The following is a 143,023-nucleotide window of genomic DNA, read 5'->3' on the forward strand; positions in this document are numbered from 1 at the left end:
ATGGATAAATGCAGAAACCCACGGTTTCAATTCAAGACAGCAGCGTTAAAAAAAAAAACACAGTTTCCCTCCGAACGCAACACAAACACACAACCACAAATATTCAAACTGTATATACTGTGTGTACAGCATATAGACACAACTGTAATCCCACAGCGTGAGCGTCCGTCGTGTCAGATCTCTATGACAAGGTCATTCGCAATGTTCCACTCATACGATGCGGTGATTCACTCTGTTAGGTAAGTGAGTGGGAGCTGTTGAGAGGGTGCATATTTTTAGTCTCTACATTTCCCTTGCTCTCATCTGGTACTGGGAACATGGGGCAACGACAGACGATACTGTATATATCCACATACTATATGTAGGAGGAAGGAAGTGAAATCTACTTTGCTCTGAGTCAACTCTTAAATAATGAAACTACAACACGTCTGACCTGGTCAGCGAAAACCCTCTGAACGTCCGTGGTAGTCTGCGTATAAAGATGGACCATGTATCTCCATTTCATTTCATTCCACTACACAATACAAAATATCACGCACACGGCAAAGACGTGATTTGAAGCCAGAGTCTGTGATTGTGGGAAACGGCTGCAGGAGCGAGTTCCTGTTGAAACGCACACACGACAATTAAAACCAAGTGTACTGGACAAACATCAGTTGGATAAGAACTATCTAAAATTACAAAGAATATCGATGAGAACAATTTATTTCACATTTGACGTTTGAGTTTGTTCCATGTCCCGGGCACTAACATGGAGGTCGTGGGCGGGGTTTATAGCTTATATGCAGCCAGCCACCAGAGGGCAATTGAGACGCTTCGTATTCACTTTTAGGAAAGCGTCATGTTGTCCAATTATATTTACTACAAGGATTATATTGAGAATGATAGAACAGCCCTGTAGCTCCTGTGGCAGAGCACGTACCACTATAGCAGGGCTGAGTCCTCACTGCGGCTGACTGGGTTTAAATTCAGCCCACACTGCTTTGCTGCTCGTCATCCTCCCTCTCTCCATCAAATAATGCAGAAATGCTGAAAACAATAAAGATGCAATAATAAATAACAATTAAGGCCAAATATCTGTGTTCGTTTATTTTGTTAACAATACTGATTATTAATACTGAGAGGTTATGATCAGAGTTTTCCTGTACGAATCTGGTGGCACAGAACGTGATGCTGACTCAGACTCAGATTATCTAGTGAACACCAACACTGGCAACTCAGTAGCTAAGTGAAGCCCCAGTAGCACTGATAATCAACAATCATGTGTGTGAGTGCACACGCATGCACACACACAAAGACAAAGACACAGACACAGACACCCACCCACCCACCACTCTGGGGTAGCTTGGCTTGTTTCCCAACCACTGTCTGTTCTCGTCTGGCATCCATCTTGTAGACACCTTGCTGCTTTCGCCAGATAACATGCACCCACGTACATTAACATAGACACACTAACACACACGTACACTAACAAAGACCCACACACACACACGCCTCCATGTAGCAGGAGATTAGGTACCATGTTTAACAAAGAGGCAGAGCAGGCTTCTGACATGCTGGCTCTTTAATTAGACCACTGTTATCTGAGGACACTCACACACACACACAACGAACCACACACACACTCCGAGGAACAATAGATCATTAAGAACAATAAGCTAATAAACTCTCAAAGAGTCATTTTGAAAACACACTCTGAAAGCGTTTGAATTCCAGGTTATTGGCAAACCGCAGTGAGGTGGTGTGACGGACAGATAAGTGTTGGAGCAGCCCCCGATTCCACTGATCCCCTTGTGGTTCTCTATAGAACCACAAGGGGATCTCTCTGGTTCTCTCTGGTTCCTCCAACTTCAGTTGAGTGATCCCACTCTTGACCTGATTCTGTCTCACGAGATAGACGCTCCTGATCTGACCGTCTCCCCTCTCACATCCATTATGTCAGATCACTCTACCTTCTCAAAGTATTGAAGCAGAACTTGCACCTCTGAAGTGTCGCTGGTGATGATGGATTAACCAATAAACATCACAGTTAACTGCTGTTGGCCGGGGCTTCTTTCCACTGCAGGATCCAGCCTCCATTTCCTGGGAACTGTACCAAAACCTGGGCGGTCACAAAGGTCTACAGCCTGGTTCACTGAAGCTACACGTGCCCCGAAGCAGGACTGCAGCAGATTGGCTGCATGTGTGTGTGTGCTGAATAACAAGTGTGCTCTGTCCAATGCTAGAGGAGAATATTTTTCATATAATCCTGGAATAATTTTTGACACTGTAGCCAAATTTACTAAAAAGAAAAGGCCATTTATCAGCTGCTCATCCTATTTGGCAATTCTCTTTTAGGACTACGATTAGTTTCTCATTCCTTGATTTTTCTGCAGAACAAGTCAAGCATTGTGATGGATCCCAGTGGCGTTTCTGGAATCATGGTCTAAGTTGGCCAACCAAACCAACCATCAGCCCCTCGACCCTCTACCAGCTCAACCTTCTGAAGATATCTGGCCAATTCAGGGACCTACAATCCTGTATAGTGTTATTTTACATTCAAAGAAAAGTTTCTAATCTTCCATAATTTTCAAATGTGCTAGAAAGTTTTTTGTCTCAGCAGCTTCGGCTTAATTGCAGGACTGTGGAGTGTAATGTAAACCTTAGGGACCTATTATTAATTAGATATGAAAATTAAAAAATATATAAACAAACAGGTTATGGTAGGTTATTGACTTAGGCAGGATATATTACAACAAGCAAAGAATAATCAATTAAATCTGCAATGATTAGCAAGTTAGTCCATTCATTTTATTCAGTTTATCTTAATTGCATTAGAGATAAAAATAGAAACAAAACATTTGAAGGCGTCGTTTTTTTTTATGGCACAAAACAACAAATTCATAAAAATAAGTCCATCGTGAAAATAGAGCTTATTTCCAGGCCTTTAATCATTGAAATTACTTTTATTGAACTTTCCGAAATGGCATCTTTTTAATTGTTACCACTGTTTTCTTAAACGTTGTTACTTTGGTGGAAGGAACTAGAATCAAATCAAAACATAAGTCACACGGTCGTCATGTCTATTTAAAATAAATCTGTGTCCTTGCACCTAATCTCCTTTCAGCAGAAAAACCTTGACACTTCCACACAGAGACAGTTCTGTGCTACACGGGAGCAGGTGCTTAGGAAGGACTGACAGAATATAATCTCCTTCCTCCAGGTGGAGTCTGTCGTGTAGCATGAGGCTTGGCTGACAGTATGTCCTCACTGTCACACGGAGGCACACAGGAAAGAGTTTGTCCTAACTTAACTTCTACCAGAGAAATACTGAATTCCCTCATAGGGCTGTAACCAAACCATCTTAATTCACTCTTTAGTTAAATATACATTTTTCAAAGCAAAGCAAAAAAGTCATATGTTTTCAAAAAGATCATTTTGCCACCATCCAAGACGTTTACGTCTATTTCTTATGGGCAGAAAATCAAGAGACTCCATCACAATGTCAACTTTGACCACAACCATGAAGCAGATATGACACTTATGTTGTGTTTCAAGAACCTACAAGTTTAATTTGATATCCTTTGGAAATAATTGTAAAAAGAAAAGGAGCGAGAGATTTCATTTCAATAAGGATTAACCCTAACCCTAACCCATCTTCTGGGGGAAACATTGTGGGGGCCTAAGGGTTTAAAGGCAATGACCATGAACTGCTCCACTTTGAGTTGGGCCCATTATGCCTCTAACCCCAACACCTCCTCTCCACTATTTATGATTCTTTCATGTAGCGTATTTTCAATAAAATAAAGCAAAGAATGAATAAATAGCACTGACAGGACAAAAAGGGACACAGGAGTGGACACCTCATTGTGGCTAAAACACTTGGTAAGCATTCAGCAGCTCTGTGACAAAAAAGAAAAGAAAAGACAGAGGGTGTAGAGGACATGGGATCAAGCCAAGGTCAAAGAATGAAGAATGGTGCCGGAGGAGAGGTCCCTAAATAGGACAGAGGAACTCAAACTATTTTTACATGCAATCTAAAGGTAGAAGGTATAGACCTACTGACACACATTAAAAAACACGAACCTATACGTAAAGTAAACTACGAGTAGAAGTGACGAATGGGTGAACTGGGACATTCAAGGGAACTTGGAAGGACATTTTTTTTTTTTTTTTATCTGGAGGGAGAAACTGCACTTCAACCAAGGGCAACAGCAATTGTGGGCATCTGTCATCGGCCATCTGGGAGAGCCCTGAAGCTGCTGTGGGGACGAAAGCAAATGTGACCCGAGCATGAACGACAGTAATGTAGTGGAACACCAACAGCGCTTCCAGTCACATGCAAACAGAGGAACAACAGCAATGACCGTGCAGAAGTCAAACCAAGAACTTGTATGTTATAAACCAGGAGGATTAAACTATTCATGATGCGTTGTCTTCAGGTTGTTCTGGTTTCGTTAAAGGATAAATTACGAACTTTCTAAAGAGTCAACCACCAGGAAAGCCACATTTATTTGTTTACTTCAATTTAAGTTTACTGGGACTCTCTTATTTTTACGCTGAGGCCCATTAGTCCCAGTATGATATCCAATGAATCTAGATTTTCATAAATATCAGTCTCAAAAACGTTTTTTTCCTCCTGCACCCTGATTCAGGTCCACACCAAACATTAAACTGGTTCTTTCCTAACCTATACATCATCTTTCCACCAAGATTTGTGGTTTTGGTTTGAGTTAATCCTGCTAATTTAAAAACCATCAACCAACAGACAGGGTTGGAAACGTAACCTCCTTTGTTGAAGTATGAAATTATATATACGAATGCTTACCATACCTATTCTACGCTAAATCATTTGAATGACTATAATGGACAATATGTGAGTTTATAAATCGCTTGTCCTCCTACCACCTGCTAAAAGACAATTATGTTTAGTTTCAAGGGTTTTCCACTTTGAGGGACATCCCCCCGATTGCAGTGTGATGGATTAGTTGAGACAACTGTCCTCTCTTCCTCTGACAGGGACATGTGGGCTGGTGAAGACCGAATCCGCCTGCAGTCAGATATAATCCTCCTTTTCCTTCCATGCTCAAAATAAGTCTTGACCTAAATTCTCTTTAATAGTTTTAGATACATTTAACAAGTGGGAGCTTATTGCGAGAATTAGCAGTGATGCCAAAAAAATATGCGTCGTTGAAAATCTAGCTATTCTCTCCTATGCTATCGGTAATGACAAGGAAATGAACACAGTGGCTGCAGTGAGAATAAGATGAGTTTTTGTGAATTCTTTTGCTATATAATACAAGCAGTAATTCAGATATAGGTCATCTGTGGTCACACACACACACACACACACACACACGCACACACACGTTTTTAAACTCAGATTGGGTAAAAACAACAGAATGTGTAGCCTGAATGATAGAGACACTTTCAGAGCTGACACTGAAATGTATGAAAAGAACATAAATGTCCCTGTAAGCTCCACCCCCCCAACCTTTCTGATTGCTTAGTACCACCCCCGCCTTATTATCAGCCAGGAAAACCCCTGTGATAGTGAGCCTAATATTGTGGGGTTGCCGAGTTATTCAGAGAAAACAAGCAATTTAAAGACTTGTCCTTGGGATTTAAGAAACTGAAAGAAAGAAATCAATATCATTGATTAATCGACACTTTAATCAATGCAACTGATTGTTAGTAAAAGCCAAAGTTCAAGTAAACACAAACCATTCCATTTGTTTTAATCACCGCTGTTCTATTGGAGCTTTTCTTTACGTGACAGAGTTTGAATGGTGAGGACTGACTCCTGGGACGATATAAAAAGAGGTCAATGTGATATTTATGGAGAAAAGGTCGTTATTCAAAGGTTTCAAGTTTCCGATCGTCTTCACACACTCGACCCGCCGTCGGGATTAACAACATACATCTCGTTTATAAATAGTTGTTCCGCCTTCAACATAGATTTCAAACTTCTGCTCCAAACGCCTGCTTACCAAAGGCAAAGGTCAAACTGTCGAGGCAGTGGGTTGTCGGGTCCATTATTACACGTCATGATATGAATTCTGAAAATAACCTTGGATCAGAAAACAATCCTGAATATCTAAGGAGGACTGTGCCTCTGCCCTGGCACTGACACACGGGTGTGAACATGTGTTTACATTTGGAATGGAGCCCTGGGCGGAGCAGGGTTAATCCAGTTTCTGACGGTTTTCCCTTCGGGCTTCGTGCTTCTGACAGCTCTCTGATCACAAACTGCATGACACTGATAAAACAGCTGAAGCCGGCACACGTGATATCTCCACCGCAAAGAAAATGCACCTAATCTCAGTCTGTCTCCACTTTCTGTTTATTTCCTTTTGGGCTTTGGCACCAAGTTTATAGTTCCACCGTTTCTGGCACGAAGCCACAAAATGCTTATTATGTTTATGCTAAATGATGACATGCCAAGTGGAGAATCCTTCCACTTGGAGGCGAAGCATGTGCTGTCCATGTGGAGTGATGGCAGGGGGTGGGAGGAGGGAAGCATGGGGGCAGGGATGACTAATGTGGATGACTAAGAGATGTATTCAGGGTGCAGTTCCGTGTCATTTGTCTCGGCCTCGTCTATCCAGTCGCTTGATGAATATTGTGTCGAGCTGATAATGAAAGGGTTGAAATCGTAATGTAATGATTGTATTTCTCACTTCAATGACTTGGGGTTAGCAAATGGAGAGAGACTACTTGAACTATATGATCGTTCATAACAGTCTGGGAATATTTGTTTTTTCCTGGTGCTTAATAAAACTAGAAAGGCGCATACATGTACCTCCGTCAAGGCCCGACATTCCCCTTGAATTCAAATCAAGCTGCGCCACATTTCACACACTCATGGATATATCAGTTTCCTAGAGTGCCAGATTTGTTTTCATCAAGATCCATGAATTATTATCTGGGAAAATTATGAAAATGTTGAAAAATGCTTCTAAACATCTAAATCTATTAAAGAAAGTGAAAGCATCTGCCCATTAACCAGATACTCACCGAAATTTAGCAGGTTCCTTCCTGACCTGTGCTACATCTTTCCACCAACTTTCGTGCAAATGTGTTGGGATGATTTTGTGTAATCTTGCTTACAAACAAATACAAAAACAGAAAGAAGGGAAATCCTTAGCAGGTGTAAAAAAAAAATAGTTTCAGTTTTTCCCTGCCCTCTACTCTTTTCAATTATAATAATAAATCAATGCATGTATTGTCCCCGAGCCTAATAAGACCTACATATGTTCAACAGGAACAACAGAGTACTTATTCCCGTGTGCAAGCTTTGCCATACTCAAAGTTCTGTCTGTTATTATGCTGATTCCTGACTACCTGCATTAGCAATTATCCTAACAAACCCTGAGATTAAATTACTTTTGGTCTCTCGTCACATGGCTAAGAAATTCAACGCTGTTTTTTATTTCTGCACTCAAATCATCCCCGGCACCGACAGATGACTGCAGATAAGATCACCGCTCATTCTCACTCCAGTTCCCCTCATCATCCATCCTCCGAGTTCTCGTCTGTGCCCACGACTCCTACTGGAAACCCGACAGGCTAAATTGGATGGACTTTTAATTGGGTGCAGTCCCCAGGTAAAATGGGTTTAATTGAGTGAATTATCTCCCCGGCTCCTCGCGGTGGAAGAGCAGGAACGAGCACCTGGGCAACAAACAAACCAGTCAGTTAAATCAGTCTGAATCTAAATCCTAACAGCCACTAAAAGAAAAAGACTGTGAGGTCGTTAAGGCCGTCAACAAATAATATCAACGTAATGTAAACGTAATCTGTGGCCTCGGTAGTTTTAGTGTTCGAGGTTTAATTGCAGATGAAGTTAGTCGTGTAGAGAAAAAGGTGATTACAACTGGTTAAAACAGCTTCTGATTGAAAAGTAACTAACAAAAACCATCATCACGGAAACACCTTTAACACCATCTACTCCAGTAGCTTAGCCACAAGGTAATGTCCCAATGAAATAAGGTAATTCAGAACTCAGAATAAGGTAATTCTGAGTGTAAAACAAACTTGTGAGCAAGTATATGACTTTATATTATATATAGTTATATAGTTGTAATGTACGATAGATTTTAGAGCCTGGCCGAAGCAGATACTGACATTCGGGAGTGATACAGATATCCAATGATACATATATATCAATGAAATCATTTGGTGATGATTCCTAAGAAGTTTTAATCAAACGCTTGTGAAAAAGAAACGTAACTGAGGTTTGATGTGCAGTTACTGACACGTCGGTGTAAAGTCTCACATCTGCTGATTTTTATAAACTAATAATCCATAAATCTGTCGGGCTCCAGGGAACAATCGTCATATGGAGGAGAAAGTAAAACTTAAACGATTAACTGAGAGAAACTCCATAAAGATGAAGTGAACCTCATGCTGCTTTTATTCTCTTTGGCATCACCACTAAACATAAACCCTTTCATATACAGGTAGTCATGTGACCTATTGTTGATATACATATATTGAACTCACATTGAATTTGCTCGTTTCCTTTGAGTCATCAATTATTCTTGGTTTTACCCAAGTTTTGAATTAAATGTCAAATGTACCATTATAAAGAAGATGACAAAGGCCAAACTAATGACCTATATTCTATTTTCTCATTACAACTGTCGGGTATAAATCATCATATTCACCACTCCTTAAACTCTTATGTGCAAAAACATAAACTGCTGTTTTGTATTTTTATTTTTGGAGAAAAGCTCCAGAGGCGGCTGACAGCTCAACTTTCTCTCTGATGAAATTCTCAGACAAACAGTTTTTAAAGTTTATCTGCTACTAACATTTTCATTTACTATAGAATTGTAGCAAATACCAGGTCTTAACATCACAGTGACCTTTCAGGAAATTGCCAAATCCTGCTGGTGCTTTGAGTCAAGTGAGCGGTGATAATAAATCGTTGATGGACTGAACAGTCCGGGGGCTTCGCCATCAGCGACCTGTGATTCAGCCGCGATTGAAACAGACGGCACCATATGAGCAGCAGAGCGCTGCCATAATGGCTCCTTCAATTAACGACCATTTAATGTAGCCTGCTTGACTGGTCTTTGTGTTTGGCAGTAAAAGGACATTAGAGAGAATATAACACACCATTTAACGGAGGAACAAAGAAAAATAATTTCAGAGTAAGGGGCCGCATGAAGAATCGGGTGCCAGGAGAAAGTTGCCTGCTCTGAGGAAAAACCAGGGTGGATGGAAAAGAGTTTTAAAAATGGCAGAGCTTGACTTTCAGTTTCTCAATTTGAGACTCAATCTATTTTAACTGCAGGGCACAGGGACTTATTTCAAGCTGTATCTGAAGGAAATTTAATACATTTACTCATTATCATCACTATCTACAGCTACGTGCCGAATTTGTATTTTTTCTATAACAAACAGACACAACAATGCTGTTTTGTATGTTGGCGTCTATACCAGAAATTACCCTATTGTACACAGCAGGAAAAAAACACACAAACACACTACAAATTTACCCTCTGGACATGAACGCACATGGAATATGCAATAGGTGGGAAATATTCCAGCCGGAGAAAGAGAAAATCCATCTGCAGCAACGCACCATGAAGGTGACCCCTCCCTTCTTCTGTAACTGGTTCATTTCCTGCTCTGGTAACTGGGGCTTTTGCCTGTAAGAGCTACAGGAAGAGAAGAAATGCCAAAACCTGGTCGAGCAGATCTTTCCTCTCCTCATAAGTTCACACTGAACGGGAGAACACAAGCGTTTGGGTTTAGTATTCAATGACCTAATAATGAATTATTTCATGGACAACTCTGTGTGGCATAATTTGTAGTTGAGTAAGACCTCCAGAACTAGAAAACAAGTCGACCAACCAGCGCACACTGCATCACCGTACAACATTTCTGTTCAGGGGAAGAAAATAATTCGGTACATCATTTCAAAAAGGCCCTGAATCCTCACAACAACACCAATAATTCCACTGTTACTAACAGCTGATGTTTCAAATTACATTTCTGTGAAGTAAGAGCACCAAAATACTGCCTTCCTTTCTAAGCACTGAATTCAAATTGAATTGTTGAATGACTAGATTCCTAAAGAGCCCCAGCGCTATGAGACTAAGGATTTGGTTCTCTCACAGTAAAATACTTATGTTAGAAATTTTATTGAAAGAATATTGAAAATTTGGAATATTAGTAGTAAGAATAGTAAATCTGCAGTTTGTGCAAATGTATAGTTTCCCTGTGAAGCCTAAAGCATTTGTGCTTACATGCAATTGAAATAAATCTTATTGATGAAATGGAGTGAAATGATGCATGAGTACCGTGTCTGAGGAATAATGTTCATGTCCAATATAAAGGACATTTTCACTGTGCATTTCTCACAACCGCACACACGATACGTGCACATACAACACACTCAAACACCCAGGTGGGCGTTCACACACCTATAAGCAATACACACACACACAGAGAGGCCTATTTTCACACTGCTGCCTGCTGTGTTGAATCTGTACCTGCAATCCAGCCACAGAGGAATGGAGGGGTAATGGACCGCACACAAATTCATCTTCCCACACAGCCGACGTGGTGTCGGTCTGTCGCTCGGTCCACGCGACGAGGACGCAAAGAGCAACTGTCCCTTGTGCTGCTGTGTTAGACACAACATGCTGTGTTTCTAAATCAATGTGAAAATGTGAAACATCGGCAAAACACCATTTTTGAGAAAATGTGACAGCAGCATGAGGCAGGCATTCGAGCGGCAGACTGTATATAAAATGGTTGTAGATTCTGATTCTAGAAAGTGAAGCCAATGTGGAAGTGAGCAAAACATGTATTCTCTTGAATGACCAGCAGAGGGGGACTCCACTGGTTCCGAGAGAGAAAATGACCCTCAGAAAACAGTCAAACATTTAAACAGTATCTGTAGACGTCTTCTTTAATAAAGCATGATATTCATTTAGTAAATTATGATCCAATTTAAAGGAACAGGGGGCATGGATACTGTGTGATTGATAGCTCCTACCGTCCAATGGGTTTAGTTGGTTTTAATTAGTTATTTGATGTTATAAAAACATGGAAAAGAAGTCATCATTGACATCGGAGACCGAGTCTGGCGACAAATATTCAAGATGGCGGCACTATCTTATCTGGGATATTCTGGCTTCATTCCTGGATAGTGGGAGAAAGTAGGAACACAACGTCCATCTTTATATACGGTCCATGATTTCTAACTCTGCACGGATTAATGAATTTCAAATAGACATTTGTTTGACATACAGTATTTATGTTGTTTATTTAACCTCAGGTTGATTCTTTCACTGGCGCCTTAATGTGAGAAGCAGATGATCCCAGCTCAGGGGAGATGATTCATGCTGCCAGCGTAGTGATACATGTTCTCACTGAACATGTAACTAAAGAAGCACTGAGCCAGTCTCTCTTATTACTGCCCAGTATTGACCAGCCAGTGTTGTGTCATTTCATGGTTTTTTGTTTGTGGGCGTTGTGACATTGTTGCGGCACCTTGGTGGGATTGTTTTGCACCCTGAACTGCAGCTGATAACGCTGTGTTGGGGGGGGGGAGGTGGCGTTGCCCTGTCTTCACCTCTAATCAGGCAAATAAAGATCACAGTTATCTGTCCAGAGGCAGGTTTAAGCTGTGTGAAGGAGACTGTCATCTGACTTGTAATGACACAGCCCCGAGAGCCATTACGTCTTTGATGGTAGACTTAAGCAGAAATCCATTTCAGTGAATCAGAGGAGACAGGGGCTCAGAGGGGGGGGTTAGGGAGGGGCAATCTGTTGTGAGTCTGTTGTGATAAGGTGTTCGCCGCACACACACACACCATTTACCGGTGGAACATTCCAGCGGGTTTGAAAATTTCACCCGCAGTCCATTTCAAATGATTACCCCGGGATGGATGCGCGGAGAGAAGACAGACGTGCTTCATCTAAAAACATTTGTCGTCCTAAGCGTCACTTATTTTTTTCGCTTCTGTCAGAGTCCAGACGAGAAAATGTGTGTTCGACGCAGGCAGGAGGGGCAGCGGGAAAAAAAACCTGAGCAGAAAATGGCTGCTGTGGAGAGAACTGCGGCGAACACACCACCACGGTCACTCCTACATTTTATACCATTGCGCTCTCCTTTGTTTAGATCCCATGAAATAAAATGGCGTGGCCAACAGAGCTGAAACAATTAAGTCGACTGACGAAAATAATCTGCCGCTATTTCGGTGATGGATTAAGATGCCAAGCATTTTATGGTTTCAGGCAAGAATCTGATTATGTTTGCTTTTCTTTATCGTATAAATACGTCTTTGAAAAATATTTGAAGACAAACGGTGGAAGAGGTAGAGCATAAGCGACTAGACTGACGAAACAAAGAAGAAGAAATTATCGGATGTTCTATCACTGCCAATCGGAGGCGGAACTGATAAGAACCCCACTGCAGAGTCATGTGACGCGCGAGTGGGTGCCTATTGAATCCATTTCTATTATAGACTAAATTTGGGGTTATTGGGGTTTTCGACTGGTGGAAAAGAGGCTTGAGGAATAGAGACAATGCGTTTGTTTAGGTTGGAGACAATGGCAGACACACACCCACACAAAAGCACCGAGAGGGACCGGTCTTGAAGAAAAATCTTTGCTTCAGCGATGACAAAAAGCAATATTCCTCACATGTCAACAAAAAAAAAAATGCTTTGTGGGCAATTGTTCAATCCTCGGTGGACTTTATCAGCAGGAGCCACAAGTCCATTGACAGTGAAGGGCTGGAGCTCAAGCTGCTCCCATCCCAATCTCGTTCCACATGATTATTCTCAATTTCACACATTGATGGTTTTCACCGAGACAGACGGCGGCAGCCAAATGCCAAAGAACAGAGGGGAGCGCTCGGAGGTAGAGGAGAGAAAGTTATAGAGGGACGGGGGGGGGGGGGGGGGGGGGAGATAACCTGGTCACTCAAGTTCATCAGTAATTTTGGGAAAAAGAAATAATATGTAAACGTGACCTAGTGCCGCAGGAGGGAGAGGGATGTGAGCCGCTGAGATCTCAGGTCTCACAACAGAAGCCTGGCTATGATGTAAACCTGAAGAAAACCAGAACTACTGCCTGCAATGAGTCCAGACTCATAATGGTCCAGACTCATAATGGGACCATTTTCAATATGGCAGCACAGAAGATCTGTCGCTGCAGTTTCAAGGTGGGCACCAAATTTTTGTGCCACCATATGTCCCATTTGTGCAAATGGGACATATGGTGGCGATCGTCTTTTCTGTTACTGAGTTATTGATATTAAATAATGGCCTTGGAGGTGTTTTTGCTTAATATAATTTTTTTTTTTAAAGAAGTTGACCTTTAAGCATTTGGATAAAATATTTTTCATAATTTCATACTCGAATGCTTTAGCCTACACCATACATACGTTTTCTGATATTTATGTTCTGTTACCTTGTCGCTTCATTGCTTTGTATCAAATGCCTCAAGAGAATTATTGGTTAAATAACCAGACTAAATGGAGGGAATACAATTGACCAACAAGAATTTATTCACAGCAGCCCAACAAAAGCACGTTTACGAGAATGAAAAAAAAAAAAAAAACAATTCTCCTAAACTACTCATAATCCTTGTTTAATCTTAAATTTTATTCTACAGTTTCAATATTTCCATTATTCATACATTGACAACCCCCCCCCCCCCCCCCCCCCCATGCTGTGATAACCCTAACCCTTTTAAGATTTTGAGAAATTGAGTACTGAGATACAGGATTATAAAGAAGAAGAAAAAAATAAACACTATTGCCAAATTTCTGGTGTATGCTCAAATCAAAGTCTGCCCAAAATCCTGTTAGTCAAAACGTTCTTAACCCAGATCAGCCTAAGGACGAGACCAGATTTGCTGACCTGGAACCAGTTTGACTGAATTTCAAATCAGCAAACTGCAATTTACGAACAGTGCATGAGCATGTAAAAGCTCGGTGAGAATTTTTTTTATCAAATGTATCTCAAATTGGTGAAACTCTGGCACCTTTTGTGATCTGCATGAATCAGGCCTGCAAGTCCCCACAGTAAATAATATATCTTGGAAGCTATATGCCATAAGCTACTGAAATGTTGAGAGTAAACCAGACCATTCAGATTATTTAGCTCTGGCCCAGTTTTGATGAACTACTAAAATAGTCTTTTATTATTATTATATTCTCACTTCTTTACAAAGCTTTAAAATTGTATTATTGTGTATGTCTGTCGGGAGCAAGCTGCTGTCAGTCTATTTCTAAAACACTTTGAATGTAATAGGGAAAAATCCTGTGCATGAGATATGCTACCTAACTAGCACGCTTTGCATTTCTTTAGCTCGTCAGCCGTTTCTGTGATTCCGAGACGTCATGCTGCATGGAGAGTGTGAAATGGCCAAGTTGTGTGCACACCTAAGAGTCCAGCAGATTCACAGAAGGTACGGGAACAAATCGAAATAACTGAGAAACTCTCCCCAGCGTCACACCGGAGGAGTGAAGGTGAAAATTACAGCATCGCACTGGGGAGTGGGCAGTAGGAGGCGCGGGATTTGATGAATCAAGGACCTTTTGTTCACTGCGCAAATGACTGCTTGCATGTTGTTGGAGAGCACATCTCTCCGGTGGTGCAGCGGTGCTTGGCAGGCAGGCAGGCAGGCAGGCAGGCAGGCGGGCGTCATTTGGAGCCATTTGTGTATGAAGCTGACGCAGAGCGGGACTGAGGAGAGCAAGGTCATTGTAAGATGATGCAGAAGATGATGATGTGGCCACTGCTGGGCGTTTAAGTGGGTCTGCTTCTGCCTGAATCGAGTAGAAGCTGAGTAGGGTACGGCAGCACTCACGATAATGACACACGAACATCTACTGAAAGGTTGGGGGACTGAACCATTACAGGCAGAACTGAGGTGAGTTAGATGCAAGTAAGAGTTCACGCATTTCCGTCTTGGGAGGCCATTTCAGTTCTTTCAGCTCAGCATTGATTAAAGATAATTGATCAATCAAGGACTGAGGAGATTTGATGAGCTCTTAGAAAAGCCGGGTTCCGGTTGATTGCGGAATCTGAATTGGTCGTGGGTGTGAATGCTTGTTTTTCTCCATATCTTGGCCCTGTGATACGCTGCCATACCCTGCCTCTCACCCAGTGTCAGCTGGGATTGGCTCCAGCTCCCATCGCCACCCTCAAGTGAACCGGTTTAGATAGGGGGCAGATGGATGGTTCTTTAGAAAGACGACCCTGCCTCATAATTTAAGGAGCAAACACCGATATCTGATTCGACTGAGGAATAATTGTCAATTGGACTCGAATTAAACCTGCAGTGTCGTCTGTGGTGCCTGCAGTTAAAGTTATTTTTCATCTGTAATCCTGTCTAAATTTCATCCTCAGAAGCATCTGAAAACAAGTACGACCACACACACACACACACACAGACACACACACTGAAACACATTTTCCCATTCAAAAATGCACACAGCAGCACAAACATGCAGTCACACCCTGACTGCGAAAAAGCCGACAGACCCTCAAACGCCAGGGTTTAAATATGACTCCATTCATCAGCCCATTAACCCAGATAAATACCATTTACCTCCACAAGCACGACTGTCAAGAAAAATCATTTCCACAGAAATAATTTGGGCAGCCGGTGTAGTAAACAATGACAAACACATCGGTCGACGGCTTACTTAAGCTTTTCAAAAACAAGACCTTGTGTGTTTGGATCTGAATCGACTAAATCTTCTCATGATTCATCAGAATCTGAATCAGAAAGTATTTATGAGGATTCACGATATCACTGCAACGGCTGTTAACATGAAATCATTTCAGAAAAAAACACACAGCTCAGGGCCTGATATTCAAATATTAAAACATGTTTAAATATACAAATATTTAAAGATCAAAAACAATAAATGTGGCAAAAATGACAGAGGTGTCTTTGCAATATGGTCCCTGATACTGACTTTTTGGTTTTAAAATTTGACCACAACAGGGTGTGTTTTTCACACAAAGGATACAACTGCAGCACATTTTTATGACAAAAATGAAATAAAACAAATTTAAAGATCCAAAATAACAAGAATCATGGCGTAAATAACTTACATGCCTCTGTCAATTGGTCTATTACACTCATTCTGACTTTTTGGCTGAAAACCATCAGGGACATGAGTAATGAGGTTGAAGAACTGCAACGTCTCTTATATGAAGGTGTCTGGAAGAGGTTCACAACTAAATAAAGGATGTGAAATCCTCCTCAAATATTCCCAGTAACTTCTTTCCAAACCAGCTGTTTTTCTCTCAAAGTGCACAGAGCTGTGTCAGAGTCGAGGAGATGTTGGGAAAGTGAGACACTCTGTTGCTCTCATGTGATGAATGAAGTGTCTGCTCGTCACTACAAACACTGTTTGCAGGATTGTGAGAGAAAGAGGAGACGCGATTAACCCACAGACACGAGCAGTGCACGCGTGTCTACATTTACGCACCATTACGCACGTGTCGGCACCAGAGGAGTGTTTGGCTTCTTACCTGCGTGACGCGGTGTCTCTTCTGCTCCGTCCTCTCGGCCCATGTCCACTGGCACTGTGACTGTGACGAGCTCAGCCGCAGGTTCCGGGTCCCGCGAGACCGTCAGGGAGAGGATCAAAGCACGCAGGGGGGGAAGAGTGTGCCCGCGCGCGCCTGTGCCGCCGCCTGCACGCGCGACCCGAGAGATGCCAAACGACTGCGCGCGGTGATGGGAGAGAGAGAATGAGAGAGAGGGAGAGAGGGAGGGAGGAGGGGGAAGTGTTTAAAATGGTTTTCATGTTCCTTTATTGGACCATTGCATAGGAAACAAAAGTCAAACTAAACCCATCACTCAAAAAAAAAGAAAACAAATATAAACAAAATCTACTAAACCAATCAATCAGTACATCTCTCTGATTAAAAATCAACCACCAGCTCTTCACCGATCCAAACTCAACATGAAATACTCCCAAAAGTCCATCTGTGACCAAAGGCCTGTATATTGTCCACCATTTTGTAGAATGAGTTCAGAGGTCCATCCTTCAGCTGCATTCGACTGTCCCTATTCGAAGGCTCCTCCAAATGCGTCCTACAAATGTGTCCTTCCATCCCACGAGCAGCGAGGCATCCCCCGGGCGGATCCTTCCAGGCCCAACATATACCATGATTCATTGCACTTTACTGACAAACTGTTTCTCATAGAGGAAATGGCGGCAAAAAGTGAAGCGAAAACATCAGGAGAATTTATTGAATCAAGAAACATCTTGAGTGGGGCCTTCAACAGTCCCATCAGAACAAAGATCAGCTCCAGGCTACCGCTAACCTGAGCTTGGTTCCTGTCTATCAGCCAAATTGCCAACTTTACAGATCCAGATAAAAGGTTCTGAAATGTATGAACAACTTTCTTTTCTGCGCAGTATTTTGGTCAAAATATCAACAAATCGAAAGGAAAAAAAGTTTGTAGCTAAATACCTACCACTGGAGATCTGCTTTTCAGGAATTCATATGAATGTGCAGTATTTTTAACATCTATTCAATTCCATTTTATTTGTATAGCGCCAAATCGTGACACACTTCCACATACCTCAAGGCACTTTACATTGTAAGATGGAGACCATAGAAATTATAGAGAAAACCAAACCGTCCCCACACCAGCAAGTACCAGCAAAACTGAGGAGAATAAAATCCCTCCAACAGAACCAGACCAGCAAACGTAAACCAGCTTAAATGACCACAAGGATTTTATTTGTTTTATTGTGAAAGTCTACGATGCCACCTTTGACCCTTTGACTTCCTCTCAGATATCTGTAAGTGTGCGGAATGGACCAAAAGGGACTAGGGGGGTGTCTGGATCGAACCAAAACGAAATTGTTGTTGCTGTTTGCTGAACATCATAATGGAAAACAACAGCATTAGATTATAATGGGAAAGCTAGGTGTAGGACACAGTGTCTGTCTTTTTAACAGGAAGGAAATGATGACAAGTGACATGTTTTGCGATTTGTTGTCGTGATTTCTTAATTGACGCTGTGTTCTGTGATATGTTGTTGAGAAGAAGCCTATTATTTGCTTATTTTGTCTAACAGGACCTCACTTGAAGTCATGCTGGACAAACCCCTACTACTCAAAACAATGCTTATGTAAATCCATAAACAGTTCTATTAAAAACCTCCTTCCTCATAGCAGCCACTTGGAATAAGATAAACTGTCTGAGGAGTCACAGGAAAGCGTTGTCTCTCTCTGACATGTCAAATCCTCTCCACCTTCACTGTCTGTGTGTGTGTGAGGGGGGCCTATAACCAGCTCTGCCCAATCCCCCCAGACCCCCTCATTAACATTGTTGGGCTGCGTTCAAAAGCAGATGCCCGCAGATGAATTTGGGAGCTCGGCGACATGGACGTGTGTGTGCCGCGGCCAACCTGGTGGTGGGACGCCAGGGCTCAGCTGTCAGCCGGACGGTGATGGATGCTCGGTGGAAACATACTTGAAGTTTGAGCTATGTCCTTCACGTCTAAGTCCTTTTGGTACCCTGCTTGACCCCCCCCCCCCGCCACAAGTCAACCACCCTAAAAATAAAAGGTGCACACATGGTTGCATGCAAATACAAGCAGAGACAACGGTGTAAGATATCACAGCTCATCAAGTGCTCTTGATGTCCCTGCTCATGTGTGCGTGGGTATAAAAGACACGCAACTACACGCATACATACACACACACACACCATGTCAAACTAGCTTCACCCACAATGGGAGAATCAGCCTTCTGTTGTTAAGGTTGGATTAGGATTTATGGGGGATATTTGCTCGCTCGAGTCCAATGTTCCCAGCATCAAAGTTAATACCAGCGCTCGGCTCCATCATCATCTCGAGTGGTTTCATTAAAGGACATTTTGATTCCTCTGGTCCCAGAATTATCCATAACCTCGCTGCTCCCTTGGAGATATGGTTTTTTCTTTAATCCCTGTTTTTTGAGCGTGACTACAAAACCGAGCATCTCTGTTTGACGTACAGACTGTAGCAGCTGCAGCATGTAGTACGTTGACCATTTATTTGACTGAGGGGATTTGACATATTTGTAGGTAGGTAAAACAAATACTGTACCTTCATTAATAACTCTTAATCTGACCATATATTAAGGATAAAACAGGAAACGTAATCCGTGAGGACCTGAGAGTTCAGGCCGGGTCTGGACATACATTTTAATAAGGTAAATGTTAATAGCTGTTTCCCCCACGTTCCTGCTAAGCTAACAAGCTGTGAGCTAAATCTTTATATATTTATCAACCAGATATAAGAGTTGTGTCAATCTCCTCATCTCAATCAGAAACTTAGTGATCATGACCAATTCCATAGGCAGATCCAGGGAGGGGGTCAGGGGGGCACTGGCCCCATCTGAATTGGGATTGTCTCCTGAGGTGTTTGGTTTTTAAATAAACTATTCTCTCATTACTAACAATATGAATAATAACCATGACAATTTGTTTATATATTAAATAATGTGTGGCTTAACACTGAGTAAGGATTGTACATGGATGTTGGACATATAATTGTCCCCTCTTCGTGAAATGTGCTCCCTTTATCACCCCTGATAAATCCCAGCTCTGCCACTGCCCCATCCTCAGTATGCAACTGAAAAAGATGCTCGGTTTTCAGCTGCTTGACTTCATAATGACGCTGTGAGAATGCTCTGCAAACCGAGCATGGACAAATATAATATGCAAGATAATTAAAATGAAAATTACTCTCCTTTCAGCAACTGATTGTGCTTCAGTCTGGTTCCTTCCTCACTAGCAGTCCATCCCGCAGCAACACAGCTAGATGTTTCATTTTAGATAACAGACAATTATTGTTCCACGTCACATATAGGCCCACTATCGCTATCAGCAGAAATCTCAAACTGCACCACAGAATGCAATCCAGATACCATGTCCCTGTGCCCTTGGTATTTAATGACATTTCTTTCTGTACAGGAAGATAGAGGGAATCCATCAGAGCAGACCTTTGGAAGTATTTGACTGTTTTCTGTCTTTTTCAGTGAGTTTCAGCTGTTAAACTGGGCTGCAAATAAAAATGTAAACAGAAAATCCTTGTCGAAATTACAACCACACCCCTTTCAGTATATGAACTCAAAAACATTTATTTTTTTGTATAAAAATGAGACAAAACAAATTTGAGCTGGAACAAAATGTGAAAGTTGAAAATAAGGTTTGTTGGCGTGTTTATTATCAGGGCACATTTATTTTATCCTGGAAATCTCCGCCTCTAAACACAGTCAATTTAAGTCCAGCTCTCACACCATTATTATTATTCACAGGGGCCAAATATCAAATTAGTTTTTCTTAGGACAGGATACCTCCTGAGTGACAGCTCAACAAATGAGAAATAATTTACTGTACCTTTTTTTAAAACTTGACAGACTTAAAAACATGTTAATGTCATCAAATGCCATTAATATCAGCCTTTTCTTGCAGGGTGAACCGATAGTGTCCACCCTCACACATGCACACAACATTTCTTTAAGCCATCATGTTAACTTTTAATCCTTTTCCTTCACTCTGAGACAGCTCTACCACAAAAACTGACTTCAGCATTGAAATGATTATCTTTGCATTTAATCCACTCATCACTTTCCTTTTTGTTATATTGGAGATATTAACTACATAGAAGTGAAGGGCCTCACTTGCATTCAATTCCGTTTTGTACCTTGGTTTTAGTGTGACACTGCCCTCTAGTGGTGGAAAAAAGGTTTAATGATGCCAGTTTTATTTCAAACTTTCCCTGCATTGCAGATTTTTTTTTTTAAGAAAGTGAAGAAAGCATGCATTCCCCAAATTGACAAAGCTTCATGATTAACCCTGCAGACAAAAACTTCTTTGTTTGTTCCAGATCAGTGAATTTAAATTGAAATCAGGATTAAGCCAAGCAACGTAATGAGATATAATTTGTAGCAGAACCTTTACGTTAGATACGACAACTTTGTGTCACTGTAATACTTAAAAAAAAACTTACAAATCTTTACAAATTGTCTCCTTGAGGGAGGACACAGGGGAAAGGAAACATAGGAAAGTTCAAATTGGTTGATTTTTATAGCTACATGCACACTCTTAGCAACCCAAATAAACTTTCAATAAGAATGAATCTAAACTCTATTGTGACAGAGTGAGAAATACCCTGATAGAATAATAATACCCGTTTTAACATATAATTTCCAGAGAAGAAAACAAACAGACATCATATATTTGAGCGAAAATCATTATCCTCTCAAGCAGCTAGCCAGAAATCCACTGACACCAGACCTGAAATCATGCAAATAATAATAAGAGACACCAAAGCACACTCAGAACAAGCAAAACAAAATGAATCTTGCAAGATATTTATTACTATTTAGATTTACAAGTTAGTCTCACATCTCGATATTTATTTTAAAAAAGGCCAACGACTTTCTGGTGTTACAGATATCAATACACGATGAATGCAAACAACTGCATTAGTTGCACACTTCAGAAACATCTTCAGATGTGTTGCCTGCTAAATGGAGACCTGCTTCAGTAAGCAACGTCTTTCTTTACAACTGTGTCACGTCCAGGTCCCTAAAAAGAACAACAAAATGCTCTGGTCTGAATTGCAATAAGACAACAGGTTGATCGCTCTGCCTTTTGCAATTTCAGCATTAATAATAATTGGGTATCCTTATTTTTTACAATGATGATTAAAGAAATGATAGAAGTAGAGAGGTTAACAACTGCCAATTTATATATATGTGCATATATGTATATACTATATACACAAACATAACATAAAAAACACACTTAATTAAGGAAAATGGCAAAAAAAAACTCAATATCAACCCTCAAAAGAGATTTGATTTAAGACAGAACTCAATCATCTGAGACAGAGGTTGAAGGGGAACAGGGAGGTAGATAGATAAACAGGGGAAAGACAGAAGAGAAGTAGTGAGGGATCTTGGTAAATCCCTCTAGCTTATGATTCTTTAAAAAAAATGTTCCTTTATTAAAAAGGGAACCAGATAATCTCATCTGTAATCTCAGTTTAAGTGCGGGAGTGGCGAGTGGCTCTGCTCTCTCATGCCTCTCTGGGTTTAGCTACATGTTGTCCTTTAAACGATGTTCACGGCTCGCTCACTAAGTTCATTGTTTTGTTTGTACTTGCTAATTGCCGCCACCACCACCGCCACCACAGCACTGGCTGCTGCGGCTCTGAGGGGCAGCTTCCTGTAGATCAACTCCCGTCCGGGTTCGTCCACCTTGTCCAGCTCCACCCTGAGCTTCATTCTTCGGTAGCTTCTTAGCTACAGGGAAAGGACATAGGTTTGGAATTTTACTTTGCTGCAGAAATAAGAAGGTTGAGCATTAAGTATGCGTTTGACGCTTCAGATTAATGCACTTACCAATGGCCATAAAAATTTCGTTGACGTTCATGGCAGTCTTGGCCGAAGTCTCCATGAAGAGTAGACTGTTGTCATCAGCGTACACTTGTGCCTCCTGGGAACAATATTTAGAAAGTGCAGTTTCAAATTATTTTACGATCTACTAAATTGTCATTGAATACTTGAAATAATTTAGCTCTTAAATTGATTCTAATTCATGCATCTTCACACCTGCAAGTCCACAGCTCTCTTATTTGCGATATCCGCCTTGTTGCCTGCCAGAGCGATCACGATGTTGGGACTGGCTTGTCTCTGCAGCTCCTTCACCCAGTTTTTCGCTCGTACGAAAGTGTCCTGATCGAACAAGACACTGAATCAATACTACTTTCACGCTGCGGTGTTTCCCCTTGGTTGACTACTCTTGGAAATGCATTTGTTTCGTTTGCAATTACATTAAATTTGAAGAGAGTCTTGTATCCGTTAATAAAAAAAAACACAAACTTCTCGGAGGTATTCTAAAATTCGCTCTCACCTCTGACCATCAACATTTCCCTTAATAATTTAAAATGAATCTCTGCCTTTTACTGCAGAGACAACAACAATTTTTAACAAACACAAAGACAGGATAAAAGAAAAACTAGTCGTTATGAAAGCAGCATTTGCGTAATAACCCCCCATAAAAACATTCTGTCAATGCTATGCCTGAAACCTACTGTGTTGGTAATGTCGTAGACCACGATGGCTGCCTGTGCTCCTCTGTAGTACATTGGAGCCAGGCTGTGATAGCGCTCTTGACCCGCCGTGTCCCAGATCTCAAACTTCACTGTGGTGTCGTCCAGACAGACCGTCTGGGTGAGGAAGGCAGCTGAGGAGAGCAAAACAAAGAAGATAAGAAGAATGATAAGATATTAGAACCACGACCGCAACACAGCACTTACACACACACAAGCTCCGTGCTACTCAAAACAGCACAAACATGTCTGTGTCAGTTAGACCGGCTGAAATTAGATCCATTAAGTGAAGCATGACACTTGTTTAAAAAACGGACATTTATTCTTAACCTTAGGAAACGTATGAGTGATCAAATATATAACTTGCTGATCCACATGTGGTAGGAAGCTTTAAATTGTCATTACGTTTCCACAAAGGCCATTTCAGTACAATTTAAAGTTTTGCAGCATATATATGTTTTAAAATATTGTATATGACTGTAGTGTAGCGTCTCCTACCTCCAATGGTACTCTCCTGGAATTCATGGAACTGGCCTTTGACAAAGCGCAGCACTAAGCTGGACTTGCCCACCGCCGACTCCCCCAGCAGCACCAGTTTGAACTGGCAGATTTTGTTTGCTGCTGTGGCGCCATTAGGCCTGGATGCTCCTCCACCACGCCCAGCCATTGACAGAGACGGAGGTTGTGAAGGATGGAGACGGCCTGTGATATGGGGCGGAGACTATCGACTCTCTCGACAGGGACCAACCCTGAACACACAGGCACTGATGGTGAGTGAAGTCAAGGATCAGTCTTCTGGTGGGAAGAACTGGACGGAGATGGAGCAACCCAGTTTACCTGGATGAACAAAAATAAGGAAAATGTAACATAGTTGGTGAAATGTGGTCAATACAATTATGTACGCCCCCATTAATTTAAATGTCATTATAGACTCTTTCTTCTGTAGTTTTCATTTAATTCCAATGATGACAACACAGGTGTCAGAAGATTACATATGTTAATAGTAATAATAATAACTAACCCATATAAATATCCCATATTAATGTGTTTTGCATGTGCATTAACCTATTGAACCTGCATTTATTGACAATTGTTTTCCTTTTGTCAATTGACATGTCAGGTATTTACTGGTTGAATCCGTAAATCATTTAGCAGGTGATAGTTTTAAAATAGTGACAAATATTTAACATTTTGCAGAGTTCAATGTTTCTCTTGTCTGACAAAAACAATCTCAGATCTTAGGCTTTTAACTATACAGCACCGATAATCAGAAAATTGGCTTTTCTTCTTATTGAAGCGTCTGAATGGATCCATTGATTATCAAAACAGAAGGTGATTTGTTTACTTTAAAATCACCTTATAATTGTATCTCTGGAGCACAAATGTGACATGTAGCAGCATTTATTCAGACTCTACATGAACCACACGAACTTGACAGATGTGTTTGTGAGGGATCAGCATGTTTACAAGTTTTTAACACTGTCACACTTTGAGTCAACATCGCACTGTACGAGACAAACTATAGATTATTTGAAATGTTGCCTTGAAATACAAACAACTGGATCCAAACAGTGATTGAAACCCGTGTGAACCCGCGGCTTTGACCGTGGAACCAGACGAAAAACCAAAACAAACCCTGAAGTTAGCTCCGAGGCTAAAGCTAACAGTCATGCTAATGTCGGATTACAAGGGAAACCCGTGAAACATTAGTCAAATTAAGCTCTGGAGTTCTCACCAGCAACGAAAAACGACCTCCACTGCGGGACTGGTGTCAGTGTTGTTCCTCTTTCACTGTCTTTTGTCCTTTTTGTCTAAACGCTTACGGGCTGAGTAAAAAATAATGTGCTTCCGCCTTGTGAACCGAAAACCTTCCTGGTTTCGTCTGTCATGTGACGCGGGGTAACAGCCAATCAAGTGAGCCAGGAGCATGACGCGAGAGAGAGAGAGAGAGAGGCAGTTAGCCAGAGGGAGATAGAGGGAGGGAGGGAAAGAGAGAGAGAGAGAGGGGGGGGGGGGGGGGGGGCAGATAGAGACAGACAGACAGATAGACAGAGAGAGGGAGGGAGAGAAAGAGAGATCTAATCTTTTTATTTACACTTTCTCACATTGATCCTCTGAATAAATAGTCCAAGTCTGGGTCCAGTCAAAAAAAATGGAGAGAGGGAGATAGTTCTTCTGTTCAACCACACGACGGCGCTATAGTATAACCGTGATGTGCTGATGGGACTTTGGGTTTCATCTCTTAAAATATCCCAATCACTGTAATATAAGCCCTTTATTTTTTCGCCTCAAAAAAGCTATGTTGCATTACTTCTTTGTCACAAGAACACAATGCAGGCAACAAACACCAAACCCATAATAAACACAAGGGAAATATGAAAAGTGAAAAAAGACAAAAGTAGCAACTGAATGATCTTTATTAGGACAATGCAGCAAACACTACATTACAGTGGATTGTTCATTCACTGGAAGATGTGTTGCACAATGTTCATTGTTTAGTTGCACAGATCAGAGCTGCAGCAGGACCCGGTTCCAAAATTTGTACGCCTCAAGAGTCGACAAGCACCTGCTCCAATACATCTCTTGAAGTATCCGAGAGCTGTGACAACACGGGAAAAAAAACAGAATGCATCACCAGACATCTTTCTTTCTTTATACTTGTATTATTGCAGTACTGAATTATACTCACCAGGGATCTTAAACATGAAGTATATACAGACTTGGTCTGAACCAGAGCAGTTGTGAATGCTGCCTGAACACATACTACTCGCGCTACAGTTACAGGTCAAGGCTTCACCTGCAAATGGAAAAAACGGATGTGTGCAGATGGACACAGTATTTTAGTTGCCTGTCAATTCTCAGAACAGAAACAAGCTAAGATAAGATAAGGTAGAATGAGATGAGATATGATGAAATGAGACGAGATGATACAAGACAAAATGACATAAGATAAGATAAGATAAGATAAGATAAGAATTATGAAAATAGAAATGGAATAGAAAAAAATTGTGTAAACAGAAAATATACAGTGTCAAAATTAAATTGATTGCATATTAGCCGTTGAATTTCAAAGGCAGAAATAAATATTGTACGTTTTAATGATTTTAAGAGTTTACTCACTGTGGCTGACCACCAACACCACCAAAAGAGCGAGGATCACAGACTTCATGTTTTCACTATGTATTAAGAAAGTGTTAGAGCCTCAAACTCATCAAGTTCTCTCATAACCCACATATTCATAAATGGAAACATGTCCTACCTGGTTCTTCTGGTGGGAAGAACTGGAGGGAGATGGAGCAACCCAGTTTACCTTGATGAACAAAAATAAGGAAAATGTAATGTAACCTGTTGGAAAAAGAAACCCAACTGTTACTAAATATGTTGGAAGAAAGTGTTACAAATATGAGAAATATGTTAGAAATATGTTCTTTCATTGAGAATTATTTTTATTTAATTTATACATTTATTATTTAATTCATAACTACATTCTTTATTTTATTCTTCATTTCATTGATCATTTCATTTGATCTCAGAGGTCTTTTTGATTCAGTAGATGGTCCTGTGAAGAAAAACTTTTCAAATTGATTTCATTGGTTCATTTCAGTTTAGCTGAGTTGCTATTGGTTAAGGCAACGCATGTCCCGCCTCCTTCACGTTAGAGACGCTGCGGTAGTGTGTGAAAAATACACAGAGAGCAGCAGGACGATAATTGAGACACAGAGGTTTTGGAGTGATGAAACTTTAAAAAATACACTTTATATTGTTAAAAGGAGGAACTGTGTAAACAGAGAAAAGTCCGGTGAACCACTGAAGCGACCCTGGGAACATCTTGTGTTTGTTTTATTATTTTATTGTCCCGGTGAGTACTATCTGTATTAGCAAATAGCTCTGTGAATTAGCTTAGTCTCGTGGTGGGTTAGCTACCGAGTGGGAACATAAAGTCACAGTGTTGTGGTATTTTTCTAATGATAGTAAAGGAAAACGGGAATATGTGTGTAAAATGAGTATGCGTGCATGTTATTTACATTGTATGAACAGAGAAAGACATCATTTAGCTGAGTTTCATGGGTTATGAAGCTATATATTCTGTATATTACTGTGCTGTGGTGTGTATAGGTACGAGGTATCAGTAATCTGAGCATTTAATGGTGAACTGTGAGTGGTCTTATATTAATGGTTTTCTCACTACAAAACAGTGAAGTGGACATTTCATGTGTTAATATTGCGATGCAGCAGTTATCTTTTAACAAGTTAACAGTGAAAAGTTGCATTATACATTGATATTGATAAAATTAAACTGTACAGTTAAGAAAGGTTGAATAGATTTATATCAGTCTGTTATATTATACAGGCTGGGTTTTTTGTATACCCTGAGATCCTGGACCGTGGATTTGGAGTGATTCTCTCCCTGACGAGGGGGATGGCGAGCTACCCGCGTGAGCATTTTGGATTGAGGAGGAACCTTTCCATTCTTCATTCTCTGTCCTGCCAGAGTGGTAGGGTTGTGGGGAAGGACTTCCAAGAACTTTCGAATTGAACTATTTCTTTTGGGTAAAACATTTTATTTTATTTAGGGTGCACCCGGTAAAAAAGACATTTCAAATAAGAACAAAAGTAACTGTCGGCAGTGTATGTAAACTGTTTATTTTCTATATATGTTAATACAGTGTTTTGCTTAAATCTACCTGTGTGTTCCTTTTACTCATTGCGGTGTCCAATCTCTTCTTATTACTTTGCCCTGCGAACCTAGTGTGTACTTACCTGTCAAGTGGGTTACACAGTAAAACTTGGCGAGCTAGCCAGGAGCAATTTATGAATTCACATTCATAATCAAATTAAATGGACATCTTTTGAGTAACTGGACTGTGACCGAGTGTATTTGGAAGAGAATTCAACATTTGAGGTATTTTGGTTGTATTAACCCATATCATTTTCAAGTTTATTGACATTTCAGTTTTACCTTGGTTAAACATGGATATTATTTTGACAGAGAGTGTGAAAATCCCAAATGCTGTTTTAGTTAGTGGGTTAACCAACACTGAGGTTGACAATGAAATCTTTGATTTACTCAAGCAATATGGATCTATCGCTAGGATAATCAGAGTACCTAGCGCAGACTCTGAGACCCAGGCAATTGCAGAGTTTGAACATGGCACCGCTGTGAAAGACCTTGAAGCCAACGTCTTACCTTACCGAAGACCATGCACTGCCAATCCTGAAGTTATCCACCATGTTCAGAGTCTTGCCAGCGTTTACACAAGTGATGCAGGCACCAGTGCAACAAATACTTACCTTTCTGGGTTGAAAGACTTAGCTAAGTTGAGCGGCAGGGAGTTTGTAGACATCCTTCGTGAGGAGCTGGCTAGGATCAGTAAATCCATTAGAACTCAAACCCCACTTGAGGTCAGTGAAGAGCCTGTGGAAATTGAGCCACCCCTTACACAAAGTGATATCCAAGCTGCAGGCCCTAGCTTTGTCAGTGTCCCCAATGAAGTGAGTCAGGACTCTTACAAACCCCAGACTGGCATCGAGGTCAGAGATTTTCTCTCTCCAAGAGGAGAAAGAACCAGCACTTTCCACTTGCCTTCAGATCAACTCAGCACACCAGAAGTACAGCGTGTTGTGGTTGAGCACATTGTCAAGAGCAGTGAAGTTTCATCTCACATTCAATTTCCTTGTAAACTGAAACAGTTTTCTGGGCGACATCCTCAGCCAAACTTTGAAGTCGACTATGACACGTGGCGCAACAGTGTGGAGTTCTGCTTGCATGACCCATCTATCCCTGACTCCCAAATGGTGAGGAAAATTGTTGAAAGTCTTTCGGCCCCTGCTGCAAACATAGTCAAGTCATTAGGGCCTCAAGCTTCACCAAAAGAGTACCTGAACTTACTTGATTCTGCTTATGCCACTGTCGAAGATGGGGATGAGCTTTTTGCACGATTCTTGAACATCAATCAAAATGCTGGGGAGAAAGCGTCTGATTACCTGCAGCGACTTCATACAGCATTGAGATATGTGGTAAATAAAGGAGGAATCGCTGCCGGCGACTCTGACAAACAACGTCTCAAGCAATTCTGTCGTGGATGTTGGAATAGTATTCTGATCACCAGTCTTCAGCTTGAACAGCTCAGGAGTAAGCCACCATCTTTTGCAGAGCTCCTGCTCTTACTGCGAACTGAGGAGGACAAACAGGCTAACAAAACCAGCAGAATGAAGCAGCACCTTGGGTTCACAAAGCCAAAAGTCATGTCAAACATGCACGCTGCACACATGTCCTACGACGAGGATATTGTCATGCCACAGAATACAGAGGATGCCTTCTTAAACATGACCAAAGACATACAGAAACAGATTGCTGAACTTCAGGTTCAGGTGGCAAAACTCAGTGCATGTAGTTCAGAGAAACCTGTGAAAAAGAAAACAACAGTAAGTGTAAGACAGAAACAGAAGACAAAAAATACCCAGCCGGAAGGACAACTCCAGCAAATGACTGTGACAGTGAAACCGAAGCCATGGTATTGCTTCAAATGTGGTGAAGATGGGCACATTGCATCTACATGTGATAACATACCCAATCCCACCCTTGTGCAGGCCAAGAGAGCAGAGCTCCGGGAGAAGCAGCGTGCATGGGAAGCTCAGAATGGTTCACTCACCACTCGCCAGTCAAACTAGAACAGGCTTCTGTTGAGGGGAAAATGGAAGCCAAGAAACCACTATATCCCCCATCTACAGGCGAACAAAAACCCATGACTCACAGCCACAGAGTCAAACGACAAAGGGAATTGCCAAAACGTCTTGTAGGCAGCAAGTGTACAGCCAATGTAAATGTGGATGGGGTGGACTATAGTTGTTTACTAGACACAGGGTCACAGGTCACCACGGTGGCCCAGTCCTTTTATCAGACCCATCTATCTGATCATCCTATCAAGCCCATCAGCAACATCCTTGAAGTAGAGGGAGCAAACGGCCAACCTGTTCCTTACCTGGGTTATATAGAGGTTGACCTCAAGTTCCCTAGAGCCCTTCTTGAGTCAGAGCCTGAAATTTCAACCTTGGCTTTAATCGTTCCTGACCTCCGGTCAAACAGTGGTGTCCCATTGTTGATCGGCACCAACACTTTAGATCCCCTCTATGATCAGTGTTGTGATGAGTTTTCACTTTCCCATAATTCATCCTGCTATGGCTACAGACAGGTCCTTCGCACACTACAACTGAGGAGAAAACAAGCAACAAGCGGAGAACTCGGCTTTGTGAAGCTCAGAGGAAGGGAACAAGCAGTTCTCCCAGCAAAACAAAGAGTGCTGCTTGAAGGCTATATGTGTGTCAACCTAGTCAACACAGAGAAATGTGCTCTGATTGAACAACCATCAAGATCAACTCTGCCAGGTGGCGTGTTTGTAGACTGTTGTCTCATTTCCTTGCCAGAGCATGGCTCCAACAAATTGCCTGTTCTCCTTAGAAATGAAACTGAACATGACATCATTCTACCTACCAACTGTGTCATTGCAGACCTGACTGTTGCAGATGCTGTAGTGGAGAATCACCTAATTGATGGGGATGGTCAGAAGCATGTTGTTGACTGCTCCACTCATCAAACGGAGACGTGTCCTGGAAAAAGCTTTGACTTTGGGCCCTCTCTACCTGAGAAGTGGAAGGAAAGAGTCACTCTGAAGCTCAACACCTTCTCTGATGTGTTTGCCCAGCATGACCTCGATTTTGGTCATGCGACGAAAATCCAACACCACATCAAGTTGAAAGACGAGACACCCATCAAACAGAGACCCCGTCCAATTCACCCTCGTGATTATGAAGCAGTCAAAAAGCACCTCCAAACCCTTCTTGATGCAGGCGTAATCCGAGAATCAGAGTCCCCATTTTCATCGCCAATTGTGGTGGTGAGAAAGAAGAATGGCGATGTACGCCTATGTGTGGACTATAGAAAGTTAAACTTGCAAACGATAAAAGACTCTTATGCCTTACCAAACTTGGAGGAGTCATTTTCTGCTCTCGCTGGATCCAAGTGGTTTTCAGTGATGGACTTGAAGTCTGGGTACTACCAAATTGAGATGAATGAAAGTGACAAGCCAAAAACTGCCTTTGTGTGCCCCTTTGGATTCTGGGAATTCAACCGGATGCCTCAGGGAGTCACCAATGCACCGAGCACATTTCAACGGCTCATGGAAAAGTGCATGAGTGACATTCATCTGAGGGAGGTCCTGGTCTTCCTTGATGACCTAATAGTGTTTTCGGACACTCTGGAGGAGCATGAGTCTAGGCTCACCCACGTGCTCAACCGTCTCAGGGAATATGGCTTGAGGCTTTCACCTGATAAATGTAAGTTCTTTCAGACTTCAGTGCGTTATTTGGGGCATATTGTGTCCAGCGATGGAGTGAAGACCGACCCTGAAAAGGTTCAAGCCTTGAAAACCTGGCCGGGACCACAGAACTTAAAGGAACTCCAATCCTTCCTCGGATTTTCCGGTTACTACCGGAGATTTGTGAAGGATTATTCAAGGATAGTCAGGCCCTTGACCAAACTCACTGCTGGCTACCCACCACGGCGGAAAGGAGTCAAGATAGGCCTCAGTGATGGGAAATACCTCAACCCAAAAGAGCCTTTTGGTGAACGCTGGGGCACTGAGTGTCAACAAGCCTTTGAGGCGATCATACACAAACTGACATCATCTCCAGTCCTTGGTTACGCAGATCCTAAACTTCCTTACGTGCTCCACACTGATGCCAGCACGACAGGATTAGGAGCTGCTCTATATCAAGAGCAAAACGGGAAACTGCGTGTAATTGCTTATGCCAGTAGAGGACTCTCCTGCAGTGAAGCAAGATATCCAGCGCACAAGCTTGAATTCTTGGCCCTTAAATGGGCCATCACAGAGAAGTTTCATGACTATCTGTATGGAAACTCTTTCACTGTTATCACAGATAACAATCCCTTGACATACCTACTTACCACAGCCAAGCTTGATGCTGCGAGCTACCGTTGGTTAGCTGCGCTCTCAACATTCACTTTTGACATCAAGTATCGAGCTGGCAAGCAGAACATGGATGCTGATGGTCTGTCAAGGAGACATCATGGTGCGCTGGAAAATGATGCCACATCACAAGAGGAAAGCCAAAGGATTGACCAGTTCACTTCTCAGCTACTGACATCAATAAACAAGTTTGAACTGGTGACTCCAGAAATTGTCGAAGCTACTTGTCAAAGGCATACTGTGAAGCAAGATCAAGAGCTCTCACCTTTCCCTGGCTATGTTGACTCACTTGCCATTCATGCAGATGCAATTCCTGCTGTCCTTGAGGAGGATGAGTCACAGGATGGGATCCTAACAGTGCCTAAATACAGTGAGTCTGATCTCATGAAACTGCAAAGAGAAGACCCTGGCATCAGCAGTGTTATCAGTTTGGTGGAATCCGACAACTTACCTGCAGATCACACGGCAGATTCTCCTGAAGAACGGTTGATCCTGAGAGAGTGGAAACGGCTTCAACTGAAGTCAGGCCTTTTGTACAGGACACGGGAGTGTGAGGGACAAACCCTATTTCAGCTGGTACTCCCAGATGTCCTACGGCCTATTGTACTCAGGAATCTCCATGATGACATGGGACATTTAGGGATTGAACGTACCCTTGAACTCACCAGATCACGATTCTACTGGCCAAAGATGGCTGCTGATGTAGAGAGAAAAGTGAAAACATGTGAGCGATGTGTTCAAAGGAAGACCCAACCGGACAAGGCTGCCCCACTCGTGAACATCAAAACAACTAGACCAATGGAGTTGGTCTGTATGGATTTCCTTTCACTAGAGCCAGACAGCCACAACACTAAGGACATCCTCGTTATTACGGATCATTTCACTAAATATGCCGTAGCCATCCCTACCAGAGATCAGAAAGCTAGTACTGTCGCTAAAACCTTATGGGAACACTTCTTGGGCCATTATGGTTTTCCTGAACGCCTTCACAGCGACCAGGGTAGGGACTTTGAGTCTCATACCATCAAGGAGCTATGTGCATTGGCAGGTATTCGTAAGGTGAGGACAAGCCCTTACCATCCCAGGGGAAACCCTGTTGAACGGTATAACCGAACACTCCTCAGCATGCTAGGCACTCTGAAAGACAAAGAGAAGATACAGTGGCGAGACCATGTCAAACCTCTCACTCATGCTTACAATTGCACCCGAAATGATGTGACCGGGTTCTCCCCATATGAGTTAATGTTTGGGAGACAACCCCGGTTACCCATAGACTTAGCCTTTGGATTGCCAGTCAAGGGAAAAGAGTCCAGTTCACATTCTCAGTATGTAAGGAACCTGAAATCTCACCTGGAAGAAAGTTATCAGGTTGCCATCGAAAACTCTCGCAAGGTTGCAGAGAAAAACAAGAGGCGATTCGATAAAGTTGTCAGAGAATCTACACTGGCTGTCGGGGATAGAGTCCTGGTCCGTAACCTCCGCCTCCGGAACAAACATAAACTGGCCGATCGTTGGGAGCCAATGATCTATGTGGTTACCAAGCAGATGGGAGACTTACCTGTCTACTCTGTGAAACCAGAAAAGGAGGAAGGTCCCCTACGGACGCTACACAGAGACCTTTTACTTCCATGTGGATTTCTTCCTGAAACTGAGAGAGAGGAACAAAAGATGAAAAGCAGTCCAAAGAGACCTCGAACAAGGCAGCAAAGTGCCATCCAACAAGATGAAGAACCCTTTGCTTCAGACGATGATGACAAGTGTGAAAGCTGGAATGCAACTGCTGCCTTACCAGATGTCAAAGACAGGAGGTTTGTCAAAGTGTATGATATACCAAGACACAATCCATCACCCGCCCTGGGTAATCATAGTCAAAGCCCTGTAACACCTCACCCATATCAGGTCAATGCGGATTCAGACCCAGGAGCTGTAAGGCCAAGTGCTGTCCTTCAGTCTGAAAAGGAAACAGAAAACTCACCTGAAACGGAAATAGAAAACTCACCTGAAAAGGAAACAGAAAATCCATCTGAGAAGGAAAAAGCAAACTTACCTGGGATGGAAAATCAAAATGTACCTGAAAAGGAAACTCATAACTTACCTGGAGACCTACCTGATACTAGTTCAGAACCTGTGGAAGGAAGTCTTATGGAACCGGAAGCTAAAGATCATACAGAGGCAGAGATACCAACTCAAGAAGAGACAGAGGAACAAACAGAAGCAGACATTCCTGTCAGAAGATCACTCAGACAACGTGAGCCATCACGTAGGTTCCATTACCCTGAGTTGGGGAATCCCCTAGTTTCTGTTGTTACTTCCTTGTTTCAAGGATTGAGTACCGCCTTCACCAATTCTCTTAATAACAATGCCAGTAGAGATTGGTTAACAAACATTCCTTTGGAAGTGGCAGAATCAGTAGTTACCCAGCAGCCCTTTGTGCATGCAACGGGACGTGCATACATTTAAGGGGGGAGTGCAGCGTCTCTAACGTGAAGGAGGCGGGACATGCGTTGCCTTAACCAATAGCAACTCAGCTAAACTGAAATGAACCAATGAAATCAATTTGAAAAGTTTTTCTTCACAGGACCATCTACTGAATCAAAAAGACCTCTGAGATCAAATGAAATGATCAATGAAATGAAGAATAAAATAAAGAATGTAGTTATGAATTAAATAATAAATGTATAAATTAAATAAAAATAATTCTCAATGAAAGAACATATTTCTAACATATTTCTCATATTTGTAACACTTTCTTCCAACATATTTAGTAACAGTTGGGTTTCTTTTTCCAACAGGTTACAGTAACATGGTATTTATTGGTTGAATAAGTGAATCATTGAGCAGGTGAATGGTTTTAAAATAGTGACAAATATTTAACATTTTGCAGAGTTCAATGTTTCTCTCCTCTGACAAAAGCAATCTGAAGCGTCTGAATGGATCCATTGATTATCAAAACAGAAGGTGATTCACCTTCTGTTACTTTAAAATCAGGATTACTTTAAAATCACTTTATAAATTGTATCTCTAGAGCGCAAATGTGACATGTAGCAGCATTTATTCAGACTCTACATGAACCACACGAACTTGACACATGTGTTTGTGAGGGATCAGGATGTTTACAAGTTTTTAACACAAACTATAGATTATTTGAAATGTTGCCTTGAAATACAAACAACTGGATCCAAACAGTGATTGAAACCCGTGTGAACCCGCGGCTTTGACCGTGGAACCAGACGAAAAACCAAAACAAACCCTGAAGTTAGCTCCGAGGCTAAAGCTAACAGTCATGCTAACGTCGGATTACAAGAGAAACCCGTGAAACATTAGTCAAATTAAGATTTCGCGTTCTCACCAGCAACGAAAAACAACCTCCACTCCCGGACTGGTGTCAGTGTTGTTCCTCTTTCACTGTATTTTATCCTTTTTCTGCCTAAACGCTATTGGGCTGTCATGTGACGCGGGGTAACAGCCAATCAAGTGAGCCAGGAGCAAGACGCGAGAGAGAGAGGTAGAGAGAGAGGCAGTTAGACAGAGGGAGATAGAGGGAGGGAGGGAGGGAAAGAGAGAGAGAGAGAGAGAGAGAGGCAGATAGACAGAGGGAGGTAGAGGGAGGGCGGTAAAGAGAGAGAGAGAGAGAGAGAGAGAGAGAGAGAGAGAGAGAGAGAGAGAGAGGGAGGGGGCGGGGGCGGGGGCGGGGGCAGATAGATAGACAGACAGACAGACAGAAAGACAGAGAGAGGGAGGGAGAGAGAGAGATCTAATCTTTTTATTTACACTTTATCTGACATTGATCCTCTGAATAAAATGTCCAAGTCTGGGTCCAGTCAAAACAAATGAGAGAGGGAGATAGTTCTTCTGTTCAACCACACGATGGCGGTATAATATAACCGTGACGTGCTGATGGGACTTTGGGTGTGAATTGGAACTGTGACCAGTCTGCTGTGATTATTATTCTTTTCAAAATAAAAGTTTCATCTCTTAAAATATCCCAATAACTGTAACATAAGCCATTTATTTTTTCTCCTCAAAAAAGCTATGTTGCATTACTTCTTTGTCACAAGAACACAATGCAGGCAACAAACACCAAACCTGTAATAAACACAAGGGAAATATAAAAAGTGAAAAAAGACAAAAGTAGCAACGGAATGATCTTTATTAGGACAATGCAGAAAACACTACATTACAGTGGATGTGTTGCACATGTTCATTGTTTAGTTGCACAGATCAGAGCTGCAGCAGAACCCAGTTCCTAATTGTGAATTCGTCAACATTTCACAAGCTGGTGTCCCAAAGCAAGTCTTAATCTCTTGGTTGGCTGTGAAAACACAAAAAAAATCAGAATGGATCACCAGATATCTTCCTTTTTCGATAGTAGTATTATTGCAGTGCTGATGGAAAGGCTCATACTTACAAGGGGGCTTATACCTGTAGAATAAACAGACTTGGTCTGAACCATAGCAGGTCTTAATGCTGCCTGAACACGGTGTATCACCTGAACAGAAACACTTCAAGGCTTCACCTGCAAAAGGAAAAAACAGATGTGTGCAGATGGACACAGCATTTTCATTGCCTGTCAATTCTCAGAACAAAAACAAGCTTAGATAAGACAAGATAAGATAAGATAAGATAGAATGAGATGAGATATGATAAAATGAGATGAGATTAGAGTGAAGTGTAAAGTGTAAACAGAAAATATACAGTGTCAAAGTTAAATTGATTGCATATTAGCCATTTAATTTCAAAGGCAGAAATTAATATTGTACGTTTTAAGGATTTTAAGAGTTTACTCACTGTGGCCGACCACCAACACCACCAAAAGAGCGAGGATCACAGACTTCATGTTTTCACTATGTATTAAGAAAGTGTTAGAGCCTCAAACTCATCAAGTTCTCTCATAACCCACATATTCATAAATAGAAACATGTCCTACCTGGTGAGTTGTCTCCTTAGTTTAGATTCCTCAGATGTGTGCTCTCTGTTTGCAGGATCCCTTTTTATTGTCTGGTTTTGCTGCACAATTCATGGACATCCCATATTTTGTACTACTCTGGAAAGCCAAGTATTACACAACTGGATAACATGTGATAACAACAAAATACTTTTAAATTCTATGAGGATCAAAAATATCACTTTAACACTTCCAACCAAGGAAATTTGCAACACTATCATTTTGGGGGACAGCGTTCTGGGATGAAACCAACGGGCTGTGGTTTATTTCATATGACCTCATTGTTATCAACAACATATCAAACAAAAACACCTTCAAACATGAAAAGACTAATATCAAAAACCTACAAGTCTTCATGTAGAGAGGAATTTTAACATGTTTAGCCTGAGATACTTAAAAACAGGAATTTGGGAATTATAACCAAAGGAAACTTCGGTCGCTGTTTGAAGCAGAAACATTGTTTTGACCCTAACTAATAAAAAGTCTGTATTTAGATTTGTTTTCATGTTATTGTCTAAAATAAATTAAAGCTATTTCATCATGCAAGTAAAACTCAAAATCTTCTACCCAGTCTTTTTTTATCCGACTTTGCAATCTGGCAGATATACGTATCATAAATAGCTCATGACGTAATTTTGCCAAGCATGAACTCAGATGTTTTCCATGTAAACAAACACAAATTCCTCCTTCCTTCCGAGTGTGGGAGCGGGACCTGAAGCAATGTCATGCACTGGAATCATACTTAATCATATGCTACTTAATATGACTCATTACATCTAATCCATATTTCACTTTGAGTTCAGAAACACTGACACTAATGGACCATTTAGTTTGTGATGAATGTGCGTTGACCCCAAGAGGATCCTAAATAAAATCCTCATTCAGAACGACCTGAGTAGATCAGTGTAACACCATCTGCAACTCTGTGCAACACCTTTTTAGTTATTTCCTCTTTTATTTTGTAATAACTTTCCCTAAATACAAGTAGACAAAGACTTGTTGTCCATGTTTCCTTGTTTGATTGTTTTCAGGATTACGCAAAACCTACTAAACTAGTTTCCAAGACATTTTGTGAAGGGGTGGGGCATGACCATGACACAAGGAAGAACCAGTTACGTTCTGGTTTGGATCTGTATCAGGGGGAGGATCCTGGAAAATGTTTTCACCTACTTTCAAATTGCGAGCAAATTTCAAAAAGTTTTGCTGATATCTCACAGAATAATTAATGTCTCTCTGTGAAAAAAAACAACTGTGCCCATGTCTTCTGCAAAAACTTGAATTTTAGTATTCATATTTCATTGCTTTGCTTTTTGTTTTTTCGAAATAAAAGTTTCATCTCTTAAAATATACCAATCACTGTAATATAGGCCCCTTTATATTTTTCCTAAAAAACTATGTCGCATTACTTCTTTGTCACAAGAGCCCAATGCAGGCAACAAACACCAAACCCATAATAAACACAAGGAAAATATGACCAATTTAAAGGGAAAACAGACAAAAGTAGCAACTGAATGATCTTTATTAGGACAATCAGCAAACACTACATTACAGTGGATTGTTCATTCACTTGAAGATGTGTTGCACAATGTTCATTGTTTAGTTGCACAGATCAGAGCTGCAGCAGCGCCCGGTTCCTATCCCTGCACTAATCAACAATTGACAATCAGCTGCTCCACTGCATCTCTGGAAGTATTTGGCAGCTGTGACAACGTGGGAAAAAACAGAATGCATCACCAGACATCTTCCTTTCTTTAAAGTTGTATTATTGCAGTACTGATGGGAAGGCTCATACTTACTAGGGGGGTTGAACCTGAAGTATATACAGACTTGGTCTGAACCAGAGCAGGTCTGAATGCTGCCTGAACACAGACTACTCACGCTACAGTTACACTTCAAGGCTTCACCTGCAAAAGGAAAAAAACAGATGTGTGCAGATGGACACAGCATTTTCATTGCCTGTCAATTCTCAGAACAAAAACAAGCTAAGATAAGATAAGATAAGGTAGAATGAGATGATACAAGATAAAATGAGATAAGAAAATTTACAGTGTCAAAATTACAGTGTCAAAATTAAATTGATTGCAAATAAGCCTTTGAATTTCGAAGGCAGAAATTAATATTGTACGTTTTAATGATTTTAAGAGCTTACTCACTGTGGCCGACCACCAACACCACCAAAAGAGCGAGGATCACAGACTTCATGTTTTCACTATGTATTAAGAAAGTGTTAGAGCCTAAAACTCATCAAGTTCTCTCATAACCCACATATTCATAAATGGAAACAAGTCCTACCTGGTGAATTGTCTCCTGAGTATAGATTCCTCAGATGTGTGCTCTCTGTTTGCAGGATCCCTTTTTGTTGTCTGGTTTTGCTGCACAATTCATGGGAAAAATCGTATATTTTGTACGACTCTGGAAAGCCATGTATTTACACAACTGGCTGATATGTGATAACAACTAAATACTTTTCAATTCCATGATGATCAAAAATAAAAACAGATGGAGCCCTGCTGGTGATTCCCAGGGGACAGTTTGAGATGAAGCACCGTGTCCTCAGCTTCACTTTAACACTTCCAACCAAGGAAATTTGCAACACTATCTTTTTGAGGGACATCGTTCAGGGATGAAACCAAAGGGCTGTGGTTTATTTCATATGACCTCATTTTTATCAACAACATATCGAAAATAAATTCACCTTCAAAAATCACAAAAGTTTCATTGTTGAGGTTTGAAGATTTCCAGAGTCTAGAAAATTTAACAAAGCAATAGAAAATTGAAATATGAAAAGATGAACTTCAAAAACCTCCAAGTCTTCATATAGAGAGGAATGTCGATCATCGTCAGCTTGAGATACTTAAAAACAGGAATTTGGGAATTTTAACCCAAGTAAACTTACACTCACTGTTTGAAGCAAAAACATTGTTCTGACCCTAACTAATAAAAAGTCTGAATTTAGATGTGTTTTCAAGTTATTGTCTAAAATCAATTAAAGCTATTTCATGATGCAAGTAATACTCGAAATCTTCTACCCAGTCTATTTTTATTTATTCCAATGTAAACAAACCCAAATTCCTCTTTCCTTCCCGGTGTGGTAACGGGACCTGAAGCAATGCCATACCACTGGATTCATACTTAATCATATGTTACTTTATGTGACTCACTACATCTTATCCATATTTCACTTTGAGTTCAGAAACGCTCACACTAATGGGCCATTCAGGTTGGGATGAATGTGTGTGGACACCAGAAGGATCCTAAATAAAATCCTCATGCAGAACAACCTGAGCAGATCTGTGTATTTTCACCAACTACACCTCTGTGAGACACCTTTTTTTAGTTATTTCCTCTTTTATTTTGTAATTACTTTCCCTGAATACCAGTAGACAAATACTCAGAGATTTTCACCTCTGCAAATATGTTGTTGTCCGTGTTTGCTAGTCTGATTGTTTACAGGATTACACAACACCCACTAAACTAGATTCCATGACATTTTGTGAAGGGGTGGGGCATGAGCAGGACACAAGGTAGATCCAGTTACATTCCGGTGTGGATCTGTATCAGGGGGAGGATCCTGGAAATGTTTTCACTTACTTTAAAATTGCAAGCAAATTTCAACATTTTCCTTGATATCTCATAGAATAATTAATGTTGCTTGATGAAAAAAAATCAGACACAAAATGGCGCTATAATATAACTGTTATGTGCTGATGGGACTTTGGTGTGGATTTGAACTGTGCCCATGTCTTCTGCAAAAACTTAAATTTTAGCATTCACATTTCATTGCTTTGCTTTTTTCGAAATAAAAGTTTCATCTCTTAAAATATCCCAATCACTGTAATAGAAGCCCTTAAATATTTCCTCAAAAAAACTATGTTGCATTACTTCTTTGTCACAAGAACACAATGCAGGCAACAAACACCAAACCCATAATAAACACAAGGGAAAAAGGAAAAGTGAAAAAAGACAAAAGCAGAAACTGAATGATCTTTATTAGGACAATGCAGCAAACATTGCATTACAGTGGATTGTTCATTCACTGGAAGATGTGTTGCACAATGTTCATTGTTTAGTTGCACTGATCAGAGCTGCAGCAGCGCCCGGTTCCTACCCCTGAACTAATCAACCTTAGACAATCAGTTGCTCGATAGCAACTCTGGAAGAATCCGGTGACTGTGACAACACGGAAAAAATCAGAATGGATCACCAGACATCTTCCTTTCTTTATAGTAGTATTATTGCAGTACTGATAGAAAGGCTCATACTCACCAGGGGGCTTAAACCCGAATCTGATACAGACTTGGTCTGAACCATAGCAGGTCTGAATTCTGTCTGAACAATGAGTCTTTCCTCCACAGTTACACCTCAAGGCTTCACCTGAAAAAGGAAAAAACAAATGTTTGCAGATGGACACAGCATTTTCATTGCTTTTAAATTCTCAGAACAAAAACAAGCTAAGGTAAGATAAGTGTTAGAGCCTCAAACTCATCAAGTTCTCTCATAACCCACATATTCATAAATGGAAACAAGTCCTACCTGGTGAATTGTCTCCTGAGTATAGATTCCTCAGATGTGTGCTTTCTGTTTGCAGGATCCCTTTTTATTGTCTGGTTTCGTTGCACAATTCATGGGAAAAATCGCATATTTTGTACGACTCTGGAAAGCCAAGTATTTACACAACTGGCTGATATGTGATAACAACTAAATACTTTTCAATTCCATGATGATCAAAAATAAAAACAATTGAAGCCCTGCTGGTGATTCCCAGGGGACAGTTTGAGACGAAGCACCGTGTCCTCAGCTTCACTTTAACACTTCCAACCAAGGAAATTTGCAACACTATCTTTTTGAGGGACAACGTTCAGGGATGAAACCAAAGGGCTGTGGTTTATTTCATATGACCTCATTTTTATCAACAACATATCGAAACAAATTCGCCTTCAAACATCACAAAAGTTTCATTGTTGAGGTTTGAAGATTTCAAGAGTCTAGAAAATTTAACAGAGCAATAGAAAATTGAAATATGAAAAGATGAACTTCAAAAACCTCCAAGTCTTCATATAGAGAGGAATGTCGATCATCGTCAGCCTGAGATACTTAAAAACAGGAATTTGGGAATTTTAACCCAAGTAAACTTACAGTCACTGTTTGAAGCAAAAACATTGTTTGGACCCCAACCAATAAAAAGTCTGAATTTAGATGTGTTTTCACTTTATTGTCTAGAATAAATTAAAGCAATTTATTATGCAGGTTAAACTCAAAATCTTCAACCCAGTCTATTTTTATCAAACTTTGCAATCTGGCAGATATATGTATCATAAATAGCTCATGATGTTAATTTTCCAAGCATAACGTGGACTTGTTCCATGTTTACAGACAACAAAGTAAGAATAACTCAGCTGATGTTGGCAATTTAACAGTCAGAGGAAATATACAATATGAAATATGTTGTTTTTAGGGCAAAATCAAAATTCCTCCTTCCTTCCCGGTGTGGGAGCGGGACCTGAAGCAATGCCATACACTGGAATCATACTTAATCATATGTTACTTTATGTGACTCACTACATCTTATCAATATTTCACTTTGAGTTCAGAAACACTGACACTAATGGACCATTTAGGTTGTGATGAATGTGCGTTGACCCCAAGAGGATCCTAAATAAAATCCTCATTCAGAACGACCTGAGTAGATCAGTGTATTGTCACCATCTGCAACTCTGTGCAACACCTTTTTAGTTATTTCCTCTTTTATTTTGTAATAACTTTCCCTAAATACAAGTAGACAAAGACTTGTTGTTGTCCATGTTTCCTTGTTTGATTGTTTTCAGGATTACGCAAGACCTACTAAACTAGTTTCCAAGACATTTTGTGAAGGGGTGGGGCATGACCATGACACAAGGAAGAACCAGTTACGTTCTGGTTTGGATCTGTATCAGGGGGAGGATCCTGGAAAATGTTTTCACCTACTTTCAAATTGCGAGCAAATTTCAAAAAGTTTTGCTGATATTTCACAGAATAATTAATGGCTCTCTGTGAAAAAAAACAACTGTGCCCATGTCTTCTGCAAAAACTTGAATTTTAGTATTTATATTTCATTGCTTTGCTTTTTGTTTTTTTCGAAATAAAAGTTTCATCTCTTAAAATATACCAATCACTGTAATATAGGCCCCTTTATATTTTTCCTAAAAAACTATGTCGCATTTCTTCTTTGTCACAAGAGCCCAATGCAGGCAACAAACACCAAACCCATAATAAACAGAAGGAAAATATGACCAATTTAAAGGGAAAACAGACAAAAGTAGCAACTGAATGATCTTTATTAGGACAATCAGCAAACACTACATTACAGTGGATTGTTCATTCACTTGAAGATGTGTTGCACAATGTTTATTGTTTAGTTGCACAGATCAGAGCTGCAGCAGCGCCCGGTTCCTATCCCTGAACTAATCAACAATTGACAATCAGCTGCTCCACTGCATCTCTGGAAGTATTTGGCAGCTGTGACAACGTGGGAAAAAACAGAATGCATCACCAGACATCTTCCTTTCTTTAAAGTTGTATTATTGCAGTACTGATGGGAAGGCTCATACTTACTAGGGGGGTTGAACCTGAAGTATATACAGACTTGGTCTGAACCAGAGCAGGTCTGAATTCTGCCTGAACACAGACTACTCACGCTACAGTTACACTTCAAGGCTTCACCTGCAAAAGGAAAAAAACAGATGTGTGCAGATGGACACAGCATTTTCATTGCCTGTCAATTCTCAGAACAAAAACAAGCTAAGATAAGATAAGATAAGGTAGAATGAGATGATACAAGATAAAATGAGATAAGAAAATTTACAGTGTCAAAATTACAGTGTCAAAATTAAATTGATTGCAAATAAGCCTTTGAATTTCGAAGGCAGAAATTAATATTGTACGTTTTAATGATTTTAAGAGCTTACTCACTGTGGCCGACCACCAACACCACCAAAAGAGCGAGGATCACAGACTTCATGTTTTCACTATGTATTAAGAAAGTGTTAGAGCCTAAAACTCATCAAGTTCTCTCATAACCCACATATTCATAAATGGAAACAAGTCCTACCTGGTGAATTGTCTCCTGAGTATAGATTCCTCAGATGTGTGCTCTCTGTTTGCAGGATCCCTTTTTGTTGTCTGGTTTTGCTGCACAATTCATGGGAAAAATCGCATATTTTGTACGACTCTGGAAAGCCAAGTATTTACACAACTGGCTGATATGTGATAACAACTAAATACTTTTCAATTCCATGATGATCAAAAATAAAAACAGATGGAGCCCTGCTGGTGATTCCCAGGGGACAGTTTGAGACGAAGCACCGTGTCCTCAGCTTCACTTTAACACTTCCAACCAAGGAAATTTGCAACACTATCTTTTTGAGGGACATCGTTCAGGGATGAAACCAAAGGGCTGTGGTTTATTTCATATGACCTCATTTTTATCAACAACATATCGAAAATAAATTCACCTTCAAACATCACAAACGTTTCATTGTTGAGGTTTGAAGATTTCCAGAGTCTAGAAAATTTAACAGAGCAATAGAAAATTGAAATATGAAAAGATGAACTTCAAAAACCTCCAAGTCTTCATATAGAGAGGAATGTCGATCATCGTCAGCTTGAGATACTTAAAAACAGGAATTTGGGAATTTTAACCCAAGTAAACTTACAGTCACTGTTTGAAGCAAAAACATTGTTTGGACCCTAACTAATAAAAAGTCTGAATTTAGATGTGTTTTCAAGTTATTGTCTAAAACCAATTAAAGCTATTTCATGATGCAAGTAATACTCGAAATCTTCTACCCAGTCTATTTTTATTTATTCCAATGTAACCAAACCCAAATTCCTCTTTCCTTCCCGGTGTGGTAACGGGACCTGAAGCAATGCCATACCACTGGATTCATACTTAATCATATGTTACTTTATGTGACTCACTACATCTTATCCATATTTCACTTTGAGTTCAGAAACGCTCACACTAATGGGCCATTCAGGTTGGGATGAATGTGCGTGGACCCCAGAAGGATCCTAAATAAAATCCTCATTCAGAACAACCTGAGCAGATCTGTGTATTTTCACCAACTACACCTCTGTGCGACACCTTTTTTTAGTTATTTCCTCTTTTATTTTGTAATTACTTTCCCTGAATACCAGTAGACAAATACTCAGAGATTTTCATCTCTGCAAATATGTTGTTGTCCGTGTTTGCTAGTCTGATTGTTTACAGGATTACACAACACCCACTAAACTAGTTTCCATGACATTTTGTGAAGGGGTGGGGCATGAGCAGGACACAAGGTAGGTCCAGTTACATTCCGGTGTGGATCTGTATCAGGGGGAGGATCCTGGAAATGTTTTCACTTACTTTAAAATTGCAAGCAAATTTCAACATTTTCCTTGATATCTCATAGAATAATTAATGTTGCTTGATGAAAAAAAATCTGACACAAAATGGCGCTATAATATAACTGTTATGTGCTGATGGGACTTTGGTGTGGATTTGAACTGTGCCCATGTCTTCTGCAAAAACTTGAATTTTTAGCATTCACATTTCATTGCTTTGCTTTTTTCGAAATAAAAGTTTCATCTCTTAAAATATCCCAATCACTGTAATAGAAGCCCTTAAATATTTCCTCAAAAAAACTATGTTGCATTACTTCTTTGTCACAAGAACACAATGCAGGCAACAAACACCAAACCCATAATAAACACAAGGGAAAAAGGAAAAGTGAAAAAAGACAAAAGCAGAAACTGAATGATCTTTATTAGGACAATGCAGCAAACATTGCATTACAGTGGATTGTTCATTCACTGGAAGATGTGTTGCACAATGTTCATTGTTTAGTTGCACTGATCATAGTTGCAGCAGCGCCCGGTTCCTGTCCCTGAATTAGTCAACATTTGACAATCAGTTGCTCGATAGCAACTCTGGAAGTATCCGGTAACTGTGACAACACGGAAAAAATCAGAATGGATCACCAGACATCTTCCTTTCTTTATAGTAGTATTATTGCAATACTGATGGAAAGGCTCATACTTACCAGGGGGGTTAAACCTGAAGCTGATACAGACTTGGTCTGAACCATAGCAGGTCTGAATTCTGTCTCGACAATGAGTCTTTCCTCCACAGTTACACCTCAAGGCTTCACCTGAAAAAGGAAAAAACAAATGTTTGCAGATGGACACAGCATTTTCATTGCTTTTAAATTCTCAGAACAAAAACAAGCTAAGGTAAGATAAGATAAGATAAGATATTTAAGAGTTTACTCACTGTGGCCGACCAACAACACCACCAAAAGAGCGAGGATCACAGACTTCATGTTTTCACTATGTATTAAGAAAGTGTTAGAGCCTCAAACTCATCAAGTTCTCTCATAACCCACATATTCATAAATGGAAACATGTCCTACCTGGTGAATTGTCTCCTGAGTATAGAGTCCTCAGATGTGTGATCCCTTTTTATTGTCTGGTTTTTTTGCACAATTCATGTAGATCCAATATTATCCCACTCTGGAAAGCCCAGCATTACACAACTGGCTGACATGTGATAACAACAAAGTACTTTAAGTCTCAATAATGATCAAAAATAAAAGCAGATGGAGCCCTGCTGGTGATTCCCAGGGGACAGTTTGAGATGGAGCACTGTGTCCTCAGCTCGGTTTAAAACTTCAAGCCAGGGACATTTGCAACCCTACCATTTTGAGGGACATAGTTCTGGGATGAAACCAAAGTTGTTTTTTTTCATATGACCTCATTTTTATCAACAACAAGTAACAATCTGTAAAGTTTCATTGTTGATCTTGGAAGATTTCCAGAGTCCAGAAAATAGAACAGAGCAGTAGAAAAATCGAAATATAAAAAGACAGCTGCTTGCCAACTCTGCTGCTTTTAATTGTACCTTGTACCAATCGCAGATCCGGAGTCATAGGAGTTCATGTCTCTAAACAGCTCATGCACTCGCTGGCTCCAGTGCAGACACTGTTTGGCAGGTTTCCACGGGGCTGGAACAGCTTCTAAAGGCCTCCACAGTTACATCTCAAGGCTTCACCTGCATCAAGAAAAATATCATGTTTACCAGCTTGAAAAAAGTTAACTATGACACAAACAGTAAATAAGAGTAAAACAAAATTTCACAGTTGAACTCACTCTGGCTGACAACTAATACAAACAAACGAGCAAGAAGGTCATCAGGGCTTTTCCTCACTGGGTGACGTACGGCAGGGAAACACGCACGTACACTGCTGATATCCAGGAAAGGAACTGAACAGTACGATTGATCATTAAACTAATAGATACTGACACAATCACAACAAAGACAACAAATATTTATATTTACTTTGACTTTTCCAGGAACGTGCAGGTTTAACAAATAACATCACTTCTCTGACCAAACTCCATTTTAAGGTCAAAGCATGACAGTTTCTCTTATTTCACAAAATCAATACAACTGGCTGGACAAACAGAGGATGAAGACAAACAGATCGTGTTTAAACTGAGTCAGTGGGCATGAAATGAACCAATAAATAGATATGATAAATAATGATACTACATATATTTGACAGCCTTACTTAAAAGTTACTTTTATATTTTTGGATTTTAGAAACTGGATGATTTAACATGCTTTAAAATACTATTGTTGGAGAATAACCCAGTACTTTCTAAGCTTTGCTTCTGATGCCTTACATTTAATTTAATATAATTCTGAAAATTCATGCAAAACCTTCTAGTTTATATTCGGTGATCAAATAAATGACATATTGTTCCCATCAACAAGCACAAGGAGTAAGGGTCACTCATTACTCATTCATCAAACCTCCGGCCTCATGAACTTTTACTTTGAAGGTGAGCTGTCTCTCTGTCCCCCTCTGGATGTCCTCGTTCAAGTTTAGCTTCTCAGGTTGACCTCCACTTCATGCACAGACCAGGTGAGGCCTCACTACTGCACGAATCTACAACAACAACAAATTCCTGGATCTTTGCTGCTTAATTCCCAGACTTTTTTGTTTGTCTGGTCATGATACACCTTTGCCTGAAAAAGAATAATAATAATCCTTACAATTTCAATAGGGCCTCACTGTCTGTCAGTGCCTGTCAGTGCTCGAGCCCTAAAGAATGCTTTATTGTCTTAAGGTTTCAACCTGATGTTCTTTTTAAAGTTGAATCTCCGCAGGACCCATACAACAAACAGCTTTTTAGAATGAAATGCATCAATTGTGCCACTACAGTAAAGAACAGAGTCAGATATTGTCTGCACACTTTATTTCGTCAGCCAGGGAGGAATCATTCAGAATATCAGAATCAATCAATCAATCAGAATAGTATTCTTGAATATTCTAAATACTATATGAGTATCGTAAAGGTTTTTATCCGAGAGGCAAATTAATATTTGGTCAATTAATAAGTATTCAATATTTAATGGGACCCACTTTTCAGCTTAATGTTTGTATTTATTTAAGTTTACATTTATCAGCAGCTATATTTACTGAATCATAGAACCTTTTCCACCTTTCTTTTTTGTGAAAGTCCATTAAACCTGGAGGAACAAGAACGAATATTATCTCCTGAAGGACAGAATTAAAAAAAAGAGATGTTCCATGAAACTCGGATAGAAATCAAACACTTTGTATCGTGAACTGCTTTGTGGAGTTTGTATATTCTTAGTCAAAGTAACAATCTGCAAATAAAAAATGCTAAACTCAGAAAAACATTCAATTCAACCAGAAGGAGAAACAATCTCTGCAGTGTGATGCACAAACTGAATTCCCTGTATGCAAGGTGAAGGGTTTGACATGAAAACATCCCCCTGCTCTGACCTGTCTTTAAACACAGTCTCTGTGTGCACAAGCGACAGGTTCTCATGTGAAATGCTTGCCCACTGATTTGGGAACCTTTTCCTTAGGAAAAAGAATAAACAACTTTACCATGCAAGGAGGTAACAGGTTTTATCAACTGAAAATTGCACCAAGGATGTCGGAAATAACAAAGAGATATATACCAGAACCACTACTGTGGAACTTTTCTTTAAAGACACACTTTAGTAAAGCCAAGATAATGCACAAATGACATGCTTTTGCATAGAAATGGTGTAAATTGCGTGGAGTTTGACAAATACGAGAGCCCAGGAATAAAAGGGGTAAATACAGCACACATTGACAACCTCCAGCAGAGTCTCTTTAAACACTGTAGAATTTGCATTTCAGTTACTCTTGCTTTTCTTCCCAGCTGCAGTAAGATCAGTGAGTCTGCCTCTGAAACAGTCTAATCTGTGAGGTCCAGACACCACGACTGTTCTGAGCTCTGGGTGTGCACGCCGATGCTGGATCTTCGTGATGACACACTTTCACTGTCCCTGCTCTCCATAGAGCCCCCGTTCCCCAGTAGGCACTCCAGACTGTTATGTTCTGTGGCGGTTGGGTCGCGCAGTGGTAGATGGGGCTCAAGAGCGTCTGATTGGGGCGACCCTGAATCCAGGGAGGATCTGGGAGGGTGGCTGGGCAATGTGGGCAGAGAGAAAGAGACAGGGTGGACGGAGGGGTAAGAGTCCTTGATTTGGAAGATGGAGGTGTCCTGGATCAGATTTTGAGATGTTGGGGAGGACATCAGAGCACATATATCCTCACGTGAGGTTTTGGGTAAACTGAGATGGGACTCTGAGTGCAGGCAGAGGTGGGGGTAGGAGCCCGGTGACGAGTCCAGCAGGCTGTGTGTAGACGTACCTGTGGGGGCTCTGGACAGATTATACAAGTGTTCATCACCATCACTGGGAGGCTGCAGGCACAAAGTGGGCTGGGACTGGCTGATAATCGCTGGGTGAGCACTGAGAGGTCTGTTGGAAGAGGCGTCCCCCCCACCAAGGCCCTGACCTCCACCCCGGAAGCCCGGGCTGACACTGACAAGAGACGGGCTGGTCCACACAGGTGTGATCGTGCTCTCAGAGCCGCGACACAAGCCCAAGTTGGGCGCAGAGTTCAGAGAGAGGGGCGGAGGGGAGTGAACAGCTGGACTGGGCGATTGAGGTCGATGGTGGATCTCTGTCTGGGTTTCCGCAGCTCCACTGTAGCTCCAGTGGCCAGCGGGGGGGACACCTTGGTGGCTGTGGACTTCGTAACTCCCAGGGTCGTTGTGGACGTGGCAGGCCGATGGTAGGTTGAACGAGATGCCAGTGCTGGGGTCTGTTTGGGGGACGGGCACCATCTGGACACTGTACGGGTATGTGGCTTTGTAGTGATGCACGGAGATGTAAGTCTGGAGGAGGTGCATCATGTGGTGGAGGCCCTTGGTGAGCTCAGATACTTCCTGGTTTAAGGTGCCCATCTGTGCAGAGAGAACACAAGGTTTAGTCGTGCAGGCCTTTCTTTATTTTACCATCACACAGAGAGAACACGGTCAAGTTTGCAAAAACAGCTTCAAAATAGAACAATTCGACCCAATTACTCAGCCTTATGTCCAGATATAATTTTCCAGCGAACTTCAAAAAGAGAACCAAATAATTTATCGTCCCCTCTACGACATACTCCACTCAATAGTGAAATCCAGAGGGACGCCGACTGCAGGTCACTGACGCAAATATGGAAGAAAGGAGAAAAGAAAACCTGGAACAAGTCGGTGAACCCTAGAGGGAAAAGGGGCCTGAGAGAAGCTGGGTTGTCATCATCAGAATTTCTTTTCTCCAGTCTGTGGAGTCAGCACTCCTGGCAAGCCCCTGCACTGCAGAAGTGCCCCACTGATTAATTAATATGAACTTCAGAGCAGCACCTACCTGGGCCCATCTGGATGCTCTACTTCCACCTGCTTCGGCTCTATTTATGTTCAGATTAAAAGTGCAGGGTCAGATTGAGACACAAGGCAGGAGCTTGATCTCACTGTGATTCAGATTCAGATTCTTTCAATCTCCATAACCATTTTTTATGGCGGTGCATAAAAAGGAAATAGCGCATTGCAAGTAAAACATATTACATCAAGAGACAGAACAGTGCAACAACGAACTTTCATCCGTCAGTGAATCCTTTTCTCAATATTGTATTAAATAGAATTAGCACACAGGTTTTACTCTCACATTACAAAATTCATTGATGCTTCGTGCTTCATATGTGTCATTGCAAGAGAGAAGGCAGAAGAGATCGATGCAGAGCTGGACACAGAGTTTATACAGAGGCGGTTTTAAATCAAATCTTTGGTTTGAACATTTTTGAATTCATTGAAGAGGCTGCACACTACCTTCTGGTTGAGTTGACTGATACTCTGCCTGACCTCCTCGGTCTCCAGCAACAAGGTGGAGTTCGCCTGCGTGGAGTCTGTTAAAAAAAGAAAAGCAGCTGAAATCCAGAAGAAGCCAACTTCCATCGAGGTGTAATGTGTATTCATAAATAAAAAACGTTACAACATTTTGTTGATTTTTCTGAGATTAGTTCATGTTCAGATTATTGATATTGATGCCAAATAAAAATCTAGGTCTAGTGGATTAAAATGTGGTTCTATAAGAGGATTGTTGGTGCAGCTCTGAACCTTCCAGGTGCCCTTGACTTTGCGAAGGATCCACAAGAATGAAGCTTGTGAAGACTTTAAACACGACTGACGACACATCACAGACCACAGCGCAAAGTATTTGGACTCACTGAGACTCCTATTAGAAACAAAAAGCGGGCAATCCTCCGGGAGGCGCTGTAGAGCCACGTCATGGAGTTAAAAATGCAGGAGGTGCATCCTACACTACACTTTCTTTGGTATATAGTTGCACTGGTTTGCATCTGCTGCCAAGGCACTTTATTACATTGAGGTGAATGACTCCGAGTGAGTAGAACCTGATCTTCTCATTAGATAGTGGAGAGTGGATGATCAGTGAAAGCGCAGGTCAGAGGATCAGCACCCGGCTTTGACCTCAGTTGTCCTTTAACATGTTCTCTGACTCTCTGGACACCGGGCTGTCATTTCACTCCTCTGCACTCTCACGTTTCCCCAGAGAGGCGCCGTGCAGCGTCCACAGTTTGAACTCCGGAGTTTACCTCCAGCCATCTGGCACCTGGCTGACCCTCGCAGCTGGAGGCGGCTTGACTTACCTCGGACGCTGCCCCCTCTGCTGGCTCTCGGCCCGCTGTGCTCCACGTTAAAATGGAACGTGTGCCCATTGTCTTCGATGCCGTCTACAACCCTGGTGGGAGGGGGTGAAAGGGGAGAGAGGCTTGCGTTAGTGTAACAGTAGAGCTTTTTCAATTATCACCGGAGCCGGCAGACGACCCAGGTATGCGCCACGAGAGCTCGCTGCTGGCAGAGGCCCACGTGGGCTCGAACACCCGAGCTCTCTGAACCAGCGCTTACCCATATCTAGGACTTACTGGATGACTGAGGGATACATTATGAATACAGATGGTTGGGGCAGGGGGATAAGGTGCTCTGGCGATGGAATGCACTGACATCTGATCAAATTTGCAATGCAAATACACAGGATTTACATTAAGTAGATGATGCAGGTTTCTCAAGCATGACTTTAGGTGTCCATTACTGCAACACCTTATATTCGGGTCATATGAATAACGTGCTCTGCAGAGTTCAGTCGACATACTGTGGCAGCAGAGGGAGTTCATTCAAAGTAATCACTCTTAAAAGAAGAAGAACTTTCTGCGTTTTGATGATCCAACTGTGCATTGGAAGTCCATGAAATGAAATAGAAGTACAGGAAGTCATAGATTTGATATGATGACAACTTCTGCTGCTGAAAACAATAGATACAAAATATATGGTTGAATGGAGGTGCTGTGGACTGGCCACAGAAATGAAAAGAAATCAGTATTTGAACAGATCTTTTGAAAGTTGAACCATTGAGCATCTGCAGCCAAAGCACTCATTATCCCAAATGACTGAACGGAACCTGGTATTTTACATATACAATAGTGATGATCATAAAAGCTCAGGTCAGATGATTTGCTACTAGATTTTAACTGTTAAGAGTTTCCTTTTGTTTTTTGCTGTTGTTAGGAACCTGAAGTTACTTTAATTTTCCATACCTGGGACTAAGGTCTGGGGGAGCATAGCAGGTGACGGTGGGGATGAGCAGCTTCGCAGGCCTCTGCCCAGCTCCTGACTCGGCCTGGGCTGAGGTCGAGGCCGGGGGGCCGTGCTCTTGTTTGGTCGGCGGCACAGGGGACGAGCTCTGGCTGAGGAAGCCACGGCTGAGATTGGGGGAGCGGCAGCGGCGCAGGGCATTGAACTGCCGCAGCTCGTCCCCCAGGAGGTTCCCCAGGGATGTGCGGCGCACGGGGCTGCTGAAGCTGGGCAGCAGGAGGTTGCGACGGGAACGGGTGGCAGGAGAGAGGTGGAAGGCGTCGTCTTGGTCGTCCCCCTTAGTTTCCACGATGGAGGGCAGCCTGGAGTCCTGCAAAGTGGGAAATAGCTTAAATTATACAGTTTCTAAATTTTAGTTTTAACTTAAAAATCCTAAACTGCCTTGTCTGTATTTGTGAGAAACCGAAGATATGTAAGCAGATTAGCAACTTAATCAATATAATGAATGGCAAATAATGTGTTACAGTTGATATTCAGTGACATTCATTTACTCCTTTTATGCTCTAAACATGGCTGCCTACACCTATGTTGGTTTTTATATTAGAAACAACTTAAAATAAGAATGATAGCACTGTAAACAGTAGTCTAATAGTATAAATATAAGGTGGGGAGATACAGGGAGGTGCATACAGAACAAAGTGAGAAAAGTAGCTCATACGGTTCTACAGCAGGAGAGCTATTGACCCAGTTAGGGAGTGAACTCCAGGGACTGAACTACCCTCTCTGTTCCACATGAGTTTTAACCTGAAGGGGAAGTCCTGCACAAAACCTTCACACAGTGGTGCAGCATGTCCCACAAACACTGGGGATTTTACCTTGAACTTAAAAGTGCGTATTACACAGCAGTGATGTGTAAAAGAGTCCAATATGCATTTGTGATATATAATTACACAAAATCTGTGTAAATAGTTGTTACTCCACTGTCTGCCTACTCCCCCTTTCTATTGTTGACCTCCGTGGGAGAGGTACGCAACATTTTGGTCCTACAAATTTCTTTACGTTAGCCTCTGCTATTGTGTTTGTAAGTTTACCAAGTAGTCTAAAGTTATAGTGTAATATACAGATTTATTTGTGGAGTGAAGGTTTGTATTGTTTGGCTCATTTTGCCGGAATATACATAAGCACAATAGAACTACATCTCTCACCACAGTTGTGCCGTGGTCTTGGTCACTTAATATTTAATAGCAATCAAGCTTTGGGAATTTATCATGTCTTAAGGAAACCATGTCTTGCGGGCAAAGGAAAATAAAGACCCCTCAGAGAGAAGAAGCTGAATTTGCATTGAACTCACATGGGACAGCCTGGGTGACCTCGAAAACCTGTTGATACCCTGCAGAGACCAAAAGAGAGCAAAGGGAATTACAAAAAGACATAGCTACAGGCATGATGTACTTATTCACTTTATTTCCAATCTATGAAAACTTTTTAAAAAATTGAAACGAGAAATTGCAACTACAATTGAAATGAATTTCGGTTATATATGAATTTACAAATACGTGACTCATTCATATTCTTTCCACTGGAACAGTTTTCCCTTTAGCCATCGCTTAAACGTCCTTGTCCGCTTTGCCACACAAGCCGAAACCACATGATCCCATTCCCAACACTCCCATCACAGAGGGCTTCCAGCTGAAGTTTGCCTCTCTGCTGGCGTGTGGAGAAACCGCGAGCGTAATCACCGGCTGAACGGCGAATGAAACTGTGGTGGAGTGCGAAGCCTCCCCTCGTGTGTGAAGAATGTGCCGCTGACAACACGGCTTAATGTGACAACACGAGCCACAGTCTGTCACCAGTCGAGTGCCAGTGACGCTCTTTGATGCGGGGAAGCCAATTCACTGAGGACACACATTGAATTTAATCCTTCGCTGAAGCACAATATTGAGTTTAAATATCACCGCCGCTGAAAGGAGAATTAAAGGGGCAAATGAAAGTGTCGCTGTGAATCTCTACATCTCTTCAGAGGGTGGTGGCGACGTGAGAGGCAGAGGGGGAGAGATCAGGGAGTCTATTCAGGGCACAGACAAATTCTCCTCATAAGCACAATTAACCCTGGAGCAACGTGGGATGATTAACCAGCCGGCTATATTAGTGCCAAGTGACGTTAATTGAACATCAATATCAAATAATGGGCCATTGATGCCAAAGTGTCCCACATAGGAAAGTGGGTTTGGAGGAACTTAAATGAGGAATCCTGTCACTCACAAGTGTGCTATCTTGTGTTTGCACATGCACGTTAATTTGTGCACACGAGACCAGAGTGTATTGAGACACTTATTTTTCAAATCCAGAAGGCATTTTGTAGGATTAGATTTTTTTGCTTCATGAGAGTAGCCAAAGACTAAAATAGGGTGAAATGGCCAACGATAGGGGAATGTGTACAAGATGTGACCAACCATTGAAAAAGTCTCAGGGTTCTGGGTTAGGGTTAGAGCTTGGTGTTAGCCTTGCATGGCCTATGGGTTTATTGGTTAAGCCCAGGGCTTGGGGAGCCAACAGGGGCTTCTCCAGGCTTAGGTGGATGAGGCTGGGCGCCCTGGTTCAAGGTGAGAGCTCGGGGCACGTCCAGGCTTTGGGTTCGAGTCTCAGGGCTCTGGGGGAAGATTTGGGCTCGGAGAATCCAACTAGGCCTCTTCAAGGCTTGGAGGCTCAGAAACGAGGGGCTATAAGTAGAACGTGAAGCACAATTTAAACAAATGTTTGGCTTCACTTATTGTGAATTCATCGTTAAGAGTGCAGATTAAATTACACAGTTGCTGTTTGAACCTATGATCATCTGAGACGTTCGACTGCGTCATTGACCTCATAGCGTCGCTCAAATGAACTCCCTGTGCTTTCGTGCTGCTTCCAGCGGCTGCCTTCATCACCTCAGTTAAACTGTTGTTGTTTTCCAACACATGAAGGGTCAGCTCGTTCTTCACAGCCCGTGACCACCGACTACTTAACTCTCCCCGTGGCAACATGGTCATTACAGTCCAACAAATTTTGATTCAGCGCTGGCTCCCGAGTGGAGGAGTGACCTTCCCACTCTGCCCAGGACAGAACAATCACTACACATCTCTAACGCTCACCTCCCCTAAGAAATAAGCCGAGCTCCAGGGACCAAATTCAATCAAGCTGACCTTTAACCGACAATAACACATTTATTGGGCTGCTTGGTGGCAAACATGACTCGAACACACTATTGTCCTTTCATCTGATATGAGAAACTTCTTCAAACACATTATTATTCATTCAGAGTTGTGTTTCTCTTCATGTCGTGAAAGCCGAGTCAACAGAAACAGCAAAGTGGTTGACGTTTGGTACATACTTATTATAAAATGAAATGAAATTGATTAGAGTTGCTTTTAAGAAACTAAAAACCAATTAACCAATTCATTTCATCTTTAATATGCTACATTTATAAAAGTAGTATATACAAATACTACGGTGTCAAAGAAAACCAGAACTTTGAAGAGTCAGGGTTTTACAAAAGGTGTAAACTTTTATGTTCTCTATCCAAACCTATTGAAAAGAATTTAATCGACTTCCCTGCAATAAAAGTTGAAATAAATTTACAGAGCTGGCAAAAAAATATATATACCTAATTTACCATCTGGCACTCAGGGTTTTTCCCTTTTAGAAAAGATAAAGAAATCCCTTTTGGACACCTTACAGTGTAATGGGCTTTCCTACAATCTGTTTACTTTGGCAGCGTCTCTCTACAGTTGGCTGAATACTGTAAATTCATTTCTCAATTATCGCGTAAGAGTAAAAGGAACTCCCATCCTACAACAACTCCTGCCTAGAAGCACCCACCATGACGATGCGCATGAGATGAGGACGTCTGCATGTGTGTGTGTGTGTGTGTGTGTGTGTGTGTGATTTTGTGTGTGTGTGTGTGTCTGTCAGGAGTCCGTGGGAGCTCGGCCAGGTAGCGGCGAACTCCTTCATCCTGTCAAGCGGGAGGTGTCATGTTTAAACCCTGAGCAGATGGTTTGATCGAGTTTGAGAGCTGGTCTGAATTAAATGTTGTAATAATTCTAATAATTTTAGGAAATGTATCCATACAGTAAGTGTGAGGAATGTAAACTTTTCTACAATAATTTGCTTATGTATCAAATGCTTGGTTTCTGAAATGTGACAAATTTGAATGTGTGATGAATCTTAATGGGTGGAAACTCGGGTATAATCATTCTGGTTTCGAGGCCCTCGTTAATTCAGTTGAAGCTGTTTTCCCTGCGGTAATTAATGTGGCCGGCACAGATGTCCTGTCCGTCAATGGCCTTTGGGAACTTAGGCAAATGCTCAATGGAAGTACAATACAAATGTTTGAGATTGACATTGAGTACGAGACGGGGGGGGGGGGGGTCCAGGGGGAGATTCGTCAGGTTTTGTCAGTCACACTTCATTGACACCGTGGCGTTTATTTGTTTTGAACATACGGTTCAACGAAGGGAGACAACCGGGGAATTTCAGCAGGTTGAAAGAAGAAGAAAAACTGCGCCTGGAAACATCAACATCCGCACGTGCATCCTGTCCACAGATGGAGGATTATCCTGCCTTATGTAATGTTGTCGTGAATAACTGTGAGTGGCACCAGGCTGCGCCGAGGGGAGGTCAGCGCCGCGCGTGTAATGTCATCCTGTGCTTTGTGTCAGGGCGGCAACGGGGAAGCGATACGCCTCTCACTCACTCAACGCCAATGCTCTCCTATGAATATGGACTAATGTACAATATAATGAACACATCATTAATCATTCATTGTTTGTTTTGACGAATGAGACCCATATGACAATCAACACCAGTTTTGTGTGTTTGTGTGTGTGTTGTGTGTGTTTAGCACCTCGTCCTGGCTGCCCTCACGCAGGTTGTACGTGAGGTTGTTGTGGATGTCGGAGGCGAACACGCTGGCGTACTCCGGGTACAGCTCCAGAACCTCTTTCAGGCCTCGCACACTGATGTACTGCAGGTCACAGTAGGTCAACGCCTTCACATCAGCATTGGTCTTGATCACCTGCTCCGCTCCAGGCAGGTCCGAGCCAATCAGGTCGCCCTTTCCTAAAATAAATAAACAACAATTATAATCACGTTTATTAATCTACTTTATGCTGTGTACACACACTGTAAACATTATGCTACAAAAAAAGTCCCTGGGCGACAATACAGACCTAATATGGCGAGCACCATGCAGTCTTTCAGCACCTCCAGGGACCCCGAGCAGACAAAGTAGCTGGCATGTAGCGCATCACCCTGACGGATCAGATACTCCCCCGGGACGCAGAAGCAGGTTTTTATGTGAAGGGAGAGCGAGCGCAGGCAGCCACGACTGGCCCCCTTAAAGACCGGCAGCTGGAGGATGTCCTTATTCAGATGCATGGCGATGTCAGCCCGCAGCTCGTCAGGGAAGTCGTGCAGGAGCTGGGGACGGGTGACAGACGTAATGAGATGCGACACTGATTGGTAATTAGGGAATGGATTGTTGTGCCACTGGTTTCCCCCCCTTTTTGAATTTCAATGGGCTGTCAGTCGAGGGTTTACAGGAGGCAGGGTGTAGTGCACGATCTTAAACACTTACAGCTGTTAATGGTTTCACTGCTCAAATGCCATCAAGACTGGCAGCAGTGTGTACACAGGTATTACATGACAACAACAATGAAGGGACTCCTACCTCGTTGGCATCGATACCGTTGTTGACAGACCATGTGGTCTGGAAGTACTCCAGCATGCGCTGCTTGATCTGCTGGGGCAGGCGGTGGACACGGATGAAGTCCTTCAGGTCCTTCATACGCGTGTGGTAGAGAGAGCGGCGTGAGTACATGCGCTGGATGATGGCCGTCACGTTACCAAAGACCAGGGCGTGCATGAGCGCTGTGTGAGAGATGGAAAGAAATGTCACGGCAGGAAATAGATGGATGTATAAAGGATGAGTATATTAAAACAAAACAATTAAATATTTAGAAAGTTATGAAAACGTTTTCCTATATATTACATTTTTACTTCCTATAAAAAAAAATTCCGGCTTTAAAATGCATACCATTCATTTCTGTGCTTATTGATCCACACAGTAATTTACCGCTTCATTTATCTCACTGTCCTGACAAAATAAACACACAATTATCTTCTGGGTTGTTGGGCCAATTCTTGCCACCTGAGCAAACATAATCTGGTTGTTGGTATATAAAGATGGCGACAAGCTGCTTCATAATAACCAGCCAAACTGTCCAGCCCACTTCCTGCTGTACTCCCAGCAAATGGCGCCGCGCCTCTGCCAGGACGCCAGAGGGAGAATGCACCCTTTTGTCAGACGTACCGCCGATGAGCATGGTGCAGATGGAGAAGATCTTCTCAGCGTCGGTGTTGGCGCACACATTGCCAAAGCCCACACTGGTCAGGCTGCTGAGGGTGAAGTAGAGGGCAGCTATGTAGGAGCTGCGAACCGTCGGGCCCCCAACCGTGCTGTTGACATAGGGCGTCTCCAGACGTTTGCCCAGCTCGTGGAGCCACCCTGCTCGAGGAGGGAGACAGAAGGATAATGTCCACGGGGTGTAGTTAATGATGTGTGAGTGTCTTCTGTTGGAGGTGGTAGGACGGTACAACAATACCTGCTCTAGGAGACAAAAGTGCATGTGTGGGACTGTGTGTGTGTGTGTGTTTGTGGTTGTGTGACAGAAAGAGAGCGCAGCAGTGTCAGCAGGCTGGCATGTCGGTGCGGGACAAGGCCGAATAGATTGAATCCTCCAGGGATAAGTAAGGCTGAGTGTTAATTAGCAGCTGTGACCCAACCTCTCTAAAGACAGACAGATACGAGGGCAGATTCTGACACAAATGTATGCACAACCAAATGGAGACACACACAAACACACACACACACACACACACACACACACACACACACACACACACACAAGTTGCACGGGAGATTGGAACAGATGCTTAATTTTGCTGTACATGCAATATCACAGTATGGTGGTTTTAAAGTCATATGTGGCTGTGAAGCTGAAGTAATAATCTAGATAAACTAGCAGTCATTTAAATAGTAATAAATAAAAAAGAATAGAATGTTTTTAATGTCATTGCACAGCGAAATTTTGCATCAAAAACTACGTCTTTGATCTGATAATCAAACAAGAAATTGCTCAATTAATTTTGGGAAATAAAAAGCTTGTCACTTTTTTACTATTGGTCTCCGTGTGGAACCATTTTCCAACAGTGACTCAGACATTGGAACGCTGCCTGCAACCAGTATGAAAGCTTTTGATCTGGTTTCACACAGTCCTCATTAGAGCGCCACAGTTTGGTGTTCGCCACCATCTCACCACTGAGCACAGTTACTAATCCCAATACGTGTGACATGACTATTTATAGCTGAGTGGGGACAAAACAAATGTCTAGTTGGGAAAAGTCTAGACTATTACAAAGGATTTGTATTAGATTAGAGAATTGACTGCCTCCAAGTTGGTTGAATCACATATTAGATTTGATTTCCAGCCAAAGGTCACAATAAAAACAATAGATAGAAGATAGATGGACAGAATAACAATCAGTAGAGTGAATACCTCCACCAAGGCCCAACAATCCACTTAAATTAGATCAAGCTGCACCAAATTTCACACTTTCATAGATATCAGTTGCCTGAATGATTTTTTCATTGAGATCCATTCATTTTTCCTGTATAATGCAATGTATGAAGAGCCTATCTTTGCTTGTATAGAATCAATATCAAAGCTTTACTATATCAGCTGATTAGTATTGTTAGAATATAGTGAGTGGATCCGCCCCCTGGTTTGGATTGCTACCAACATTTCTTCCCTGACCCATACCACATACTTCCACCAGCACGAAACACCAAACCTGACCTTTCCCCCTCAGCTTGCACTTGCTCGACTCACCAATGTCCCAGCTCTCACTGGTCTCTATCTCCCTGCGTCCGATCATGTACCAGATGCAGGCCATCCAGTGGGCCAGCAGCGCAAACACGGACATCAGTAAGGTCAGCACCATGGCGCTGTACTGGGAGTAGCGGTCCAGCTTCTGAAGCAGACGAAGGAGTCGCAGCAAGCGCACCGTCTTCAGCAGATGAACCAACGAGGTCTGAGGGGAGGAAATAGAGAAAAAGGGAGAAAGTGAGGAAGAGGAGTAGGTGGAAAACTGATTTATGAAAACCAAAGTGTGTTGTGTAATAATATACAAACACACAGTCTACACATACACTACATATACACAGTGAAGCTGCTTTGCTCAACAAAATCTGGTAAATGAACCTTGCAAGTGCTCAGCAGCCTGGAAAACGGAAGGAGCTTTATTTCTAGCTGCAGCAATAACAGCTGAACTCACCACGGTGATGTTGAAGGCATAGAGCAGGTCAAAGGGGAGGGCAGCCACCAGGTCCACAAAGAACCAGGTGGTGGCGTAGTGGATGCAAATGGAGCGCGCCTGATACACCACCTGGCCTGACTGGCTCACGTAGGTGGTGCGGAAGTTCAGGATGATGTCTGCAAATGTGGAGGTTAAAGGTTATTTTGTTCTCTGTGGCAAAAAGAGAGGATTTAGTCAAACTCATAATCATTAAAATGTCACAAATTGTGCCCAGTGAAGTCTTTGGGCCTTGGGAGAAAGTAGGAGTACCTAGAGAAAACCCACATGGGTACATGGAAAATCCACAAGAGGCCCTGGTTGCAATATGCATTAGCTCGTAACAGATGGACATATGTCAGCGTTCTAGGGGGAGTGTGCCAGACGGATCATTGAACCTTAGTGTCAGACTGTAACCAGCACATAACAAGCCGATCTCCGGGTGTGAGGCTGAAACCGCATCCGTCACCCAAGCTGTCGATGTGTGCAGAGACGATGGCTCATCACTCAATACGGATTTCACTTATGAGGAGTTAAAGACAAGGGGGATGATGACAATGGTGGTGAATGTCAGGGAGCGCACACAGAATAGTGTGAGATGCAAAATCATCAAATTAAAATCTGATTTTGGGCAAGCATGTCTTATTATTATGCTACATAACTTTAGCCTTTTTATAAGCTATCCCTTAATTAGTCACGTGACTTCAAAACAAATATAGGATATATAATAGTTTATAAAATAAGCAAACTAAGTAGATGAGCTTGCAGAACAAAGCTTTCTCCCTTACACAGCCGGTGGCCTCCCTAATTGTGTTGAGTTGAGCTGCTCATGTTGCTGCTGTTCGTGAACACTGAGCAGAGAACATTAGGTTACTACCCCCTCAGGGATGTCCCTCTGGAGGTCTCTCCCTGGAGTCCCTGGGAAAGACCCAAGATGTCCTGAAGGGACCAGAGAGACCGAGGTTTCCAGGGGTGAGGGGAACTATCCACGGGGAAAGGACGCTGTTGCCATAGGTGCCAAGAACATGACATGTTGTAGGATAAAAAAAACTAAACCACATGAAAAATAACCTCATATTTGACCAAACGTGGCCCCTACAGTTAGTAGAGTGACGTTGTGAAGTTGTGAAGCCGTGTCTCAGTAACCTCCGTGGACACTCACCTATGATGAAGAGCATTTCCACCACGATGTCGCTTACGATGGTGGAGCGGGCGGCTGTGACCGTATCATCGTAGGGCGTGAAGCTGACATTGTAGGGCACGGTGACCGCCACGTAGAAGGTTGCCAGCAGGATGAGCCAGTCCCACAGGGCTTTGGACACACTGTAGTGGAGCAGGATGAAGCGGGACTTCTGCACCGCTGCCACCTTGTACTCCGGGATCGAAGGCTTGTTGATCATGTTCTGTGAGCGGACAGGGGCAAGAAGCATCCTTCAATCAGTCATATGTGCACAGAAACAAACACATGGACACATATAAAAGGGGGATTGTCTGTGAGGAGTTAAAGTCCATTAATTACAGCAACTTGGATTTGAAGGATAAGTTTTTAAATATAAAGGCAGACACCAAGAACACAAGAGAAGCTGCAAAAATGAATAACTTGATAACCAGATGCTCCTGAAGTAATGTTAATCAGATTGACATCGCGGTGCCAAGATTTTTGCAGCAACAGACGATATAAATGTCAACACCCTCTCTTGTGCTGGGACTGCTGAGGAATCAGTGAGGGGGGGGGCGGGGGGGGGGCAACTCAAATTAAACAGATATGGTAATGCCGCTGGTTATCTATTCACGACAGCCTCTTATAGACCTTTTAAAAGGCTCGGTGGTAACAATAAAGAATGACAGAGATATGGTCAGTGAGGGAGAAATCTATTATCGACATAGACGCAGTATAATTTCATACATGACTACATCCCTCCAAATGCCACCAGTGCGTTGATTCTCAGGTGGTGCATTACAATGGCAGCGGCACCTCTCAGGGAATAAGGGCAATTAGGACATTGACCGTCCTGCTGCAGTTATTTTTAGAAACTTATTGCATATTCATTCCGCTTATTTCATTTTTATTAAGAAAATCCAATTGCAGAAAGTATGAAATTGTTATTCCTGATGAGGTAGTGGGAAACCGCTCGGAACATAATGTGGCTGCATCTCCAAATGGGGCCGTGCACTTGGCACATAATGGTCTTCACAATGTTTTGGAGACGGCAGGAGAAACTATTACCTCTGACAGAGAAGGGAGGGGAAAGAGAAAAGATGGATATATTTACAGTTATCCATCCGCGGGTGGTTAATGACCAGAGATTTTCCCCGTATGGACACTGAGGCTGACTGGTTAAATTCTGTAAATTCTCCATGTGAGTAACTGGGAGAACGGACAACTTTGGGCACACTGTGTGGATGCAGGAAAGGATACAAATTGTCCAAAGTCGGTACATTACACTGGGATTTAAATTATTTAAATGGTTTGCAAATGTTCAAATAGTTTGGACCAAAATATGTAATAAATGACATGGCGATTGTCAGGATAATCCAGCTAGCTTTCTTAGCCAGCTTATTTTTTCCTGCCATTTTTCCCAGTTTGCCTGCCATTCGCACAATCTAATTTAGTTAACATTCATTAGAGTAAATATGGTATGAACCATTACTTCCATCTCCCCCTCACTCTTATCGTCACTATCCCCCATCATCCACCTCTTCTGCTCGTGTTAGCTTAGTTATAAATGAGTTAATATAGTTAGCAAATGGGGATCTACAGGCCTGCTCCACACAACATTTCATGGTACCTGTACATTGACAATAGCGTTCTCTTTACTCTGGACTACATCACACTAGGGGTTAAAATATCCAGATTATTCCCAGTAAGGCTTTTTTCATGGTGTCCAGACTTTAGTAAGCAGAAAATGTCCGGAGAGACCTCGGTGATAACCATCAACAGCTGTGGCCACGTTAAAGACCGTTCACGCCATGTCAGCAAACGCTTGACCGTTTTTCTTTTTTAATTTGCCTTACACCACAGAGGTCAGGACGCCCGGCCGACCTTTGGCACTTGAGGCGGTCGGCCGAGCACATCGCAGTGATTAGAAAAAGAAAGCCCGGCACTGTGGGGACACATGTCACACAGCTGCAGCTGGACTTTGCACTTCATTAAGTCAACACTAGCCTAGAGCTCAATGTTCCAACTACATCTCCCAGCATGCTTTAGGCTTTAGCACTGATAAAAGCCTGACCTTGATGGGCAAAGAGATGCTTATGGCTTCACATGTGACTCGAGCAGCAACCACTCCCTCCATGCAATCGAGTGCAGAGTCTCCAACTATTGCAGAGAACCCTCAGCATTGAATCTATATTTTCCAAAATATCATTTTACTCTTTTCCCAGGTGATTGCTCTCGAGCAGCAGAGCAGCGGGAGGATATCAACTCAATATAAATTCAATATAAACTGTAAAAATGTCCATAAGACTCTGTGAGATAACACTAGTCTTCCTGAAATGACTCCGGGTCGCACAGTTCTTATTTTTAGGATGGAAGGATCACAACATTTCAACCGGCTTTGCAAATGAAATCCAGGATTCTCCGACACGAAATTGAGTCGCAGCAAGCGAGTGAAGATAAACATTCACAGTCTGAAATAGTTTTATACGAAAATATAAGGATAGATTGACTTTTGAATTTCGATTGATCTCTTGCATCGGCCCTTTGACAAGTGCGTTAAAATGAAAAGAGGCAATGGGGGCTCTCCCCTGGGAAACGAAGCAGCTTGAGATCAAATCTGAGCCTCTAGACAGCCGACGTGGATCAGCTACAGAACGTGACCCATGAGCTCGTGGATTGACGGCATCCAAAGTGAAGAGAACAGACATAACAACAATTCATTTTAAAAAAGGAGGCAGCCCCCACAGCGGAGTAGATTACTTCACTTTACTTCAATTTACTTAAACTTGTCACCTCTTTCATGTATTTTATGGCGCTGCTGGTATTTAAAGACAAATGTTTATGTGTGTGTGTTCAAATGTAAAACTCCCGTCTTATTCCTTCCTCGCCTGGCAGGCTGATGTGCCTCGAATAGAGATTCCCTGAGAGCAGATATAACCGACTGTGATGTGGAGGCAGAGGATCACATTGTTAGCTAACAGCTACTCAGAGACAGACAGGGAGAAAAGAAAAGAAAAGATGGAGGGGGCGACAGACAGAAGATGGAAAAAATGGTAAAAATACAGTAATAGTCGGTGAGGGGAGGATGCGGTGGTGAAAGAACAGGTTTGATCCTCAATTTTAGTGAAAGCTTGTGATGTAACAATACTCTGCTACTGGAAAAAATTGTGTATTCAAAATGTAGTATTATAAAACAGAACTTAGTAAAAAATACTGTTTATCCAAAAAGTGACATGTATCTGCGTTGTATATCTATAAATATGTATAAGTGGTCATATTGTGTTTACAGTAAAGATGGTACTTAGTTTAATTCATTCATTCATTTATATGTTTCGACATTCTTTCATTTCTACATTTATTTACCTATGTTTGAAACTGAAATGTTAAAATATCGAAAGAATCGATAAAGAAATGTCGGAATACATAAATAGGCAATTGATAAAACTTGTATTTATGTATTTAACTGTTATGAATGTGTTTACTTATTTATCTATGTACTTGTTTATTCATTTATTTATCTTCGCTCTTTCCTACATAAAAAATTCAGTATTTATATAAAAATTCCTCAAGTAAATGCTAGTCATGAAAAATGAAATCCTGGAGGTTGAAGAGGATGGAGGGATTCAGTCGACAAAGGAAAAGGATGAGATCATTTAAAAGTTTAAAAAAAAACCTGACAGAATGACAGACTGGGGAGAGACAGCAGGATCCAGAGGGATGAACCCAAAAGATGAGATGAGGTTAGCGTGACAGATGGAGAGGGAGAGAAAACGTGAAAAACCAGCAAGAGAGAAGGAGAAGAGTGATTAGAGCTAAAAAAGAGGGGGGAAAAAAGAGGGGGGAAACTAAAGGAACAGAAGATCATGGTGGGAAAGAGAGACACAGAGCGCTATCATTATCGTCTCTCGTTTTTCCTAAACAGATAAAAGCTTTATGAATTTTAATAACCTGGCTTAATCAGTTTCCCCCGCAGAGGAGCAGTGGTGGTCAGTGGTTTGATCAGGTCACAGCAGAGTGAACAGTTTTATTATCTAACAGCAAACGCTCCAACCAGTTCCATTTAACTCCAGTATTTCCACAAGTGAGTCATTTAACTTTTGTTAAACTGATCTTGAGTAATTCAGTATAGTCAATAAATCCAATTTCAAATGTTATTAGTTGAAAATCATTATTTATTACCAGCATCTTTACACTGAATAATACTGTTTAGTAACTCTGCCATAGGACGTTATGGTTTTCATCTGCGTTTGTTAGATAATTAGCAGGATTACACAAAATCTAGTCAGACAATTTCCATGAAATTCTGTAGAGGGGCGGTGCATCACCCAAGAAGAACCCAATAAATAATTCAATCAAAATGTTTTTCCCTTTTCTTTACCATTGTGAGTCGTTTTTCTCCATTTTCCTTAATTTCTCAAGAGAATAATTCCTGGATCTTGATTATAAAAAAAACAGGCCTATTTAAGGAGCTGCTCTTTATGAGTTTGTTGCGATTTGGTGCAGATCCAAACAAAAATTGGGATCTTGTGAATTTAAATGTGGTTTCATAAGGGGGCTGTTGGGCCTTGGTGGAGGTGTGTGTTCCCCTGAGTGTCTTTATACTGACAATAAACCAGCGTAGTTAATCTCGTCGGTGCAAATCTTCCCTTAATGTAAACTGCTGTGAATGGCTGCTTGAAAACACCTGTGAGCTCATCATGTGTCTGACATCCTGAGAAACACGAGAAGATGGTGAATCTGTGCCTGCAGCTAATAGGGTCAAATTCTAACATCACAGATAGAAACAATGTTTTACTCCAGGCTTTGTGAGAAGCCTCCCCCATGTTGTTTCTCACTGTGTAAAGGCCCTTGTGAGTATTGATTTCTGTTGATATTGCAAACAAAGTGTGTTGCATGTTATCAAGAGTCTTATTCCCATGCACGAGGCTGCCCGAGTCTCAGATAGAATCACAAGACACAGCTGAATAACCTGTCAAAGATCCACAGACACAAAACAGCAGCTCACAAAAATAGATTTAATTTATATTCTAACTTATAAATTTTACAACAAAATGTCTGTTTATGGGCAAATACTGAATCTTTCAATGCTACTATCAGTCTCTAAATAGGGCAAAAGTGTATTTTCTTGTGAATCTACATTAATAATTGACTGAATGCAGCAACTTCATTAATAATGCAGTGTATTCTGTAGTTATTTGACTTTTCTCTGACCGACAGTCAGATTTTTTGTTTTGTCAAACTGTGAGTTAGAGAACTTATGTGTGAATTTGTTCGAGGTAGAATAAGGGGAAACGTGGAGGCTATGGATGTGTGTGTGTGTGTGTGTGTGTGTGTGTGTGTGTGTGTGTGTGTGTGAAGAATATCGAAAGTGAACATATAATAGTGCTGATTGTTGGTTTTCATATTCCTACTATGTATATCTCTGAGACAGACAGAGAAACTGCTCGTGTGAAAGTGCAGTGTCACGCTGGGAGTGCTGGCATAAAATCTGAATGATAAATACGATGCATCAATTTCTGACTGCGCTGACGTTTCGCCATATGGTTCCCTGTCTCCGCGGAGGAAGAGTCATCTTTACAGCGTGTCCTGATGTATGAGTCGGTGTAGCTGTGTGTGTGTGAGTCGGTGTTAGGACAGGTCTGTGTTCTGTGTGAGCTCTCCTGGTGCCAGTGATCTCTGCCATCTGTTTGAAGGTGTGATATAGTGAAGCAGGGCAGCAGGAGGCTGGGGGCCGACAGGGGGGAGGCCGAGAATATCGATTCCCCCATGAAGGCACCTGCAGGTCGGCTCTGAAAGCTCCAGCTTCAGTTACAGTATTTATCTTTTTCTTTAGAAGAGTTATGGTGGAAGAGCAAACATTCATTTTAGGGCTTGAAAACTTCTATTTACAATGATTCGACACCAGCTGACAACAGTTTTTCAGTCAGTCAACTAATCAGTTTATGATTTATAAATAACTAACGAGTCTGGAAAACTACATCTTGTTGTTGCTGAAGGTGTACATGTGATAAATTATGTAGTTTTTATTTTTCCTCTTATTTTATTGCTGAAGTATCCTCCACTTTAAATAAAAATGCTCCCCCGTGGCTCTCATGAATAACATTGCTTGGAGTGTAACACGCCTTTATCATTCAAAGCCTGCGAAGGGCTTTTGTGCTGCAGGAGCAGGACAAGTGGCGATGAGGCCGACCCATGTCTGGGTTTGTATCACCACAACAAACAGCCTCCTATGGTACTTGAACCACTTGAAAGACAGATGAGGGAGAACAACAGCACCAAAAAGAAAAACATGGAACACGTAAAAGGTTCTGTAAAGACGGTAAAAGGGTTGAAAAACTGTTTTAAACTACCTGGAATAAGAGGTTATCCTCCACCCATCCATTATCCAAGAGGTTGTACAGCTATAAGATTGTTTGGGCCAAAAGGCTGAAGGTCATTCAAAGAAACACGCTGGTGACAACCTGAATCCTCAAGCTCCTGCTGGTCTGCTGTTTCCATAAAAAAGTGATGATTATGATGCTTTGAGCTTCTACTACGACCAATAACACATCACAGGCAGATGTGGTCTTTTTCCTTTAAAGCCAAAAAAACTGCAGTTTTTATACGCAAGAAAATGCAAAAGAGGCAAAAAGATGAAAACAATTCAGATACTAGTGAAGTCATTTGATGTGTTTTCCATTGAGAGGAGCTTCACTCTGGGAATCTGGGTCGAGACTTCGCTCACATTGTCTTCCTCCAAACTCATCTTTCAGATATCGACATCAGTAATTCAAACTTAAGAATGTGGCTGCTGCATGTCTGAGAGACTCCTGGCTTTATGGGTTATTTGAGGGCATGTGAGGGCACACGTACAGGAAGTGTGTGAGAGCAGGAGAAGTACTCACGCCGCCCAGGTTGACCTCTCTCTTGCCCCCCCCTGAGAACTGGCTGGTCAGCTGGTACAACATGGTGCGTCCACGCTTGCGGGCCTGGCTGAAGTGGGAGCTGCTCTTCCTCCTGCACCTCTTGTCGTCTGAAACTGTCGCACAATCACACGTGAACAATTTAAAAACACGAGGTTGCCAAGAACACAATGAGAACAATAACCTGTCCTCTATTGCAATTACTCAGGGAAGCGTGAATGCTGAACACAGGAACACACAACCACTGATATGTACTTGACTTGATTGCATTTGAACTAAATGAGTCTGTATCCCCTCCGGCACAATCCCTGGTATTTGCAGCAGACTGTGTCCAGGTTCCACTCGAAGATGCATCGCTGCCTAAATCGAATACCCCCCCCCCCCCCCCCCCCCCATTGGAAAACATCAGTCTGAGTTCACCGAATGAACGCCGGCCCAAACAATAGTGCCGGGTGGAATGTGACAGTGATGAACAAGAGCACACCGAGAAAATAAAGCTGCGGGGCCGGAGGATGATACCGCTCGTAAATCACGCTCAAATTAAGTGGGAACCTCTATTAAGCAGGACCGGTAACCTACCCTCTCTCTTGCTGTTGTGGTGGCCTCTTCCGTGCGTGTCGGTGATGTCCTTGAACGAGAAGAGGAAGAGGACCATCTCGCCTTTCTCGTTCTTGATGGGCACGATGTCCAGCAGACACCAGAAGGCCGTACCTGGAGCGAAAAGCATGCAGAAATGTGGATTCAGTCACGCGGCCGGTGCAAATGTGCAGGTTTAGAGGTTACACCTTCATCTGGTAAAAAGCCGCCTACCCCTCCTATGCAGTCGCAAGTCACTCCGACTGGAAGTAACACTAATGACACAAAATTGTTGCCAGTCATTATGGGTCTCTTTGTTGTCGTTCAGTGTCCGTTTCTGGATGCTTTTTGTCCTTTTGTTTTGTGTGTCTTTTCCATTCCTCTGTGCTCGTTGTGTATCTCTCTGTGATTTGTCTCATGCTTGTCTTGTGTCCCTTTTTCTTTTTTGGCCACTTCTCCTCTCCTGTCCTTGTAAAATCGACTTTCTTTTACCACATGAGTTTTTTCCTGCCAAGACCTGACACGTCATGTCAGCTCTCCCCGTGTCCGAGCCGCGGCTACTTGACAAGCACGGGCCATAGCCTTTTCTAAAAATATACCACAAATTAGATATGGATCATGTTCCGGAGGATTGTGCACAAAGAGAAAGAGCAAGTCAGGGGGTGGGTTATAACAAGTCAGGCAGGGAGGGAGCAGCGTAGATCCAAGACCTCGCCATAACCCAGTATGCTCATTACTGCAGACACTGTGCTCTGCCTCCAAACAGATGTTTCACATCTCCTTTAGTGTCCCCAGTGTGTGCGTGTGTGTCTGTGTGTGTGTGTGTGTGTGTGTTTCGGCATAGACAAGGAGGAAGAGAAAGAAATCTGTGTGGTTGTTGGTGCACAGGACTGTGGGTGTAAATATGAAATGAAAGGAAGTGTTTGTGTTTTTGTGCTTGAAAGCAGAAATCGCAGGATGATGATGTGTGTGTGTGTGTGTGTGTGTGTGTGTGTGTGTGTGTGTGTGTGGGTGTGTATGTGTGTGTGTGTGTGTCTTCTGAATCCCTTTAGTGTCAAACTTTATCATGAAATATATCTTCTATTCAGATTATCTCTTTAAAAATGTATTGCGTCTGTTTTACTTTCACTCTTTGTTCTCTTCCGTGGATCTCGTGTCTGCAGCCACATTCTCATATCGTTGGGTTGTAATATGTTATATATATCATGGTGTCGTTCCTTCCTCATTAGCTGCAGTGGCGTCGGTCTGCAGTTACTTACCGACTGTGAGGTGAAAAGAAAGGATCCAGAGGAGCCTTATTTTGTGCAGGTTTGTGATTTATCAGAGTAATTAGTGGCTCATACACATGAGGCTGCTGCAGATGCTGAAGAAAACATTATCCTGTGTGCCCGTCAGAGGCTTTAACTCTGTTGTGTGTTCTCTCCTTTCATGCATGACATCTCATTTTGAGTCACAGCAGGATTAGTTAGAAGACAGAGGGAATGAGGCAAATTACAGCAACTGTAAGATGCACACACTTACACACATATACACACACACACACACACCGCAAACACACACACACATAGTCATGCCTCCATGACTTCAGAGAACTTTACATTGATTTTCTGCTGACTTAGTCTAACTTTATCCGTAGTTACTACTTACCTAACCCAAGCACTTGCTCTCCTCACTCGTGGTGAGCAAACAATATGTATGTGTGTATACTTCAGAATATGCTTATGTACATGCCTGTCATTTTCCTTTATTTAATAAATTTACTAACTTACTTATCAATTTATTCGTCTTATGTTGGGATCACTTCTGGTTTTAATAAGGGACTTTTTAAATGTCATTTAGGTCCCCACAACATGAGTGATGCCCTGACCATGCACACACAGTATCTAGAGTACTTTGTCCGGTACTTAGAACTTAGCTTTGGAAATGTGTATATGAAAATAAGTTGAAACTTATTATTCCACCCGAAATGTACTCCTTGAGTTTATTGCTTTTTAAAACTCTCATAGGTTCCCCTCAATAATAACGAGCACTGAAGGGCACATGCAGCTACAAAGGAGTGTGTGTGTGTGTTCCACTGCTGAACCTCTGCGTTTAAAACTCTGCACGATTCATAATTCAGCCAAAATGTTCTTCTCTCATCTAAAAATTAAATGAATAACATCTTAAATGTTGCTTCAATTAACTGATGATGACGACCTCAGACCAAAACAGAACCTTGGGGGGTGAAGTCCTGTGATTTTCCCAGCTAATAAAAGAGTTTGATCAACGGAACAAAAGATGACGATGAAGATGTTAATTGCTCCATGACCTTGAGTTTCGGGAGATGTAGAGGTGGTGTACACACACACACAAAAACACACACACCATGCACCCACCATTCTTCCTGTAGAAGTGGACCTCGGCCTGGTACTCCTCTCGGCCCTCCAGAGCTTTCTCCATCTGCTGGGCCACGTGCTCGCTGGTGTCGGACCCGTACAGGAAGCGGCAGCTGCAGTTCTTCTGCATCACCTCGGTTCTCGTGAAGCCCGTCAGGTCGCAGAAGCCGTCTGAGCAGTAGACGATGGGGTAGCCGCGGTGACCCTGGGCGTTACCCAGCAGGAAGTTACTGTCTGTGAGGAGGGGGGGGGGGGGGGGGGGGGGGGAAGAGACATGGAGGGAACAGCTGGGTGTATCATGTCAAAGTTTGACGTCTTGTCCCTTGTACCAGAATCAAAGTCTGTTCGGCTCTTTGAACTCGTGTCAAAGCTCTGCAGGTTTAGTTCAGCACTAGATCGCCCGTTCAAAGTAAACATGAATCAGACTTTGGTGTGGACTTAATTTTGGGCTAAATTAATTTCGGCCGGCTCTCATCATCAGTTTCCTGAGCTGAGTCATGTTGCTGTGCTCGTCAGAATCGCTGCTGTGGACAGTCGAGGGAAATGGCGTCTCGGTTTGCAGAAAATAAAAAACAGCTGACTGAGGAATAATAGGAGCACAGGGTTAGTTATTGATTCTCAAAGAACTCTAGGCTCACTTAATTGGATGATATGAACCTAAACAAGAATTGACCTCTGAACTTCTAATCTGATTGATTTATAGCGGCAATAAAAAAAGAGACATGTTATTATAAAAATGAACGTGAATTCAAAAGAGAGTGATAGATTTAAGATGCTAAATTGAACCTTCAGGGAATAGTTTAATTGATGTAAACAGACACAGAAAAGAAACTCTAAACCTTAAGCTCCTCCACTTTCTTGAGATAACATATTAATATTCAATAAATGCTAAATCAAATGAGTGTATTACATTTTTAGGTCCTTAAATAATCCCTTGACCACACAATCCAACTGGCATTTGAAGGGAAATATTGCAAACTACACTACAGTATTTACAAGTGTATAAATAACCTTTGGATGATGATGTATGAAATAATTATCACGCAGTAAAACTATGTGCAATCAATTTCACATGAAATATATAAAATGTAACTTTTATTACACCTCTTTTACTACAATTCAATATTTTTCCATGAATCACTTTTATATCATTTCAAAAAAGACAAATCCATTTCTCTCTAAATGACATCATGTGCCTGTAATTCAGAAAAATGGCCTCATATCAAACCTTAACTTAGGCTCTATGATGTAATGCACCTAATTTTAAAAATCCAATAAAACACCGGAGTAAAGTCATCGCCACCTCCTCTTTTGTTCCTTCACCTTAACACTGCGTTTTCTTTTAATCCCAAGGTGAGCGCATTGCATTATACCTTAGTGACCTGATGGAGATCCATAAGATCCATGCATCTGAATTTCAAATGAGTGGAGGAATGAATTATTGTGCATATGGGCGTTCACGTTATTTGGATCAGACGGTGATGTGGATATTTGCTGTGCACCTCATTCAAATGTCCATTTCAGCACCACGGACAGTTCTCCAGCAGGCCTGTGCTTCATGTTTCAGTTCTTGGACTCAACACCAGCGACTTCAGGCTGTGTCCCTTAGTTCGTCCTGCACACCTACACATATTAATCTTGCTGATAGGTTTACTGTAGCTTGACGTCACACTTTCCCTCGGCGGCTCGAAGCATGTGACCTCGACGAGCTGCGGCAGCCTCTCGCTGCTGCTCGGCTTCTTTGTTCGACAAACTGTTTTGTCTGCGTCTGTCGCAACTTTGAAATTCGACATTAAAAGCAGCGTGTGTTCATTCGTCTCCTTAACATTTCTAAGCCCGGGATCCATGGCAGCGCATTCTCAGTGGTGCTAAAACAAGATAAAAACTAATTGCCTGCGGATTGAAAAAATTACCAGTTCATTATTAAAATGTCCTGAAACAAAGCCGTTCGTCACATCCCTTTGACTTTATGGTTCTGGAGAAGTATTTCCCTATGCTCAAGTGAAAGCATACAGGTCAGTGATACTGGTTTTTACTGATGGTTAGGTTGTAGCGATAAAACCTCGAGTTTTTAAGGGTTTTCTCAATATTTTATATGCCCTAAAGATCCTGTAAAATATTCAGCCCGTTGGAGGTGGAAGGTTATCCGTTATTATGAGAAGAAATGTGATCAAAATCATTGTATCTTAATACGTTAAATTTACGTGTTGATTTTCCCCTGAGGTAAAGTTATGTGAATATACTGAATACACACAGTTATTTTTAGAAGTCCAGAAGTTGGTGCTGAGGCGGCATTCTTTACCTAACAGAAACTGACTTCTTTCTGCTGCTCTACTGAAGACATCAGACCCCAGTTAATTTTATTTCAAGCAAACGGACGGATGGACAGACAGACTTCCTTCTCTGAATTCTACAGAGAGCGAGCCTAAGGAGGAGCAGTATTAAGCAGCTGCTACAGCATTTTCCACAATCTAGCTATTTAATTGGCCAGGCTGAGGAAAGCGGTCCACAGGGGATGTCTTTTCTGAGTGGTGACAACCTTTCTTGGATGTGCAGTGAGCAGCAACTAAATTGTCACAGTGGAATTATAGAAGGAGACAGGCATTAGTCGTATCCATCAACGGGAAAGGTTTTTTTTTTGGATTTATTTCTGCCTATGCCATCTCTTGCTATGGTTCCTGTTCCTCAGATTTGACTACAAATGAGCCATTTTTGTTCTTGTATTCTGCAGATCTTTGTAATTGTGAGTTTAATGACAAAAGGCTGATGTTGTTTTTGTTTTCTTAGCATTTCAACGCACAACATTAAAGAAAATGTCTCACATCTGAATCGATTTGGTGAGAAACACTGGCTGAACAAGATGTGATCGCTTACGTTGAGAAATGTTCTATAAATTCCTTTCACCCCAAACTCAGTGAGCCAGCAAGAGGTGGAGAGGAACTGCATTCATCTCCGGTTTATGTAATGTTCACTAAGAATAGGTGCATCTCAACTCAGCTTCCCTAAATCTGAGCTTCCCATAGGTCCGGGGAAGGTGATGTCGTAAATCACTTCATAAGGATGTTTTTAAACCAGCGAGCCACCGAGGGAAAGCTTTTTTTTTGGCTTCGTTTGGAGCTTCACAAGCTGGATTGGATAAGTCACTGAAGTTATCTGTGGCATTCAGAGATTTTCATACAGGAGTTTGAGGTTGTTTTTGTTTCATTTTGACTGAGTCAGAATTTGTTTTACAATCTCTAGTCTTTGTACTAAATTATGTTAATCAGCTTCTGGCTCCAGATTTACATTTTCACACTCGATCTAACTCGGCGCAAGTGTATTTTCAAAATGCATAAATATTAATTTAAGATTTTGATGCATTTTAGGTTGTTTCTGAGCAGATCGTTTTATAAGTTTGAATCAAGTCTTTTCTATGGATAAAACATCTCTTTATGCTTTCACTTACTTCACTTCAGCTTCTGCAACTGCACACTTATCTCCTCTCTGGTAACTTTGTAAAAAAGCAGGAAGCGCCCACATGAAACGCATTCAACAGTGTGTGTGTCTGTGTGTGTTTGTGTCTGTGTGTGTGAGAGAATGCCTAAACTCTAAGGTCCTAATCCTCTCAGGGATATTGCTAGGAGAGGCCGCTCCACTGAGCCAGCTTCCTTAATTGCACATCTGTGCTGACTTGCTGCAACTGTAATCTGACATGATGACCCTACATGCTAACTGCTAGCCACAAACCTCCTGCACATGTCGCCGAAGCTCCTCTGTGTATAAAAGTGTGATGATGCCCATGAGGCTTGGCCTCTGCACCAGGAGCTAATTACCATCCTGTAGCATGTAATTACTTATTGGGGCAGATGGGGGAGAGTGCACGAAAGGTCACTGGCCTGGTAAAGAGGAGTGAGGAGAATCAGTGCCATCAGCAACCACTTGTGTATTTTGATATCAGTGATTAACTCGATAATTTTCTAGACTTTTAAATGATACACGCACACACACACACACATTTCATTTACATTACTTTCATGAAACATTTCCACACAACACCTGGACCTGATAAGTGAATGTTTAGAGCCTGTTTGACACGTATATGTGTCCTGTCAATAAAACAAAGGAGTTCAGTTATAGTATGTAGCGCCTTCATCCCGAGAAGCGTGAACAGTGCTTCATGAAACCTCACACCCACTCACACCTACATTCACGCACCCATGGAGGTGGAGCTGTCATGTAAGGTACAGATCTGAACAACGGGAGAAGATTTGGATTTAAGTCTCTTCCTCAAATTTAGCTGAAGCCATGAAACAGCGAATACTGATGCTGCTGATACTCATCAATAGACATTGACTGTGTTTATCTTCGTACATGGAAAAGTAAACATAAGCAGCTTCAAGAGAAGCCACATAATGGCTTCTGCTATCCACTGGCATATATCTGCAGTGTGTACAGCTGCCTATTAAGACCATGTTCATCAGCCGGGTAACAATGAGCTCCTTGAGGTTCCATCTGACTGTCCTCCCTGTCTCCCCTTTGGTGTTCAGGGGGAAGATAAACCCAGTTCTTATCTCTGCTTGCAGCTGCCCTGCGGTTATGCTGCCCCACAGGGCGAGCTGCGCTGTCAATGTGAGGGAGGTCGCATAAAGGAGCTGGAGGTGGTGGAGAAGGGTGTATAGGACAGGCGTGTGCGCTACAACACACAAACACACACACACACAATCACACACACAATCACACACACAGCACAGTGGTGGTAAACTGGAAGGTCTTGGTTTTCGCCCCGTGTGACAACATACATCTGCCCTGGTGATTCGCCTGGGAGTAAAACACAGCCTCGAAAGCAGTGTTCTACACCCTGACCCTGACCTTTAACCTCTGGGACTTTCCCTGCAGGGATAAATAGGCGATTGTCACATAACTTTCAGACACATGTAAAATCAGCATACTGTGCATGACATACACAAAGCCCTGAACACAAACACAAACACACACAAATGCATGTGTATATCCTTTGGGAAATTCAAACATTGACATTGCTATGGGCCAAATTCTGAGCTGTGCTGTGCCAAAGGTTACTGACTTAACCTGTTCTGACATTTTGTTTATTGCGCTGGGAGTCGAAATGCTACAGACGAGTAGTTTCCTCAGTTCAGGAGCTGTTCAATTATAATCAACTCTAAAACTGTTTCAGTGTACCTGAGGCTAAACACAGTCCAGATTTGTATTATTAAGTGTGGACAAATTAAAATGTGTATTAAAACTGTCTCTCTGATTACAACACCACTGTGATGGAATGAAAACATGGAATATGAAGCTGCACAAAAGATAACGACCCGGAGACAGAACTGCTCCATTGTTTTTCTCGTTGCAGAATAAAGCCTTAGTTGGTATTTTGTACAACGGCAAAATGTTTTTCTTATTTTGAATAATGGAAGCAATCTGAGTAATTATAGGGGTTCGTTGGAAAAAGATAATAATGTTTGAATAAATAATCATCTGACATAAATTAGAACTCATTGTGACTAGCAGGCGAGGTGAGAGGGACATAGGAGAGGAGAGTTTTGGGACAATGTTTGGCTGCACGACCGCTGAGTCAGCAGTTGTGCTGTGCCATTTGTTTTGCTGACCTAAAAGTCTTTTCTTCCTCAGAATGATGGACTGAAGCATTTCTATAGTACAAGAACTAAAAATATGTGACCTACATAATGTTTCATATGATTATGGGTATAGAAACCTGTAGTATGTGTTATTGTGTGTGTGTTTAAATGTGTGTAAAGTTTGTTTAGATACGATTCAGTGTGGGGTGAAAATGAACAGTTGAGTTTATTAAGCAGGGATTTAATACAGCGTTATTTATAACTGAAAGTTTCATCAGCTTCTGAATATGACTGATTATTTTAATTTTCCTGTTAATGATGAATAATTTGCTGCTATAGATTATAATTACTGTAAATAGAGGTTGTAACACATTCAATTCAATCTTGGCTTTCTTTAGTTTTGACGATTTAAAAGCCTCCTCATATATTTCCAACATACATTTTAAACTATTTTTAAGGGGCTGATTAAAGCTCCTTTTTGTATGAAGGTTTATGCAAAAATGCAACATAATGTTTGCGCTTTCAGATTCATCATGTTTTATTCAGGTATAAATTAGTGGCAAGACTCTAAATCTAGTACTGAGCATTTGGGGAAGAAGTGATTATCGTCTTCTAATGAATGTTCTTGTGAGAAGTTTCGAAGTTTCAAAACTTGCTAATTGTACGTGGGAGGAAATCTAATCGAAATTAACTGAACATGGAAGGGGAACTGTGAACTGCACACACCTGAATGTGTCTGAAACAGATTCTCCTTAAAAAAAATACTATTTGTAGTCGGAAGAGACGTGTTTTATTCAAAAACAGTCGTGATATTTTTGAGTGGCTAGGTGTCCCTCGCTAAGAGGGAGCAGCAAGCCGATTGGCTGTTGTGGAGCGGACGGGCTGGGGTGTGAGGTTTAACCATGTCCTGGGTGTACAAGTGAGTTGGAATCATGACGATGAGCTTAAAGAAACTTTCCTTCTTTCGCAGATGAATGTTCTAACAGCTTTTCTACGACAAACTCCATCATCTATCTTCACAGTGAAGTTCAAACAATCCAATCAAGTTCTTTTTTTGAGTGAGGGTATTTAACACTTCAAAAACACACGGTACATAGGGGCCAAATTGGTTTTTGGACAGAAATGAAAATCCTCCTCTAGCCTCAGCATGTTGACGACAGCTACTTAAAAAGGAATCGCAGCTGCACGACCCACAATGCCACTTGTTTTGCTTTGCGCCTCTCAGAAACAAGAGACCAGCTGCCTTCGAAGGGTCCTCGAAAGGAAAAGCGAGTTCAAGTGTTGTCTCTTCAGTCGACCATCTTTTTACTCAAAGGCCAAAGTGTTCGAGCATCATCCATGTCAAGGGCCAGGACCCCGTTGCCCCGGAGACAGGAAGGAAGCTATTTTGAGCAGCGGGCGCTACCACTCCTCTGCAAGCCGCAGCCGTATGGCAGCTTTGAGAATTTGCCTAAAAGTGGCAAAAACTGGCATGAAGCTGCGGCGACGTGAATCCTGCCGTCTGCCTGTTTGTCTAAATGGCCATAATTTGGTTTTCTTGTTCAAAAAGCATGGGGAGGAAGGATTAACACCCCGCTGCACTGAGATAGAGCAGATGTAAAAAGGCAACCATGAATATTGGAAATATGAAATTATTTATAACAGAATTAATCTGCCGCAAAGGGGTGAATGTGGGCAGAGCTGTCTTTTCCAGTAGTTAGTAGCATGAGGGAGAAGAGTTACCACTTCCAAAGAAATAGATGTTTGAGATAATTATCAATAACATCACTTGAGCAGAAGATAAAATAGCAGCTCAGGAAGGTTTTCTCTCTGCGTTTAACGACACAATGGAAAAGACACTGAGCCCGAAGGGGAAGTGTTTCTTTCCTTCTTGCTCTCAGTCTCACAAAGTGAAGTAAGAGAGGAGGTTCAACCAGAGCTCAAGGACTCTTCAGCATGAGGACATGACCTCTGGTCCTGCAGCTGACCTCTCTGCTGCCCACATCATCTCTAGATACAATGCATATACTATACCTGTGTCCTTATTTGTAGTTTAAACTACACTGTTGATATATGAGAATGATTCCTGATGAGCCACATGTCTTTCCTGCTCCTGAGAGATCACCTAACATCTCATTAGGACCCCTGACTCACGAGTCAAAGCTATAATTGCATACCCCACTCATCAATTGCACAGCAGCGTCCCCCCCCCCCCCCCCTTTCCCTGAGTCTACCTTAAGTCTGCCTGCTCAGAGAGTCACGAGAGAGAAGAAGAGCCGTTCATTCAGTCGACGCTGTGACTGGCTGAGGGAGGAGAGGCTGAAGCGACGAGCAAACAAACACAGACGTCCCCGAGGAATTTGTTTACAATGAGCCACAACTTCCCCTGAGGTGGCACGATGTGAAAAAACAAGAGGCACAAGACGAGCAGAAATGGAAGCACTGCCTAATGGCTGCACTGGTTGGTTTGGAGCTCACTGTGACAAACAAATGAGGAAAGACCACACGATTTCTGAATTTCAATTCTCTGCTCATGATTTTATTCTTTGTGTTAAAATGCAAACAAACTTTTCTCTCCATCCCAGTGAGGCCAACAGCAGTGGTTGCTCATAGGGTCTTGCTCATATTCAAGATTCAGCAATACTGTCTTAGTCCCTGTGAGGATTTGCCAAAAGATCTTCATAGAATATGTTGTTACTAACTTTTAGAACCTAACTTAAAGTATCTTTTACTTTCATTGGATATGATTCCTCAAAGTGTTTCCATTCTACTTACGGGTGCCATCAAAGCGTGTGGCGATGGTGTCCAGGAAGGTGTTCTGAGGGGCCAGGAGCCCCTTCATCACCGGCATCTTGACCCAGGCGTGGGACGGCTGGCTTTCGGTCACACCATCCCAGAGTCAGAGCGGCTGGCTTCCAGGGGCTCTCGACGGGGGCAGGAAACTTTAAGGGTGACAGTCCAGTGCCGGCCACGGGGACACACATTTACAGTAACAGCAGCCACCTATCTCTGAGCGATGCCTCTCCCGAAGACAACTTGTGCAGCCCGGGGACGCCTGAAATAGCTCCCTCCACCAGTGAACGGGTTTGGGTGCGGGAGGCTGAGATAGGGCTCACGTCCAGGTGATGCTGAGATCCAAGGAGCGTCACATCACCACCCAGCTGTTGCTTCTCTGCAGCTTTCAGCCAAAGAGCTCATCCAGCAGCACTGTGGAGGAAGAAGTTATCATTCCGGTTTTTTTTCCATCTACAAAGAGGAGCAGGAATCTGCAGGACCAAAAAAGAAAAAGAAAAATAGGACGGGGCAGGTGTCTACACCTCTTTCATCCCTCCGCTCAGCGCTCTGTCAGGATGCTGGGGCACAGTAGTTGCATCTTCTTGAGCTTTCTCTCACGACTCGCTCCTGCTTCCATCCACTCCTGCGATACCTCAGCCAATGAGATGCTGGCAACCTCTGTGGGGACCTGTTCTCATCTGTGGTGGGGGGAGAGAGAGAGAGAGAGAGAGAGAGAGAGAGAGAGAGAGAGAGAGAGAGAGAGAGAGAGAGAGAGAGAGAGAGAGAAGGGAGAGTTGGAGGAGGGAGGGAGAGTTGAGGGAGGGAGGGGAGGGGGATGCTTTCGGAGCTGGTGACAGCACCATTACATCCCATAGAGCTACTATCAGCACATGGCTTTTGTGTGCATGTCTGCAAATCGAGGAAAGATGGATTACCTGCACGTCGGTCAGTGCAGCCTGTTGTATTCGGTTGGACTGGGTGCTATTGTGCTGCTCTGTCATTGGAGACTCAAGGGAAATAGTTAACGTGTGGGGGAAGCAATATATTCACATTTATTTTCTTATATACATCTTTTTTTTTTTCCAAAGTGAAGGAGCTGCAGAGGCTGTAAGACCTGCAGATGTCAAATCCCATATTTCTAGAATATAACAACTTTTAAAGTCCCTACTGGATGGAGCTGGTCACTGTTGCCTTCCCATGCAGCATCTACAGTATCCTCATGAGAGAATTAAGGCTCTGGGGTAAAAGCCTCTAAGAGCGGATTAAGAGGATAAGCCTGGAGATGTTTTTCATGAGGACTGAACAAACCAAAGGAAAACGTCACATCTTATCTCACTTTGACCCAAGCAAACAGCGCAGCTTAGCCGATAAGGGAAATACCTCGAGATAGAGATGATGTCGTCCGCCTTAAGATGTTCCCTCCGTCAACAGCGATACCATTAGGTTTAATAGGAGTCATGGAAAGAGGAGCTTTCCATTATGATAATGAATGTTACTCTCATTACATATTAATGAAGAAACCTGATAATTAGGTGGATGATTATTTTGAGCGTTGGTTCTTAAGTTAAATGACAGGAGTCCAGCTCGGGTTCAAAGGCAATGACAACACATAGTTAATAAAAGGTGAACAGCTCTTGGCAGGAGGGTTTAGAAGATGTGCAGAAGACGACTGCTCGTTTTAAATGTGACTAGAAGAGGTTTTCAGCTGCAGCACAGGTCTGAGTTTTACTGAAATTCTGAGGTTGAATTGTCACCGTGATTTATGGGGGGCTTGAGGATGCCGAGGTTGTGTATATATGTTTAGCCGGCAGCCAGAAGAAAACCCAGAACACATCATGCGACAACAATACATCATCTTTAACTTTTTCTTTCATACCTTTAGGTTCTTTTTTTTCAGGACTCATGAAACTTTGGAGCGTATGAAGAAACGTATGGGTTTGAAAGTGGAATACTTTCCACTCTGTGAAATAGAAACAGGCAAATCTCCACAGTACGTTTCCTAGACCATACATCAAGTGTAACTCTATGCAGATTGGGGCGTCAAGTAAAATAAAATGGATGTGAGAAGAAACAGAAAAACGTTTCTTGCAGGGGCTTTCTGTAATCTTGAGTAAGGTGTAAGCGATTCGAGCCACAGATGAAGGTTGAAATGCTTCAGGGCCAAAACAAATATGCTTGGATTTCATCTTGATTGACAGCAACTCCACATCTCTAAGATAAGAGGTCAAAGAAGTGGTGAGTGATGATGGTGCTTGTTTGTCCACCGGCACCTTTAATAAATCATTTAGGTGGCTAAGAATTCAGATATAAATAAAAAGGGAGGAAGCAGCTGCAGATTGTGATAGTCTGACAGCGTGTGTCTCTGTAAACTCATCATTAACATCCTGTCAGTCAGGAAAGGCCATTAAGATGCATTGAGTGATTAATCCATGCAGCAGGCAGCACAGGTGAGCTGCACCTGGAGAGACAGAGGCAGAAAACCAGTGAAAGTGGAGGAATAACTCGCAGACTGAGACTAGAAAGTATGGTTCCCTCTCTCAGATCCTATTCAAGCTCCGGCAACCCATCACCGCTATTTATTTTTAATGGCCTCTCACTGTCCTTTCTTCTTGTAGTTCATCCATCTCTGCTTGTCACTAATAAAGAGGATCATCCATTATACATGCCCACTATCTACTCCACGGTCTAATACGACACAGCGACACACAGGCAGCCAGGTGAAATATTACCCCGACTACATCTCCCAGAGTTCCAAGCTTGTTTTTAACATGTGCTGGAAGTAAAACGCTGAATTTAAAATGGAAAAGAATCAAATGTTCACCGATATTCACCAGTGTAACTCTTGCTCACCGTCTTTAAACTTGAATGAGAATCCACAGCCCTAATCCCGAAGGAAGCTGTGTTATCTAGATTAGTTTTCTAGCCGTCCTCATTCACTCGACATCCGAATCTCCCTCCTCTCAATTAAACACGTCCTCCTTACCTCAGCCAGGGCCGGCCCTGGCAAAGTTGGCGCCCTAGGCGAGATTTCAAATTGGCGCCCCCCCAACATACACACGCAAACTGTCATGCATCCCCAAGAACGTTTGGACTGTATACAGATTCACACACAGGCAGACAAAATTGTAAGCTATAAAAAACAATAAAAATATATAATAAAAAATATAAAAAGAGTCTTAAATCAGCTGTACTGATAGCATATCATGTCATTTCTTCTCCTCCTCTACTTTGCGGTGCCTTCTGAATTGTGCACCTGATAATTTAATCTTTTTTTGATTCATCTTTGACTCTAACCGCAGTCTATGACCGCAGAGTGTACGTCAGGGACACAACTGAGGCGGAAGCGCAAATTCTGTGCGAGCCGCCGCCTGACTGTTCACACAGGGAGCCATCCAGGAGGATGTTAGATGCTGGCTTGCCTGTCCACGGAGCCATGGGTGGTGACATCAGCAAATGTCCCTACTATGCTGCCAAAATGAGTAGGTTTTTATACTTCTCTTTGTATGCATCATTCTGCTATGAGGAACTGTTGTGAGTTTGTTGCTGTTTAGGTTTGATTTTCTCTTTTTGTGCATCCAGCGGCGTCGAGTGGAACGGCATATGCCGGTCAACTCACCATGGCCGTACTCCGACACCCAGCGGGACAGGTTCTGTTTGCGACTTGGATTGCTGCTCTGGCTGGATTCGCTGCATGGTATCTGATGTGATCCCACCTCCAGCCTCTCATTTTGCTGCTGGGAGAGGGAGAGGGAGAGAGGGAGAGGGAAGAGAAACATTGAAGGAGGGCGAATAAGGAGATTGAGACCATTTCATAGTTTAATACAAACATTCTTTAGAGGTCCAAGCTAATTCAATATTGCACATTGCTAAAGAGGGAAGCTGACAGGAAATATACTTGGTCTTATTGGACTATTAGCACATCAACATCATCTATCTCTCATGCTATGACTTGATGTGTTATTTCTCCGCTTCCTTTGGACTATCCCTCCATTTGATGTCCCTTCAGAGTGTCTGGCCGTACCTCCAAACCTTCTGGAGCTGTTTGCTTATATTGGCTCAGAAGCACATTGTGTGAATACTCTGATTTTATACATTTTTTCAATTTTTACGTGAAATGACTTTTCGATGCGACCCACTTATAAACTGTAACTGGCTTTACAGCTGACAATGATGCACCTTTATACAATATACTGTTACACAAGTACAGTTCTTTTTTTAAATCCATGTTCACGTTTCCTAATTCATACTTGGCCTCCAGAAAGTTAATACATGTGCACAGACAAGTGATAGGAATCCGAAGCTGTTTTTCAAGACATAGCACACCTATACTTTGAAGTGCATGTTTTATTAAAACTATTTCAGATAATTGAATGTCTACTGATGCATGTTGAAATGATTTAATTCTTTGCTTTGGCTTTTAGTGCTATATTAATATTAAGGGGGAAACAGAGACAGTTTCTCTGTTTGAGAAGGAAATTCTCTTCTTCTAATATTAATGGTTTATCTACATTCTTCTAATAGAGTATCTACCATCGCTACAACTGTGTACCCATCATCCATATTGTATTGTGTACGACTTTGAAGGAGGTTTTCTCCTGTTAGTACAAACTTTTGTGTCGCTTGTACTGTATGCAGTGTAATTAATTTCAATTTTCACCCTGACACAGTATGCTTGTTGCACAGAGAGTACCAAAGGAGATGTGTTGATAGTAACATTTAAACCAGGATGCTGTGCTCTCAACGCATACTGCCTGTGACTATGCAGTATTATTTAATCAGCAAAGCTCATTCAGGGCAACAGCTGGAGTGCAGAGGAACCCAGCAGCCAGCAGGGGGCAGCCTCAAGACATCACCTGGAAACCAAAAGCAGCAGCAGACTGTGATTCTTGAAAGGCGTCAGAAGATAGGATTGTAAACTACTGGTTTATTCTCTAACAATAGGTTTCTAAAGCATGTTAAATCCTCCAATATCTAAAATATAAATGTAACTTTTAAGTAAGGCAAAGCAGCATAGAATGACACGTACACGCACACGCGATAATTTGTCCATCTTCTTAATCTGCTTATTTCCTCACGCAAATCAGTAGGCACTGTGTCCTAGTTGGTAAAGTGGTCGTCTTTGAGTGCGGGTTCGAGTACCACCCTTTCCTCTCTTGATGCCGGCAAAATACTGAGCTCTGATTCCAATTACCTAACAACTGCAATACATTTTAAATTTAAATTATTAAATATAAAAAAAATTTTTTTATTTAAATTAAATAAAATAAATAAAAAACCTGCGCGCGCAATTCCTGCGCAATGGGCTTCTGCGCAGCATGTGCGCAATGTGTTTCTGCGCAGATGTGCGCAGTGGTCATATTTAATTTAAATTAAATTAAATTTAATTAATTTAATTAAATTTAATTAAAAAAATGATATTTAATTGTATTATATTCAATTTTATATTAAAAAAAATGTAATATATATATTTTTTGTAAACTGTAAACTGAACTACTTTATAAGACTGCTATCATTCGAAAATATGCACCGTTATCCCCAGGAAGACGAGACATAGATAGCAAATTGTAGAGCAAACTAAAAAGACTCCGTGAAATGTGTTTGAAGATCGAATTGTGAAAGTAAAGTTACAAAGCTGGTTTTACCGTAATGAGTCAAACAGCGCGGTTCCATTTGAAAAGATTCTCTGAATACAGTCGAGATGGCGAATCTCTCTTTTTAAATGTTAGGGACACAACAGTTGATTCAGCCTAATCAAAATCCCCCTCATCCGCACCCATGAGTTCGGACTTCTACCTCTGGTGCGTCCCGGGGGTAGAGGATGATGGTGTTACTCTATTATTTTACATTGAATAACCCTAACCCAGTGAGAAATCAGGCCTGTCATTCGCAAATCTCGGCTGTTTACAATGAATTAACTTGTGACTGAGCAGATGTGCACAAATCCTCTGTTTGCACGCGTGCGTGTGTGTGTGTGTGTGTTTATGCAAATCCTCAAAGCACATGAGGACAACAGACAGAGGAAGACACACAACATCCTCAACAAACACCCACTAGAAGAAGAAGAAAATCTGTATTTAACTGATAACAAAAAGTGGGATAAAAGGTTAACAATACTTCAGATTTCTCGTATTCTCTCTATTAGGGCCAGAAGGCACTGGTCCCAGATAAGCTAAAATCAGATTGGCCCCAGATTGCCACTTTCCTGTCAGCAGTATTTTTATAAAATTACTATTTTTATAAAACCTTACTGAATCAGGAATTGTAAGTGGTTGTTGGACATATAATTGGCCCCTCTGTGTAAATTGTGGTTCTTCAATGGCCCTCAGGTACTCAGATCATCTGCACAGGAAACTACCCTGCTGAGTTCAAATAAATGAATCCAAAAAGACTGTGAACACCGAAAAATAACTTAATGTTCCTGTTTCTGTCTTACACTGAGAAAATAAAGCAGGTTTTTTAATTTGGTTCAGTAGTTTGAGGTTTAAAAGATTAGACTTATGAATGAATAACTCTAATCTGACATAAAAGCCTAAAAATCACTGTTATAAGAACAAAGGAAAGCAGTTCCCACTATATTTGTAGTTTCAGTTCTTTAAAGCTCAGATGTCTTTTTCAAACATTGGCAAAAGTATGTGTGTAGATACAAAAATACATAGCAGCACTGGCACAAGAGCAGGGAGGTGAAATGTGAGAGTCGGCCTGTATCCTCTGATGTGCTGGAGAACAGGAGGATGATAATAGACTCGCTTCCTCAGGTAACCACAGGTTTAACTGTTTATACCCCCCCGAGAGGAAAGCAAGACCCCAGCCTCTGTTATGTTCACGTCATCGTCTCATGTAAAGACCATTTGTTACGGGCTTCAATGAGCCAAATTTAGCTTTTTATCACTGCTGCTTCGGTCTGATCGCACCATGGAGCCTGAATGAGGCGAGAGCAGCGTCAAATCCCTACTGAAGTGGGACGTTACTAAAAATATTAACCCACTTTGTGCACGGAGGGGCCTGCGGAGAGAGAAGTATGCCATGCAACAACATGCGGAGCCTGTTCAGTGTTTAGCTGCATATTTTTTTTCCAGCTTTGACAACATGGTAAAGATTCACAAGAAGTTCAGTCAAGAGAGAATCTGACAAAACATAATAACGCCGGACTTAGTTGATATTTAAGTCCTGACTACGATTCATCTAAATATTGCTGTGTGTAAAAGCCAGTCGTAGAATGTAGCTGATGAGACAAATAAAAGTGAATCTGTACACACAAGAGTAGCCCCCTCTAGTGGTGGATGATATCACTCAATAGGGAAACCTTATTGTGATGAACAAACAGTTCTGGACACACATGTAATAAAGAAAACTAATATTCAGTTTCAAGAAAGGATATAATTAGCTGATGCAATGAACTTCTCCAGGACATCTAATCTCTTCAAGATGATGCTGAAGGGTGAAAACATAAGGTCCTTGGTAGATGGAATATGAGCCCTCAACATGCATCAGAGTTTTACTTGCAGAAATTTAATAAAGTTTCTGGGTCATAGAATCTAGGATGTTTTTTGCAGCCTCACATTTTAATTATTCTTAACATCTTACTTATGGTGACACTGTGAATATGATGATGCCAAAACTTTCTATATCACCAGATGGTGTTGACTAAAAGAGCGATATTGTAAAGAATATGAAGTAATGTCAATATTTTACGAGCTTTAGGAGAGTTCTTTCTTTTATGTTCTTTTGCTTTTTCACCAGCTGCACCGAAAACCGTCATTGTACCTAAAATGAAATGCTTTCTCCTTTAAGACTGTTACGTGATATTAGGAAACAAAACGAAAACCTGGTTAGATAAACTCAGAAATGATCTTTAGCACTGGATAAAGACAGCATATGGTTGAATTGTGACTGTCAGGGAAGCCTGGAGAGGTCCTGAAACATTACATCAAACAAACAGGAGCAGTTTAACAGTTTGCTTTAATAACATGATAAATATGGTTGATATAAACATTTCCAATAGTCCAAACTGAGCCTTTTGGTCACATCTCGGTTGCTAAAGGCACAATTCACCAACTCCGTCATTCAGTCAGTCAGCGCTCACCACAGTCAGAGTCACGGTTTCAGGAAACCGTTTTTCCCAGTAAGAAATCTGCGTATTCTTTCCTGCGCAGCACCCGGTGCATTTTGAAAGTGTTGGGTGAGGTGTTGGAGAAATCCATCATCTGCTTCCGGAGCTCCTTGAACGCGCCCTCCGCCACCAGCTGCACCCTCATTGGTCCGATGCTGCCCTTAATACGGAAAGACCTGTAGACCGCCGAGTCCTGCTGGAGACAGACGTCCAGCTGACAGGAAGGAGAGAGAGTTATGAGTGATTTCATGATGATAAAAAAAAAGATACCATGCAGTGTATTACTCACCTTGTATCGCTGCTCCTCTGTGAGGTTCCTCACGCCTTTCAGCTCCACGAACACCTGGTAATGAGGATCTGAGCCGCCAATTGAATCTCCTACAACACCAACACAGCAACGTAAGATTCATCATCACGCAAACTGAGCCTGACTGACCACTCAGTAGATTCCACATCTTTCAGAACTTACATCAAAACAAATACTCCTACTTCCCCTCAAAGAATCTGAAACACCCCCAAAAAGCTGCCTGATGGATTCAAGCAGCCCTACATCTTACCCATGATGCCACTCTCAGCACAGCAGTAGTCGACCAGTTGAGATCCTGGCCACTGAGTGACGGCTTTCTTCAGAGTGTTGAGGAACAACGCTTCAGAAACCTTCTCCCCCCGAACGTTCAACATCTGACCCCGTCTGACAGGAGACGGACGCAGGGGCAAAATACTGATCTTTAAATATGTACCCAGGCAGAAAAACTTTTGATACTTAACACACAGCAGGAGATGAAACACATGCATTTAGTTGTACACAGTGTTGTACTGTACCTGTACTGAAACTCAACCATCGGACACTGGTTATGGAACCCGACCACTTTCACAATGTCTCCCATGCGATATCTGTGAAACGGCAAAATACAAACATCACTTCTACAACTGCCTCACACATCTGATGTTCAATAGTTTACACGTTAATGACATATCAGAGCGTCTGTAGAAGCCAGAGCTCAGATCTTGATATTAGGTTCATCACAACTTTTTGCGCGTACAATTTGAATTAAGGACACTTCATTTCCATCAGACCAAACAGTGCTCTGAACTCAGAGTCCACAAACAATGAGAAAGTATTTCTTTGGTCAGGCTGATTAACACGTGCGTTTCCTTATAAAAAATTTATAAAATTATATATTTTCCTACCTGAAGAGTCCTGAAGCGTTTGTGACGACAAGCTCGTAGCTTTGTCCCTCCTTCACCTCCTCCATCAGCAGAGTGTGAGGCGCCTCCTCCTCGAGGCTGCTCTCAGGCAGGAACTCGCAGAACATGGAGCGAGGACACAGCAGGTAGCGTCTGTTTGGCTCCTGTGGCCACAGGTTCACCCCGATCAGACCTGCAGGGGCCCACATATCCAGTTAAAACGATAGAGGACTTTCTAAATTGACAACACATAAAAAACTAGAATGGACCCAGTAGAGCGTTTACCTCTGCCGAGGCCCAACAATCCCCTTACATACACCAAATCAGCCATGTTGTTTTGGACATGGTTAACTCTATGCACAATATTCATTTCCTGCTAAAGTCCCATTATCTCAGCTACACATTGGTGTTTACAGGTTTGTAGCCATGATTTAACCTCAAAGACCCCCCTTTGGCTTTGGAGCCGAAAGGAATGATGTTGACATTTTATTATAGAATAAACGGTTAATCTTTTAAATTACGGACCGTCCAAATCAATAAAAATGGCCACCACAAGTTATTAGAAGCAAACACTGCATCTATATACACCTCAGTAGACAATAATGAAAAAAATAACTCAAGTCTTTGTGCACTTGTGAATCCGTGACCAATAAATGTACTTTTAGGCGTAATGAATAAAAAAAGTTTTTGGTCCTTATATCAAACTTCAGCTTTTAAGTCTATTAAAGCTACTTCCATTACATTAACTGTAGAGGCCTGCTGTGGGCCAAGCATAATACATACTTAATGTGCTTATCAGACCATGGATTATGGGACCTTGTGAGGCTTTCGCAGGACACTCGCCCTCCACCTGTTATGTCAGGGAGAATTTTCCTGGCCCCGTACCATCAGAACTGACTCTCACTTTGTCATTCACAGCAGCTGTTCCCACAGCAGTGTCCAGGGTCGCGTGCAGGTTCTTACCTTCAGTAGCAGCATAAAAGGGCGAGTAGAAAGGCACCCCCTGGCAGTAACTCTCCCTCAGCATTTCCCCGTAGATCTGATTGGAACCCGAGTCCACGGCCAGCACCAGGTGGAGGTGAGGCCACAGCCGCTTGGCGATCCCCCTGAAGCCGTCCTGGAAGTTGACCCGGAGCTGAGCGGCTCTCTCTGGGTCTGGCTTCATCAGAGCTTCCAGCCTGGTCCTCACTTTGGGCTCCAGAGCCAGAGCACTGCTGACCGTCCCTCGTTCGATGTCCTCCACAAGCTCATGCCAACGATCCTGCAGGACGGGGAGGAGATCAGAGAGAAATTACTCTTCTAATCCTTAGTTCATTAAACACATTTTATATAATTTGCCGCTGCATTTCAAAACGTTTAAAAAGAGAAGAGAGTGATGCAAAAAGAAAACCGTCTCTACCTGTAGGGCAGTGAAAGCATAGAAAACTGTGGATGCAAAGTTGGACTCCAGCGTTCCCACACTCTGATCCTTCAGCGCGAACAGGAGGTGCAGGTAGAGGGTATCCTTCTCACTGGGAACCTAAAGAGTTAACAGTTTTATATGTTATCACTCCGAAATGTTTACGTTGAACTGCATTGTAATCAAGAGAAAATCATAAAAACAAACTGAAAACTACTTCCATACCGATGGATATGTTTACTGTACCTCAAAGGCAGGTGCTGGGGTGGTGTAGAGGTTCAGCATGTGGCGGGAGGAGGCTGGCGTGGAGGAGTTAGGTCCGATGGTAATGCCGGCCTCAGACTGGCGAAAGGTCGGTGTGTAGAAGAACTTGGTCGTGCGCTGCAGGCTGTCAGTTGCAGGGAACGCCTGCCGCATGGCGTCCAAACACACAGTCACACCCTGGTGGACAAACACAAAATAATATTGTCATCATCATAGTTTCATATGTACAACACAGGCCGGAGCTGGGCCGACACATCATCGACACAAAGCGCCGGCTTCACCTGCAGGAAGAACTCAGTGTTGGTGTCCTTGGTGCTGAGCAGCATGGCGCTGGATCCTGACGTCCCAGACGTCATGGCCAGGATCAGCGGCTTCTCAGCAATGATCACCTTCTCCTCTCCTGCAGCGATGCGTCTGATGCGCTCTCGGTAATGCTCATACGTGGTGATGGGGTGACGCGCCCGGAAACTGGCGCTGTCTGAAACAGCAGTGTCACGTGAACAAGCAGCTTAAGACAGAATTTCACTGACCATCAGACGTCTTTTGAATTGAAATCATAAAGTCAGACATTCTTTTCTTCTTCAAGGGTCCCAAAGCTTCATCTTATAACTTTAAATTACTCATGAGTTTGATAACAGTCATAATTATAGCTTTATGTACATTTTACTTAAAACCAAATGTAATAGAAACGTTTAATGCTTTAAGAACATCTGAAGAATCAACATTTCATTTAAATATGTTTGGGATTTTGATTCTCTGTGCTTTTTTATGGAACAAAACATTGAAATTGATTCAATTTGGGTTTAATCGTCACAAATGTAAAACCAAAGATCGAGATTAAATTAAAAGAAAACGTGGGAGAATCTGACACTTTCATTATTATATAAGTTAAACAAAATAACTGATGGATTGATGAACCAATAAAATAAGTGATTAGAAAACATTGACATGAGCCGAGAGGGATTATAACACTTTTTTAGCATTTAATTGAAGAAAACAATCACTGATTATGTATTGATTGATTAATTATGAAATTCTCACTTAGAGTAAGGTGAAGTAAATCTATGAAGTCAATTATAAACATTAAGACCTCAGTGAAACGCTGGTTGAGGTCCTACTGGCATCGCTGGCTGTGCCTATGGACTTTACGTAAACCATAAATCATGTTACATCACAGCTCGGTTCAAGGACACATGTGTGTGAGAGCTGCTGATCCTCATTAAAACAAGATTATCTTTCCTCTCACCTTTCATGGAGCTGAAGTCAAACTCTCTTCCATAACTCGTGTCGGTGTTTTTACGCAGGCGCTTCAGCAGCGTCTCCTCCTGGACCCGCTTCACGTTGAGCGTGTCGTCCTCCAGCTTCCTCCTCTGCCTCCTGCCCAGCCAACCCACCGCCTTCACGGCCACGTACTGCACGAGCAGCCCGCTCCACGTCCGGCGCTCGCCCTTCAGCTTGGAGCCGATGTCCCTCCAGAGGAACGCCATCCCGACCAGGGAGCACACACCGAGGGCGGAGGGCAGGAGCGGCGGCATCCCTGTGGGAGAGACTCGGGGAATGAGAGACGAGCCAGGTGGGGGCGCTGTTGGTTTATGTTACACCCACAGCCCCCCTATCTTTTTAAAAACCAACACACAACACAGACTCTGCTTCACTGTCACAACAACACGTGTCACGTTCGGCTGCGTCCTCTTACCATGCGTCTGTACAACGATGGCGACAGCGACCGATAAAAGCGCAAAGCCCAGCGGCACAGCAACACGACGCCAAGAGGAAGCCATGAAGAGACAATTGTGTCACCCCCTGCTCCTGCTGTTTCGACTGTTTACGTGTTTATTAATGATCAGGATTCATGTTTACGATCCTCAACTTCTGCTTCCTATCAGCTGTCTGAGCAGCTTCCGTGTTTGGGTCAGAGCCGGCCCCTGATTGGTTGACTGAACGATGACGCGACTCATGGCTGCTTTCAGTTTTACTCTCTTTATTAATCGTGGAAAATTAACAAACTGGAAAACAATCATTTAGATAATGTGTATAATGTAGAATTTACACTGTAAAATACTACATAATACATATAGATGTTCATATAGTAATACAAAGAATATACTTTATTTATATAGCACTTTTAAAAGAGTTTACAGTCAGTTTCTCCTCTGGCTTCACGTTAGTCCACAGAAACTCCTTCGTCATCTCTTCTCCTCAGAACCTGCAAAACATCAAACACTTTGATGATGGGCTGAAACAATCAGTCAGAGAGAGATCAGCAGTTTCCTCACCTACTTCACTTCCATGGTGATGGCTGATGAGAGAAGACATAAGATTCAGTGAGATGCATGAAGTGATAAACACAACATCTAAATAATTTTAGGTGTGTCGTTGTGTTTGTTTTATTGGACTAACCTTCCCAAGAGGAAGGGAACACTACGGCTCCATCGACAGACACAACGCGGATCAGCTCAGCCAGCCAGGACACCTCAGCTGGGTCATCAACAAAAACATCCTCTGGTTCATCGACGCACAACTCAAACTCTGCCACAGTCAACACAAACACAAACCATAACTTCAGCTGCCATCCCTGTTCAATCTAATCCCAATAAAACTATACGCTGAGCAGCTGAATAACATGGAGACATTGGAACATGAATCTCCTCTGAGGCGACCTGTGAAATACTCTTCATCTTCCTCCGCCTCCTCGTCCTCCTCCTCTTTGGACCAGGCTGTGCTTGTTCCCGCTGCAGCGCTGCAGTCAGACATGGAGGACGTGAGGTTGTCAGTTTGAAGCCGCTGTCTCAGGCCTGCTGTGTCACAGATGTAGGCCTCGTTGTAGAAGCGACTGGCTGCACATATAGACCCAGAAAGTTCAAAAGAAAATGAAAAATGCACCTTTGGCTTGTGATTATGTATTATTGAAGTATCTGTTAAGAAGGTACTAAGTCACAATCGTAGGATTCACCCACTGACCCTCCATGTCCTCCAGCTGCTGGATGTAGCTGACTGCGTCTCTGGTGTCGATGTGCCGCCGGTGGCTGTCGGTGAGGTGCCTCAGGACGTGTTTGGAGTGGAAGGCAGAGTGAGTGTAAAACACCAGCTCAGGGAGACACAGAGACCCGACGGCAGCGACTTCAAATCGTCTTCCCTGGAGAGCAAGAGAGAGCAAAGGCTCAAAACGAGGTGGAGGTGATGTTCTATAGGTGGCAATATGTTTATGAAAGTTGAGGTATGTACTGTATGTTGTGTTTTTAGGGCCACAACCTGGAAAGTGAAGCGGTCGATGTTGGTCCAAGCAAGATCGTACAACAGACACAGTTTCCCTTCCACCTCCTTCAGAAAAAAAATCGAATCAGTTCACATTTATTAGATAATCCAACTCACGAGAAAATTGGTTCAGAAAGTAAAGATTTCTTTACAGTCACAAGCCAAAGCCATTGAGGAGGACCCACCTCGTAAATATGGACTCCTTTCACCACCACCCCAAGAAGGATGGAACTTCTCTGCTCTCTTTTATTCTGAAGAGATTGAAAAACACGAGGAATTTATAACAGAGGCTACAGCAGAGAAAAAGAAATTCAGTTAAATATGCACAAGAATTGATTAAAAACTAAAGATTAGATATTAGAGACTAGATTAGAGAGGTAAACAGCTTGACAAAGAGATAATCCGTGTGGTATTATCTCTATTAATCTTCAGGCATAAATTGCTCCAGATTCACACCAACAGGGTCTTCAAGCCTGTATTTTGCTTAATGTACAGACGTCTGAAACTATAACACATCCTCCCAACCCTCTAATATGTGTCTGCTACTATACGGGTTAAAGATTTCAGGTGTTTTCCTCCTCTATGAATTGAATCACTGACTGTGTCTTGTTTCACTCTGACCTGTCTCATCCTGTAGAAGGTAACCGGTCCGTCCTGTAGGCCGCCGGCCTCTTTGATAAACTGCAGCGTGGCCTGGCTGCGTGTCACACCTCTCAGGTCGCTGTGCAGCGCAGGGCAGTGCTGGAGCAGGTAGTCTCGCCCTCGACGTTTAATTAGCTGAGCACCAAAGAATTAAGTCCCATACACACACAATAAATTAATATGATTTCAAAGGTTGTGGTCACACTTCATTTGTAAGTCTATTTTTTACCCAGGAGGGGAAGTAATCTTCAGGAAGGAAGTAACATCTTTCCTCCTTCTCCTCTTGATTCCCATCTCTCTGCTCCAGATCTCCAACTTCAGCCTGAAGAGCAGAAGCTGCGAGCTGGAAGAACAGAGCTTCCTGCTGGCGGCTCTGTGAGCGCAGCACCTTCTGCCTCAGCTCAGTGTAGTAGAGCTGCTGCACTTTGCTGCTCCTGAAACGACCAATCAGGGTACTCAATCACAAATGTAATTTCTATTATTTGGAAGTCTGACTGCTTTATAATCGTTCAGAAAATGATGCTGTAGAGACCAACTTACAATATCAGCTGCCCATTCTCTACATAATACTGCACCCTCAGGAACACGATGAATGGGACCTGAGAATGTTCAGAACAGAGTCAAAGAGGAATATCTCATTTAAATGCTTATTTAGGATAAGTTAAGATTTGAAGAAACAAAGAAAATTCCTGCAAAGACCTGATGTTCATTAAATTGTACGAAAACATTTAAAACTCACTGTTATTGAGCTTCTGTTCCATCTTTTGCCAAAGTACTTGCTCAACTTCAGGCCCAAATCAAGAAAGAGATATTCATTATCTATGGAAAGCATATAAGGCATCAAGTCCAAAGATTGTTTTGTGCACAGTTTATTAAATCCATTTGAAACAATCAATGTCAAACAACTCCCACAGGCTAATGAGGAGTTTCTGCCCCCTTCAGTGCGAGCTTCCTCCCTAAGCTGCAGCATTCCACAGTGAATGAAGTGAAAACATGTTCACACGACCTCCCGCGCATGTGACACCATCGCTGACCTCTGAGAACAGCCAGGCCGAAGATGAAGAGATCACTGACGCCGAGCTGCTTCAAAACGCTGTTCAACACCTCCTGGGCTCTGGCTTTCACCTGGAAAACACCACAGTAACACACACTGTAATGATAAGGGTGACACAAGAGCTACGTGATAAAACATTTGATTAATTGTTAGGTATTCAGACATGATGGAGATCCCTTGTTCAAATATATAAACAGCTTGTTTTAGTTTAAGGATTTTCATTTCTTAAACAGTCCTCACTTCAAAAAGCAGACGTCTGTCATCAAGAAAACTTCAAGATCAAATGATCACTTGACATTTTTATGCCGTAAATACTGTGGAAAAACATTTTCCAGTTTTTGCATAAGAATAATTAACTTTGAGCAAAGCCATATGCAACTAAATTAAATGCCAATGTCTCAACACTGGCAGTGAAGAAAAGCCTTTAAGTGGTTTAGATATATGAACTTATTTAATTCCAAGTGATGCATGGGGATGAGAGAGAATAAAAACAAACCAATGAACAGACTTAGATCGACTCACTGTGACGGTACAGTCCAGGTGCTGCTTGTTGGGAAGAAGGATGCACACTCGTCGCTTCTGTTTCGTCCTCATTGTCACAGGAGCTTCTGTTGCTGGTCTCAGTCCTGCTTATATCCCCCCCCCCCCCCCCCCCCTCCTGTCCTTCAGTGGGACAAACACACACGTCAACCCGCCCTCCTTGACCTGATGTGTTCTGACACAAATCAAACAGTGCCATAGTAATGCTTTAAACAAAGTTGATCTGTGAAGTGTAGAGCTGAAACAATTACTTGGAAGTAAGATTGATTATCAATTCATAATTATTTTGAAAGCACAAATACCACATTCAACACTCTGGTGTCAGTTTTTCAAATGTGAGCATTTGCCACTTTTTGCTGTCGTATAATATACAGCATGGGAATATAAAGCGTACGTTGGAAAAGTTGTGGGCACTTTCATCATCTATACCAGAGGTCTTCAACAGGGGGTCCGCAGAGGTACTGCAGGGGGGTCTCGAAATGTTTTCGTTGATTAGACAATTTTTTATATTTTTTATCATTTTGGATTTTTTTTTCCAAACCAATTTTTTCTTACACAAATTTAAATGTCTTTTAATACACATTAACATGCATCCAACACATTGAGAGGCTAATTTAAACCTCTGCCTGAGAACCTCCATCCATCCAAGGTTAGATAAGTTGTGTGCTACCCATCAGGGTCCGACATCTCACTAATGTGGGAGTATGTGTGGCATCCATAGATGGCTTGAGGATTCACTGTCTCTTCTACATGTATGTTTAAAATAAAAACAGGAATCTGTGAATTATTGTAATAGCTAAGTGTTGTATGCAAGATGTATGTTGATAAATGGCAGTGGCATGGCTACCCTGTAGCTTGCACATTTAAATTAAAAACAAGAATATATGAACCTGTGTAATATTTGAATAGCTTAGTATTGAATGCACAATAACAGGGTAGCTATGTTTATATATGGCACTAGGCCCAGTTTAATATAAAACACAATTTTATACAATATATATAGTAGGGGGTCCCTGCTCAATCTCTCCACCAGTTTGGGGGCCTTGGCCTGAAAAACGTTGAAGACCCCTGATCTATACCATCAGGGTACCTCCTTCTGGCTCTACTGGTAATACACATAACAAGAGGAAAGACTAACTGAAAAGCCTCATATGGCTCCTTTAATGAATGCAGCAAAGTGCCTCATTATAACTCTATTGAAAGATGCTTTATGAACTTCAGATGAAATGATTCTGATATTTCCGTAGACCTCTGCCTCAGTAGCGGTTCCTCTGTGGCAAGCCGTTCTTCTGAGAGTCGGAAAAAAGACCACGCTTTTCATCGGACTGTCGGTAAGAACCTCCTGTCCAGAGTCATAAGAGCCTTTCTCCTCATGTTAAAACCCCCCTCTCACCTGTGAGGCCTGTCCATGTCCCTCTCAGTTCTTCATCCCAGCAGTGACCATCATCGCCTGTGCTCCCAGTAGCCTGCCTCTCTTTGTGATCATGTGTATTCTGATGGGATTGAGCGTGGCGACTGTGTTCCTGCTGCCGTGGTGAGTCAGTTCCCTGTGAGGACACAGAACTCACCGTCCCTTTCCAAGACTCTGTCCCGTCTCCTCAGTATCTCAGCTTCTCACTTTGTGGAGGTGTTGAATGAAGGAATGTTTCCTCCTCTCTCATGAGCCTGACTGAGTTTTATTTACACACGCTCGACCAATCGCGACTCAGTCTCAGCTGTCAGTCATGATGTTCCGCCACATTTTAGTCGTTAAATTTACCAGAAAAACATTTGGAACAGATATATAGTGTGATAAGAATCCAGGTCCTATCCCCTAACATGGAGGAATTCAGTTTATGACACAAACAGGCAAATAACACAAAATACCAGAATTAGGGTGCATCAAATTGCAAGGCAAAAATTAAATCTCAAAATATCAAACCGTCTGGGGTTGCATTTTGTTCAGACACAGATAAAAATGACTTATGCAAAGTTTTGGGCAAATTCATTGAGATTTAGAGGTGGAACATAACATGTGAAAAATATGAAAATGTGCCGTTTTGGGTGTTTTCCTAGGTAAACACCCAACATTGAAATTGAGTCCTAGTCCTGGTCTAGCTTGCAAGCGCAAGCTAGACCAGGTTAGTTGGCTGTTTAGACCGGTCATGCTTAACTGCCTGCAGTACATTCTGAAGGTGCTCCTCGCTCCTGGCTGCTGCCACAAAGTCTGATGTGAGTTTGACGCCACGCTCGGCACAGTCATTCACAACATTGATGGCACGTACATTCACAGCATTCTGGGCTGGCGAGGTCAGCCAAGCTGGTGGTCGGTGAGAGGGTTGGGAGCTTCAGCTTGCTGAAGCCAGTGCCAAAGCAGAGCTGTGGGACTCGCATGGGGAGGTCAGCAGGCTTGTGCTCCAAGATGGCATCTGCAAGTGCGCGCCGCTCGCCAACTGGCACCTTGGTGCTGAAGAGTGCTAGGGCCAGCATCTCGCCTGTCAGGTACCATAGGTGCTGCTCCACTGCCGTGATCGCTGATGCTGCAATGCGCTCGTCAACAGACTTGTACGCGTACAGGTGGTGGTAGAGTGTGAGGTCATTCCATGCGGCATCTACGGGCATGTCACAGGTCAGCCACCATGTTGCGTAGATGTGCGTAATGAAGTTGGCAAACGTCGGAATCTTCCGCACCTGCTGCCACGTTGTGATGGTCCCCTGAGGAAGCAACGCAATGTGCTGCTCCATCAAGGCCTGCTTGAGAGTGTAGAGCAGCTTGGCCATCCACTGTGCCTTGTGCAGTGCTCCTGGCCATTGGAAGGTAACTGGAGTGTGTGCTGCACCGTCTGCACCCAGATACACAAGACACAGCTGCATGAACTCGCAGTAGTCGCCTCGCTTGTAGTCGAGCACTCCTGCAGTGCACGCAATGAGTTCAGCACGCAACTTGCCCAGGAACGGTGGTTTGGCCTCGTCAGGAATGTAGCGGGACAATGGGCTGCGCTCCTTATGTGGCACCAGATCCCAGTTGTCCCGGAGCCGTGTAAACAATGTAAAATCTGGCGAACGGGACGTCTCCACCTTGAGGTCGGTGAAAATGTGGCTTAGGAACACCTCCCCTATTTGGTGCCGGCGTCCGGACCAGAGCAGTGGTCGACGCAGTGAGAGCTGGCTGCAAATGAACTTTTTACGTAGCTGGCTGATGGTCAATCTCATCCTCTTCTTCAAATTCACTGTCAGACTCTGAATTGATAGAAACAGGATCTTCATATTCTCTAAACTCTTCCCCTTCATTGTCTTAGGTAGACTGACATGAGTGTGTTAAATTTCTAATTAAGTTCAAGAAATAGACCTCAACACTGATGAAAAACCTTGTTTCATATTCGTTTTTTCCAATCATATCTTGATTGTAATTGATGTTTCTTTGTTTAATTGCATTTTATCACAAAAAAACAAAAGCAAACAAATATTAACCATATATGCTGTTTATATTGCTTGTAATTGGGATAAAGTTAACCTCTGTTATGTATTTTTACATATATTGCTTTAGCTGTATTGATTGAAAGACCGAATAATGCGGTGGGTCCACCAGACCCGCGAACATTGGCTGAGTGACCAAAACATGAACACCACACAAGGCTTAATGCCTTACTCACCCCTTGACACATTGCACGACACTTTCCTTTTAACTCATTCTAGTTCTAGTCTCTTGCGTGCCTGGTGTTACATAACACCGGGTTCACACCGGACGCCGAAGCGTGGCGTAAGCGCTAATCCCTGGCGCGCCGGCGCTTGGCTGGTCACACTGGACGCGGTAGCGACGCCGAAGCGCCGCGCATTACTAATAATATCACATACTTCTGCTGCTATCAGCCTGCAGTAAAAACGGCATTTAATCATTTTTTTCAAGCATATACTTACTTGTTGCTCCAACATTAAGCAACAGCGTCCCAACATGTGTCTTTTTTGGTGTTGTCTTTATACAACATATGCTGAGAATCAAATTCTCAAGTTACTTCTCCACTTCAATTATTAATTTAATGTCATCCATGTTGAAGAACTTCTCCGCTGTTTGCTCAGTTAAATGTCGGGTGTCGAGGGTAAATTACGTATTCTCCACCCAAGCCTATGTGGAGAATACGTAGCCCCCCCTCTCTCTCTCTCTCTTTTTATCTTTATCACTGCTTGTGTGGCTGTAGTGGATGGGCAGAGGGGGACATTTAATAATGTGGTTGGTAAAAGTGGTAAAATTAAAACTCCTAGACAACAGAAGGTGAATACAAAGTGTTGGATGCATATTAGATAATTTATATCATTTAAAATATTTCATCAATATCGTTTAAAATCATTCGCGATACGCTCGCGTCAAGCGGAAAAAATAGACTCGACGCCGAAACGATCGCTTCACGGCGCTAGGCAGCCGCGGCACAACGCTACGCTTCAGCCTCCGGTGTGTTCAGCGCTGCGGTTTAACATGGGAGTGGATGGGAGCCAGAGGATTGGCGCTGCGCTTACGCCTCGCTTCGGCGTCGCTTCCGCGTCCGGTGTGAACCCGGCGTAAGGCCTCCTTTTAACTCATTATACCTATAGATATCTCTACACTCTTTAATTATAACTTGACAGAAAATAGAACACAATGCACTGCAATAACGGGAGTGAATACTTGTGGCTTCAAAATAGGTTGGAAGTAAACAACAAATGTCAAGAATAGAATAAGGCCCATAGGACAGGCCAAAATGATCTCCAAAACCTTTAGCTAGCTAGCATTAGCTAACGATGAGGTAGCATAGCTAAGTTATGCTAGCTATCGATAGCTAGCTAGTAAACTGTGTGCCGTTCCACCTCTAGATCACCACGTATCGCCAAAATATTTTGCATTTATTGTTTTTGCATGGATTGTAACACTTTGAGCACCCAGACAGATCAATATGCTGGAACTCTGTTTTTTGATGCACCCTAACCAGAATCAATAGAGAGGCGCTAAATAATCACAGAGACACACAATAAAGTAACAGTGGTTGTAGGATGCTGGGAGATATTTTTACGTGTCAGATCCCAGGGGCCACTTCTTCATAACCTGTTCGTGGCTCCAGGTCGATGCTCCCAGATGTGCTGGACGACTTCGCCGTGAAACACCCGTCCTGTTCGGACCTGGAGCCTCTGTTCTTCTCCTGTTACGCCTTCTGCAGTAAGCTGGCTGGAGGCCTGTCTGTTGGGATCTCAACCCTGGTCTTACAGTGAGTCCGTCCTCCTCGCTCTCACTCCATGTGTGTTGTGTGTGTACATCTGTCACATTTAGTTTTTCTCCCACCCGGCAGGTTTGTTGGCTACAGAGCGGGTGCGTGTGACCATGGTGAGGGAGTGGTGACAGCTCTGATGGTTTTGTTCGCACCAGTTCCCATCGCACTCCTGCTGATAGCCATGGTCTTCTTCTGCTCCTACCCGATCGATGAGAGGCGGCTCCAGACCGCGGACCTCCAGTAAGCTGCCTTTTGGGTTCTGACATCTTGTTTTTTAAAGTGGCTAAAGAGAAAGCTTTTATTTTATTTATGTGTTTTTCATTTATTTTTAATGGTGAATCAGATGAAATGTGAAAGCGTCCACTGGTAGAGGCACCTATCACTCAGCTCTGTTTAGGTAAAGCAGATTTCACCTCAACTTGTTTGGATGACAACTTGACCGGACTCGTTCCCGAGCTGTGTCTCAAGTCAGAGGCCACATCCTCTGGATGACGCGGTCTAGGAACTGAGTGTCCACTGCGTCCTTCATAGGCTGCGTAAACCGGGTCGGTAGTGTTTGCTGTTTCGGTTGAATACATTTAAATATAAAATCTTCTGACATTTTGCCTCGCTTGCTGCCACAATTACCTCTTTGGAAACCAGCTTGTCACAGAAGGGCAGTGAATCATGGGATATTCTGAGCCCGGGATACAATTCACAGTGGCATGCATACACATTTTAATTCTCCAGCATTTACCCTGTTGATATTTATGTTTATCTCTTTATTCTTCAACCAGGCCAGAAGCTACATCATCATCAGACGCAAGAGAAAACACGGAGCAGCTTCATCCTAGTGTGATATCAACCCTAACCCTGCTGTTACAGTCAGGATGGATCCTATTTAGTGAAGTCGTGTGCACCTTCAGACATACTGAGTCCTCCTGCAGAAAACAACAGGCGTAAATCTGTTGTCCAGTCGAAAGAACATCCTCAGCATCATAAACAGAAACTCAGCAATCAAAAGAATTCAGGTAAAACGAGGAGGAGCCGTAATATCCCTGAGAATGACTCTGATTCTTTTTCTAGCAGAACAAATGTGAAATCCAAAGTGTCGTGGGTTTAATGAAGCTGCATTCAAGATTCCAGAGTGGGTGAAATAGAGTTTGGTCCAATTTAACGCCAATATAAAGCATTAGTAACCAGATAAGTTGTTGTGTTTTAATCTGTTGTTTGAATTGTTTTGTTAATTCCAATTCAAAGATTTGTAATCATTGATTTATTGGCTCAAACATGACTCCAGGTGAAAATGTTGCTCTGTAACTGCTGGATACACTGATTATAATATAAATGTGAAAAGTGATGAAAGGTCAAAGCTTTGTTCTGCTCAATTCATTTCAATCACATGTTAATGAGTGAAATACCTCGGCGGCCACATATGTTCACCAATATTACCACAAAAAAATAAGTCTGACAGGTTCAATAACAAGAGAACCCACTCTTTTACCAACAGGCCGTTTCACAGCAGGGATTCTGACTTGTCAAAGCAGGTAAAGCATGAGTGAATCCAGTGTTAATTTCGTTGACGAAAACTATGACGAAAAATATTCGTTAACGATCTTTTTTCCATGACGAAGACGAGACGAAGACGTAACGAAAACGGATCTTTGAAAATAAAAACTATGACTAAATCAATTTTAACTTTCGTTGACGAGACGAGACGAGACGAAAATGTTGGTGCTCGTTCACTGACTCACCGGCTGCTTTTTAACTATGGAAACAGTGAAAACACCGAGTTTCTCTGGTCTCAGCTGCTCAGAGATCAGCGCAGCAGCTTCTTGATCAGAGCAGAAGCTGCAGCTGGTTTGTACCGAGCTTCAGTTTCTGTGTTCGCCTCCAGCCTGACCTGCTCTCACTTTTAGTTTTCACATTTAAAACTAAATATATATTTTAAGCTATTAGGCTGCAGCTATATGTTTTTAGTTATTGCAAAGTAGGGTACGTCTTATTTCATACATTTTTCACAAATATGGGGAGGACTCAAATAGCCCTACAAAGTTCTGTGTTTAATTTAATTTAATTTACTCTTTTGAAAGTAATGGTTGCCGACCCCTGCTATAGACTTAAGCCTGAAACATGCTTCTGCGACTGCGTCTGCGTCTTTTCACGCCGCTGTGGCGCAAGACTCGTTGTCATTCATGCTTCCCCAACCGTTGCGCGTCTTACAAAGCAATTCCGCGCCAGAACACTAGGCGGAGTAATGCTTTTTGTCGAAGACGACCTGAGAGACGCCTTCTTTCTTCTTCATCGATTGTTTATTTACATAGCTACTGCGGCTCCTTGTAGCCTTTTTCAGGCGGACAAATACGCCAGTCAGTGACGGGTTATACAAGTGGACATACTTTCGGATCTCTTCTGCCAAACGCTCTTCTATTTGGTCCATATTCATTCTTCTAAATCTCCCGTTGTTTCTGCCTGTATTATGGGGCATGAAACCGGAAATGCAGCTCCAGAAGGGATGTAGAGCAGACCAATCACAGCCTTGCGGGCTGAGTGAGCTTGCGGAGCTTTGCCGTAAATTTTAGAAAAGTGGGGCGACGCCCGTCAGCACGTAAGGAGGGATACATAAGCACGTAAGGGACCCGGAAGGGCTCTTGCGCTTACGGGCCCGTGAAAACGCAGAAGCACGTTTCAGGCTTTATGCTGGTAGTGATATCTAATGGACAAACTAAGTACTGCAAGCTAGACTATTATGCAGTTTTAGACACAACACAGGGTCCCTGGGCCTGAGAAGGGAAGAAAAGGATTTAATGTGGCAATTAAATGTGACTAAAACTAGACTAAAATGTAATTCGTTTTCGTCGACTAAAACTAGACTAAAATGTAATTCGTTTTCGTCGACTAAAACTAGACTAAAACTAAGAAGGATAAAAATGACTAAATGTGACTAAAACTAATATGCATTTTCGTCAAAAGACTAAGACTAAGACTAAATCAAAAATAGCTGCCAAAATGAACACTGAGTGAATCTAATAATTGTGACGTCTCAGTCTTTTGTGCGCAGCCAGATGCCACAGCACTGAGACAGCACAGAGCCCTGGATGTGAAAGTTTATTTTTTTATTATTTAAAAAGGAATGAATAACAGAGGCCACATGACTCATGTGAAGCCCTGCATGTAAACGTCACAGCTCAGAGCCGGCACAGTCATTAAAGTCAGTCAAAGTCCTCAGTGACAGACATGGAACGACAGGACGGAACAGTGCACAATGTCCTCAGTAGTGGTAGACTCTGATCTGGTTGGTATCGTCCATGCCCAGCTGGACCAGGCTTCTCTTGGAGGACGGAGCTTGATAGCGAGTCAATAGAGGTATGCTGGGGTCTTTCTTGTGCGTCTCCAGCCACCTCTTGTTGCTGTCGATCATTCCCTGCAGCCTCTGACCATCGATCTCTGCTGACTTCTGCATGGACCGCAGGCTGGGACTCTGTTCACTAACAGGAGTATAAGTTGAGTAGGCTGAGCTGGTCCTCATGGTGCTGGACGCAACTGGGTCCACAGCTGCTCCAGGAAAAATCTGGCTCCACCGGCTGTTGAGGAGATCCTCAGAGGCCTTCAGCCCGCTGCTAATGGGGGCATTGTAGACGGCGTTGGCTGAAGAGCTCCCAGTCGCCCAGTTCCACGAAGGGTTCAAGGGCCTCAGAGGGGGAGGTGGGGCTAGGGAGCTGTGACCCAGGGCCGTCATCTCGGTTTTCTCTCCCTTAGTTTTGACCTGCCTCGGCTCCTGTCTGGTGGAAGTAGTTGCACCTTCACCTTGCTCCAACTCACTGACTCTGTGGATGAGACCGTCGCATCTCTCATGCAGCAGCGTCACATTACTCTCCAGTTTCTCCTTGTCCTCCTTCACTCTCCTGCTCTCGTCTCTGGCTTTTTCCCTCTCCCCTTTCAGCCTCTCCTTTTCCTTGATTGCCCCGCTCCGCTCCTCCCTGACTCTCTGGATGAGTTCTAAGGCTTGCTGTTTATCCTCTCTCATCCTCTCCAGCTCGTCCTTTGGCTGGTCTCTCTCCTGGTTCAGCTGGGGTAAGGCCTCTATCTCTGTTCCCACCTCCTCTCCTTCGTCTATGAGGTTCTTCCTCCTTCTCTTCAGATCTACTACCTTGATCTGTAGCATGCTCTCCTGGCTCTTCAGCTCTTTGACTTTCAGCTCCAACTGATCTGCCAGATCCTGCATTTCGGACTCCTTGCGTGAGTGTGTGAGCTGCGTCTTTTGTATCTGAGTGTTGAGCTGAAGCCTCAGTTTCTCCAGCTGGACAGCGTGGGAGGCCTGGAGGTGCCCTCTGTCGTCCTGCAGAGTGGAGAGCAAGCGCTCTCTCTGTATGGTCTCCTCATCCAGGTATTTCTCGCTGATGTTGTTCATTTCTCTCTTGTGGTCTTCCCTCAGCTTCTCCAGCTTCCTCTCGTGATCCCGCTGCTCTTCCTCCCGCACTTCCTGGAGCCGGCCAGTGAGTTCTCGTTGGTAGTCGGTCCTCTTTGCTTCCAGCTCCTCTCCCTGCTCAGCCTTAAGGAGTTCAGCATCCTGCCTCTTCTGGGCTTCCAGCCTGTCTCGCTCCGCTGCTCGCTCTTCCTCTAGAGTTTTTTCCAAATCTTTCAGGATGGCTTCACTCTCCTCCCTGAGCTTGTGCTTTTGTGTCTCTCTCTCCCTCTGGATAGACTCTCTGGTTTCATCCAGCATCCTGTCAGACTCCTCAGTGAGCCTGGCCTCCTCCTCTCTCCTCTTTAACAGGAGACGCTGCCGCAGAGCCCTCAGTCTTTCCTCACTCTCCTCCTTCAGAATCCTCTCCTCCTCCTCCTCCTCCCTACGCAGCTCCTCCTGGAGGAGACACATCCTCTTCTCTTTCTCCCCCATCAACTGTTTTTTCTCCTCCTCTACCTCCTGATCAGCCTTCCTCCTCCCCCCCTCCTTCTCTTTTTGTTCTCTAAGAATCTCCTCCCACTCACTCTCCTTATCATCGTCTTCCTCTCTCTCTTTATTCTCTCTGTCTGGTTTGTCAAGGGTTTTTAACGGGGTCCGACCTCTAGCGGTTCTAGGCCTCTGGAGCCCCAGAGAGGCTTTGGGACTTAGCTCCACTCCACTTCGCTCTGAGTCGGAGGGGCTGGAGAAGGAGCTGGATGGTCTGGACTGATGGAGGACGAGTCGGTCAACTTTATTGGCTAAAGAGCTTCCTCCATCTTTAGCCAGCATAAACCTGTTGGCAGCTTCTGAAACCTTCAACTCTGCCCCAGACAAGTCCACGATATCCATAAGCTTGACATCAATGGAGGATGAATCCTCCTCAACGTTTTCATCCGTCTCACACTCGTCATAATGAAGGCCTCCTCCCAGGGCATCCTGGTCCAGGTGAATATTTTTGAGGGACCCTCGAAGAGGAGGGGCATATCCAGAGACTGGGCCAGGGTCGGAGGTGTCCAGACCTCTCAGAGGGGCCAGGTCACCCAGGGGAGACGGTAAGGATCCCAAGGTCAGTGCTCCGGAAGTATTTATTGGCTCCCTCTTCTTTTTCTCTTTTTTCTCCTTCTTCTCCTTCTCCTTCTCCTTCTCCTTCTTCTCTTTCTTTGTCTTCTTGTCCTTGTCCTTCTTTGCCCCCATGCCTCCTACAGCTGCAGTGAGCTGGGTGCGCTCACGCTCCTGGGCCACCAGGAGGCGGTAGTGCTCATCGCAGGGGTGGTCCCAGGTGGACTGGCCTGAGGAGAAGTTGAAATAGTAAATTTCCCCTGTCACTTCCTGACAAGGCTTCCACTCTTGAGGCAATGGTGTAACGATGCCTTCCCTTGCCAGCCACAGGAGCTCCGGCTCACTGCCAGGATCAATACCAATCTCTCTTGCATACTCTTGTATCTCTTGTTCAGAAGGTGTATAATTCTCATTGTATTCCTCTTCAAGGATCAGCTGGCCTCCCATGCGGGCTGTTGCACTCATGGTTACTTGCAGCGGCTGTCGATGAGACTCTCGTAGGTGGCTGTTCTGTCACCTCTCTGTCCTCACTTGGTCATAAGGCTCAGCTTGGCTTTGTTCTATTCTACAGGATCAGGCTGTAGTTGTGGGTGTGTCTTTGAATCCAGCTCTATGTAGAAGGCTCCTTTGATGACGCATTAAATAAAGGTCTGGGAGCTGTGCTCTATCAAAAACAGGGAGAGAAACTGTGTCCTTGCTTAGGTGATAGAAATTTTAATATTAGGGCAATGATTGATTAGAGGAACTACTTTGATGTTTCGAAAGATAACAAATGTTGCCTGAGAAGTCAGGGTTGCACTCAAACTGATGTTATATGACTTCCTCACTGACAGGGTCATCAAACAAAGACTTAACAGAACGGGGGATTTGTGGTTGTAAACATTGGGAAAGGGATCTTGAAAACAGATCCTACATTCCAAGGGTCTGGGAAAGAGTAGGTGACAGGATATTGGTCACCTATTGCTTAACATGAAAGAGGTTGATCGATAACATTTGTTTCCTCTATAGGAGGGGCTTGGAGATGTATAAAGTGCTGCTTTTCTTGTATGTCATGGCTCATTGTATGAAATCTATTCCATGGTCTTGTACATTGATGCCCATCTGCAGATATAGAATAAAACTTCCAGAAAGACATTGTAATGACTTGTGATTGACTATTGAGAAATTCCAATGACACTTACAGGTCCAGGACCCTCACGCCGGCTGAAAAGAACTATAACTTTCACTCAGGCAAGATCGAGTTTTTGGGCTCATTTGGGGCTGCGGATATCCATGTTTCATACAGTTCATAGATTGGTTCAATCAGAAAGAATGTGATTTTTTCTGTATCTTTGCTTGCATTCATTCAGTATAAGATAACAGAAGAGACAGAATTTCAGGGTCATTGTGAAATTTGACAACACAAACATGAACTGATTATAAACAACAACATTCTATAGGCACTGATATTATTGTTTTAAAATACTAGAGATAGCAAAGAATAGAGAGCTGTCGATAGTTATTTCTTACATTTCAAATTTGCTCGTTCACACTCTTGCTCACTGGAGACATTTTCTAACAAATAGCTAGCTAGCTAGCTTAGTGTTAACATAGCTCATTACAATATTTCCTTTCATTTGCCTCAAGTAAACCTAAATTTAAGCAGGTAACAATCGTTAACAACTACAGATAGCCACATTCTGTAACTACCTGTACTTACAATTTCAAACTCCTTGGCTGTAATCCTGCTGTCTTGATGAGAGATGTTACTCTGCAGAGTGAGAAAGCCAGCGCAGCAGCGATGGCAGGTACCGTGGGAACCCTGCTCTTCTACGTAAGACTCATAATCTCAAATGTGTGATGCATTACAGGAGTGAGTGACAATGACACGCTGTAGATTCAGGATGAGGAAGAGAAGAGGGGAGAAGATGAAAGAGGAGGATACAAGAGTAGAGGATGACAGAGGAAAAGGGAGAAGAGTGGAGAGGAGTTGAGAAGAGTAGGAAGAGAAGACAGGAGCGGATACGAGAGGGGAGGTGTGGAGAGAAGAGGACAGGATAAGATAGGAGAGGAGTGGAAGAGAGAACAAATATCAATCCCAATGCTCATGTGTCTCAAAGTTCCCGTTCAATAAATTGTTGTTCATCTACAGATTGTTGCATTATTTCATGCATTGATATATCAATAAGACATAATCTCTAAGCATTTACAATGTAGTAGTGATGTGTCGGTCGTGAACGATTCGTTCGTTTTGAACGAATCCTTACAAGGACTCGGGAGTAACGAGTCCTCTCAAAGAGAGATTCGTTCATTTTCTCGTGGCCGCGCATCGGGACTGTTGCATAGGCTGATGCAGGTCACGTGAAAAAGGATCCAAAGACTCGTATCCGGCAGATGAACGAATCACTGATCCGAAGACACGGTCGGGAGGTGAACGATTCGTTCATCTGCCGGGTACGAGTCTTTGGATCCTTTTTCCACGTGACCTCCATAGGCTCAGAAAAGGAAACAGTTACCTCATTCCCTTTCGCGTGTTAAAAAGCAGCCATGACTGACAGCTTTTGTGTGGCAGATCATTTTTCTTTAAGAAAACCTCCTCTATTATATACAGTAAAACATGACAGTTTGTATGGTTTTAAATTGTCATTTATTGTCACACTGGCATTTAATTATCACGGGAAATAATTACACTGCACTAAACTGTAAGTGTAAATGTAAAGTAAAAATAACAAAACCAGTCATTATGACTTGTGAATAGGGCTGAACGATTTGGGGAAATAATCTAATTGTGACCCCCCCCCCCCCCCCAAAATATTGCGATTAAGATTTAATATGCGATTCTTTTATTTTATCCTCTCTTTCCCCCCCCAAAAAAATGTAATGAATGATTTAAATATGACCAACAGAATATTAGATACTGTACAATATTCTTTCCCACATTTTTATTTAACTGCTCATTACAGAAACAAGAATAACAAATCGGTGTGCATTTAAGTAATTTAATCAAAGTCATTGTAAGTATAAACCCAAGGCATGCACTTTTTAAAACCTGTGTGCAAATTTACCATCTTGAGAATTTTTTTTTTTTTAAATATAGGTGTCTCACTACTCTCAAGTCAGTAACATTTCCAGTGTTGGGAAGGATACTTTCAAAACGTATTCCGTTACAGAATGCAGAATACATGCCCAAAAATGTAATCTGTAACGTATTCCGTTACATTAACTAATCTGAGTAACGTATTCTGAATACTTGGATTACTTCCACATTGAATTGCATTTTATAAGTGTAGGAATGCGGCGTTGTTATAGTAAGTGGAGCAGCAGCAGTTTAAGCTCTGTGTCCGCGGCGGGCCAGCTGGATGTGCTGGAAGGGCAGCTTGCGGATCAGATTGCTCCGTAGATTCCCGTTCATGTCCGGGTGGACGTGCAGCGGTATGGAGGCTCCGGGCCTCAGCAGGAACACCCCCATGCTGAACACCTCCGTCTCGCAGATGTGCATGTAGGCTCCGTCCGCCGCCCGCACCGCGGTCACCGGCGAGATGAGCTCGCTCTGTGTGGCCGACACGTCGGCCGAAGACTCTGTGGGCAGATTAACAAATCATTGAACCGAAAACACGGTCGGGAGTTGAACGATTCGTTCATCTGCTGGGTACGAGTCTTTGGATCTTTTGCCCCCCCCCCCCGTTGAAACGAACGAATGACTCAAAAAGAGATTCGTTCATTTTACTGAACGAGATTCAAAGAACCGACACGGTAAAAAGATCCGAACTTCCCATCACTACAATGTAGACTTGACTGGCACATCTTTTAAATCAAGTTAGTAGTCAGGTGTCCTAGGGGGTTGTGTTTGTGAGGGGAGGGGGGCGCGGAAAGCTTCAGGGGCCTATAGATCATTACTTAATATGGTACCTGGAAAATCAGGAGGTAGCATGGAATTTTTTTTCAAGGCAAGCGTGGGAACCCTGAAGAGGTAATATGCCTACTCTTACTCTGTAAAAGCTTTTGTAAATCAAACTAATGAACCTAAAAGAAAAAACATAAGGCTGGTTCCCCTGTGGTTCCTCAGTACAGCAACCTAAACAATGTCTCACCCCAAATGTTCCTATTTAGTAGTATCATTTTTTTAAAGAAAAAACGAAAAATCACAAAATAGCTAAAAGTAGATATAAGAATGAATGTTACAAAATGTATCAAGACTAGACTGGTCATGTCAACTAGTATAGAAGTAATGTCACAGCCTAATGTGAAAATGTATTGGTAGTTATCTAGCAACGCAAGCTAGCCAACACTAGTTAGTTAGTTAGCAAGCTGAATGTTGGCTAGCAAGATTGCACTGCATGTGCTTGCTAACCATCATTAATGAATCCAAATTCAAAACAAACTCCCCTAAATGTGGTGAATAACACGGTTTTAGGAAAAGTCAGTGAGTGAAATACATATGGGGATCGAACATAGTTCTAGTATTTTAAAAGCAAGGTAAAAATTACGTCAACAATTCTAGTGTAAGCTGAAGCTAGCAAGTTGCAGCTTGCTAGCTAGCAACATTGCACAGGTTACTAACTAACGTTGATAAACCCAGGTTTATCACACAGTTGAAACACAGCTTCTTACATTTGAGGATAAATTTGCATAAGAAGTTTCACTGTAGATGTCAAGGCTCCCGTGTTGGCTGGGAAATGCATGTATTTGACCCTTCTATTGAGATCGCGAGTAATGTTTCTCGGTTATTATTCCCGAAGTCCACCAATCCGAAACTATACTTTTAAAGTCCATATCACCAGGTTGCCTCATCAAATTCCAACATCCAATACACCAGATAGGATGCCAAGAGCATGTTCTACAACATGGGATCATCCATTTCTATCTACAGTAAGAGCTGTTCACATGTAAAGGGTTTTTATAAACTTATCTTAATTCTGTGCTCAATAGTTTCATTTTATTACTATTTTACACATCATCCAATACAATTTTCCAGGATAACTGTTTCAATTTCCATGTAAGTGTTCACTTTTGCTCAGTTTCCATGACTTTTCCAAACCTGGAAAATGAAAAAATAAATTCCATGTTTTCCATGGTTTCCAGGTACCGTGGGAACCCTGCGGGTTTGATCGCTCCAAGATTTCATTCTGTAGCAGGACAACAAGCTCAGAGAATAATTATCGGTGGTTCACTCTCAAAGTTGGACCTTTAAAATGTGTGAGCAGATTCACTGAGGAGAATACATGTAAAAAGTGAACTGATTAAAAACTAAAAATAACTATTCATGTCACCCTCACTTAAATTGTTAAACATACAATATTGGGTTTTAGGATCAAGCACCTTTGCCTCAATTTTCCCTTTTAAAAGCACATTTATTTTAAAATACAACTCCAACACCTAAATCACTAGGTTAGAGGAACTTCCCATAATTAAGCAATGTTAAGGAAAGAATTAATAGAATAATCCATAGAATGATAGTGGACAGTAAAATACTTATTGTATTGTGTGGTGTGCTGGTGCCGTGCAAGGTGCTGCTTCACAACAGACCAACCTAAACCATACTGAAACATTAACTGTCCCCCCCCTCCCCAAAGATAAGACAACAGACAAGAGACCATTGTTAATCTATCATTAATTTATTCAAAAACCATATAGAATAATGCCAATTGTGCTATGCTTTGAGGAAGCAAGGACAAAAAAAAAAGTGACATTTGTTTTTAGTAGCTGGTGATTCTTCTTTTAGTAACCACAGGTTCTCTGCACTTGTATATTTTTTCTTTTTAAGTAACAACCCACCTTTTTGAATTCTACACGGAAAAATATTTTTAACATGCACAAAAAACACACACAAAAAAAAGAAACAACGAAAGAAACACTAAGTGCATTAAAAAGGCACCTGCTCCCCAGATACAGGCATGATTTTTTTTAATTCTACAAAAATTTGTACATAGTAGTTGCAGTGGGATGTTGTTAATGCAGCTTCAGTCTCAACAACCCCCACGAACAGTTCATAAAAACTATATCATATCTGTACAGACTCTGGAGTTTCCTACAAGATCACACAAACCCTTCAGGGGACAGATGAGATACATTCAAGAGGTAACACATTTTTTTAGCTTCTACACAAACACATATTATGCTCTTCAACATAATTCACATACTAGACTGTAAAATACAATTCCCAGATTACGTGGAGTTCACATTGAAGAGTCGATGATTAGAAGGCGACCAGAGGAAACATGCAGTACAGTCTGTGTAGTGGTTTTGTCCTGGCGGTGGCGTCCCCTCAGTGTGTGTGTGTGTGTGTGTGTGTGTGTGTTTTGGGGGGATGGGACGTTACAGATTGTGGGCTCAGAGAAGCTTTACATGTCAGAGAGTTTCAGCTGAGTTCTCTGATCGCATTCCCACTTAAAATCACATACTTTTCTCTTCTTCCACATGCTACTGGTGTAATTTACCAATCTGCAAACAAGTACATATTTTTCTAATCGCAGGTTATTTCATACACAAATTCAAACTGCACGAAAATATGCAGTTTAACGTTAAATATAGCTGTAAGCTGGGAAGATTTAAATTAATTTTACAGCTCTTGGTATAAATATTAATTTATATCAGACACCCAATTCGTCTTATTGCCCAGACAGATGGAGAATGTTGAATTGTAACATTCACAATGTATTCACATTAAGATTTGGGTCAGTAGTTCCTAGATGCCCTCCTCCCTTTCTTATCAGCTGCTGTCAGCCTTATAGGACAACAACGAATATTAAACCTTTACACTCAGGATTTAGAGGTTAACACATAAGACAAGAGTCCTGTTGTGTTACAAACTTATTTTTCAATATAACATCAAACTACCGCAGAGAAATGTGCAGCTACTGTGCAGTGAGCTTCCACTGAAATGTTTTATTTTGGTAGTTACCCCCGCCATGAAGGTTATGTTTTAGCTCCAGACAGTTTGTTTGTCAGCAGAAAGCCGCCAAAACTATTGCAAAAACTTAGAGGAAGGACGGGACATGGGCCAAGAAAGAATCCATTCAATTTGGGGCAAATCTGGACAAAACGGCAGATCCAGGAATCTTTTTCCATCTTTCTTTTACCAGGCGAGCTAATGAATACAATGCTTTTTTGTCATTACTTATTTTGGGGGACTGCCATCTATGAGTGTGTATAATTTGGTGCAGCTTGATATGATTAAGGGGACTGTGGGGCCTTGGCGGAGGTATACGCTTGAGTATTCTTGTTTAGGTGTTTTTTTTTATTTTCATCATCAACGTCTTTTTTAATCCCGGCATGCCTGACACATTCTTTCTGACATGCATTTTAGAAAAAAAAAGAAAAAATTTAAATGATCAGAATCTACTTACAAATAGTTTTTTAAGTTTAACTATATATTTTACAATATAAATTTGAGAAAGTAGAACAAACGTGCTGAACATCTGGAAATAAACTGTTGAGGAAACTGTTTGTTTTTACTGCTTGTCAGAGCAGTCTTTGTTAAAATGTAAACAACTCAAAGTACAGTACAACAACACTATCACATCCTCACTAATAACTAACTCTCATAGACCTGACCTATTGTTCAAACGGGCACTTACAATTGTCTGAGTGAGTTTGCTCTCTCGGCAGAAGTCCGTCCCTGAAAATCATGACCAAAGAGTTTCTGAGCTGCGGTTCGATGCAAGGGGATGTGATGGCTGGTATCAAGTATTTTAAGAGCTGTGTGATGTAACATTCATTGAAAAGTGAAAAGAAATGTGTTGCAAAAACACAAAGACCGTTCGTCATCAAAACTCAAGATGAAATGTGGAACTGAATGCACTTAGATATAAGTTGGTTGAATGCACTTAAATACGGATACTCTTTATCTTAGGCTTCAACTACCCAGGACTTTGAACAGGTACATTTTGTATTTGCCGAGTAAATATTAGTAAATAGTTGAATTGGTTTTGCAGCTTATTGTTTTGATATCTTAAACTGTGAAATATGACTTAAATATACGTAGGATTAGATTTTTACAAATATTTTAGTGAATGGAAATTTGCATATGTTCGCATTTAGCAGGGATCCTATATCTCCCAGGGTTCAGCAAATCTCTCTATTTAAGTTCCCTATATTACTGATGCTGCCAGAGTGCATGTATTTAAATGCACTATAAACAGGAATTTACTTTCAAGACGTTATCGAACTACATTTCGTTTTCTACTGTATGATACTGGAGTGCACTGCAGATAATACAGCTTGACAAACAAACAGAAAAGTTAACATAAACACATCATCGTGGTTGTTGATTACGTTCACTATTATTTTAATGCATATTTAGCTTGTTAACTTGTGTTGGCGAAAGGCAGCGTGTTTTATTCAGATTGCTGTAAAAGTGTTTGTTTACTATCCTGCTGTATATTTTCTGATGGTTTAAAATTCTGATAGTATTAAAACCTCTTCACATCACTGGCAACGCTCAAGAAGATGCGGATCGTACCGAGACGTACCTCTTCAAAGTAACGACACATGTTGTGTTTCATCAGCTGCACAGTTCCAAGACAGGGAGTCACAGACAAACACACAAAAAAAAAAGGGAAGACTGGCTTCAAGTCTCTTCCAGCTAACGGCTAACAGTTAGCGGCTTTTGCGTGAAGGCACTTCCTGGTAAAGCGTTCCACAGAGTAGCACCTGGGATTGTTTTTGAAGTAACCAGTAGAAGCCCTTTAGTGGAAGGAGCCTGGGGTCTGGGCTGGGCCGGGAGGTGTCTTGGTCACAGCAGCGTGAACCCTAAGATGTACTGCAGGAGTTTGTTCCGATTGGCCTGAGGTAGAAAGGTGCTGCTCAGCTCCAGAGAATTCACCTTGTTCTCTCTTCTCTCCTTCAAGACCTACACAGGGAGAATAACAGGAGGAACAAGTTTAATCCAGCTGGAAGAACCTGAACGGCTTAACTTACACTAGTCACAAAAACAACAACCATGTAGCGCATCTCACTTTGGCCTGTAATTCAACACACACTTACCCCGAGGTCTTTGAATGTCCTCACTGTGTTTTTTACAAGGTAATGAGTTGCACTTTCACCTGAAATAGAAACAAATATATTATAGACATTCTAATATGCTATATACAAGAGCTCATTAAGGAAATCACTTTTGTAAATCAATGGGAGCTACTTCTATTCATAATATCTTTATTTAACATAGGAGTACAAAGTATTTCAGTGTTACCATAAGCAGCCACTCCTCTCTCTGTGCGTGTGAGCAGGTATCTGAAAAGCCTCTGGGTGTATTCGGACTCAGCCATTGGCTGACTCAGACTGTGGACAAAGATGGCAGCCCCACTGTAGGCCTCCAGCACTGGGCTGACCAGCCGCTGGAGGAAGATGAAGAAGTCCTGGTGCTCTGCAGAGACGCTCACCTGATTGATAGAAAGAAAAACAAACATGCAGCGAAAGTCAGTGATTGGAGCCTGTAGACGCTGGACAGTGCAAGTAATTAATGTGTCATGGTGGTGATACAATTGGATTCAGTTTTTAATCTCTAATTCAGACCTTGAGGTAGCGATCTCTTTGTTCCTCTCCAAAGTCACTGTCCTCATCCTCCTCGTCACTTCTCCAGGACAGAGGCTCGGGAAACTTCTTGGACCAAGGTTCCTCTGTGGGGCTGGGGCTCAGCTCCTCCTGTTCCTCCTGACAAACACAAATAAATGTTAAGACTATCTGGACCACTGAAGCAGCTCTTCCCAAGATGTTAACACTGACTCAACTTCCATCTAGTGTCACAGTAATTTGTGCGTGTTGAAACGGACCTCTGCTACGTAGAGAACCCCATACTGGATCAGCCGGGTCACTGCATCATGGAAAACCTGGTAAATCGTCTGACAGGGCTGTGGTGAGGATGAGAGACAGGGAAACAGGGAGGAAAACATTTAGATTTAATATGTGTTAAAATGAAAACATTTTCTCAAATCCGATATCAAACAGTGAAACCTCTGGACTTAAATTTCTAACTTGACAGACTGATCATGTAGAGTTTGCATTGTCAAAAACGTGGAACTTACCGGTGCCACCGTCACCTCGTACGTGAGGAAGTGGGAGAGCCCGGCAGCCTTGCGGATGAGTCTCTCCTGACTGAGAGGGAGGCTACAGGGACCACCGGTTGGCTGATCCGACTCGGACTCGACCAGCTCTCGCTGCAGGGCCAGGATGCTACAGGCTGCAGACACATGACGACAGAGATTTTAGGAGGGAAAACATTTAACCGTCAGCACTGGATAGTCTAACGATGACTTTTTAAGATTCATGAAGCTTGATGATAAAGATCAGTGATACACTAGAGTTAGCACAGCACAAGAATTAACAACTTGCTGGCTCGACGTACCAATGATTGCATCAGGAATGAAGACGTGGAAAAGGCCGTTGCTGTAGAAGTTGAGCTCGAAAAGCGCAGGTACACTTTGGCTGGGTGCGATCGTGAACTCGCCATTGCGATTTGCACTACTGGTCACGTTGACACAATTTCCAAGGAGGTGGAGGGCGCGCATCACCACGTCCTCAGAGTTCCCTGAAAAGCCCAGGTCAAAGTCCCGGGAGAGGATCTCCTCCTTCATGTTAAAGAAGTCCTCCACCAGTTTTGACAGCACCACCCCCTGGAGAGAAGACAAAGAAAAACACATGCTCAAAAAATTTGAAAACAAAAAACCTGGATGAACCCAGATTTGGAACAACTAAAAACTACAGCTGGCGTAAGTTTGTTTTATGCAGCAGAAAAACAAATTCCACTGTCAGCTTATTACATTGGTGTGCCTGCAGAGGGCAGAAGCTCACCACTAAAGTACAGAGGGGGTTGGTGTGCAGGCAGGAAGAGCGAGATCTCTTACTACCATGCAGGGGTAATGTGACATTTGGATCACCTTGGGGTAATGGAGGAAGCATGCAAACAAGAAAAGAGAGAGGGGAATTGGCAGGGGTGGGGTTGTTTCAGGGGACAGAGGGGAAATGAAAGGCAACCACTTACCTGTCTGTGTCTGTACAGGAGCAGACAGGCCACGATGTGGGTAGACATGATTGCTGACGACTTATTAGCCGCTGAGAGGTAGACACAAAGACAAATTTATTAGCACCACACAACACAAATATATTATCAAAGCAGAGATGATGGCAACTGTCATGAAACTGGAAGGAAGATGCTTGATCTCCAATGTCAATCAATCATGATAAATACATAAAACTTTATTCACAATTTATGTTAATCAATCAATCAATATGACAGATGCCATGTTCTTACAAATATTTAACACATCATAATAATTAGAAAATAGTTTCTGCTCTGTGGTTTAACAGACCACAATAAAATATGCCATGAACTAGATAAGTTATAGTTATGAGTAGGAGTGAAACATGTGAGAGTGTGTGTGAGGCTGAGGGGTTACTATTGGTCATTTTGAGATTAGTTCAGGTTTGGGAGGAGTAAAACACTTGTGAGCACTGGTACTGCATTCCTCCCCTCTTCTGCCTCTCTTTCCTCACCTTCATCCCATTGGCTAAAAACAACATGCCATCCAGCTGGGGACTCTGTGATTGGCTGAGGATGGGGAGGTGGGGGGAAATGCAGCTGAATTAGCTGGGGGGAACCGGTTTCCGTAGTGCTACCCTAGAGCAAAACGCCGGGAATGATGTGAAGCGAATGTACTGATGCAGCGCTGTGTTGGATTTCAATTAAAAGGGAGGGGGTATAATGGATAGCGTTTCATGAGAGCTGCTTTTGCTCCAGTTAGCAGGTGCACCTTTATCACAAGATGAGGAGGAGAGCCCTGCACTTAGACGTGATGGGGGCAGTGCTTCTTAAAGCACGAGCCATGGGCTAAATTTGGCATCCTGGTGTGTTTATGATGATGCATGACCTCTGATCATTCACAAATATTATAGACAGTCAGATTCATATTAAGGAATAATAATAATATCACAAGCTGTGTTTTTGTGGATTTCTTACTGAAGAGGACGTGCTTGGCCAGGTTGTTAATAAGTTGCCGTCTTAAGATGTCATCGGGCAGCTCTCTGTTCATCTGCTGCTCCTCCTGCCCCTGGAACAGCTGAGCATCAGGCCTGAAAGAATAAAGGTGGCAGAAAAACATGTAAAATTACAGGTTGACAACGATTTTAGTATTTCTGATTGATATGGTACACAGATTTACCCCAAATGGTATAGCCCTATAGGCTTATGGCAGCTCATCTAAGTCAGTCTCATTGTCTCTTGTTTAACAAGGGGTTATAAAATAAACTGCGGAAAGTTTGGATCATATTGAAAACCACCATAAACACAACGGTAACTTACTTGATGACCACATATTTACAATGTTTAATTAATAGTTTAGGCTGAGACTGCAAAAAACCTTGATTAGTGTTTTTAAATAAACACAAAGCGAAGAAAGAGATTCCTTGCTAAATGTAATTATAATTTTATCATTAATCTCCTCTTTATTTCCTGGCTAATTGGGATGGGACAATGCTGTCTATGTGGATGCAATATTTGACAGTGTCAGAGTTGCTATGAATGGACACAACTATCAGCATACACTTCTACTCATGGGATAATCTGATAATAATTCAGTTCCTGACTGTGGGTCAGGGAAGGTTAAGCGTTTAAAGAACAGAGTTAAACCTGACAGTAAATTAGTTGGATCTATGTCACCACAGTGAAGAGGACATACTTAGTAGGACAGGATTGTGGTGGCATCTATGTCACTTCTCCAGAATGTAAACAGCTATAATGTGTTAAAGCAAACAGCAGCAAGAAAGCAAGTGTGGAAAGCCTATTAATCAAGATGAGAAACAGAGAGGGAAATAGCTGCGGTTGACTGACATTATATAACGAAAGCTTCTTATTACGAGGGGACAGCGCTGAACTCAAGTGACGCATTCCGATCAACTAGAGTGCTGCGCTCAGATGTCAGATAACAGACCCTGCTGCGAAGAAGCAGGAGGGAGAAGTCAAGAGTGGAGACGAGGGGTCATAATGTTACAGGTGGGACAGTGGGACTCCTTAGAGCTTGAACACTGGGTGGATAAAGATGTCAGCGGTCTGGAGTGTGGCTACACTTACTGTGCAGAAATAATGATGGGCATCAAGGTGTGTTCCATGGACTCAGGGGCTGGAATATGGCGGTTTCTCTGGGTACCCAGGTATTCCTTTATTTGACACACAAAAGGATAATTAAGAAAAATCCATGTGACATCAATAACACAGCTTTTCATTATCGGCAATGATAAAAGTATTTATATTCGTCAAAAGCTGAACCTGCAATCAATCACCTTCAAAGAGAACGGCTGGTTGAAGTCAACCCGCACACAGCCGTAGTTCTTCCTCAGCATCCGGAACACTCCACACGCTATTCCCCACAAGCTTTCATTCTGCTTGGGCTTTCCCTGCAGGGATAGACGAGTTCAGACAGGAGCAGTTCAAACTTTGAAATACTCTGTCTCAAAACAAAACGCTCTTGTTTCGAGAACACATTGAAATAAACTCACAATTCCAGAAGCCATATACAATTTATTTATGGTGAGTGTGTTTTTTAACGACTTAGTAAAACCTTAGAAATAACCGTAACATCCAGGCACTTACCAGCTGCTCACTATTGTAGTTGCCCTCCAGGATGCGGTCGTAGGAGATCCCAACCGGCACCACCAGTACGTCAGGTATGGACCCACTCCAGAGTGCATCTACCACAAGGGACAGCATGCCTGCACGTGCTGTGGACGGCTTACCGCTGCGAGAGCGCGTACCCTCCAGGTAGATCTCCAAAAACTGCTGCTGACGCAACAACTCCTCAGTGTACTGAAGGGAGATGGATGAAACGTGCAAGTGAGAAGGGTGGGATGACGTTGAATGAGAAATGGTGGCACTGACTAGATGTTGGAAGTGAGACAAATGTGCAAAGACTGGGTGTGAAGGACAATTTGTGCAAAAACCTTCTTTATAGAGACACAACATTGACTCCATTACAAGTTGGAGGTAAAGCAAATTAAAAGCTGTGCAGCTGTTGTATATCCAAGTTCAAAATGAGTGGAGGTCAACAGCTTGACCGACCCCCCACCCCCATTCTCATCAACACATTGCAGGGTACTGAGCATGTGCCAAAGAAGCCATGTTGTGCATCAGTCTCCAGTGTGCAGTATGTACACAGCTGTCTGTCGCCATGTAGAAACTTTTTAGAGCAAAGGCTTTTCCCTGAAATAGACTCTAGGCTGTAGCATTTGGAATAAACTTGGAAGAGGACTGATATCCAGGTTTAGCTTGCACTAGAGCAGTGGTTCCCAAACTTTTTACAGTCTCGTACCCCTTCAGACATTCAATCTCCAGCTACGTACCCCCCCGACGCACGTATACAGCCTATAACACTTGAAACTTTGAAATTGTCAGGGATTTCAGGACTTATAATAATCGTAGATGACAAAAATAATGTCATCTACGAAATTCTTAAGGATCAATTAATCGATTGTCGATTAATTATGCCCATCCCTACTTTTGACTAACGGTCACTAACCTACCTGTAACTTTTTTTGGCAGTGTAATTATTTTGCTGAATATGGGTATTTTTGGCAATGCGAGTTGGCTATTCAGACTATTTAATATTGCACGATTATTTATAGCTCAGTTTGAAAATGTTATGGGCTTTTTCACTTTGAAAACGCAGATAAAATGTTCTCCCCACGTACCCCCTGAACCACTTCGCGTACCCCTTGGGGTACATGTACCCCAGTTTGGGAACCCGAGGCACTAGAGCAACCAGAGCTAGAGCTGCAAATGCCTTTTTTATTGCCTGTGCTTCTGGCTGAGGAGAAGTTTGCCTAATTACATTTCTGTACATAGGGATGCCAGCTTATAATGACTTTACATTGTTAGTAACAGTAATCGTGGGATCTGGATCGTTCCGGTAACTTCAACCCTGATGTCCTGGCTGTGCGCGTCTCGTGCTTTGAGTGACCAGGTCCTTAAAATTTGTGATGAGTGTTGGTGGATTTGGTAAAGTGAGTGCAGGTCGGCAAAGCTAGTGAAAAAGATCAGGTAAAGCAGATTTCCGCCAAAAAAGAGTTAGAGCGGAAAAATTAGATAAAGACTCTTGGGACTTACTGCGGTTAGGAGTGATCGGTACAATATGTCTTTCTTTCCATCTCCCGTCTCCTCCATTCTCCGCCGGATGAAGAATCCTCCCAGTTTACGGATCAGAGTGCTGGGAAAAAATATATATATTAATTTTTTTCCCTCTCCTGTAGCCTGTCACAGTTTAATACTTCCGCTGACCTAAGGAGGAATTCCTCCTGTCTTCGTTTTAATTAGGTTCTTTACGATTTGAGGCAGGTTAGAAAAAACAAGGTTTATATTCCCTTAATATCGCAATATAAAATCAGACACCAGGCTTCATGGGTCTGTTACCTGAGGATGGGGATGCTCAGGTTGTTTCCTGCTGCTATATGTGGAGCTTTGATGTTGTGACAGAACAGGATCAAGGTGATGAGCAGGTAGTCGATGTGGGATTTGTGAACAGGGAGGAAGACCATGGGCACATTTTGCTGGAACGATAAAGAAACATGATTTTTTACATAAAACAGACAATTTCTAATTGGGGACAGAACATATACAGATAATGGATAAAAAAAATCCAACTTCATATGCAATCATTACTACTAACCTCTGTAGCAGCTTTCTTGACCATTTCCAGCTGACCTTTGTGGATCTGTATGCTCCAGAAGAAACCATTGAATAGCCTCAGGAGAACCCAGCCTGTCAGCCTGAACGAAGTGAAGATGTAGTAGAGAGTTCAACATTCTGCAGTAATGTGAATTTGACTGCAGTCCGATCAATGACTCTACTCTGAGGTTAAGGTGTTGCAATACTCATCGGAGTAGCTGAGGGAAGATTTCTGTTGTAGATGTACCTGATGAAGGCCGGTGAAACGTTGGCCACCATCTCCTGGAGGAAGGCCCTGGCTCTCTGCTTCACTTTGCTAACAGCTTTAGGCTCCTGCCCAGGTTGGCTCGCTGCAGCCTCCAATTCTGTGGCTACCTGCACGATCGCAGTCTCCACCCTGGAATCACAAGAAGCAGAGCTCAAATATAAGGCTGAATCTTCTAGACTACAAACACTCCAAATAGGGTTTTATTCCAAAAAACAGCTACCACATACTCAGTATACTTTAACATGCATGTTGACACCTACCTGCTGTTGTTCAGCACATTGTCCACCACGTTTCTGGGGAACATGTCCTTGTTCACGTCTCTCTCCATCACAAACAACACATAACTCAGCCTGCGCGCCAACCAGCCCCGCTGTCTGCGAAACACAAACATACACACACACACACCGGTGAACACAAAGGAAGATGTAAAGAGGATTTGCATCCTGAAATAAACTGTGTGTGAAGATACATAGCTTTGTGTAGAAAAGTTGATTTAGAATGCGTAAACACACACACACACACATATATATTTGTCTCATGCATGTACATACACACACATACACAACTGAGGGTATAATCTAACAGCTCACAATTGACCATTAGCATGTTAAAAACAAAACTCAGAGTATTTGATTACATCGATTTCTTGGTAATTTAACACATTTTCTGCAGCAAGTGAGAAGCTCAAACTGACATATCCATTACATGCAGCCTTCACGACAATGAAGGTGGCTGTGTTAAGGTCAGTTCACACGATACTGACAAAATTCACAATACTAACTTATCCATTGTGAGCTCAGCCCATCCTGACTCTGGGATGTTTCGGTTTGTATGCTTATACAAAGCAGAATAAAGAAAACTAGATTCCCTTGCAATTTGGTGCACAATGACATATACAATAGTTGGGGGGGAAAGCAAGATGTTTAAATTCAAACCAATCTCATGTTTTTATAGTTTTGAAGTTGAGGTTTTGAAATATTAAAGTTAAAGTATTTTGCCTGTTAAGCTCCGGCAGTGGATGCATGCGTCAGGTGTCCACTGACAAAAACTCTTTCAATTATTCATCCCTCTACCTTTCCACTGTTCCACAGATCAGTTCACCTGACTTATCATATGAAGGTTGTTTGGAAGACCATTGTCTGTAGTGTATTCACTGTACTATACAGGAGGAGCTTCACCTATTGCTCTTGTTGCAAAGGCACATTTAAGGGGACATCCGACCCGAAGAAAACAGGCAAAGAGTTCACCAGCTGGTCATGAAGTTCATGATGCAAAATACACTGGAAAGGAAGGGATACCACGACAGCGTTGATTTAGTATTGTTTACCTTGTGTGGGTCTCATTAATGTAGATGACATTACGCAATCCCAGAGATGGAATACTCGGGTTGAACAGCTTCTCCTGTGACAGAACCGAAAGTGATTATCAATAAAACAGATACTTGAAGTTTCAACCAGGCTTCAGTGAATTAACTTAATGAATGACTACTGGCATATTCCATCTGATTTATTTGTCTTGGAAGAGTACTTGGCTCATTATACAGCTTAACAACCTTGGGCCATTGATGGAACTACTTGGGAAGTCATATGAAGTCTGGTATTGCTTTGTTATATTGATATACAGTCATTATTTTGCTCACTATGATATGTCCTCTGATCATATGGATATTATGGAAACAACCAAACAGATTAAAATATAGAAAAATGTGATACTAAGCTTAGTGCAGTTTGGAGTTAGAATAGAAATGTGTTAGGATTTATGCAAACACACACACATCATAGAAAAATCCATAATAATTTCAAAAAAGAAATCCAATTAAGAAAGTATTAAAATAAATAAATATGTACCAACCAGCAGTAAAAATACCAATGCAAAAAATGCATATGAGGACTCAGTGTCCTCAAGTGCCAATTCTGTCTTATCTGCCACTATTTAAAAGCTTTATAGACACGGGAGTTTATTCATTTCTAAATTGCTTCAACCTTCTGCAAGGGACTTTAAACCTCCTACAAGAATATGGGATGTGTCATTACCAATCTTATTGCCTTGTCCTAGTGTTGCCTGTTCATAAACATTCTGCAGGGATCTGTGCTCTTTAATGCCTGTAGTGTTTGGTTTTCAACTGCACAGAGAAGTTACCAAACCAAGCTGTGGTACCGGACCGAATTAAGCTCTCTAGGACTTCCTGATAAAAAAGTATATTTGTGCATTTGAATTACTCTGCACTCCACTACACTGCATATTAATCCCTTTTTTCTCAGTCATAAAAATTCATACCAAACGATAAACTGAACCCGACCAGAATCGAGCAAATGAATTGATGTTGGGAGTTAATTATCTGTGGTGTAACATTACCCAGCTCTGTGGTGTACAGGAGTGGCAGCAGCGGCCGACATAGGGCCTCTTTCTGTTCAGCAGGCCCTCCTTCCACGTGCTGGTAACACAGCGCAGGACTGAGGGGCTGGTACTGCGGTCCTAGAAACACAAAATCATTAAGGATATTCTATGTATCATTAACAATGCGGGGGCTAGATTCAACACCTAATCTGATAAGATGTTCAGAGCTTATCCTGTGATGGCGCTAAGAAGATAAATCTGTGGCTTACTGAGTCATCGTTGGGATGCTTCCAGCGGTTGCACCACTGCTCTCCATTGTTGACCTGCAGCAACAGGCCATCTGACAGCTCCATGTTCTCCGCTCTCTTTGCTCTCCCTCCAGGTCACACAGCACTAGCTGGCAAGCTGATGAAGACACAGGGATATCATGAGGTTACATTTTACATCTTAATACAGACATCACTCCAGGCAATCGCCAAGTTTAATATTCTATGCAAGAGATCAGATGCCAGAAAATGTTTTATATAATTTTTTGTCTGGTACCAAATGTCATTTAGTTTTTATTTCAAACCGACCAAATGAGAATTAACTTCAGACGAACCGCAGGTAGATTAATTTAAAACCTAAAGCGATTGAAGCGATTCAACTCCTGGACTACTTTTGAAATTTGCAAATTAACTACATCCCTTATAGCCTTAGTCATAAGTGCTGCTTGAAACTAATTTAATTTTTAGACAAATTTGCATTTAGCAATTTAGATTTTCAGAAAGTTTTAATTGTATTGTGCATGCAGCTCTCCAAAAGCTCCGACCTCTGCTGCCAGACGCCACCAGCCTCATTTCATCAATAAATTCAGAGAAACATCCAGGAGCTAAAAAGAAATGTGGCTCCCTCCCACACGATGCCTCACCCTGCGAATATGAGGTGGCTTCAGCTGGACCCGATTTTCCACATAGGTGAGGTTTACATTGTTAACCTACGCATCCCCATACACACACTTTGGATGGAATTTACAGGCGGGTCTGAGTGCTTCAAATAACCGACAAGGATTTGCAGCAGAAAGTGCAGTACGTTACACACCCCCAGCACCTCAGGGACCTTTGTGACACACTGGGTGGCAGCTGCCTATTATGCAACTCAACTCAACCATTTGCTCCTCCCTCCGGCACATCATTCATTCAAGTCTTTATTTGTGTCACACATGTGCGAGTGAGTCATAAATACCAGAATGCGACACTTTACAATAGCGTCAAAGTCTTTTTTTCCCCATTCAAGTTTATGTGGCAATATGTATTTATACGTAGTATTTTTTGAGGTGACGTTTTGGCGATTAAAAAGACTGTAAAATAGAACTTTATGATATTATGTGACCTGGAGTGACCACACATACAGAACACATGTTGTCCTACAGTATGCTGCTGATTGTCCTGCTAAGCCTTTGTTAAGCTGGAGGTGTGCCGCATCTGGGCCCCAAATACCTACAAACACAATTAAACACTGAGGTTGTTGTCTGTTGTTCCCCTGTCGTTTTCTGTCTAGTTCTAAGCAGGTGAATGATGTTGTGACTGCACTGGGAGATACACACAGCTTTTGGTCCAACATAGACTTGTCTGATGCAAAGTACATCAATGATAACAGCAAACCATAACCAACATATCCATATCTTTAACATAGCAACTGTAATGTGAACCTGTGAACTGTCTTGACACATCCTCTACATCACTGAATTCACAGGTTGCACAAAGTAAATCCTGGACTTTGTTTTGAATCAGTATCTCAGGTTCTTTCTGAATAAATCAAATTGAGGTCTTCCAAAAACTCAGGATAGAAGCAAACCAGGTTGTTGGGAAGCAAAAAACACTCAAACTTCAGAGAACGTGTTTGACATGGTGTGAACATCAAATACTCACATTAAAAAGAGCTTTTTACACATGTAAGGAAATGGCTGGAATCATGCTGAGCATTTAGCTGCTGTCCTGTGATGTGAAATCAAGTCCTTCAAACAACTATTTGCACATCAATAACAAAATACAACGCGCAAGGCCGACAGCGACAAGGTCAAAGTGCAGAAAGCATGCCGAGAGCACTCAAAACACTGTTCCTCATTCATAGGTAAATAGGTTAGCGAGTCATTTCATGAATGAAGGCTCTCATACCGAACATTGTACAATATGTGCAGCTTGAGGGAATGTGCATCCTCGTGTGTTTGTGAATAATAAGGTGAAGGTGATAGACATGCATCCCCCTCGGGGGAAATAATCCAGCAGGGAGTCAGCGCCTTTTGAACCATTGTCCTCTGGTGGTGTTGTGGTGGGAATGTGTGATATCCACACTGATTATAAAGGTCCAAAGGGGTGAATGACCGGGAGTACTCCACTCGATGGGGTGATTTAGTTAGAAATAATGAGCTGTTTGGGATTAGGTAACAGATGGAGGAAGTCTTAATAGAGCAATAAAGTTCACATTGAAGTTAATAAACTGGCAGTATCGGGTAAAGTAATAAAAGATATGAATACGAGTAAATCGTGACTTTTCTAGTCTTCACAGGAAAAAAAAAATCGTGAAATCCATCTTATCACCAAGAGTCATATTGAATTTTAGGAGTATGTCAGCACAATCAGTATTTCTTGTCTTTTTTTAGAATGCATCATTATCAACAATGAAGTTTGGCAATATCGGCAAATAGCCCCTTGTCAGCTAGATAGCTGCTTCCAATATTACTTCTGGAGCACACAGAAAATATCCAATAATATAGTCTGCTGATGTAAGCTTGGCTCTTTCTTTGCAGACATTTTATCGTGCTATTAACTTTACGATCAAGTAAGACAAACAGAGAAAAGAGAAGTAATAGTGCTGGGAAGGGATACGGCCAAAAATGACATCATGATAAGAATCTGTTGATGTCGATAATTGTGTTGATCAATGTCACTTTATCATTTATCTTTAAAGACTGATTATTGCTCCTGAGTGAAGATTGTGGTTTTAAACTCTTCTTGGTGGAGAGAGAATGACAGACAGGTGATACAGGCACACATCTTACTACTTACTGTGAGGTAGATCACATATGTGTTAAACCTCCTCACTGTGCTAAACAACATATTGATATATATGTTTGACTTAAGATATATTGCTTTTGATGGTTTTGATGTGATAATTATTGATTGTTGCATGGTATTGTTTGATTGCTCATAGCCCTCATAACAAAATGGTACAATCCACTATTAATCTCAATATGCTGGAGAGAGAGCAGTAATCGTTTTTAAAGCTGGCTTACTCTGACCCAGACGCTTTATAATTTTCCCTTTTTAGACCAACACTAACACTCCTGTTCATACGGTTTCCAGGATTGGGTTAATCCGTGACACACGCTGCAAGCTGTCTGCAACAAGCAGGTCAAGCAGGAGAGTGGATGACAGATGGGCTGTGCAGATACAGTGTGGAGCAGGGGAGAGGGGGGTTGGGTGGGCAGACAACAATGGCCCCGGACAGGCAGGGGCAGGACAGCCTGGTGTCTGGCCGGGCTGCAGAGGGGGACACGCCGCTGTCAGGTCTGAATAAAGCTGGATCGTCGAGTTATGGATGGGTCCCGTCACCGCGGGGCTCGCGCTCAGCTGACCAACCACGTCTCTCAGCACGTTGCACATGGCGTGCTGCCGACAGGGAGTCACTATAACCCGGTGCAAGGCTCACGTGTCAGCGGTTAATTCCGTTTCTATCACGGGAGCAAACGTAGCAAGTCAAGGTTAATAAAAACATGCCGTCAGGGGTCCTTTAAACTCCCGGCTAATGCTGTGGTTAACCGGCTAACGCCACGTTAAACCGGTTAAATCCCCCTCGGTGTGATAAAGCCGCTACCGGTGGCTAACGTTCCCCCCGGGGGACGTCGAGCAGCGAACCTCGCGGGGGCTGTTGTTGTCGTTTCCCGGACAATAACCGCGGCGCCTCGGTGACAGTTACCGATGGGGGGTTAGCGTTAGCCCGCTAGCCAGCCGGTGGTCTCCGGGGAGGACGACACCACACTCACCTTCAATGTCGCGTTCCGCTGGCTCATATCTCACAAATATCCCCGTTTGACTGAACCGCAGCCGGCAGCAGCGTGGAGCTCCCCGGTGTGTCGGTCGCGTTGGCCCGGCTCTGCTCGGGACGGACCGGCTCAGCTCCGACAGATCAAGATGTGACGAGACGAAGAAGAAGAAGAAGAAGAAGAAGCAGCAGCAGCAGCAGCCACCAAGCACACGGCGAGGGTGCAGTTCGGCCAGCGAACAGAGGGGGCAGCGTTCTGCGTGTTGTTTTTGCTTCATCAGCTGTGACGCCAGATTTATGTTCAGGGGTTGAACTGTGAGGATAAGAGCGTATTTATATCATTCCAGTCATAACAGCTTAAGATTTATTCATCCACTCCTATATTCATTCATATATTTATATTATTATTATTTTATAAAAGTTTATTTAATTCATCGACCAAACAAAACAATTGAAAGGTTCAGTGTGTAGAATTTAGCGGTGAAGTTGCATGCTGCAGCAGAACACCCTTACAAGCATATAGGAGAACCTGTAGTAGCCTTCAGGTGTCATTGAAACTCAAAAGGTTTCTAATTTTCCAGTTTGGACAACTGGGGGAAAAAATGGTGGCCTCCGTAGAGAGGACATGCTCCTGATATGTATAAAGGGCCCATTTTAGGGTAAAGAAACAACAATTCGTTGGATTAGGATAAAACACACTGGTGAAAACCTCAATGATTATTTTATATTCAGTTTCTACCAAAAGATCCTGTTCCTCTTTAAATGCAACCACAAAGCTAAAATCTAGATTGAAAAGGAGCAGAAAGAAGAACGATCTTGTATAATCCGCCCCCCACAGCTCACATCCCACTGTTAGTTCCTGAGTTACGATTCATTTTATACAATTCAAAGAATCTCATATTATGATTCATCTGTCAAAACAAATCAGGACGAAACGTTGCATTTCCTCAACAAACTGGCTTTTTTTTAATAAGTTTGTTTTAGATTATTTAGTTTCATTGTTGAGATTGTTTAACAATCCTACTGTGTGTGTGTGTGTGTGTGTGTGTGTGTGTGTGTTTGTGTGTGTGTGTGTGTGTGTGTGTGTTTCTCAAGATGTAGCACTTCAAAAAGGTAAATTCACTTTTATTTAGAAATAGACTAATACAAAGAGCAGGTTTGTTTTAACTACAGTCAATTAAACGTAAAAAGACCTTTGGAGGTAGCGCCCCCTCTAGTGGACAGACATCTGAAATACATCCTATTGGACCGTACCACTGTCTTGTGATGAGGGGGGACGGGTCAATCTAATCACTTAAAATAGTTTTAAAGCAGAGTAAGCTATGAATGTCAAAATAGATAATAATATTTCAAACGAAACTTCAGTGCTTACAATCACAAATAAAATCTGCCTTCATTCATAATTTCCTGATACTGCTAATTGATTCGACCACGTGATCGTCGTTATAATATCAAGTCCCCGGACTTCCGGTTTCTTCAGTTTCTCAGTAGCTAGCAGCAGCCATGAGGTAAGAAACACGCATCACCATTAAATCTATTTATACTCTCAGCAAACACTTAACATGGGGGAAGTTCTGTTAATGTAAAAACATGGCGGCCTATAGTTCCGCTCGGTGTGGAGTGAATTCTTCTATATTTTATGTGAAGTCTCCTCGGGGCCTATGTTGGTGAGCTAGCTAACTTAGCCACGTTAGCCGGGCTAACATGTCACAACATGCTACTGAAGCACAACAGCTCCTCGGTGGCTAACCAGTCAGGAACTGGATCTTATTTTGAGCGAACACGGTTAAATGTCAGTCACGCCACTGTTAGCTGTTAGCTTCCTCCAGTGTACGGGTTTGTCTCTCTGTTGAAATTCAGTTAATATCATAACACGTCCAATCAATCACATGTCTGCTACCTCCTTTTCAACCTGATCTACCTCAACTGCCTGCGGCTGCTGACGACCTGTATCACGTAAGTTAGGGTTACTTAAGGCTAAACGAGTTGGATTTAGTTATTCAGCATGACCTGCAAAACACAGGGAAAGTAATTTATAAATAAGAAATCAATGACAATTCAACCTACCAGTACTAGGACCTATTGAGACAACCAGCGGACGTTGCACCTGTCCTGTAAATAAGTTCACATCTAAATTAAAGTAGCAGGTGTTCTTGAATTATAAATACTTGTTGTGTTTCTTTATCGAACGTGATTCTCCATTTCCCAACCAGATTTAGAAATGCAGAATTGACCTCACTTGCCAATAACCTTGTCTGTCAGTGCTAAAGTGAGTAAAGAATTGACAATTTAGTGAAAGTATTTTAAGCACAAATAAAAACCTGGATTGTTACCTAAATTATTCAATTGATTTGAATTCGTAATTTCAGGCAATGAAAGATTGTAGATATCAATGCTTATGTGTGATCTTCACTTTAAATAAACTTTTACTTCTATGAACCCTTCAAAAAATGTTTGTGCCATTTTAGGTGCTTCACAATTTACTGATGAGACAAGAATAGGACAATTTTAAAGCTTTAATAACAATACAAAGATTTGAAAAGAAGAAAACACCAAAAAAGATACAAATATACTATACATATTACTGGTAGTAATATTTTGTTAGGAAAGCAAATGGAATAGAATTAAAATAGGTTCATAAAACTGGCTGAAGAGGTTTTAAGCTGGCGTGTAAAGATTTCAACACTTTCGGCTGCTCTCATGTCTTCAAGCAGGCTGTTCCAACAGCTTGGAGCTTAAAGAGGGACCCCTTCCAAGTCTCATATGTTCATAGAAGCTCCTAAACACTATGCATTTTTTGCTAACTAATATTTCTCATTATTTTAACCAGCATGCTCAGGCTCCAGAAGCGCTTGGCGTCCAGCGTCTTGCGTTGTGGCAAAGGGAAGGTTTGGCTAGACCCCAACGAGACCAATGAGATTGCGAACGCAAACTCTCGTGAGTTTTTGACTTTGCCTTCGATAGTTCTCAATTTGTTAACCTGTGTAACTCAGCCCCAGAGCTCAACCTTTGTCTATGTTGCATTTGTCCTGCAGGCCAGCAGATCAGAAAACTGGTGAAGGATGGCTTGATCATCAGGAAACCTGTGACGGTCCATTCCCGTGCTCGCTGCCGCAAGAACACGCTGGCACGCCGCAAGGGACGTCACACTGGTTATGGTGCGTAACTGATTCACAAGTAATGTTCCTGTCCATTTTCCACCTTTCCCATACTGTAATTGCAGTATTAGAAAAATGTATGCCCATGGGTTAACGTTGCGATATCTTTTTAAACAATATATGTTTGTTTCCTCCAACCAGGTAAGAGAAAGGGTACAGCCAATGCTCGTATGCCAGAGAAGCTGTCCTGGATGAGGCGCATGAGAATCCTGCGTCGTCTTCTTCGTCGCTACAGGGAGTCCAAGAAGATTGACAGGCACATGTAAGTATGAACTCCAGCGCTCATTGCTAATGAACAAGAGACAGTATTTTCTAATCCAATTTTCAGGAAGGGCTCTTTGTTCTTAGTGTCACTCTGAAGTATTTACTGTTTCCACCAGGTACCACAGTCTCTACCTGAGGGCCAAGGGTAATGTCTTCAAAAACAAGCGCATCCTGATGGAGCACATCCACAAGCTGAAGGCCGATAAGGCTCGCAAGAAGCTTCTCTCGTAAGTCCCTCTTTCATTTAGATCTGTGTTATTATTTCATGCCATAATCTTTCATTTGTCTGGAGCTAATTTTCTCTCCATTTCCACCTTCCCTTCTCTGATGCAGTGACCAGGCTGAGGCTCGCCGCTCAAAGACCAAGGAGGCCCGCAAACGCCGAGAGGAGCGTATCCTGGCCAAGAAAGAAGAGATGCTCAAGACCCTGGCAGAGGAGGAAGAAGCAGCAAAGAAGTGAATCTAAATGGATTTTTCTTTCTGTCTCAGATTCACTGTTTTGTTGGTTAATAAATTTGGACAAATGTATCATTGTTATGTGTCTGTTTGTTGTATTTATATTTAGTGACTTAATTGTTTTAGTGTAATGCTGTGATTTCTATTTGAGACTTTTTTTCCCCCCCCAAAAGATAATTACAAATCTACAAAGTGTGGTTTGATTCACTCAGGTTAAAATTACATAGAAGGCTGTTAAAAGTTGACACATAAATCTCGTTGAGTAAAAAGTAGGTTTAACTTTTAATGGATTTGTTTAAAAGTATAAGGTATCATTCAACAGGAACCTCAAAACCATAACAATGGATGAACCATGATCTTTTTTTCTTTTGGGGATTAATTTAACTTATTTTTCTCAAAAGATAATGATGGAGAAGTTCTGTTCATAGGGATAAAAGAACGTTTCTTCTAGACTTGTGTTGTCATGTCAGCAGTCCAACAGGTGGCAGCAGACTACAACATTCAACTCAGCTTTAACTTGTCGGCACAATCTCAGATGTCCATATTCATTTCAATCATGCAGCTTTTTGAACTCTAAATGATATTTACTAATCAATAATCAGTTGTACCCAACCCAGGGACTTGATCAGTTTAACAAAATTCAATCACATTTCTACAGCCATACCACTGCACTGCTGTCAGAAACAAAGACAGGTGGTTTTACCAGAGCAGTTGCATAATCCAAATGATTATCTCTGATTTACATTAAAACCATAGATTTATTGCATACAATCATTTCCCTCATGTCTCAAAGTGTAATGCCCATTCTCCAGCTAAAGGAATCCTAAGTAGCTCGATAATATGCCTCTGAGTTTTGTTTTGACATGCATCTTTTATAAAGCACGTCCGTCTATATAATGGATACTGATTTGCACATTAAAGCAGAGCTGCCGACGCTCCAGCCTCTCTCACTTCTCGCTCAGGCCTTGAAGGCTTCTCTCTCTGTCATGCTCCCTGGAGAAGGTGTGACTGAAGTGTTAGCACATGCATCCTTCACTAACTGGTGCAGACAGACTGCTGTGTAGAATAGATCTGTGTGTAGATATGTTGGGGATTCTCGGCAGGTCCATGCAAAGTAGATTAAATCAGTCATTCAGATCACATATGAATGGTGCTGGTGTTTCCGTGACTTGAATTGCTTGATATCTAATAAACAGTAGGTAGATATACTAATTACATATTATATTCAATTTTTAGACTTATACACTAAGAGCTCAAGGGATGAAGACTCTTAGTTTTCTCCCACAAAATGGCTCAGAGTGAGTTCACATGGTCGACGTCACTGGTAGACGTCTACATGTCTCTACACTGGGTTGTAGTAGTTGCTGCTTGTGGATCACTCACCGTCATGAATAAACAATCACCCGGGCTTCAGACACTGAAATCTGGGTTTCAAAGGCCTCGAGGAGAAGGCTGACTCGGCATAAGGCATCTGCTTACCTGGACATCCTGATGTAAGGACTTCACACAGCTTCACATATTGCACTTTTGCTTAAAAACCCAGTTGCCCCGAATGTGATAGCAGACTACAATGGATCCGCTGTGGCTAAATAAAGACAAAACCAGTCGTATCAATCGACGTGAGATCTGACAGGGATTACTGAAGGAGAAAACAGGCTTTGTGCAGTGAAGCCATTTCGCGGCTCTGTTAATGTATTTCTTCATTACCAGGAGGCACTGCTGTTTCCTGAAGCATCAGCCTTAATGGGATTAGATAAGCGGCGGAATATGAGCTGAAATGAAGCAGCACTCTTTATTACGATTGGCCTTCAACCCAGGCAAAACAAATGGAGCGCGCCTCAAGAGTTCAGGGGATCTTTAATGCAATCTCAGATGAAAGTAATTAAAGGGAGATTTTTCAAAACATAGAAACAGTTATCTAACATTTAAGATAATTACCCCCACATACTAGTTAGATGACCTCTTTTTCTGGGCTGCCTAGTTCGGGGATATAATAAGCTGTTGCTCATCCACTACATTCTTAACCTCACAAAACAGTCAACTGCTCAGAATGTGACATTATTAACCTCATCCTCGCTCTTTCTTATCTTTCCCTAGTGAAAATAATCATTATTGTTCTATTCTCTCCCACCACCATTACCTATTTGCTTTGTTTTAGAGATGGAGAGATAAACCATCAGAGAGCACGGGGAGGAATCAGGATCTGTCTCTTTCGAGGACAGATTGATAGAGGGACTGCTATTGGGATGGATACTGATCAGCGATACAGATCTCATGCTCAGATAGACACCTCAGCTCTGTCTCATAAAAACCTGCTCCTGTGCTTTTACACGTTTAGACTGTTTCTCACCCGCATGCACCCAGATACATACTGAGTGCTCAAATTAATGGAATCAAAATTGAGCTGGAGGTTCTTTGTTGTGTTGGACTTACTGTACGAGAACATCATGCTCAGTGAGGTGTAGGATGACATGTCAACACTGGATACTCAGGTGCACAGTTAGAGGTCAGGGCACAGCGCACGGTCCTGACTAAACTCTCGTCTGATATGAGACCTGATCTCACAGGAGCAATAAATGGGCTCATATGATGTGTTGGAACATTTTATAGATTTATTATCAAGCTAAAATATCAGTTTATTTAAAGAAATATGAATAATTCTCAACGCTGCAGCTGTGACTTAGAGAGCTCTGTTGGGTTTGTTGGTAAATATGGCAAGATATTTGGGATGAAGACACTTTTCAGCATAATATGGTCACGCACTGTGGTGTTTGGTCAATTTGTTCTCCCTCCCTGTGCAGCGCAGACGGTTTCTTCACGGTGTCCCACATCAATTTCGTAAATAAGGGAAGAGAACATTTCCCCCCCCAGTATTTCACAACGTGTTCATCTTTGTGCTCAGTCTCCTTAACGTCCCTTTTCTTTCTGCGTCCGTCCCCCTCTTCCCAAAAGCTTGCACTTTTCTTTGTAAAAATACAACAGGCAAGGCAAGACTTATTACCAACTTCTCCCGTCTTGCTGATTCCTCACTCTGCTGGATGTACTTCTTTCTTCATCTGCCCGTTTGTCAAGAAACAGTTGTTGACTGGGCGGCGAGAGAGAGAAATGCAGCGGATAGCAAGCAAAGCATCTTAAGTGTGACACATCGGCCCCAATTACCCCTTAGCCCTGAGCCGTGAAGGCAGAGACCCCAAAGTCTGTGACACACTTTGAATTCAATAGATTCGTTTTGCCGATGCTCTTCATAAGAGGACAGGCCAGAGGGCCCTTTGTGGGAATAAGACTAAATGACGACTTGAGTGAATTGGGCTTATGGCGAGTAAAACAATAGAGTGATGAAATGTGAAGAGTATATATATATATATATAAAGAAAAAGAGCTGAGGCAGAGTAGTTGAAAAATTAATATCGTCAGATCCAGAAATGCACCGTGATATGAGCCGAAAGCTGAAGAGAGAGAGCAAAGAAAACCTGTCCAGCGGATTTCAAATCCTTTTCTTAGAAACTTAATGGATTTTGAAGTGTGCTTTCAAGACTTGAGAGCATGTTGGATTTGGAAAGCGTCTCAGGTCACGAGCTGCTTAGGTCGGGGAAGTAAAGCAAGAATGGAAACCTGTGGCAAACATACTTTCCAGTCGTGTATGCTTGAGAGGAAACGCGCAGCTGTATGGTTAAAGCTGTGGAAAGGATCAGAGACTTAAAAATATTATGTTTTTATCCTCTTTCGTCATTTAAAAAAAAAATCCCACAGCTGAAAAAACTGGCGGTCTCCACTAAAACAGAGTTCAGAGCAAGGTGAATGCAATTACTGCTTCCACACAACTGAGCTAGGGCAAGAAGGCAAAGTGACATTTATGCAAGCTGCTGAAAATTCTGCACAGCTACCTTGAATCATAGCTATTCATGCTTAATGCTCACTAGAAGTTAAAGGTCCGACATATCAGGGGTTTATTCACATAATTTATCCATTTATCAAAACAATGAAATTAATTAAAGTATAAGCTAATTTGTTAGTTATTTAGTTGAAATTAATAGTTTACACTGGCCTTTGAACGAGGTGGGTACAGTAAAACTTAATACATATCATGGTTATATTGGCGGATGTTGGTTGAGTAAGGAAACCAGTGCACCTGACAAAAGTTGTTTTCTCAGTCTACCATGACTTTGCCACTGATGCCAAGTCTGGACCAGACGTCCTCCAGAGTCATTAACCGGAATCCGCGCTAAAGCAAAAAAAACATTTTCAAACCACGTCATTAAAAATCAGTAAAGCAAGTAGAGGACACACTCCTCTCCAGGAAAGAGCCACATCCCCAATGACCTGGTCAGTGAGCTCTGCCCCTAGACCTCTTGATCTTCCTTTGTTGTCAAGAGACAAACAGCATCAACGTGATGTGAAGTACTGACTTGAAGAGAAAAAAATCATCATCTCGCTGATGAAAGTTGGAAGTTAATCCGATTGAACAGTGGCTTTGTGGTGACGCGTGGAGGGAAAGCAGGAGTGGAGGTGGTGGTGTTGTGTTTTCATGAGGCATCGAGGGCTTGAGTCAAAGAAACATGAGCGATTACAACAGCAGCACCCGCCTGGCCCCCGGCACAACTTCCTGCCTCCCATCAGTTTATTAGGAGAAGGTGCAGCGATGGCTCAACAACATTACAACCAATATAGAAACTAATCAAATCAATGTTCGTTATCCATGGGACTGAAAGTGGCCGACTTGAAAGGGTCACTTCAAGGTTGTGGACCATTTGATTGGACGCTGTAATTTGTGGATTAATTTTGGTTTTTGCCAGTGAGTGGCACTAGTGAAGGTGATTGCCCCGAATGAATCAAACCAAAATAAGAGTCATCTACACTTCAACACCGCTTCAAACATGTCACTGTAGGATGTTAAATAAGCCACTCCACCAATCGCATGATTGCAGAAGGGTCATCTTGTAAATTGGTGTGTTATCCCTTGCCACAAAAAATTGACTTTTTGGGCTGGATCCAGTTTTTAAAAGCTTGAGTCCTTAATATAATCAGATTTTTCTAATAATTATAGTAATGCTGACTGTAGTGTGGGATGCAGCCAATGCTGCTGGCTAAAGAGCTTATTTGGCAGCAACAGACACACACATTTCCCCTGTCACATCATATCATATCACACCATCAAATTAAAGTACTAAATAAATGATGGTTGTCTGATAGGACCAACCAAATAAAACTTATTTTTCCATTTTTAAAAGTGTAAATATGACTGAAAACCGAGTGGAATGAAGAAATTCCTTTCACTACTTTACTCCTTTTCTCATAAATGTGTTATTTTGCCTTTTTGATTCTGGAAGCTGTTCAGATGTTTTGAAGCTAATCCATCCTCATATATGAAACTCTCTTGATCTCTTCTTATTGTGCGTAAAGAATAAACAGTAAATCACCCAGGGCCTCCCCTTAAAACACTTCTTCTATAGAAGCAAAGAAGCATATGTGATCCCTTGAATCTGCCATTCCCGGTGTAGCACGCTTCAAAGACAGCTTTCATGTGTCCACCCCGGGGGCCCGCTGCACTCTGTGTGTCCGGATCAACCTCTAAGAACACCACAGTCAGACTCGCCGCCCTGAAACCCAGTGAACCCCATTTTACCTCTGGTCTGTGCCGTGTAGTGCTCGCTCCTGTCACCGAGAGAGTGTTTGTGCAAGTAGCATCCTGAGGAAGCGGAGATAGCGTCGGCGGCAGGAGATGAGACCATGCATTAAACATGCTGTCGCCCTGTACCTCCTTCATTTTTAATGGTCCAGTGCGCCAGGGGTCTGGAAGAGTGTAAACACAGGAGGGACCTGAGGAGGGTGACAACTGAAGAAGACGAGGAGGAGGAGGTGGGAAAGACAAGTCACATCTGGCAGGTCGTTTTTTTAAAACCCAAAAGTCACGCGCGGCCATCAAATGCTACAACTGCCTCTTGGTTTGGTTTGGCTTGAATCATTTAAAAAACTCACTTAACTCCATTCACACCTTTCATAGCTATGAAGGCACATTGTCAGTTTGAGAGTTTTAACTTGTGTGGACCATAGCTGTGCCCCAATTCAGGAGCTGCCTCCTTTATTGAAGACCAGTTGAGTCACACTGCTCCACTATAGGCCGGGCCACTTTGACAAATGCATCCTTTCATCCCCAAGCAATGGATGCTCCAACCAGTAGATCCCTCTCTGGACTGAACCTATCCCAGGATTCATTGCGCTTGGTGACAAAACGTCCGATGACTACATGTTTAAATCTAAGTATCATGCTAACGATGCACATGTTAAAAAAAGGGGCGTTAAAGATTTCTCGTCTTTTCCATCTGCAGACGTGTTACTAGGCGACAGTGGTCAGTGCGGGACAAGCTGGTGATGTAAATGACAGAAACCCTCTGAGGACCTGACCCTCTCATTTCAGTTCAGCCTCTGCGTCCTCAGGAGGTGGTGGCCCCTCTATCTGGACAAAGCTCATGTTGATGGGCTTGTATACCCACCATTAGAAAAACCATCAGCCTCTCTGCAGTCTCATTTTAGCACCTTTCAGCTTATTGTTTCGTTTTTTGTCGACCTGCATCTTTACAGTTCTGTCCCGTCTCACTGCTCTCATCAGTTTTCAGGCAGCTAGTGAACCTAGCGGTGTTTAGTGGCTAGAGAACCAGGACCCTCAGGACCGATGGGAACCAGACTTAGGCTGGAGTGACCCTCCCCTTTGGCATTTTATTATTCCAATCTGACTCTACATTTTCCCAGAGGGAGGTTTATTAACCTCACTCCCTAATCTCTGTTTTGCTGAGCGTTCTGAATCCCTGCCGGGGGTTGGGGGGGGGGACTATAGGCCAGATATCATAATATTGACGTAATAAATCATGTGAGTCGATTTATTGAACTGCATCCTCAATAGTAATGTGATATAGTGGTTTCTATTTTTTTGTCTGCCAGGCACCAAACCCTTATTTTCCTCTTCTCTTCTCTTCTCATCCCTACCTTCCCTTGCCTACCTCTTACCTATTATTAGTTTTATTTTGAGCAGGGGCTTATCCTTCAGAATTTGCTACAGTATATGGTCCTGCTTTAATGCCCCTCTGCAGGCCTCACCTCCTGCTGTGGGTCCAGCAGCGGTGCTCAGCTCCAAACATGTGTGAACAGCACTGGACGAGTGGTTGTGTAACGTGTGACACATTTAATGAGCCATTTTATAACACTTTCATGGTGCGGGGCACGATCCACACCCGAGCCGTCTCTTAGATACTGTTGGTTAGGAGTGGTGGCCCCAAACTAAGCCCTTCCCCGTCTTGACATGATGTTGATGGATGTAGCATGAGAGAAGGGTGAAAACGATCCGGGGCCGGTCACACACAAGGTGCTCATCGCTGCTGCTCGAGCCACAGAATGAGAATTTCTCGAGGATTTCGAAGAGAGGATGCACTCGCTGGTGCGGTGAGTGCAGGGAACGCCAGCCGCGCCATCTTGAGCACCAAAGTCAGCAATTTTATAAACCCCGGTAGCTTGATGTACTGCCAGCCGCACACATTTCTGTCTCTCTCCCCCCTCTGCAGAGACGAAAATTTGATTCACATTTGATTCAGTTTGATAACAGAACTGGGTCATGATTTGAGAAATGTTCCTCACACCACAGCAGGGACACACACATACACACACACACACACACACACACAAAACACTCGCTTTGCCAGCTTAGTCTATGGCCTGCCAGCAGCTCCTCCGTTGCCAATTGATTTTATTGGGAGTTAATCATATTATTTATGGTCATTAAGAGAGAGGAGTCTTCTCCGGCTCTGCACTGTCAACTCAAAGGAGAAAGAGGATCTGTGGCCATGACGGGAAACATTATCTGTTGGGATTTTACAGTTTATGAATTTAGATGTGAAATTGCACATTTAATAAAAGGTCAAAGTGCAGAACTTCAACCTTAAACTCAGCGCTTCTTACTCAGAAATTACAATTTTAAGTCTTTTCTTTTAGTACAATGTCTGTCGGTCGGCCATTTTTGTCCAGATAGACTGTAAACAAAGATGGACGACATTATGGCTCCCCAAAAGTGAAGCCAAAGCCTCTCAGGCCCTCCCCCCTGGTGGCTGACTTAAGTATAGGTCATAAAACCCGCCTCTTCTGCGGATCATATGCGGACCAAACTAAAAGGTCAAAATAAATGTCGGACACATTTTTCTCAGAAATAGTTTCTGTCATTTACAATAGTTCTATCACCCTGATGTTTGTTCGAGTACATTTTCTTACAAATAGCCCTTTCGCACACAGAGATCAAATCACTTCGGACAACACACACTTTCTCCTGAGCCACAGTCAGACAAAGCTACTTGTGTGTAATAGATAGGAAGGGCTATGGAGAAAACTGATTATAGATCGAACCCAGGTCAACTGCTTGGAAGAGCAGCTGCTCACCAACATTAAACAATTCTCAAGTTCTTTACATGTATTCGTCCATTTCTTCGTCTTCTTTCAAAAGCATATTTCATCCCTTTAAGGTTTTGGTGTAACTTTGTATTTTAATGCATTCATTTCAGAGTGATTACCAATTTATTTATTTTATTGCTACATTCCATTACATATCATTTAGCAGACGCTTTTATCCAAAGCGACTTACAATAAGTGCATTCAACCATGAGGGTAAAAAAAAACAAGAAATCAAGAATCTAGTTACCAGTTTAGTAACTAGTTCTTCAAACAACAAAAAAAGCGTATATACTATGATGCATAATTAAAATGTATTTTATACACAGCATAACAGTGACATGGCCCAGCCTGCGTAAGAAGTACGTCTTCTTTTACTTCTAAAACTTTAGTTAATTTGGCTGCTGCTATACTTTTGTGCATTTACACAAATAAAACACATATTTGCATTTCAGTATTTTCATAGTCTTCTCTTGAAACTTTGATGCAAGTAAATGATCTGAGTCCTTCTTCCATCCCTGGATGAT

General features: G+C 42.3%; 8 protein-coding genes and 1 long non-coding RNA gene across 14 annotated transcripts; 2 read left to right on the forward strand and 7 right to left on the reverse strand.

Moving 5' to 3' along the window:
- Positions 1-21,335: 21,335 nt before the first annotated feature.
- On the reverse strand, positions 21,336-24,988 carry LOC128427011 (ras-related protein Rab-5C). Its single transcript, XM_053414090.1, has 6 exons — positions 24,830-24,988; positions 23,593-23,931; positions 23,077-23,228; positions 22,595-22,717; positions 22,385-22,478; positions 21,336-22,285 (listed from the first exon to the last, which is right to left on the reverse strand). The coding sequence occupies exons 2-6, from the start codon at positions 23,759-23,761 to the stop codon at positions 22,146-22,148; spliced, it is 678 nt and encodes a 225-aa protein (XP_053270065.1). The 5' UTR covers positions 23,762-23,931; positions 24,830-24,988; the 3' UTR covers positions 21,336-22,145.
- A 1,452-nt stretch (positions 24,989-26,440) lies between these two features.
- LOC128427139 (zinc finger CCHC domain-containing protein 12-like) lies at positions 26,441-30,540 on the forward strand. Its single transcript, XM_053414235.1, has 2 exons — positions 26,441-26,953; positions 27,446-30,540. The coding sequence occupies exon 2, from the start codon at positions 28,066-28,068 to the stop codon at positions 29,764-29,766; it is 1,701 nt and encodes a 566-aa protein (XP_053270210.1). The 5' UTR covers positions 26,441-26,953; positions 27,446-28,065; the 3' UTR covers positions 29,767-30,540.
- A 5,673-nt stretch (positions 30,541-36,213) lies between these two features.
- Positions 36,214-45,464, reverse strand: LOC128426651 (uncharacterized). 4 transcript variants are annotated; one of them, XR_008333281.1, is made up of 10 exons: positions 44,114-45,464; positions 43,975-44,030; positions 41,293-41,400; positions 39,319-41,196; positions 39,180-39,235; positions 38,823-38,930; positions 37,009-38,726; positions 36,870-36,925; positions 36,504-36,597; positions 36,214-36,393 (listed from the first exon to the last, which is right to left on the reverse strand). It is a non-coding gene; the product is annotated as an uncharacterized LOC128426651 (long non-coding RNA). The 4 variants fall into 4 exon arrangements; XR_008333278.1 differs by having other exon boundaries at positions 36,490-36,597; positions 44,114-45,458; XR_008333282.1 differs by lacking the exon at positions 36,870-36,925 and having other exon boundaries at positions 44,114-45,463.
- A 2,994-nt stretch (positions 45,465-48,458) lies between these two features.
- Positions 48,459-80,858, reverse strand: kcnh4b (potassium voltage-gated channel, subfamily H (eag-related), member 4b). The gene is made up of 16 exons (XM_053413784.1): positions 80,783-80,858; positions 72,450-72,683; positions 70,078-70,209; positions 69,481-69,614; positions 62,600-62,840; positions 61,420-61,577; positions 60,975-61,176; positions 59,396-59,590; positions 58,754-58,953; positions 58,254-58,503; positions 57,929-58,143; positions 54,398-54,436; positions 53,049-53,416; positions 52,104-52,195; positions 51,265-51,341; positions 48,459-50,361 (listed from the first exon to the last, which is right to left on the reverse strand). The coding sequence occupies exons 1-16, from the start codon at positions 80,856-80,858 to the stop codon at positions 49,306-49,308; spliced, it is 3,669 nt and encodes a 1,222-aa protein (XP_053269759.1). The 3' UTR covers positions 48,459-49,305.
- Positions 80,859-88,723: 7,865 nt separating this feature from the next.
- Positions 88,724-93,655, reverse strand: ghdc (GH3 domain containing). The gene is made up of 11 exons (XM_053413741.1): positions 93,440-93,655; positions 92,990-93,280; positions 92,025-92,221; positions 91,726-91,920; positions 91,480-91,599; positions 91,044-91,341; positions 90,084-90,273; positions 89,715-89,786; positions 89,450-89,583; positions 89,182-89,270; positions 88,724-89,106 (listed from the first exon to the last, which is right to left on the reverse strand). The coding sequence occupies exons 1-11, from the start codon at positions 93,522-93,524 to the stop codon at positions 88,885-88,887; spliced, it is 1,893 nt and encodes a 630-aa protein (XP_053269716.1). The 5' UTR covers positions 93,525-93,655; the 3' UTR covers positions 88,724-88,884.
- A 364-nt stretch (positions 93,656-94,019) lies between these two features.
- Positions 94,020-97,288, reverse strand: LOC128426711 (FERM domain-containing protein 6). The gene is made up of 12 exons (XM_053413742.1): positions 97,217-97,288; positions 96,675-96,765; positions 96,380-96,459; positions 96,181-96,239; positions 95,870-96,074; positions 95,620-95,775; positions 95,184-95,249; positions 94,996-95,064; positions 94,705-94,879; positions 94,415-94,580; positions 94,144-94,289; positions 94,020-94,042 (listed from the first exon to the last, which is right to left on the reverse strand). Exons 1-12 carry the CDS (start codon positions 97,286-97,288, stop codon positions 94,020-94,022), a joined length of 1,308 nt encoding a protein of 435 aa, XP_053269717.1.
- An 8,412-nt stretch (positions 97,289-105,700) lies between these two features.
- Positions 105,701-108,400, reverse strand: LOC128427261 (centrosomal protein of 164 kDa-like). The gene has a single exon (XM_053414351.1). It carries the CDS (start codon positions 108,398-108,400, stop codon positions 105,701-105,703), a length of 2,700 nt encoding a protein of 899 aa, XP_053270326.1.
- A 5,110-nt stretch (positions 108,401-113,510) lies between these two features.
- On the reverse strand, positions 113,511-130,365 carry gpam (glycerol-3-phosphate acyltransferase, mitochondrial). Of its 3 annotated transcripts, none has more exons than XM_053414065.1 (21): positions 130,193-130,365; positions 126,438-126,573; positions 126,187-126,306; positions 125,159-125,232; positions 124,092-124,205; positions 123,811-123,960; positions 123,565-123,664; positions 123,309-123,445; positions 123,006-123,105; positions 121,497-121,709; positions 121,187-121,300; positions 120,978-121,063; positions 119,868-119,980; positions 118,893-118,963; positions 118,257-118,524; positions 117,937-118,091; positions 117,685-117,762; positions 117,428-117,565; positions 117,105-117,294; positions 116,900-116,958; positions 113,511-116,765 (listed from the first exon to the last, which is right to left on the reverse strand). In XM_053414065.1, the coding sequence occupies exons 2-21, from the start codon at positions 126,519-126,521 to the stop codon at positions 116,649-116,651; spliced, it is 2,481 nt and encodes an 826-aa protein (XP_053270040.1). In that variant the 5' UTR covers positions 126,522-126,573; positions 130,193-130,365; the 3' UTR covers positions 113,511-116,648. The 3 variants fall into 3 exon arrangements, with proteins under 3 accessions (XP_053270040.1, XP_053270041.1, XP_053270042.1); XM_053414066.1 differs by lacking the exon at positions 130,193-130,365 and adding an exon at positions 128,079-128,284; XM_053414067.1 differs by lacking the exon at positions 130,193-130,365 and adding an exon at positions 127,079-128,056.
- Positions 130,366-131,640: 1,275 nt separating this feature from the next.
- On the forward strand, positions 131,641-134,141 carry LOC128426618 (60S ribosomal protein L19). Its single transcript, XM_053413611.1, has 6 exons — positions 131,641-131,699; positions 133,022-133,128; positions 133,227-133,349; positions 133,491-133,611; positions 133,730-133,840; positions 133,947-134,141. Exons 1-6 carry the CDS (start codon positions 131,695-131,697, stop codon positions 134,071-134,073), a joined length of 594 nt encoding a protein of 197 aa, XP_053269586.1. The 5' UTR covers positions 131,641-131,694; the 3' UTR covers positions 134,074-134,141.
- The last annotated feature ends 8,882 nt before the right edge of the window (positions 134,142-143,023 follow it).

Source organism: Pleuronectes platessa, chromosome 21 (assembly GCF_947347685.1).
Source record: "Pleuronectes platessa chromosome 21, fPlePla1.1, whole genome shotgun sequence".
In the NCBI taxonomy this organism is placed as follows: Eukaryota; Metazoa; Chordata; class Actinopteri; order Pleuronectiformes; family Pleuronectidae; genus Pleuronectes; species Pleuronectes platessa.

What these genes read in the sequence shown, in the direction of transcription:
- kcnh4b (XM_053413784.1), bottom strand. Translation starts at nt 80,858, where the DNA reads ATGCCGGTGATGAAGGGGCTCCTGGCCCCTCAGAACACCTTCCTGGAC. An exon ending in CTGCACCATGCTCATCGGCG is followed by an intron (nt 58,954 to 59,395) that starts GTACGTCTGACA and finishes TCTCTCACACAG; the next exon opens with CGCTCATGCACGCCCTGGTC. An exon ending in GTGAGGGCAGCCAGGACGAG is followed by an intron (nt 54,437 to 57,928) that starts GTGCTAAACACA and finishes TGGTCTCTGCAG; the next exon opens with GGTATCAACAGGTTTTCGAG.
- ghdc (XM_053413741.1), bottom strand. Translation starts at nt 93,524, where the DNA reads ATGGCTTCCTCTTGGCGTCGTGTTGCTGTGCCGCTGGGCTTTGCGCTT. An exon ending in CATCGTTGTACAGACGCATG is followed by an intron (nt 93,281 to 93,439) that starts GTAAGAGGACGC and finishes TCTCTCCCACAG; the next exon opens with GGATGCCGCCGCTCCTGCCC. An exon ending in ACACTGAGTTCTTCCTGCAG is followed by an intron (nt 91,921 to 92,024) that starts GTGAAGCCGGCG and finishes TTTGTCCACCAG; the next exon opens with GGTGTGACTGTGTGTTTGGA.
- LOC128426711 (XM_053413742.1), bottom strand. Translation starts at nt 97,288, where the DNA reads ATGAGGACGAAACAGAAGCGACGAGTGTGCATCCTTCTTCCCAACAAG. An exon ending in CCTTCTACAGGATGAGACAG is followed by an intron (nt 95,250 to 95,619) that starts GTCAGAGTGAAA and finishes CAATCTCTTCAG; the next exon opens with AATAAAAGAGAGCAGAGAAG. An exon ending in AAGGAGTCCATATTTACGAG is followed by an intron (nt 95,065 to 95,183) that starts GTGGGTCCTCCT and finishes TTTTTTCTGAAG; the next exon opens with GAGGTGGAAGGGAAACTGTG.
- gpam (XM_053414065.1), bottom strand. Translation starts at nt 126,521, where the DNA reads ATGGAGCTGTCAGATGGCCTGTTGCTGCAGGTCAACAATGGAGAGCAG. An exon ending in CCTGTACACCACAGAGCTGG is followed by an intron (nt 125,233 to 126,186) that starts GTAATGTTACAC and finishes GTTCTGTCACAG; the next exon opens with GAGAAGCTGTTCAACCCGAG. An exon ending in TCAAGAAAGCTGCTACAGAG is followed by an intron (nt 123,446 to 123,564) that starts GTTAGTAGTAAT and finishes TTATCGTTCCAG; the next exon opens with CAAAATGTGCCCATGGTCTT.
- LOC128427011 (XM_053414090.1), bottom strand. Translation starts at nt 23,761, where the DNA reads ATGGCTGGGCGTGGTGGAGGAGCATCCAGGCCTAATGGCGCCACAGCA. An exon ending in AGAGAGCTGTGGACTTGCAG is followed by an intron (nt 22,479 to 22,594) that starts GTGTGAAGATGC and finishes TATTGTTCCCAG; the next exon opens with GAGGCACAAGTGTACGCTGA. An exon ending in CGAAATTTTTATGGCCATTG is followed by an intron (nt 22,286 to 22,384) that starts GTAAGTGCATTA and finishes CTTTCCCTGTAG; the next exon opens with CTAAGAAGCTACCGAAGAAT.
- LOC128426618 (XM_053413611.1), top strand. An exon ending in GATTGCGAACGCAAACTCTC is followed by an intron (nt 133,129 to 133,226) that starts GTGAGTTTTTGA and finishes TTTGTCCTGCAG; the next exon opens with GCCAGCAGATCAGAAAACTG. An exon ending in GCTCGCAAGAAGCTTCTCTC is followed by an intron (nt 133,841 to 133,946) that starts GTAAGTCCCTCT and finishes TCTCTGATGCAG; the next exon opens with TGACCAGGCTGAGGCTCGCC.
- LOC128427261 (XM_053414351.1), bottom strand. Translation starts at nt 108,400, where the DNA reads ATGAGTGCAACAGCCCGCATGGGAGGCCAGCTGATCCTTGAAGAGGAA.
- LOC128427139 (XM_053414235.1), top strand. Translation starts at nt 28,066, where the DNA reads ATGGATATTATTTTGACAGAGAGTGTGAAAATCCCAAATGCTGTTTTA.